Source organism: Sus scrofa, chromosome 3 (assembly GCF_054392235.1).
Source record: "Sus scrofa isolate SSC_HxYL_T2T_F1_AM1 chromosome 3, Sscrofa_HxYL_maternal_Yorkshire_Landrace_v2.0, whole genome shotgun sequence".
NCBI lineage: Eukaryota > Metazoa > Chordata > Mammalia > Artiodactyla > Suidae > Sus > Sus scrofa.
The window spans coordinates 56,126,186-56,248,081 of NC_139385.1; the positions used below are offsets into that span (position 1 = coordinate 56,126,186).

The 121,896-nt window shown below is 44.9% G+C and overlaps 2 protein-coding genes, 1 long non-coding RNA gene and 1 pseudogene across 10 annotated transcripts; 1 reads left to right on the top strand and 3 right to left on the bottom strand.

Moving 5' to 3' along the window:
* Positions 1-4,159: 4,159 nt before the first annotated feature.
* Positions 4,160-56,101, bottom strand: FBLN7 (fibulin 7). Its single transcript, XM_005662277.4, has 8 exons — positions 55,749-56,101; positions 33,823-33,982; positions 26,604-26,774; positions 11,797-11,922; positions 9,274-9,411; positions 8,136-8,273; positions 7,360-7,498; positions 4,160-5,185 (listed from the first exon to the last, which is right to left on the bottom strand). The coding sequence occupies exons 1-8, from the start codon at positions 55,821-55,823 to the stop codon at positions 4,813-4,815; spliced, it is 1,320 nt and encodes a 439-aa protein (XP_005662334.1). The 5' UTR covers positions 55,824-56,101; the 3' UTR covers positions 4,160-4,812.
* Positions 56,102-64,392: 8,291 nt separating this feature from the next.
* On the bottom strand, positions 64,393-69,903 carry LOC110260115 (glyoxalase domain-containing protein 4-like; annotated as a pseudogene).
* On the bottom strand, positions 68,549-116,827 carry TMEM87B (transmembrane protein 87B). Of its 8 annotated transcripts, none has more exons than XR_014841191.1 (20): positions 116,608-116,827; positions 112,174-112,234; positions 106,440-106,531; positions 103,775-103,909; positions 102,779-102,832; positions 101,645-101,735; positions 99,744-99,805; positions 99,321-99,504; positions 96,505-96,604; positions 94,737-94,830; positions 89,322-89,393; positions 87,521-87,629; positions 87,107-87,165; positions 85,843-85,946; positions 84,589-84,662; positions 77,265-77,335; positions 74,892-74,944; positions 73,153-73,183; positions 72,888-72,976; positions 68,549-72,005 (listed from the first exon to the last, which is right to left on the bottom strand). XR_014841191.1 is itself a non-coding variant. In XM_021087027.2 (19 exons), the coding sequence occupies exons 1-19, from the start codon at positions 116,749-116,751 to the stop codon at positions 71,946-71,948; spliced, it is 1,650 nt and encodes a 549-aa protein (XP_020942686.1). In that variant the 5' UTR covers positions 116,752-116,827; the 3' UTR covers positions 68,549-71,945. The 8 variants fall into 8 exon arrangements, 4 of the variants coding, with proteins under 4 accessions (XP_020942686.1, XP_020942685.1, XP_084874561.1 ...); XR_014841190.1 differs by lacking the exon at positions 89,322-89,393 and adding an exon at positions 92,611-92,684 and having other exon boundaries at positions 87,521-87,627; XR_014841193.1 differs by lacking the exons at positions 89,322-89,393; positions 101,645-101,735 and adding an exon at positions 92,613-92,684.
* Positions 116,828-117,143: 316 nt separating this feature from the next.
* Positions 117,144-120,330, top strand: LOC146404641 (uncharacterized). Its single transcript, XR_014841194.1, has 2 exons — positions 117,144-117,302; positions 117,582-120,330. It is a non-coding gene; the product is annotated as an uncharacterized LOC146404641 (long non-coding RNA).
* The last annotated feature ends 1,566 nt before the right edge of the window (positions 120,331-121,896 follow it).

Consider the following 121,896-nt stretch of genomic DNA (forward strand, 5'->3'; position numbering starts at 1 on the left):
CATCCCTGGCCTTGCTCAGTGGGTTAAGGATCTGGTGTTGCCATGAGCTGTGGTGTTGCCATGAGTTGTGGTATAGGTTGCAGGTGTGGCTCAAATTGTGTGTTGCTGTGGCTGTGGTGTAGGCTGGCAGCTGCAGCTCCGATTCAACCCCTACCCTGGGAACCTCCACATGCCGTGGGTGTAGTCCTAAAAAGACAAAAAAAAAAAAACAAAAAAAAAACAAAAAAAAAAGAAAAAGGAAGAAGAAGGTGGTCAGTGGTTAGATTCAGAAATTTCTCTCAGCCCAAACCCAACTTTCTCCAAGTCACACTCGCTTGTTTGCATGTCAGCTGACTGTTCTGTGACTTTGCAAATGCTGGATTTTGCTTTCCATCATCCCATGGGAGCAAGTGTGCCAGAAGATGGCCTGCACCTCCCACTAGAGTTCCTCTAGGAAAAACCATCTCAGTGCCAGCTTCTCCCTGCACTGGTCCCAGTCCTTCCCCCACCCTCTGACCTTGGTGAGCTTGCAGCCATGGGGACTTGAACTCTTTTTCTCCCATTGTCCAGGAAGCCCCTTGTGATATTTGTGGAGATCTTATCTTCCAAAATGAATATAAGCCCCATCTTCGGCAGGGATCATCTGTTTGAAGAGAATGGACCAAAGAGCTTGAAGGCCCAGGGCTACCTGATGAAACCCCTTCAGCTCAGAAGCCAGTTTTCAGCAGGCACTGGAGCCCTGATACCAGGAATGGCAAGTTTGGAACACAGTCCTAAAATCCTTTGAAACTTCTCAATTCAACTCAGCTCAGTGAGGTCACGGGTCTGTGTCCACACCCCTTGATTCAGTGGCTGCTTATGGTGACGTCAACCAACAGAATATGGCAGAGGTGACCCTACGTGACATCTGAGGCAGGGTCCTAAAGACCATGTAGCTTCTCCCTTGTTTTCTGGAAGATTCACACTAGGAACCCTGAGTCACCATGCTGGAAGTGAGATGACTCTGAGGCTACCATGCTGAGAAGGCTAAGCCACAAAGGAGAGCCCAAGAATAGGGCTGTCATTGTCAGTTCTGACTCCGAGTCATCCCAGCCCAGGCCAGTCATGCCAGTGAGTGAATGACCCTTCAGGTAACCGCAGTCCCCCAACCAAGGAGTCCTTCTGACTGAGGGAGGTGCAGATGTTGTGGAGTCAAAATAAACCATTGCCCTGTGCTCTACCTGAATTCCTGACCCACAGAATTTATGAGCATAAAAAATTAATTGGTTTTTTGTTTTGTTTTGTTTCATTTGGTTTGCTTTTTAGGACCACAACTGCAGCATATGGAAGTTCCTAGGCTTGGGGTCAGATCAGAGCTACAGCTGCCAGCCTACACCACAGCCACAGCAATGCGGGATCTGAGCCATGTGTGCTACTTACTCCACAGCTTGTGGCAACACTGAATCCTTAACCCACTAAGCAAGGCCAGGGATGGAACACACATCCTCAAGGAAACAACGCTGGGTCCTTAATCCACTGAGCCACGTCTATCCCAATATATTCTAAAATGTGAGATCCACTGCTACAGATTAGAGATTTAAGAAGTGTATTAACAAATTAGAGGAGTTGCTGTCGTGGCACAGTGGTTAACAAATCCGACTAGGAACCATGAGGTTTCAGGTTTGATCCCTGGCCTCGCTCAGTGGGTTAAGAGTTAAGGATCCGGCGTTGCCGTGAGCTGTGGTGTAGGGTCGAAGATGCGGCTCGGATCCCATGTTGCTGTGGCTGTGGTGTAGGCTGGTGGCTACAGCTCCGATTCGACCCCTAGCCTGGGAACTCCATATGCCACGGGAGCAGCCCTAGAAAAGGCAAAAAGACAAAAACAAAACAAAACAAAACAACAAACAAAAACCCCAAATACCAACAAGAAGTGTATTAACAAATTAGAGCATGGATCCAATTCCAACAAACAAAAAATCATGAGCCACTCAGAAGTGAATAATGACTAAATACTTAAAGGTATCAAGGAATTATTGCTGGTTTTTAGGTGTGATTGATATTGAGGCTATGCTTTTTTTAAAGTTCTTATGGTTTAGAGGTACATGGCGGAAATATTTATAGATGAAATGACATAAGGTCCAGGATCTGCTTCGAAATCATCAGGGGGTGGGGGAAGTTCCCGTCGTGCCACAGCAGAAACAAATCTGACTAGCATCCATGGGGACGCAGGTTGGATCCCTGGCCTCGCTCAGTGGGTTATGGATCCAGTGTTGCTGTGAGCTGTGGTGTAGGTCGCAAAAGTGGCTCGGATCTGGAGTTGCTGTGGGTGTGGTATAGGCCGGTGGCTACAGCTCCACCTTGACCCCCTAGCCTGGGAACTTCCATATGCTGTGGGTGTGGCCCTAAAAAGAAAAAAAAACAAGACAAAATCATCAGGGGGTGGGGGTGAGAGCAGAGATAAACAAGATCGCCTGTGAGTTGACTGTAGAAGCTGGTGATTTAGACTTGGGGTTCATTCTCTTTTACTTTTGTAGATGTTTGAATGGTGCCTAATAAAGTCTTAGACGCCCCCTGCCCAACAATATGACACTGAATTACTTAGAAAGGGGTGCAAGTTAATACCTAGCTATTCTGACCGAGCACAGATTGGAGCTATGAAAGGGCAAAGGAGAAGATGATTTCCTTAAGGGAAAGTTGAGAGAGGCGAGCTGAGGAGGGGCCAGGCATGATTCACCAGAGGGTAGATGTAGGCAGGCGTTTGTAGCCTGGTACTCTGGGGGCTGGGGCTAAGTGTGGCATTTCATCAATGGGAAGCCTGTTTGATGATGGCAGATCTTGGTGATGCAAGTCACTGGTTCAGACTGGGCCTGTGTGGCATCCAGGGCATAATCCTAGACAGGTTTAGGGAGACACCTGTTCTGTAGGCCCTCAATTCTCACCTGCTAGGAGGTAAGAGGCTTGTCCCTCAGCACCACCCTGCCCTCCCCTCAGCACGAAGGAAGGTCACATGCCCATAACATTGTACTTACTGGAGCAGGGCCACGCCTGGGGCCCTCCCACTTGGTGCTCTGTAGGCTTCAGACCCATCACAGCACCATTTAGAAACACAAGGCTGTGGATGATAAGGTTTTTTGGGTTTTTTTTTTTTTTTTTTTTTTGGCCATACCTGCAGCATGCAGTTCCCCAGGCAAGGGACTGAACCTGACCCCAGCAGTGACCATGCTGGATTCTCAACCTCTGGGTCACCAGGGAACTCCTATGGGTGAGAGTTTTAATAATGTCCTGTAACACCCCAGAGAAACAGATTTGCAGGCCTTTGTTGTGTTGTTGGAGAGATCAGAGCTGAGCCCAGAGGAGAAAAAAAATATCAAAAGCAACTCTTGCCTGTGCCACACCCTTCGTCTGAGAAAATAAGACAAGGAGTGGTGTCCTCAGACACCTTGATGTCTGGCAACGCGTGTCCTCTGGCTCCACCTCAGACCAAGGCCAGTCCAAAGAATTCTTCAACAAAATGTCTGTGATGCCGTCTCACCTAGATGAACACATTTCTTCCTAGCTGAGCCAGCCTCTAAACTGCCAATGAACTGTCTCCCGCCATACACCCCCACCCCCATGTTTTCTTTACTCTGTCACCGGAGGGTGACACCCTGTGGCTCCTGCCTCAGAAGTAAAAGGTCTGGTAATCAATGGCAATCCAAGCATTTTCTTTTTTCTTTCTTTCTTTCCTGATTTTTTTTTTTTTTTTTTTTTTTGCTTTTAGAGCTGAACCTGCAGCATATGGAGGTTCCCAGCTAGGGGTCGAATTGGAGCTACAGCTGCCCGCCTACACCACAGCCACAGCAATGCACAATCTGAGTCACGTTTACAACCTACATCACAGTTCACAGCAATGCCTGATCCTTAACCCACTGAGCGAGGCCAGGGATCGAACCCACATCCTCGTGAATACTGGTTGGGTTTATTACCGCTGAGCCACAGAGGGAACTCCCAAGCATTTTCTTAAATTCTCCATGGCCAGATGTCGCCTTACCGATCTCCCATTTGGCCAGGCCCAATTTCTATTGGTGGAGCAGTCCCAGCGCCACCTCTGTGTTTTCTTTCCCATTCATTCATCCCAGTGGGCCCAGACTAACCAGGAAGAACACGAGGTGCCCTTCTCTGGAGGAACTAGGCTAGGGCATGGTTGAGGGACAGCCAGGTGGGCAGGGACAATCAACAGACTTTATTTCTTCAGTTATAATACCGGGTTACGTTTCGAGATATGATTTCTCCCAAGGGCATTCATTCAGGCAGAATCTACACTTGAACACTGGTTCCTTGTTCTGGAAGAATCTGTGTGGGGGTCCAGGCCCCGCCGTGGCTCTCCAACAAGAAGGCTGGCAGGCGTGTCACAGAGGGGAATACAGACGAGAACGTGCTGGGTGATGGCAGGACCCCCTTCCGCCCCCCTGTCCCTGCCACAGGCAAAGGAGTATGATTTGACCCTCAGCAGGACCCAAACTACTTCATATCAAGGCCTGAATATAACAATATAGGAGGCCGAACACAATCACTTCAGACACATTCCATGGCACTTCTTCCCCAGCTAGCTCAGACTCACAACGCCATGCACACGGCATTTTGAAAAGCTGCCCATTCCCCTGCAAAAAAAAAGATTTGAGAAAGTGCATAATCCCAGGGAAGGGCCCCAAAGCAGACAAAATGTGATGGCCACAGTTTGGGTTTGGGGGCTGCGCTTCTGTGCCACTCCACGGGGACCTGGAGGGACGGGCAGGCAGGCAGGGGGCAAGGGGGGTTGGGGAGAGATGTCTGTCGCTGAGACTTTGAGGAAGAGAGATGACCCCCACGGCACCCTTAGAAGTCATAAGGGGACACAAAGATGGTGACCTTGGACACGTGGTTGGCCTGGAAGGAGCGATCCAGGTATTCCGACATGTCCACGTCCACCTCCAGCGTCTGAGGCCCCTCCAGGGTCTGGACGAGGATCAGCTCTCCGGTCTGGCGGTCTGAGCGCTGCATCACAAAGTGGCCCCGGCTGTTCCCACCCACGATCCCAAACCGCAGGCTGTTGGGTCCCGGCCGGCCAGGGGCCGAGGCCGTGGCCATGCGGAAGAGCGTGATGGGCGTCTTCAGGTTGGAGGGCAGGGAGAGATAATGGAAGGAGATGGTCTTGGGCAGGTGGCGGCAGGGTCTGCTGTCCATGGGGCAGGGGTTCCGTTCACACTGGCTGGAGCAGCAAGGCGAAATGGAGGGAGTGGTCAGCCTCAGGCGGAGTCACAAGGGGCTGTTCTGACCCCTGATACCGCCTGTCTACCCCATCTTCCCTCCCACAGAGGCCACTGGAGTGACCCTTCCAGCCGCCAGTCCTTCGTCACAGGTGCTCCAAAGCTACAGCCCAGTGAGGGTCAGGCCTGGCCCAGGAAGAGGCATCACCCCCCGACCCACCTGTACCCGGATACATGTGTGTTTGTGTGTGCGTGTGTGTCCATATATGCTGTTACTGCCATTGTGGCAGAAACATAAAGCTGGGAAAGATTAAAGAGTGATGGTGCCCCTTCTCCAAGTGCTGAGGCCCCAGCATTTAGCTGGTGACATCCTGGAATGTGGCTCTCCACAGGGGTGGGCTTTCTAAATGCCCAGTGTTTATTCATTTTTGTTGTTGTTGTTAATTAAAGTATGGTTCTTTTTTTTTTTTTTTTTTTTTTTTTTTAGGGCCTCACCTGTGATATATGGAGGTTCCCAGGCTAGGGGTCTAATCAGAGCCACAGTTGCCAGCCTACACTACAGCCACAGCAACGCAAGATCAAAGCTGCATCTGTGACCTACGCCACAGCTCAAGGCAACATCAGATCCTTAATCCACTGAGAGAGGCCAGGGATCAAACCCGTAACCTCATGGTTACTAGCCAGCGTTGCTTCCGCTGTGCCGCAATGGGAACTCCTAAAGTATAGTTGATTTAAATGTTGTGCCAATTTCTGCTGTATAGCAAAGGGATTCAGTCATATATATATTTTTTACTCTTTTTTCCTTTTTAAGGCCAGACCCACAGCATATGGAAGTTCCCAGACTAGGGGTCAAATTGGAGCTGCAGCTGCCGGCCTACGCCACAGCCACAGCAATCCCAGATCGGGGCCCCACCTGTGGCCTAGGCCGCAGCTCATGGCAATGCCAGATCCTTAACCCACTGATCGAGGCCAGGGATCCAACCTGCATGCTCACAGATACTAGTCTGATACTTAACCCCCTGAGCCACAAGGGGAACTCCTCAGTGTTTACTCTTAAAGCAGGACACCCTGTCTTCCTCAGCATGGAAGTGCTTTGATAGTTTTCTACTTGGCCCAACATAACAGACAGATACAATTTAGCAATTGTGGTGACTCGGATCATCCCTGTTATACAGGTCAAATAGCACTTCCGGCTATTAATCCAGGATGTCTCCAAGGCTCTGACATACAGGTCCCTCTGTCCCTTCACTAAGTGACATCAGAGGGAGACCCTGGCATCCTTCACTCTCAATGAATAACTGCTTCTAACCTGCAATAGCCCCCAAAAGCAGTTCACATGTCTAAACACTTGAGGTCAGTGCAACCTAAAGGCAACACTAAGGCTCTTGTGATCTCTTTTTCAGAAAAAAATATGTATACTTTGTGATAGTTGCAGTTCTCCTTAAAAGCCTGTCTCGGAGTTCCCTTCATGGCTCAATGGTTAATGAGTCTGACTAGCATCCATGAAGACGCAGGTTCGATCCCCAACCTTGCTCAGTGGGTTAAGGATCTGGTGTTGCCATGAATTGTGGTGTAGGTCACAGAGGCTGCTCGGATCCTACATTGCTGTGGCTGTGGTATAAGCTGTGAGCTCCGATTCGACCCCTAGCCTGGGAACCTCCATATGCCGCAGGTGCGGCCCTAAAGAGCAAAAAAAAAGCCTGTATCCTCCCTTTTGAAAAAAAGTCTGTTAGGTGCTGAGGCTACTAGAAGTCCTAGTACCAGTGGAAAAGCAGAGTGATGCGATGCAGAGCGTGCAGTTCCATTTGAGCACAGGAAGTGATCCTCTCTCTGTGTAACCTATACCTGCCTCCCGGTAGCCTCACCATGGTCCTCTTCCATCCAGTGGCCTCCCCGTCGGAAAGGGGGGCTCTAGGAACATCATTCCTAATTCCCAGGGCAGACCCTGACCTTATGGCTCTTACGGCCCCAGAACAGTGCATTCAATGCAACCACTACAGAGAGACGGAAACTCAGAGAAGCCAGACTCCCTGCCTCCTGGCTTTTATCAGACATCACTGTATCTTCTCCCAAGAACATCCAGGAGGAATCTGGCCCAGCCCCCAGCTCCCTGCCTGCGGGGAGGCCTGGGTGAGGGTGTACGTGCTCAGCTGTGGGTGGCCCTGGCTCTACTCACAAAGGAGACGTCTTCACGTAGCTCACGTTGCCGCTGCCCTCAGGGCACTCCGGGCTGACGCACTGGAAGCCTCCACCCGTGTTGATGCACACAGTCCCCCGGGGGCACACGGGCTGCGGGCTCACACACTCATCGATGTCTGAAATACGGGACACCCAGTGAGGGTGAAGGACCCCTGACTTGCCCCCTCCCCTCCCCCGCCAGTGATGGGACCACAGGTAGTGAGCTTAAAACGGGAAGCCCTATCTTCATGAACTATTCGAAGGTCTGGTGCAAGTGTTGGGAAGCTCCCCTCCCCGGGATCCTGGCCGCCTCAGGCATGACAGGCTCCAGAGGTGCTGAGGGCACGGATGAGTGTTACAGGTCACATGCTTCTCTCAGACCTGCCTTCTCTTCAGCCGGCATGCCCTGGAGTCTGCCCTCAATGGCTGTTATTGTGCCCTTTATATTCTCTGCTCCCTTCATAGGTGAGATCCCAGGCTGGAGGCTGGGTTACTTCCCGCCCCCCTACAATCCTACGTGAGTCTTCATGAATACTTGTGGATGGATGGATGGGAGATGACTGTCTAGATGCCTGCTAACCAGTCCTGGGTTACCCACTCCCCTGTGCCCTGCAGTGGATCCCCTACTAGGACATCACTGGGAAGCTCCTTTTTTTTTTTTTTTTCTCACATCCCACATCAGCCCCTAGAGGAGCCCTCTGTCCTCTCTCCTCCTCCCCCAGTAGTTCAGAGCTATCACGTGGGACCAGATGCCTCTGCCACAGCCTCGCTCACCCTCGCAGCTCTTCCCATCGGCCAGAGTCCTGTATCCACTGGGGCAGGCACAGCGGTATGAGCCAGGGGTGTTCACGCAGGCATGCATGCAGAGCCGGGGTCGCCCCTCCTGCCCGTAGAGCTCGCATTCGTTCACATCTGGGGATAGAAGTGCCCAGCATGACACCAGGAGCCACAGAGCAAGTGTCCACCAACCGTGACCCAAACTGTGCCTCCATTCCTGGAGGGGATGGCAGCTGTGTCACCATCTCTGGCAGCTGTGGCTAAGTGGCCGGGTCTGGTGCAGCCACCAAGCCTTATCTCGGCAGGTGTTTTCCTATTTCTGCCAAGGATCCCCAGGGCTGAAGGGAGGAGTGAGGGAGCTGATGTGCTTGACCCCAGACGGGCTCTTTTGACTAAGGCAGATGAGGAATTGGGGAGAGCCTGCAGCAGATGGCAAGGCAGGCCTGGCAGCCCGGGGAGCAGGCATAGGGGCTGCAGACCCAGACTCCCCTCCCAGTTCCCAGCCCCACCTTACCCCTCCTCATCTTTGGGACAGACTGGTGTAGGAAGACTTCTGCTGCTGTCAGATGAGGCTGTGAGTACCAACTGGCCAACTCTTAAGTTTGAACTGCTGGTATATGAGTTGTTTTCAGAAGGAACTTTGGTAACCCGAGAGGTTAGCAAAAGAGGCCCAGTCAGTGAAGCTAAGTAAGCAGAGAGGAGACCAGAGAACAGCCCAGGCCCCTGCACAGCTCTAGGGGGTTGCAAGAAGCCTGGCACTGGGACTCTAGCTCCTCCCGGCCACCTGCCCTGCGATCCCAGCCAGGAGGGAGGGGATAAGGGGCCTCAAAGTCTTCTAGAGGAGTGTGCATGGCTAGTGGGAGGTCCGGGGCGGGGCTGCTATCTCTACAGTCTTGCTTTCCTAGGACCGCCCCTGAAGTCTACGCACTCTCTAGTCCTTAGCACCCTTCTAACCTAAACCGCGGGGTGGGCGAGGCTTTTGGAGACAACGCTCAAGGAGACCCCGGCCCGCTCCCTGCACCTGGATCAGGTGCACCCCTGGCGGGAGCCCCACCCCCACCCCTCCCCCTCCTCCGCCCTCACCACTCCCCCTCCTCCGCCCTCACCCCTCCCCCTCCTCCGCCCCCACCCCTACCCTGGCAGACGCTGTCCCCGGCGGCGCCGCTCAAGTGGAATCCGGCCTCGCAGCTGCAGTGCTGCGCTCGCTCTACCTGCGCGCATCGCGGTGCGCGGCTGAAAGCGTGGTCCCCGTTCTCGCTGCCATCCGGGGCGGCTGCGGGGAGAAGACACCCTCAGAATGGAGCCCGGAGCACGTGGGCCTGACCCTAGAGGCGTGCCGAGATCGGGGCGCGACCCCATCTCAGAGCTTACTCTGGAGTAAGGAAAGGAAAGACACGGATTTAACCGAAACCCAGTCGATGGTCCAAGGCCCACCCGAAGGGGCGGAGGACCCGGGACGCGCCCTAATAGAACGACGTACGAAAGCAGGCCACACAACGGCACCCAGAGGGCCGCAGTGACATTAACGGCGCGTCTCACTTACAAAGACTTAAACACCAAATGCCTAGTAGTGATCATTGAAGTTTAAAACTACGGAGCTTAAAACACGACCTCTTAATGGAGGTTCTTTTTTGTATTTTTTTACTTCCCTAAAGTGTGGAAGCTTTTTGTTTCAACCAAGAACATAAATCGGTTTTCTAATCAGAAAAAAAAGTTTAGTTTTTGAAAGTTTTCAAAGGATTGAGAGCTCTCACATGTTTAGAGGAGACTGCAGAGGAATCTGCGATAAAAGTAATGGATGCACAAAAAGATGCTTACCTTACACTTATCTGAGACTCATGTGGAGATTCCCAAGCTAGGGATCTAATTGGAGCTACAGCCGCCAGCCTATGCCACAGCCACAGACTCTGAGCCGCGTTTGGGACTTAAACCACAGCTCATGGCAACTCAGGATCCTTAATCCACTGAGCAAGGCCAGGGATCGAACCCTCAACCTGGTTCCTAGTCAGATTTGTTAACCACTGAGCCACAACTGGAACTCCTTATCTGAGATTCTTAGAGAAGTCAAATTTATGAGACAAAACAGAACGGTCGTTGGGGGAGGAGGGAGGGGAGGGGGAGGGGAGAATTATTGTTTCTTTGGCACAGAGTTTCAGTTTTGCAAGATGAAAATTTTCTGGAGGTAGGCGGTGGTGATGGGTGCACTGCAGTGTGAATGTATTTAGTGCCATGGAACTGTACACAAAATGGTGAATTTTAGGAGTTTCTGCTGTGGCCCAAAGGCAGGGGTCTTTGCAGCAACAGGACGCAGTTTCAATCCCTGGCCCAGCATGGTAGGTTAAAGGATCCAGCCTTGCCACAGCTGCCTCCTAGGTCACAACTGCAGCTAGGGTATGATCCCTGACCAGGAAATTCTATATGCCACTGGGGTGGGGGGTGGGGGGCGGCCAAAAAAGATGAAAAAAAAAAAAGTAAATTTTATGCTACATGTATCTTACAACAGAAAAAATAGTAAATGTATTTTTTTTTTTTTAAGTAATTGGAGATGATGGAAAGACAGGAGAGGATGTGAGAATGTGAACTGGCTTCAGATGCACCTGCTCACACCCTGCTTCCACTTCTTCTGGGAGATTCATGGAGTAGGGATAATTTATATATAAAGTGTCTCCTCACCTGAGGATCAATTGCCTGAAGGTCCCAACAGGAGAAGCCCTAGAACACTCAGAGTCCAGGACCAAGCATTTGGGTTGAGATGGAGCCCTGTCTTTTTCCTTCCTCGTTCTAAGTAGGAGGAGTAGCGGTGGGGCTGCCAAGAAGGCTGTTTCCCCATAGGGCAGCCCCAGGGATGGTGCTGTCAGGGACCCTCTGGGCTCTTTCTGAGAAAGCACCCAACCGGGTGACTCATCTGAATGGAATCAAGACATATTAACAAATCTCTTGGGATGATACTTAAACCTGACCACCAGTTCTGCGATGAGATTCCACACAGAAATCAAGGCAAGCAGACAGGTCACTCCAGGCTTTTCTGGCCAAGGAATAGGATATCTTTAGTTTTTGACTTTCTTATATAAGAAATTCTGGCAGCAACATAGCGTGGAACCCAAACCATTCTATGGAATGAACCCATTCCCCATAGATTCCTTATCATTGGGCTTTCTTGGCACCAGTGGAAACAGACATTGTGTGACTTCTAGACCTTCTGGCCGGAGGTATGTTGGGACTCAAGGGTGGATTGTAACCCCATCACCAGTTGAATGTCTGATTTTCCAGCTCTGAAAATACTTTGGCCTGAATCAGTAACTACGAATTTTGCAGGATGGGATGGGAGGGTTTGTAGGAGACGCTGTTCTGCTGAAGTGCAGAGGAAATGTCAACCAAGTGAAGGTGGCAGCAAGGAAGCATCTCAGGTCAAGTCCCAAAATGGAAAGTTTTCAGGGTGGGAGTCAGTCCTTCCACTTGCATTTTTTGTATAAGAAGGATCAAAATGCTGGTCGCACAAAAGAACTAAACTCCATCCCAAATAACCAACTCAGGGAACCAGAGGGATCAATGAATGTAGAGCAGGCAATCCCACCCTGCCTGCCTTTGATGACCCATGACCAGGGTCCTCCTCTCTCTGCAGCAGACTGCCCTCCCCTTGACCCCTGTGACTACGTACCAGTCTGGGCCTGATGCTGACAGCGGCTCCCAGTCCTTCCCAGAGGACAAATGCATTTGTATTGGTTGACACCTTCCACACAGGTCCCACCATTCTGACAAGGCTGGCTGGAGCATTCGCTGATATCTAGGAAAAGAAAGAATTTTCAAATCCAGGTATATGAGTTCTAATTCTAAAACTTACAGACAAAAACAATGGGGAGTTCCTGTTGTGGTTCAGTGGGTTAAAAACTCAACTAGTATCCTTGAGGATGTAGGTTCGATCCCTGGCCTTGATCAGTAGATTAAGGATAGGGCGTTGCCATGAGCTGTGGTGTAGGCCGCTGATGTGGCTCCGATGTGATCCCTAGCCTGGGAACTTCCATATGCCACAGGTGAGGCCCTAAAAAAATAAAAACAAAAGCAAAAAAGATGGATTCACTTTCTTTACATGGAGGAATAATTCCATCTTCTATATCCTTTCCATGCGCTCCCCCAGCTAGAGCTGGGAGGGGACCAGGGTAGCTGAGATGCAGCCCACCCTCCATTCAGCAAGCCACATGTGCCCACCTGGAGCTCTACCAGAGGGAGCAGGTCCATCGCCCATACGTGTTTCACCCAGAGGCACCATTTTCTAATTTGCAGGGTCAACCGTGAGGCAGCCACCTGTTCGCATGTGCCCACACTGCCTTTGATAGCGCCTTCCTGCCCCCCAACTCTGCCCCTACCAGCCAGCACCCAGGGAGAACACCGTTGTTTTTTTTTGTTTTTGATTTTTGTTTTTTTTGTCTCTTTAGGGCTGCACTGGAGGCATATGGAAGTTCCCAGGCTAGGGGTCCAATCAGAGATATGGCTGCTGGCCTATATCACAGCCACAGCAACACAAGATCCGAGCCATGTCTGCGATCTACACCACGGCTCATGGTAATGCCGGATCCTTAACCCACTGAGTGAAGCCAGGGATCAAATCCCCAACCTCTTGGTTCCTAGCCGAAGTCGCCTCTGCTGCGCCACAATGGGAACTTCTAGAACACCTTTTGAACAAGAACTCAATTCAGGGGGGCTAGAAGAAAGAGGAATGGCCCATCAGAATATCCAGAGATGGGAAAAATGAACTCTTTCCAAATTTCCACCCAGACACCTTCTTGTGCTCATTATTTCCTGTGCAACCAGGGAGGAGATAATCCTGACCCCTGACATTTCTTTAATGCTGGAAAAAGGAAATATTCTTTGCTTATATACACAGCAGTCCCATGGAAAAGCTATATATATATGAGAGAGATTAAATATATTTAAAAATGTAATAGATTTTTCTCTGTGTGGTAGATTATAGGAAATGTTTGTTTATTGACACTTTTTTGTACTCTTCTATTTTTCCCACAATGAATGCTTATAAACATTCTATTAGAAAAAAATGATCTTTTAAAACCCTCATGGAGTTCCCAGGTGGCTCAGTGGGTTAAGGATCCACCATTGTCACTGCTGTGGCTTGAGTCGCTGCTGAGGTGTGGGTTCAGTCCTGGTCCAGGAACTTCTGTATGCTGTGGGGAGCAGCCCCCCCCCCCAAAAAAAAAAACAAGACAAAACAAAAGCAAAAAAACTTCAGGCCAAATCCACTTGTTATGAACTCCTTAAGCCCAGTTTTTTGGGTTTTGTTTTTCTTTTTTTCCTTTTTTACAGCCACACCTGCAGCATATGGAAGTTCCCAGGCTATGGGTCCAATCTAGCTGCAGCTGCCAGCCTATGCCACAGCCACAGCAACACTGGATCCAAGCCCCTCTTGTGACCTACGCTGCAGCTTGTGGCAACGCTTGATCCTTACCTCACTGAGCGAGGCCAGGGCACAAACCCACATCCTCACAGACTAGTTGGGTTCTTAACCCATTGAACCACTACAGGAACTCCCTTAAGCCCAGTTTTAATGCACAGAGCACAGGCCATTCCCACCAGAGAGGAAAGGTTTGTCAGTTCACTGACTTGACCACAGCATCTTAGGAAAGAAAATTGGAAGCACCTCCTTATTGGCATAAGAGCATCCTTTCCTGCTGTGTCTATCAAGAGGAAGAAAAAGGTGCTTTGCTCCTGATGAGAACAACAGCCTTCCTGTGGGTGGGTTGGCAGGCACTTTAGCTTCCCTTTGGCCTCCTTGTAATTGGGATGTTATGTAGACTATGACATGGGTTCTATTAATCATGAAAGAACTCAGACCATCCAAATGCTGCTCATCCCTGGGGAAGGAGGCTTTTCAATTTCTTGGTAACTTCAGCCTGGTGACGTCTCCCCCCCCCCATATGTTCTGTTTTCAGATGACCGGTTTCCAGGAATGTGTCTGGAACAACACTACACAAAGTCCCCAAAGCATGGAATTCCTGTTTCTACATTGTCTAGCACCATCCCTGCTCACCAGCATCATCTGAAAGTGGGCCAACCACTAGGCTGTTGTGAAGTTATGGGAAGACAGCCAAAGAGCATGAACTCCAGAATCTTTGATTTGGGCCACCCTGGGACCAGTGCCATTATCTCTCCATTGCTGGGACTTTAGTGGAAGGCACTGAGCCTGGCCACACCTGGTCGCACTTGGCTGGTGTGGGTGTGGGTGTGGATGGGGGAACAGTTGGCTTGAAAGGGAAACGCACAGGTGCTTCACAACCCTGAGCACTAACTCCCCATCTGGATCTCGTGTGGCCCAGGATTTTCATTTCTTAGATGGGCTCCATTCAGACTCCCTTTATTTCTTATCTAGATATGTTGACAGAGCCATTCCATGGCCTGACGCTCAGTCCTGTGTCCTGGCTGAAGTACAGCTGTCATCACATTCACATCTGTCCATACTGTGGCACTGAGCTAAGAGCACAGTGACTTCAGAGCTATCAAGAGGGCATGGACAGACCTTAATTAGACATTCCTCCAAAGAAGACATCCAGATGGCCAACAGGCACATGAAAAGATGCTCAACATAGCTAATTATGAGAGAAAGGCAAATCAAAACTACAATGAGGTATCACCTTACATTGGTCAGAATGGCCATCATCCAAAAATCTACAAACAATAAATGCTGGAGAGGGTGTGGAGAAAAGGGAACCCTCCCACACTGTTGCTGGGAATGTAAACTGGTGCAGCCACTATGGAAAATAGTATGGAGGTTTCTTAAAAACAAACATTAGAACTGCTATATGACTCAACAATCCCACTCTTGGGCATATATCTGGAAAAGACAAAGACTCTAATTTGAAAAAATACATACACCCCAATGTTCATAGTGACACAATTTACAACAGCCAAGACATGGAAGCAACCTAAATGTCCATCAGCGAATGGATAAAGGTGTGGTATATAAATATATATATACATATATACATACATACATATATATACACATATATACATACACACACATATATATATATACATGTATACATACATATATATATACATACATATATATATATATATAACGGAATACTACTCAGCCATAAAAAAGAATGAAATAATGTTATTTGCAGCAACATGGATGGACTTAGAGATTATGACAATAAGTGAAGTAAGCTGGAGAAAGACAAATATCACATGATATCACTTGTATATGGAACCTAAAAAAATAATACAAATGAACTTATTTATAAAGCAGAAACAGACTCATGGACATAGAAAACAAAATTATGGTTACCAAAGGTGAAATGGGAGTGGGACGGATAAATTAAGAGTATGGGATAAACAGATAAATACTACTATATATAAAATAGCAAAACAAGGATTTACTGTATAGCACAGGGAACTAACTATATTCAATAACTTGTAATAACTTATAATGGAAAATATTCTGAAGAGTATGAATACGTGTGTGTGTGTGTGTGTGTGTGTGTGTGTATGTGTGTGTATAAATCACCTTGCCATATACCTGAAACTAACACAATTTAAAAAAAAAGAGGGCACTGGGAGTTCTATTGCAGCTCAGCAGAAATGAATCCGACTAGTATCCATGAGGATGTGGGTTCTATCCCTGCCCTCGCTCAGTGGGTCAGGGCTCCAGCATTGCCATGAGCTGTGGTGTAGGTCACAGATGTGGTTTGGATCCTGTGTTGCTGTGGCTGTGGCATAGGCCGGCAGCTGCAGCTCTGATTGGATCCCTAGCCTGGGAACCTCAATACGCTGCGGGTGCAGCCCTAAAAAATAAAAAATACAAATACAAAATTAAAAAAAAGAGGGCTCTGGCAGAGGCTGTGGAGAGGCTGGCAGGCCAAAAGCATGGCTGATGATTCTCTTTCAGTCGGCCTGCTGAGCACTTAGCATTTCCCTGGAACTGAGTTAGGTGTTTTACATGTATGCTCTGATTTTTTTCTCTTTTGTCATTGTATTTCAAAGTTTCCATTTCTCCAATCACTTCATCTCTAAGGTTTTCTAATTTTTATTTATGCTGTCCTTTCATAGTTTTTGTCTTTTTCACCTTTCTTTCTGCTTGTTTGGAAATACTAGGTTACAGTTTTCATCTTTTTTATGGGAATGTCTTTCTAAGATTTCTTCATTGACTGTAGAAAAATTATTCTCTATTTTCTTATAACAGCTTGTATGGGATTTGGCAAGAGTCTTATTCTGTTACTCACATTTAGGGAAAATATGGTTTCCCAGATAGCTTTTCTTTCTTTCTTTTTCCCTTCCTTCCTTTCCTTCTTTCTTGTCTTTTTAGGGCCACACCTTTGGCATATGGACATTCCCAGGCTAGGGGTCGAATCACAGCTGTAGCCACTGGCCTATACCACAGCCACAGCAACGCAGGATCCGAGCCGCGTCTGCGACCTACACCACAGCTCACGGCAACTCCGGATCCTTAACCCACTGAGCAAGGGCAGGGATCCAACCTGCGTCCTCATGGATACTGGTCAGTTCGTTACCGCTGAGCCACGACGGGAACGCAAGTCTTTCTAACCTCTTGACTCCTGGTCCCCGCTTTGGTTGTTTCTCAAGGCAGCTCAGGCCTCTCAGTTCTACCCCCACTTTGCCTCTCTCATTTTTATCTGGACCATCTCTTTCATTTGCACCAGTTTTCTTTGCTGGGCTCAGTGTGGGTTCTCCTCCATTAGCATCGCCTCTGTGTTGCAGCTTTGTCCTGGAATGTTTTGAGAGCTCCTTGGGGACCGGCTGCTCCAGCCACTGAAACTTCCGTTTGCAAAGATAAACCCCACACCTGAGAAGACCAACCCAGAAAGGCCAGTACTGAGCCGGATCCCAAAACAATGGTTGGGTTTTCAAGACAAAGAAAAAAAAAATCCTTTGGGCATCCAGGAAAAAGACCAAGGTAATTATGATAACATCAACAGTATCAGTTAAAACAGGAGTTGTGGGGAGTTCCCGTGGCTCAATGGTAATGAACCTGACTAGTATCCATGAGGATTCGGGTTCGATTCCTGGCCTCACTCAGTGGGTTAGGGATCTGATGTTGCCATGAGCTATGGTGTAGGTTGCAGATGCGACTGGGATCTGGCATTGCTGTGGCTGTGGTGTAGGCCAGTGGGTACAGCTTCGATTCAACCCCTAGCCTGGGAACTTCTGTATGCTGCAGATGCAGCCCTAAAAAAGACAAAATACAAACAAACAAAAAAACAAAGCAGATGTGGAAGAACATGTTTAAGATACTCAAGAAAAGACAGAACATTGTAAATCAACTATAATGGAAAAAAATTAAAATCTTGAAAAAAAAAGATACTCAAGAAAAGAAAATGTGAGACAGGTATTTCCTGTCCAATCAATCACCACCGGGTGGTGGTAAACCTGCACATATTTTGAAAATGGAAGAACTCGGGAAATTGCCCTGAGTCCTTCTTGAGCCATCTACTGGAGAGAGGTCCCATGAGAATGGCAGTAATGCTTGTCTCAGCTCAGCATCACAAGAGAGATGACAGCAGGGACTTCCTAGCAGAAATATGTCCGGCCATCTTGCCCAAACAATACAAAATAATCTTTGGTTTTGGAATCTGACCAAACGTCAGAGTTAGCTACCAGTCTATAAGAAATGCAGAGACCAGGGAGTACCCTGGTGGACGAGTGGGTTAAGAATCTGGCATTGTCACTGCTTTGGCACAGGTTAGATCCCTGGCCGGGGAACTTCCACATGCCATGGGCGTGGCCAAAAAAAGAAAAAAATACAGAGACAAAAACCTTACAAACTTCCAGTCCTAAATACATACAGGCCTGTAGTATGCAACATGATAACTATGGTTAACACTACTGTGCAGTGAATTTGAAAGCTGTGAAGGGATCTCATCACAAGGAAAAAAAAATTTTTTATCTCTATGAGATGACAGGTGTTACCTAAACTTACTGCGGTCATCATTCCAGAATATGTGAAAGTCAAGTCATTATGCTATACACCTCAGACTTAACACAGGCTCTATGTCATTATATCACAGTAAAACTGGACAAAGTAAAGAAAAGAAATGGAGATCATGTTAAATGACCCCCAGGGATGCAGTTAGCAAAACCAAGACTGTGGGAATCAACCAATTTTCTTCAGCAAATAAACTACAAAGGAATAGGAGGGGTGGAAAGTTGGCTTCTTCAGATGGCTGTGTATTAAGAAGGGGTAGGAGACACATCAATCAGCTGTAATATGTGGGACTTCTTTGGACTCTGGTTCAAACAAAGTGTTAAAAATATGACAGGAGTTCCCTTCATGGCTCAGCGGTTAACAAACCCCACTAGGATCCATGGGGACATGGATTCCATCCCTGGCCTGGCTCAGTGGGTTAAGGATCCAGCGTTGCCATGAGCTGTGGTGCTGTAGCAGACAGAGCTCAGATCTGGCATTGCTGTGGCTGTGGTGTAGGCCGGCAGCTACAGCTCCCATGCAACCCCTAGCCTGGAAACTTCCATATGCCATGGGTGTGGCCCTAAAAAGCAACAACAACAAAAAGGCAAAAATATGAGAGATGACTGGAGAAACATGTACTTTGACTAGATATTAAGGGATTTGCTGTGCTGATAATTATTGGGCTCTGAGCGTCTGAATTTTTGCATAGTGAGAAATGCCTTAAGAATGCTTGTCTTGGGATTATTCATGATGATGAAAACAAGAGAAGAAAAGTTAAGTATAGAATAGCCCTTATGAGGAAGTATTTCACAATCATTAAAAGTTGTGTTTAGGGAGTTCCCGTCGTGGCGCAGTGGTTAACGAATCCGACTAGGAACCATGAGGTTGCGGGTTCGGTCCCTGCCCTTGCTCAGTGGGTTAACGATCCAGCGTTGCCGTGAGCTGTGGTGTAGGTTGCAGACGCGGCTCGGATCCTGCGTTGCTGTGGTTCTGGCGTAGGCTGGTGGCTACAGCTCCAATTAGACTTCTAGCCTGGGAACCTCCATATGCCGCGGGAGCGGCCCAAGAAATAGCAACAACAACAACAACAACAACAAAAGACAAAAAGACAAAAGACAAAAAAGACAAAAAAAAAAAAAAAAAAAGTTGTGTTTAGGAGTTTCCGTCGTGCTCATTGGTTAAGGAATCCAACCAGAAACTATGAGGTTGTGGGTTTGATCCCTGGCCTTGTTCAGTGGATGAGAATCCAGCGTTGCCGTGAGCTGTGATGTAGGTTGCAGACCCAGCTTGGACCTGGCATTGCTGTGGCTCTGGTCTAGGCCAGTGGCTACAGCTCTGATTAGACCCCTAGCCTGGGAACCTCCATATGCCATGGGAGCGGCCCTAGAAAAAGGCAAAAAGACCAAAAAAAAAAAAAAAGAAAAAAGAGAAAAAAAGTTGTGTTTAGAAAGAAGAGTTAATAGAGATTAACTTGTGCTAATGTCTACACACAGATGATGTTGAATATATAAAGCTTGCATAAATCTGCTTAGATAAAAGTCTAGAAGGAGGAGTTCCAGTCGTGGGAGTTCCAGTCATGGAGTCATGGGTTAAGAATCCAACTGTGGGAGTTCCCGTCGTGGCACAGTGGTTAACGAATCCGACTAGGAACCATGAGGTTGCGGGTACAGTCCCTGCCCTTGCTCAGTGGGTTGACGATCTGGTGTTGCCGTGAGCTGTGGTGCAGGTTGCAGACGCGGCTCGGATCCTGCGTTGCTGTGGCTCTGGTGTAGGGTGGTGGCTACGGCTCCGATTAGACCCCTAGCCTGGGAATCTCCATATGCCGCTGGAGCAACCCAAGAAATAGCAAAAAGACCAAAAAAAAAAAAAAAAAAAAAAAGAATCCAACTGTGGTAGCTTAGGGAGCTGCAGAGGTGAGGGTTTGATCCCTGGCCTGGCCCAGTGGGTTGAGGATCTGGCGTTGCCAGAGCCACAGTGTAGGTTGCAGCTTCAGCTTGGTTTCAACCCCTATCCCAGGAACTTCCATGTGCAGTTGCTGTGGCCATTAAAAAAAAAAGTCGGGAAGGGTATTCATAACTTTTAAATATAATCTCTCATTCATTCATTCAATCAATCATTCCAAAGCAAATCAGCCAGCCAGTCAGTTTTCAGTAACTATGTATCAAGTATCAAATGTTCAGTAACTATTTATCAAGTGGCTACTATATCAGGTGGCAGCTCTTTCAAATGTTGTTTAAAGGTCTCTGAGGAAAGGCCTCACAATACAGAAAGCCAGGGAACTAAAGCTGTGCTCTGTTTCGACTACAAGATAACCTTCATACACTACATCCTGTGCACAAGCAGGCTCTGCCACCATCTCTATGGTTTGCCTCTGCAGGCCTTCCCTGTCTCCTTTGCCCTCCTTTGTCTGGGTCCTGAGCCACTTTTTTTCTGTCTCTATCCTCTCCTCTGGGTCCTCTTATCCCTGTCCATGGACTTAATTGTGCTTTTGTTTTTATTTTTATGGCCACATCTGTTGCATATGGAAGTTCCCAGGCTAGGGGTCAAATTGGAACTGTAGATGCTGGCCTATACCACAGCCACAGCCACACCAGATCTGTGGCTTACACCACAGCTTGAGGCAACAATGTATCCTTAATCCACTGAGTGAGGCCAGGGATCAAACTCGCATCCTCGTGGACACTATGTCAGGTTCTTAACCTGCTGAGCCACCACAGGAACTCCCTTGTCCATGGATTTAAGCACCATCAACGCTAACTCCCAACTGAGTCTCTCTGACTCTCCTTTGCCCTTGACTCCAGCCTTTACATCCAACTGTCCACCCGATTCTCTGTTGGGAAAGGAAGTCTTTTGTCCCCCACTGGGCCTGGATCAGTCTCTCAGGGTGAGGGAGAGCAGCCCCAGGGCCTGTGCTGGGTTTACACCTCATGTGGCCCCCTCTTTCCCCAGTTCATACTCCACAGCTCTTTCATTCTGCTGAAGTTGTGTGTCCAAAACACTCAGGCACATTCTCAGCTTCAGACTCCTTGGAGGAGTGGGGGGCCCTTCCACTGCACACGGGCCAGCTGCCCTGGGCAAAGGCTGCTGAGAGACCTGCTGGCCCTGGGGGACAGACACCCACAGCTGGAGTTGATCTTGCTCTATTTCTTCTGGGTGAGGATGGCATTGCTCCATCCACAGAGTTTAAATACATGAAAAAGGGAATTCCTGTTGTGGTTCATTGGGTTAAGAACTCAACATAGGGTCCATGAGGATGTGGGTTTGATCCCTGGCCTTGATCAGTGGGTTAAGGATCCAGTGTTGCCTTGTGTTTTCCTTGGTGACTCCAAGATGCGGTGGGCAGAAGTGCTTGGAGCCTGGCCGGGACTGGTAACCAGTACACAGTACACGCCCGATGGTCTCCATGGGCTGAATGAATCGCTCTTTACTGGGATGTTGCAGAGACATGTTATCTTAACATGACCCAAAGGGAATTCTGGTCAACGACACATACACAGGTTGTTTAAAAATAAACCTACCAATTTACATTCCCACCAACAGAAAAAAAGAATAAAATCATGCCATTTGCAGCAACATGGATAGACCTGCAATTATCATAGTAAGTCAAGTAGGTCATAAAGAGAAAGACAAATATTACATGACTACTTTTATGCGGAATCTAAAAATAATAATACAAATCAACTCATTCACAAAACAGAAACAGACTTACAGACATAGATAACAAAATTATGGTTACCAAAGGGGAAAGGAGAGGGGAGGGATAAATTAGGGGTATGGGACTAATAGTACACACTGCTATATATAAAATAGACAAAACAACAAGAATTTACTGTACAGCACTGGGAACTATATTCAATATCTTATAATAACCTATAATAGAAAAGAATCTGAAGCTGTGCACCTGAAACTAACCCCATATTATAAATCAATTACAATGAAATAAAAACAACAGCAACCAAAAACAAACCTACAAGGGTTGCTGGATATGTAAAGCTTGCACCATCTCTGTACATGATGCCTCGCACCTGTCACCCACACCGGAGTCTGGGAGCCTCACCTTCTCTTCCTGTTCATGTCCCGCATGGGAAAGTTCCATCAGTTCTGTCTCCAAGTTGACATTCCATCTCCCCTGCCCTAAATCTCCCCTGGACCTGCCAATAGCCACCTAAGCGGTCCCCTAGCATCCACTCTAGTCCCCTCCAATGCATCTCTGCACAGCAGCAAGATGCCCATCCAATTAGCACTCCCCTCTTCTTAAACCTGCTTACAGGGCTCAAACTAAAACCTCACCGCCCACACAGCCTCTGCGGCTACAAGAGCTAGCTCAGGAGTCTCTCCACCAAGACTTGCTCATTCTCAGCTTGCACACTGCTCCAGCCACAAGGTTCTAAATTTTATGTTTCGTTTCCTCAATGGTACCAAATTCTTCCCTACCTCAGGGCCTTTGCACACACTACTCCCTCTTCCTGGAATAGCAGCCTCCCCAAGCTGCCCCCTAGTCGGCATGGTCACGTGGCTGGATCCTGCTCATCTTTCAGTTCTAGCATCATTTTCTCTGCCTCAGAGGGGCCCTCAACTGTCCCTCACTTTGCAGGATTTATTCTCAGTGCCTTGTTGGATCCCTTCAAAACACCGACCACATATGTTGATTTGTTTACCTTTGTATGTGGTGACCTATCTTGCCTTCACCTCAGAGTATGAGCCCCATGAGGTGGGGCGGTGTCTGTTACATTCAGTGTTGAATCCCTAACATGATGCTTTGTGCATAACTAGTGCCCAATGCAAACTGACTGAATGAATGAATGAAAGTTTAAAAAGGGGGAGGGTGAGGAGACTGACCAGAATAGCTCTTTTTTCTCAGCACGGTGGTAAGGGACAAGGGTATTTATTTCTCTCGCACTGTCTTTTGGTGACCTAAAGTGTCAAAGGGACAAGGTCTCTGGCTATGGTTTCCCCAATTCAGAAAACTTCAAGTCTTAGAGCTCCCACTGTGTCTCAGTGGGTTAAGAACCTGGCACAGTGCCTGTGAGGATGAGGGTTCGATCCCTGGCCTCGCCCAGTGGGTTAAGGATCAGGTGTTGCCACACGAGCTGCGGTGTATGTTGCAGGAGTGGCTCAGATCCTGTGTTGCCGTGGCTGTGGTGCAGGCCTGCAGGTGCAGCTCTGATTCAACCCCTGGCCCAGGAACTTCCATACGTCCATATTCTGCAGGGGTGGGCATTAAAAAAAAAAAAAAAAAAAGCTTCAAATCTTAAAAACATGCCTTTCTGAGTAAGAAGGGAAAAGGGAACTAAACTAATGCAGGAAGGCAAATGGCTGCTTTCCATTTTGAAGTTCCAGAACCTACCTCTGCCCACTGTGCTTTTTCATGGTAAAATTATGCATTGTTTCCTTTCATGCCAAGATGGTTCATCACCTTCTTTCCAAGCAGTTGGCTTGGATATGGGGAGAGAGGCAACTATTTTCAGTGACACGGACATTGTGGGTCTTGAAATAAATTCCATGTAAGAAGATGTCTTCCCCACTGCAGTCACACGCCCAGGAACTACAAGACTCCTGATGAGGAAAATCAAGCAGACGAGAAGTGGCTGCTGACAGGATTCTGGGGTGGCTTTGAGCGGGGCAGGGGAGCACTGGATTGTCGACATCCAGCCCATGTCCTGCCTGTGTACTACTTCTCCCTCTTGACAGACTCGGACGACCTCCGCTTTGAGGCTGTTGCTGAAAACAGCATCCATTAATCAAAGTGATTCCTGCTGAGATCGGAAGGATCAGCACAGGCACACAGGCATCGCCTGCCCACTTGAGGAAGTCACATCCAGCAGGGGGTTGGGCAGCTGGGTCATGACACAAGAGTGTTTTTGTTCTTTCCCCACCAGCGGGTGAAGCCAATGCCCAGTTTCCCCTGAAACTGTACGATGAAAAATAACCATCTAAGATCTTGGTGTGGACTGGCTGTCACCTCGTTCCCTGAGTCAGTTCTTCTCAGGTTTTGAAGTAAATGTGGCTCTGGCAGAAGTCCAGGGTGAGCTGCGCCACATAGTCCTCTGGCACAAGGTCAGGGAAGAAGGACCCGTCGACAGGAAGGAGGCCGGGGGGGTGGGGGGGAGGTGGGGCTGGAGGGCAGAGAAAGAACCCATGGAGGCGAACCTGGAATGAGCTGCAAAGTTCGAGGTGGAGGATGAGGAGGAATGCCATGTAGGACAATGACAAAGGCCAGCAGACTTGCTGGCCACACTTGACAGTGGTCTTCCAGGGAAAGTGACCTCCATGTCTCTGGAAAGGGGTCTGCTCCATGAGACAGGGTGCCCTGAACTTTGTCAGGGCTGGCTCAGCCTTCCCAAAACGTTGGCGCAGGTGAAGGTGAGCGTGCCCAGGTATGTCTTACCTGGCCAGGGTGACACAGGTCTGGTCAGGACATGCCCCATGTCAGGTCATGCCCTGGTCAGGACAGCTTACAGCTGGCAGTGCTTCTGATTGGTTAGGGCCCGAATGCATCAGCACTTCAAAATGGTCAGTATCTTCTCTGCTTCGGGCAATGGTGAGAATCAGTAAAGTCATGTTTCTCAGAATTCAGTTAATGTCAGAATCACGTGACAAATGCAGATTTCCCATGTCTCATCCGCAAAGATCTCACCTGTCTCAGTAGGCCTGTTGAGGTCTCAGAGCCTGTGTTTTACAGGCTTTCTGGGTGACTCTGGAGCCCCTGAAATTTTGGGAACCACAGCACACAGGCCACCATCCAGCAGGACTCTGTTTTCCATTAAGGGAGTCCTTTGAGGCGCTAATTCGTAACTAATGTACGCAAGTTCAAGGGGGCAGCTGGCAGACACGACCGGGGTCCTCTGGGAAGGTGTCCTGGTCAGCTGCTAAGATAGAGTGGGGGCTGCTTTAGGTCCAACTTTGTCAAGCAATGACACATTCCTTTGCTCAAGCCACTTCTGATGACCATATTCCTGGGCATCCGGTACTTCTTACCAACCTGCCTAAATATGCATTCTTTCAGCTCTCTCCTCCTACAAACCCATCTTTTCATTGAAACCACATAATGCTCACTGTGAATGCATATCACCACCAAGGGCCAAATATTTGGAGAAGACCTGAGCAAGAAGGGAAAGCTGGCACATAGGTAAAATGTGCTTCTGCCCATGGCGCTGCCAGGGAGAGCTGGGCTGGTGTCGCCCTTGTGAAGAGCAGCTGGCAACACCTGGTCCAAAGGAAGTGAATATGCCATCAACTGGCCCCCAACTCCAGCCCCAGATCCACGGCCCTGAGACAAAGAAGGGGGATCAGCTCTGTTTGTGGTGATGGGGAGTAGACTGCCCTCTGGGGGTCCATAACATATGCATGGACAGGTGAGATGCAGGTACATCTCTTGGAAGAGGATGCGGTCACCAGAGGCACCTGAGCACTCAGAGAAAGAAATCAACTAGGGTCTGTAACTCAATCTGTGAGTCAAAAATACAGACACCCAAAGCAATGACAAGGAAATGTTGTGGTCCTGTCTCTGCTGCCATCGCTTAAGATGCTCAGCCTGATGGAGATCTTTCAGGGTCAAGGGTAAATCCGGATACTGGCATTGCCCCCAGAGTATTTGCAGGGCACATGGCTTGAGGTCCTGGCTGGTACTGACATCAGCCTTCTAACCACGGTTCTTCTCAGGAGATGGGACCCCAAAGTCCAGGTCCACAAGTGCGGTTTCAGTTGCCTCTCATGTTGAGCCACGCTCGTCTTAGGGATGGCATATTTTCTGACATTCCTCTATGTTTTTTTAAGCTATTTATGCATCCCAAGTCCTCTCCACGTTGCTCTTCACAACTTACTAATTTCTGTAATATTTGCATTTTCCCTTCAACACTTGGGCTAAAATCATGGACATTCTGCCCCAGCAGACATCTCATGAATCCTGTTCTGAAAATGACTGGTATTTTGACCACAGACTTTTGAAATGCCAACAAACATGTGTGCCATGTCTGATATTCCGCTACACCAAGAAAGAAGTATTTGCAAGCTTAGCACAGAGAGAGGCTTTTTCAAGCCTCCTTCTCATCCCAGTGGTCTCTCTGTGAAGCCTGTCTGCATCAAGTCCCAAAGGAGTCGCAAAGGACACCTGAGAAATTCCCTCCACCCTGCAGATCACCAAGACCCTAGCAAACAAACTGCAGCCCCAGAACAAAGCAACCCAAAGAAGGAACAGTCCCCCTACAGTACCTCCTCTTTGCCCCTCCCCCAACCCAGAAGCCTTTTTGCCCCAACTCTGGGGTCGTAGGGTATGGTATGAATCCCCTCAGCATGTCCCCCAGCTGTGTGGCTTTGGACAAGTTCCTTCACCTCTCCGTGCCTCAATTTCCTCAGATGCAAAACAAGACTAAATCATTGGGAGGGTCTGGCGAGGGTTTACATAGATGGAGTCCAGCCCAGGCCAGGTGTGGAGGTTGAGGAAGGAACGGTGGGAAATCCAGCAGAAAGTATCCCACAGAACGACCCTTCCCATCTGGCAGGCCCCAGGGAAGGCGGGACCCTACCTCTGCAGCGGGGCTGCTCCCCCGTCCAGGTACCATTGGGAAGACACGCCAGACTGCTGGGCCCGATGAGCCGGAAGCCGGGGTTGCAGGTAAAATGGACTTCGTGATCCACGAAGTACTTGCTCCCAAACTTTCTGCCATCCGGAGGGGCGCTCAGAGCAGGGCAGGAAACTGTAAGGAGAAAAGGAAGATCCATAGCCATTTAAACATCACTCCTGATTACCAGGCTTCTCATCTTCACTGCTCTGGGCTGTGCACTGGGCTGGACATTTCAAAGGCTTATTAATTTTTTTCAAAAAGTCATTGACTTGTACACTTTTTTTTTTTTTTTGTCTTTTGTCTTTTTGTTGTTGTTGTTGTTATTGTTGCTATTTCTTGGGCCGCTCCCGCAGCATATGGAGGTTCCCAGGCTAGGGATTGAATCGGAGCTGTAGCCACCGGCCTACGCCAGAGCCACAGCAACGCGGGATCCGAGCCGCGTCTGCAACCTACATCACAGCTCTCGGCAACGCCGGATCCTTAACCCACTGAGCAAGGGCAGGGACCGAACCCGCAACCTCATGGTTCCTAGTCGGATTCGTTAACCACTGCACCACGACGGGAACTCCTACACTTTTAATTATTTATTATTACTATTATTATTTTGTCTTTTTAGGACCTTACCCGTAGCATATGGAGGTTCCCAGGCTAGGGGTCTAATCAGAGCCTACACCACAGCCACAGCAACACCAGATCCAAGCCATGTCTGCGACACCACAGCTCACAGCAACAAGATTCTTGACCCACTGAGGGAGGCCAGGGATCGAACCCGTAACCTCATAGTTCCTAGTCGAATTCGTTTCCACTGCACGGTGATGGAAACTCTTATTTATTTGTTTTTAATAGTGCTTTTTGGGTGTGCATTTTGTTTGTTTTGGCTGCAGCATGCAGTGGCTTGATGTGGGAATCTCAGTTCCCAGATCAGGGATTGAACCCAGGCTGCAGCAGTAAAAGTACCAAGTCCTAGCCACTAGACCACCAGGGAACTCCATGGATATTTTTTTAGTTTAGTTTGGTTTAGTTTAGTTTAGTTTAGTTTTAAACCCCTCCTCTCTCCCTCAACCCCCACCAGAATGGAACATACCTCCTGGGGGGTGGGGGCAGTAGAAGCATGCCTCACCAGGGCTGGACATTCTGTTTTATTTTATTATTATTATTTTTTAACTTGCTTTTTAGGGCCACACTATCGGCATATGGAGGTTTCCAGGCTAGGGGTCGAATCAGAGCTGCAGCTGCCAGCCTACAGCACAGCCACAGCAACGCCAGATCCAAGCCGCGTCTGCAACCTACACCACAGCTCATGGCAATGCCAGATCCTTAACCCACTGAGCAAGGCCAGGGATCAAACCTGCGTCCTCATGGATCCTAGCCGGGTTCCTTTCCATTGAGCCACAGTGGGAACTCCCAGAACTGGACATTTTAAATGCCGCATGTCATCAGATATTTCCGGGCATGTGTAAAATGAGGAGACTGCAGCTCAGAGACACTGAGCATCATCTGCAGGGCCTGGGGAGGGTGGGAGCTGGAATACCCACTCTGGGTGCATTCTCTCTCTCTCTGAACCCCAGCCATTTCTTGGGTTCTCCTGAACAGGCCGAGATCGATCCCACCTCCAAGCCTTGCCTTTTGCCCTTCTCTCTGCCTAGAATGTTCTTTCCCCAGAACGGCTCATCCCTGGCTGCTTCTCACTTGTCAGGTCTTGGCTCAAATGCCCACCACCTCCCAGAGTGTCCTTTGACCACCATGCTCAGCTAAAAGCTCCCTCATGAGCTCAGTTTGCTTCCCTCCAGCATTTGTAACTGTTGGTGTTATCTTATTGTTTGCACATTTGCTGTCAGTCTTCTTCCTCAGACTTCAGCTCCAGAGGTCAGGGACCTCAGCCAGCCGCCTGTCCCCGCTGTTTCCCAGGCACCAGCTCAGGGTCTGGCACATAGCGAGTGCCCAGTAAATAATCCTTTTTTAAAATTTCTTTTAATTTTGTTTGGTCTCGCCCATGGCATGTAGAAGTTCCTGGGCCAGGGATTGAACCCATGCCACAGCAGTGACCCAAGCCACAGAAGTGACAATTCCAGATCCTTAACCACTAGGCCATCAGGGAACTCCCAATAATTCTTGACCCAGTGAATGAATAAAAAATTCTTTACTGCATTCTTACTACCTGCCAGGAACCATATTAGGAGTTTGAGATGATTGGGGAATAAAACACAAAATCCAGCTCCCAGGAAGCCCACTGCTAGCAGGGGAGACACTTGATAAGCAAGGTCCACAGGGCAGATGGCAGAGTGTGATAAGAGGTGACAAGTGTTATGTAGGAGAGAGAGTAGGGAATAATGCTGGGGATGCAGAGGAGGGGCACAATCTGGGTATGGCAGTTGGGGGAGGCCTCCCTGGGGCAGAGGGGTGAAGACGATAAGGCATCACCATGCAGATATCTGGGGAAGGCAAAGGGAACAAGTCCGTGCAAAGGCCCCGAGGTGGGTGTGTTCTTGGCAGGTCTGGGGGATGTTCAGACCACTGAGGCTGCAGTGGGGCAGACGAGGGGGACAGTAGTTGGGGATGAAGCCATAGAGGTGACAGGGAGTGAGAGACAGCAGTATCACACAGGGCATCCCAAAGGAAAGAAAAAGCCTCGTGAGAGGGGGCTCTTGGAGGGTCTGAGGAGAGGCAGGAAGTGTCTGACCTGCAGGTGAACAGTGTCACTCAGGCTGCAGCCTGAATGTGCTTTGTCCAGTGCGAGAGAGGACAGCGAGGGAGGCCTAGGCCAGAGTGGGAGGAGGGAGCCAGCAGACAGGGCTTGAATCCTGGCTGTGCTGTGAAGGCAGAACCACCTGGAGTTTCTGAAGGACTGGTGTAGGCTGGAGACAGGTGGGAGATGCTCTCTATTCCTCCTTCACCTGCAGCCTCCACACGATGCCTACCGCCACCCCTGCCCCACTCCACATGGTCCATGCTTGTCTAAAGGGAGAGTGCCCCCAGTTGAGACGGGCTGGATTTGGATTTAACTGAGTCAGAAACTCACTTTTAAAGTAAGGTCCAATGGAGTTCCCATCGTGGCGCAGTGGTTAACAAATCCGACTAGGAACCATGAGGTTGCGGGTTCAATCCCTGGCCTTGCTCAGTGGGTTAAGGATCCAGCATTGCCATGAGCTATGGTGTAGGTTGCAGACGCGGCTCAGATCCTGCGTTGCTGTGGCTGTGGTATAGGCCAGTGGCTACAGCTCCGATTCGACCCCTAGCCTGGGAACCTCCATATGCCACAGGAGCAGCCCTAGAAAAGGCAAAAATACAAAAAAAGAAAAAAAAAAAAAAGTAAGTTCCAAGTATTGTTTGTAAAAATACTTTTGGGGTTTTAGGCCAATGAAGAGGAAGCTGTTGCTCCAGCTGTGTAGGTTGTGGTGTGTGATGGAGAATTGCCCAGCATCCACCTCGAGGGGAGCATCTGCCCACACACTGCTCTGGAAGTTTCTGCCACATATGGAAGTTCCCAGCCACAACAATGCAGGATCCCAGCCATGTCTGCAACCTACACCACAGCTCATGGCAACGAGGGATCTTTAATCCACTGAGTGAAGCCAGGGATCGAACCCACATCCTCATGTGGTTACCAGTTGGGTTCTTAACCCTCTAAGCCACAATGAATTCCTGAGGAAGAGAAATCTTTAAAACCCTCAAAACAGAAAATCTACCAGCTGGAGCATTTCCACCCAGCTTGATAAAAATCATTGGGCTTAATGAATTGATGCAGATTAATTAAAAATCAACTTGGGGAGTTCCCACTGTGGCTCAGCAGTAACAAACCCTACTAGTATCCATGAGGACGCGGGTTTGATCCCTGGCCTCGCTCAGTGGGTTAAGAATCCCATGTTGCTCTGAGCTGTGGTGTAAGTCTCAGACACAGCTCAGAACCTGAGTTACTGTAGCTGTGGTATAGACGGGCAGCTACAGCTCTGATTCCACTCCTAGCCTGGGAACTTCATAGGCTTCGGGTGCGGCCCTAAAAACAAACAAACAAACCCAATTTGCAAGTCCTTCCCAAATGGGAGCCCAAGGTTTCTGTTGGGTGAAAAGATGTGCCCCTTGGCTGGTTTATTTCATCCTGATCCCATCTTGGTGCGTATACAGGACCCCAGGGAAGCTGCCGGTACCTTGCCAAAGGATGATAATACATAAGAGTAAGCTCAGCAGTGAAGCAGTCCTGGCAGTCTGGGAACGTGATTGGAATGAGGCTGCTGAGATAGGCTGTAAAGCTGATGGGTTGATGCACCCAGGAAATAAAGGCAGGGAAAGTAGGAGGGAGATACTTAAAACCCAAGCCAGAAAGAAGGCGGCCAAGGAGTCTCCAGGACTAGAAATTATTCTCCCAGCAGATGCCCTTTAAAAAAAAGGAGCTCAACAACAACAACAACAAAAAAAGACAAAAGACAAAAAAAAAAAAAAAAAAAAAAAAAAAAAAAAAGGAGCTGAGGGTTGGGGGGGGATGATTTTCTGACAACCTGCAGTACCATCTGCGGCAAGCTTCTGGCTTTCCCCAGCCGCAGGTGTGGCACTGCCCTCCCCTGGAATGCGGACCTGACACGAACCTCCTGCACCATATCTAATACACACAGAAAGAGAAGGCATGGTGGCAATTCTTTCTTTCTTTTCTTTTCCAGCCATGCCTGCAGTGCATGGAAGTTCCCAGACCAGGGATCAAACCTGGAGCCATAGCAATGACAATACTGAATCCTTGGTCGTTAGGCCACCAGGGAACTCAGGTGGCAATTCTTTAAAAAGAGAATTGGAGCGTTCCCACTGCAGCTCAGTGGGTTGAGAACCCGGTGTAGTGTCCGTGAGGATGCAGGTTGGCTCCCTGGCCTTGCTCAGTGGGTTAAGGATTCCATGTGGCTATGGTGTAGGCTGGCAGCTGCAGCTGCGATTCAATTCAACCCCTAGCCTGGGAACTTCCATATGCTACAGGTGTGACTGTAAAAAGAAAACTTAAAAAAAAAAAAAAAAAAAGAAGAAGAGGTAAAAAGAGTATTGGTTATTCTAAAAAATCTTGCATGGTTCAGGGTAGAGAGACCTTGGATCTGGTGACAAGAAGATTAGTAATTTAACAACAGCTGCCCTCCTGTCTGTACAGGGCCCTCTAACATGGGCAGGGCAATGGTGGAAATAATTGCCTGTAGGTTCTTCTTGGAAGCTCCCAGCAACCACAGGCGCTCCCATCCCATGAAACTCCCAACAACTGCAGGAGCTCCCATCCCATGAAACTCCCAACAACTGCAGGAGCTCCCATCCCATGAAACTCCCAGTGACCGCAGGAGCTCTGATCCCATGAAAACAGAAAGGATCTGTGCTGTTGAGCCTCTAGCAGAAAACAAAATCATCAGAGCTAGGACCCGCTACTGCTACTGCTCACTCACTTCCCTGGGCCTCGGTTTCCTGATATACAGCAGAAAGGCAGGAGCTCTGCTTGCATCTCTGAGTGGAGCTCTGATGAGGCCCAGGGTAGGCCGGGGCCTCTTGGCACCTTGGAAAGTGTGAGGAGTTTGGCGGCAGGTCTAATTCTGCACCAGTGGAGCCAAGGAAAACAGGCGTCGACTCAGGCCTGTGGAGACTCTGGATTTGCTACCATGGATTTGTTCTGAGAAGGTAGGAAACCCAACCCAGGAAACTTCATCTCACACCACAAAGAAGGCCCTTGATAAATGAGTCTTTTTTTTTTTTTTTTTTTTTTTAAGGGCTGCACCTGCAGTACATGAAGGCCTTCCCCCCAGGGCTAGGGGTCGAATCGGAGCTATAGCTGCTGCCCTACACCACAGCCACAGCAACACCAGATCTGAGTCTCATCTATGACCTGTGCCACAGCTCATGGCAATGCTGGACTGTCAACCCACCAAGCGAGCCAGGGATCCAACCTGCATCCTCATGAATACTAGTCAGTACCATTTCCGCTGAGCCACAAGGGGAACTCCCAAATGCATCTTAAGTGAGTAAATGACATCAGATATTCCATAGGCTCCCGACTTAGAACAAACATACAACTGTCTCCTCGACCTCCATCACCCTGAGGAGAGGCCGGAGGAAATCCAGCCACCTATCCCTGGGCATTGACTGCATGGAAGCTGTTACTGGGACAACCAGGAAACACCCAGTGTCTGTTAGAGTCCTACTCCTGGGGGAAAGGGTCTGGGGAGCCCGCTGTAACCTCACCAGACAGATGGGACTTGCCCTCAGCAGCCCCTCCACCTTACCCACTGGCACTAACAGGAGACTCGTGGAGAACTAATTTTCATGTCTGAAAAAGGGAAGCCAATGTTGGTTCATGGGTTGTACCAGGTGGGCCATGCGGGTGCAGCATGTTGATGATGGTGAGGCCATGAGTGTCTGGGGAGGGTGTACGTGGGACATCTCTGTGCTTTCCATTCAGTTTTGCTATGAACTTAAAACTGCTTTGGGAGTTCCCTTCGTGGCTCAGCGGTTAATGAGCCCAAGTAGGATCCACAAGGATGTAGGTTTGATCCCTGGCCTTGCTCAGTGGGTTAAGGATCTGGCATTGCTGTGGCTGTGGTGTAGGCCAGTGGCTACAGCTCCAATTGGAGCCCTAGCCTGGGAACTTCCATATGCCATAGGCACAGCCCTAAAATGACAAAAGACAAACAAAAACAAAAACCTGCTCTGAAAAATAGTCTATTAAGTTTTTTTAAAAAGTGGAACCAAATAGGGTCTATCTGAGTGGGGACGGGGATGGGAGAAGCAGCTCAGGCTCTGAAAGTGCTGCCTTTTGACAATTCTCTGGGGATGCTATGTGAGAACTGCTGAGCCTGGAATGAAAAGGTCCAAGAGGAAATGGAGGAAGAGAGTCTTTTTTTTGGCCACCCGGAGGAATATGGAGTTTCCCCAGCCAGGGATCAGAACCGAGCAGTTTGCAGCTGCGGCAACACCAGATCCTTTAACCACTGTGCCGGGCTAGGGCTCGAACCTGCGTCCTGGCACTGTAGACACTGCCAATCCTGTTGCACCACAGTGGGAACTCCAACAAGAGCCTTCTTAACACACTCACCTCGAACCCTGGACCATCCAGCCATAGACAGTGGCAGGGAAAAGCCTGGGAGTCAACCCACTGTGAGCCTCCGCCACAGGGCAGATGAGGAAGGGTGGGGACCCTGGAGCCCCGGGTGGTGACTTGGGGACCCACCTGGGGGCGTGTCCGGATTCGCTCTGTTCACGGAGGTCTGCAGCGCCGCCAGCCGGCTCTTCATGTGGCGGACGCCCTCAGCGAAGCGCGTCTCCTGGCCCTTCAGCAGCTGCTGCAGCTGGCGGATGGCACTGAGGAGCTGCTGTTTGTTGAGACAGTTCTGGGGAGAGAAGAAAAGCACCATCACTGCCACCAGCATGGGGGATAGTTCAGTCCCACCCTCGCTGTGGGCTTCAAGGGGTCACCCGGCCCCAGGCCCCAAATGTCCTAGAGATTCACTGAGCACAGTGCAGATGGCCAGGCGTTCCAACACCTGTGGGGTTAGGTCAAGACAGGGCGGCCCCGAATGTGCATAGCAGAGCCCTGGTTCACCCTGAAATGAAAACAAAATCCCCATTTTCAGACTGAAGGGCAGAAGTGATGACTCTAAATGACTGAGTGGCATAACAGTTATCTGAACGAAACAGTTCTACACCAAAGACACCCCCTAATCCTCCACCCTAAGTTAATTCTCCCTTGGACATTTTCTTTCTTTTTTCTTTTTTTCTTTTTTGGCCACTGTGTGCAGCAGCTTGATCTGGGATCTCAGTATCCAGACAGGGGATTGAACCCGGGCCGCAGAGTGAAAGTGCCAAATCCTAACCACTAGATCACCAAGGAACTCCCCTCTCTTGGACATTTTTAACAGCAGGTGGAGGATAAAACATAAAACGGCAAAACAGGAATGCCATTGCTTCCTATACTTTCAAAAAGGTAACAGGGCAAATGAGTAAAAGTCAATGCCTTTTCTAAGTCAATGCCTTTTTTTTTGGAAAATCTTAAAAAAGAGAGAAAGGAGACTTGTGCTTATGATAAAAACTAACTTAGAGCAACACCCAGAACCATGCTCCGTGGTAACAATCTCAGGTGCATGATTTCAACTGCCTTTGAGAGCTGGGTCATGAACAGGAGGAAGGGAGGGGTGAAGACAGTGGGCGGTGATGGGACCTTGGCCTTGGCTCACGTGCGCATTGTGTGTGACCTCAGCACAGCCCCATCCAACCTGACTCATGTTACCTGCACGGAACAAAGGAGCCCATAGCGATGCTTATCTCTAGGGATAGGTTCAGGGATCATTTTTATTTTATGTCACACACTTTGTCTTTGTCTCCAATCAGTATTAGTGTGATAATTTAAAAAAATTCTAAAAGGCAGTGGGCGGCTGGGAGGCATGTGGCCTCTGCAGCCTGGGTGGCTTCCAGCCTCGCCAGTGGAGCGCCGCCACCGCGGTGGAAACAGAGCCTCGGCCACTCTCCCGGGAGGCTGCCAGGCCGCTGCACCTTGGAGATTTCACCAAACAGATGACTCACTGGCCTGGCTCAATGGATGCTTTTGACAAAGCTGAATCCCCAGTTGCCCTTGGGGCCTGACTGGGTCTGGCCCCAAAGGCCACTGGGAAGGGAAGCTTTGTTTGTTTTCCTCCTTCTTCTCCCTTTGTGGTCCTTCCCATCTGGGTTCTGGGCACCGGGCAGTGACCTCCTGCAGTCCCCTACCTGCCTGGCAAGGCACAGCCATCCACCCAGATTTCCCACACCCACATCGACCTCCCTTTAAAAAAAAAAAGAGTTGAGGGAGTCCCTGTCGTGGCTCAGTGGTTAACTGAGGATGAACCATGAGGCTGGGGATTTGATCCCTGGCCTTGCTCAGTGGGTTAAGGATCTGGCGTTGCCATGAGCTGTGGTGTAGGTCGCAGACAAAGCTCGGATCTGGCGTTGCTGTGGCTGTGGCTGGCAGCTGTAGCTCTGATTCGACCCCTGGCCTAGGAACTTCCATATGCCGCAGTTGCAGCCCTAAAAAAAAGACAAAAGACAAAAGACAAAAAAAAAAAGTTGCTTTCTGAGAAGTCTTCATGATTCAGACATGTCAAGTTCCACGTAGTTTACAAAGTCATTGGCTACTTTGAGGGGGACTGCCGGCTGGCAGCAGCCCTGTGAAGAAGGCCTGGGACTGTCTCTGTTTCAGAGACAAGATATACAGGCTGAAAGTCAAGGAATGGTCCCAATCCATGTGGCTCAGGGGCAGCAGAGCCAGGCTGGGAACCTGCTGACTCCACTCATAGTGTCCCTGCCAAGCCATGCGTGCCCTAGTGGCTGCCTCATGCTGTCTCCTTTCTTCTTCGCAAGGGTTCTGGTGTGATGAATGGTTCTTTATTATTTCTTTTTTTTTTTCTTTCTTTATTTTTTGACACATCTTTGGTATGTGGAAGTTCCCGGGCCAGGGATTGAGCCCATGTCCCAGTGGTGACCCAAGTCACAGCAGTGGCAATGTCAGATCCTTAACTGCTAGGCTGCCAGGGAACTCCACAGTGAATGGTCTTTTTGATTCATCTGCACTAGATTTGGTAAGTCTGCAACCCAAGGCAAATACCCCATAGGCTTGGATTCTTAATTCCCATTCAGAATTCTGTTTGGGGGGCCCTGGCAAAGGGGGCAGGAAGTGAGGTGGAGGAGGCATCCTCCCCAAACTGAGCCAGGCCAGCAGCTGCCTCCCTTATCTACAAGCCAGCCGGGCATGACAGCTGGGAGAGGGCTGTCCCAAGGAACCAGAAGGGCTGGAAGGTTTTTTTTTTCCCCTTCTTTGACCTCCCCACCGCATATGGATTTCCCAGGCCAGGGATCAGATCTGAGCCGTAGTTATGACCTAACTGGCAACGCCAGATCCTTAACCCACTGTGCCGGGCTGGGATAGAACCTGTGTCCCAGCTCCCAAGATACCACCCATACTGGTATGCCACAGCAGAAACTCCAGAAGGGCTGAGTTTTGAAGTGGGAGATCAGAGAGCAGTACCAAGGCCTCTGTTGGGAACCTGGGCGGGTGGGTACATGGGACTCCAGAAAGCACAGACAGAAGGGCAGGGGGAGTGGAGGGAGAGGGGCCTCTGGGCACCCAAGTGAGTAGAACTCCAGCGCTCCTGGGTCCAGGCACCCTGTACCCCTGAGCACTCCCTACCACCTCCCCCAGCCCCCTCCCCCCGCATCATGGACAACAGGCACCAGGGCTTTTCCTCCAAGCGCTCATCACAGGTGAGATGTGCTATCTCTCCAGTCACAATGGAAAACCTTCCAAACCAGCACACTAAGGCCACATCCGGGGGGAAGGGGAGAAAAAGAGTAGTGGGCGGACTTGCTGAGGGACAGTCAGGACACTCACCATCTCTGCTTCCAACCTCGCTGCATTGATGCTAACAGAACAAAGCGTTAGAAGATCCTTGTGAGCCCGGAAATAAAGCCACACATATATGGTCAATTCATTTACGACAAAGGAGCCAAAAATATACAATGACAAAAGGACAATCTCTTCCATAAGTGGTGCTGGGAAAAACTGAATGGGAACATGCAGAAGAGTGAAACCGGACCCCTCTCTGACACCATCCACAAAATCCACTCAAATTAGGTTAAAGACTTGAACATGAGACCTGAAACCATAAAACTCCTCAAAGAAAAAACATAAGCAGTAAGCTCATTTAGTCTTGGCAATGATTTTTTGGACTTGACACCAAAAGCAAAAATAAACAAGTGAAACTAAATCAAACTGAAAATCTTTTATACAGTGAAGGAAACCATGAGCAAAATGAAAAGGCAGGGGGAGAATGGGAGAAAATATTTGCAAGTCATCTACAAAATATCTGATAAGGGGTTAATATCCAAAATATGTAAAGAACTCATATAACTCTACAGGAAAAAAAAAAAAGCAAAAAACAGACAAAAAAATCCAATTTTAAAGTGGGCAGAGGATCTGAATAGACATTTTTCCAAAGACAACAGTCCAAAGATGGCCAATTGGTACATGAAAAGATGCTCAGCATCACTAATCATCAGGGAAATGCAAATCAAAACCAAAATAGGTATCACCTTACACCTGTTAGAATGGTTATTATGGAAAAGACAGAAATAATAAGTGTTGGTGAAGGTGTGGAGAAAAGGGAACCCTTGTGCACTGTTGGTGGAAATGTAAATTGGTGCAGCCACCATGGAGAACAGTATGGAGTTTACACAAAAACTTAAAAAAAATAAAATAGAACTACCATTTGATCCAGCAGTTCTCCTCAGAGTACCTAACCAAAGGAAACAAAATTATATCTCGAAAAGATATATGCACCCCATGCTCATTGCAGCATTATGTTCTATAGCCAAGACATAGAAACCACCTCATATCCACCGATGAATGTCCACTAATGGATGAATGGAAAAAGAAAATGTGGGAAAAGCCATAAAACGAATGAAATCCTGCCATTTGTGACAACGTGGATGGACCCTGAGGACATCATGCTGAGTGGAATCAATCAAACAGAGAAAGACAGGTACAGTATGTTCTCACTTATGTGTGGAATCTGAAAAAAAAAAAAAAACAGACTCATAGATTCAGAGATTAGTGGATGGGGAGGTGGGGATGGGTGAAGGGGGTCAAAAGGTCAAAACTTCCAGCTATAAGATAAATAAGTTCTGGGCAGGTAATGTACACCATGGTGACTACCGTTCACGACACTGTACTGCATATGAGAAAGTTGCTAAGAGAGTAGAACAAATGTTTTCATCACAAGAAAAAAATTGCAACTATGTGAGGGGATGGATGTTAAGTAGACTCTTTGCGATGATCGTTTCACAAAATACACATAAACGGAATCATTAAGCTTTTTTTTTTTTCCTTTTTGTCTTTTTAGGGCCGCACCTGTGGCATATGGAAGTTCCCAGGCTAGGGGTCAAATTGGAGCTGTAGCTGCCAGCCTACACCACAGCCACAGCAACGCCAGATCCGAGCCACGTCTGTGACCTAGACCACAGCTCACGGGCAACGCTGGATCCTCAACCCACTGAGTGAGGCCAGGGATTGAACCCGCAAACTCATGGTTCTTAGTCGGATTCGTTAACCACTAAGCCCCTATGGGAACTCCGGAATCATTAAGTTTTATACCTTTTCGGCTAATACAATGCTATTACACATTCATACTATACAGTTATATCTCTGTAAAACTAGGTGGAGGGAATAAAGTTCCCAAGGGGGAAAAAAAAAGGAAGATCCTTGTCTTGTTGGAAAGCCAGCTTGGCAGGGTCAGGGTCAGGGTGCCAGAGCAGTGGAGAGGATGACTGCCTTTGAACATGAAGTTTGATGGGTCTGTGCATCAGGTGCTACTGACAGGGCAGTTCCCTCATCCCAAAGTTCTAGAAATGGAGTCCACCGGAGCCGTGTTCAGAATCTGCTGCCTGCAGTGGCCTCAGGCACCACTGAGGTCATCTGTAGAGCAGGGTGACAAGCTAGAGCTTTCAGACCAAGTTGAGTATTCAAGAGGACATTAGGGGAAAATGAGGTCATGGGAGGGGGACTGAGAACTAAGTATTTCCTCTTTTCAAATTGAGAAGCTTTATCATTTTGCTTGACCATACAAAGAAAGCATACAAAGAAAGATCCCACAAGACAATCAAAATGCAGAAACACACATCAAAATAAAGACCAAGTCCCATGACCAAAGACAACCATTGTGAACTTTTTGCGAGGTTCAGATGCACAGGTAGACACACACAAGCATCACCTTGCATGTGCTGGACCACACGATGCAGGTGCTGCAGCATCTCTTTAAGCTCGACACTGAGCCGTGGAGTCATTTCCACATCAAGGAGCAAAGTTGTTAACTGTAGTCAGAGTCGGACCCTGAGCCTCAGTTTTCCTTCTGTTCCTCTGTGTTCTTTTCAGTCTGGGTGGGGGGTCTCCTTGCCCCTCTCCACTGCCCTGCCCACTTCCCCTCCCGCACCCATCACCATCTGCTCTAGGCCAAGAGAAGCCACACCAGGAATGGTTCATTTCCTTTGCAAACGTAGCTCATCAACAAGGTCAGCCCGAGGGGCTGTGAGGGTCTCCGAGGATCGGGGACAGGAAGCAGGCTAGACCCTCAGGTGTCGGCCACCTGCATTTCAGCCTAGCCCTTGCCACATTGAAAGCTGGCTTCCCATCTCAGGGTCCCCAACCCCAACTATAAAAAGCAACCTCCCATGTGGGTGGGAAGGCTCAACAGGGTCCTGGACCCCAAATGTGACTCCATGAAGGTCAAATCTGGATGGGGTTGGCAAAGGGGGGGCTCCACACACCAGGAAAGGAAGGTGTACCCCAAGCTGACATGTCAGGGCCCCCAGTTTCCGAGGTCTCTCCCAGGACCCTCATTTTTAATATTTTTCTCAAAGAGAGCCCCTCAAAGAGTCCAAGTTTGCATCCTTTCAATACCTGGCCCCACGCCTGGCTCATGGCATTGACAATAAATAATGAAAATTAGTTTCCATTTCTTTGAGGTAATAACATATTTGTAACAGAACCAAGAAAAGATATTCTGTGAAACTCTTCCATCCTTGGGGAGAAAAAGATCAAAATTTATTATGTATGACTGAGTCACTTTGGTGTACAACAGAAATTGAAGAAACATTGAATACTTTTTTTTTTTTTTTTATGGCTACACCTTTGGCATATGGAAGTTCCCAGGCTAGGGCTGGAATCTGAGCTGCACCTGCTGGCCTATGCCGGAGCCACAGCAATGCTGGATCCTTAACCTGATGAGGGAGGCCAGGGATCAAACCTGCGTCCACATGGATACTAGTCAGGTTCATTACCACAGAGCGTCCACATGGATACTAGTCAGGTTCATTACCACAGAGCCACAATGGGAACTCCAGACACAGTCACTATTTCTGAGAGCCACCTTTGTGACAGTAGAGCCCAGACGCCTCCATGCGGTCACAGATGACCCCTCAGACCTCAGAGGGGCCGTCTCCTGCTGGTTTCCTCTAAGCCACAGCTATGTGTCATGTCAGCATTTTGTTAATGGGAACACAGATGTTTTGATGCCTTTAGGTCTATGAAAGGACCAGTACACTTGCCAAGCGTGTGCCTGCTGGCCAAGGCTGAGGCCCTCTTCATCTGAGTCATGTAGAATTCGCACATGGTTTTTTCTCCCAGAGCCTTTTTTTTTTTTTTTTTTTTTTTTTTAAATTTTAGACCAAATCCAGAGTCCACAGGCTATCTGGAGGCAGAACACCCTCCTCCTCTGGGAACCTCAGTCTTTTGGCCAAAACCCACCCACATCAGGGAAGGCAACCAGCTTTACTCAAAGTCTACTCTATAATGCTAACCATGTCAAAAAAAATACCTTCCCAGCCACATCCAGACTAGTGTTTCACCAAATATGTGGGCATCAGTATCTACCCAAATGGACCCATAAAATCAGCCATCTCAGCCCTCCAGCCAAAGCCTCCCTTTGGGTGCTCAGGGTGTCTTAGGTTCTTACGATGCTGGCTGTCCATATTTCTGTATATTCACCCCATCCTAATTCTTGTCTATTTTTTTTATAACACCCATGGGGGCGATGACAGCAGTGGGAGCTGAGAGCCGGTGCTGCCACCAGGCTCCACACAAGCTAACTCATTAGATGCTCATGACAGCCCCCAGATGTGTGCACTGTTATTAATTATACCACTATTACACCTGGGTTTCAGGTGAGGAAGCCATGTGTCTCATCCAAGATTGAACCACCAGCAGACCTCCTTCAGACCTTGATGTGACAGGGTTGCTGGGCCCACCTTAGAGAGGGGTCCACAGAGAACCCTCTGCCCTTCTCCTGACTCCTCCTCTTTTCTAACACCCCCTTAACCGCCACCCCCGGTCGCCTCTCCCTCTGCCCCTTGGCACACCTGGGCACAGAGAACAAATTATCAACAACTTGGAATGGTCCTTCCTGAGGACGGGACCTGAGCGCGCATGAGATGCTCATTTAAATGAACCAACAAGCAGATGAATGAGGAGCAAAGGAAGAGCAGGCAGGAGCCTGGGACACTCTCCCCGACCCCGGTTCCCAAGCCCAGCTGCCCAGCCCACCTGTCCTGCAGACTCAAGCTGTGCCTTCACTGCATCCCTGTCCCTCCAGCAAATATGTTCCCTAAAGCCCAACCCGGTGGGAAGCTCCACACACACACATACACACATTCACATATATTCACACACATACACATATACACACTTACATATTCATACACACACACATATACACACATACACATATACACATACGCATGTACACACATTCACACACAAAACTTACATATAACACACATGCATGCATGTACAAACTTAATACACACATTTATACATGTACACGATGTTTACACATGTATACACACAAAATTCACATGCTTACACATGTATATATACACACACTTATACATGTATACACACACGCTTACATGTACACACATATACAGACACACATACATATGCACACACATTCACAGACACTTACACACACACACACAAAACCAGCCACAGTCCTGGGCCTTTGCCTCACCTCTCTCCACAACTTGAAGACCTCCTAGCTGCAGAAATGGGGTGTGTTTTGCCTACTTCCTTTTGGGGTTTAACCCAATATGAGCATAGAGGGAGAGAAGAAGTTGAGTGAATACTGAACAAAAAATGAGGAACGAGTTCCCATCGTGGCTCAGTGGTTAACGAACCCGACTAGCATCCACAAGGACGCAGGTTCGATCCCAGGCCTCACTCAGTGGGTTAAGGATCTGGTGCTGCCATGAGCTGTGGTGTAGGTTGCAGATTTGGCTTGGATCCTGTGTTGCTGGGCCTGTTGTGTAGGCCGGCACCTACAGCTCCAATTAGACTCTTAGCCTGGGAACCTCCATATGCCAAGGGTGTGGCCCTAAAAGACAAAAAAAAAAAAAAAAGAGAAGAAAAGAAATTCAATACACTGCATCTTCTCCTCACTCATTCATTTTTTGATTGATTTTTCTTCTTTTTCATATTACATTTTTATGGTGGTATAATTGACATACGCATTCTGTTAGTTTCAGGTGTACAGTGGAATGATTCTGTACTCCATTCATTTGTTCATTGTACCACACTTATTTAGCAAGCACCCTGCTTCGTGCCAGGCACAGACACAGGAACTGGAACCATCTTTAGCTCATTGAGTTCTCCCTGCAGCCCTACTAGGCACACTCACTTATATCCATTACGCAGCTAGAGAAACGGAGCCTCAGGGCATCCAGGTGGTAGACTGTGGGGCTACCTGGCCCGCCACCCTTCATCCAGTCCACCCACTGGAAAAGCCAGTCCCCCTTTTTGTCAGCCTGAGGGGACCAGGATGAGAGGCTCAGAGGAGGTCTCAGTTTGCCAGGGATCCCTCTCAGTCCCCTAGCTGTCCACTCAACATACACCCACAGACCCTTCCCAGGAACACTGGCCCAGAGTTGTCTGTTGCTGTGGTGTGTGGCCACGTGTGTGCACATTCATATATGACCCAAGATTTCTGCGATGTGTGAAAGTGGACATCTGGATTTGACTGCGTCTCCTGGGGCTGAAGCTTCGGAGGTGGAAGGGGCTGGAGGTCTGGTCCTGGTGGGGAGCATTGGCAGAACAAAAGGAACAATGAGATGATGGCTGTGGGTGTGGCCATGTGGGGCCCTGGAGACCTTACTCTTAGAGTAACTCACTTGGATTGTTGTGAAGACCAAATAACGTATGTGCTCTGCTTTCAGATCTTCCTGCCCCCATTCGCGAAAAATCGCAAGTGTTTCTGGGTGAGCAAGAAATGGTCCTGGACCTGCATTCCACCTGCTCTCCCTTTGTCCTTACATGCCCTCCTAAAATCTAAGCTCCCAAAGACAGAGGTCAGAGGCCACACTGCATCACTTACACACTGCCTGGCTTACACCTGCCAATGGCTCCCCACCCATGATAATAAAGACAGACTTCTCCCCTCATTACCAACAGAGTGGATTCTTTTCCTGTTGCTGCTGTGACAAATCAACATAAACTTGGCAGCTTGAAACAATTCACATTTATTATGCACACAGTCCGGTAGGTCAGAAGCCCTATGTGGGTCTTCCTGGGCTAAAACCAGGGTAAGATTCTTGGGTTTGGGTGATAAGAACATTGGCGGGGGTGGGAGCCATTACTCTGCCTACAGATCTGTCTATGAATAAGCCCTGCCCAGATCAGGCACCTTCTGTGCTCCAATATTTAGACCTCCTCTGTTCCCACACCCATTAGCAAGCTTACTTTCACCTTGGGGCCTTTGCACTGGCTGTTTCCTCTGCCCAGATTCTGCCCCTGGTCCTCGAAAGTCAGGTTCCTGTCTTTGCACTGTCACTTAGAAGCCCCTTCTCCAAGAGTCCTTATGTGCTTCCCCAGTGTAGCGTGGACTCCAGGCCACCCTCCAACAAAGCACCATTTCTGCTGTCTGCCTCCGAATACTTTCAGGTTTGTTTTCCTCTTCCTGCTTGGTGAGCCACGTGACATCAGGGTCTGTGTCTGCTTCATCATCCTCTCCCCTCACATGTACTGAGCCCTTACTATGGACCTGTTCTTTGAGTGTCATTCATTTTCTCCTTTCTACAACCCCATGCAATGGGCATGTCTATTACCCCACTGTCCAGAGGAAAAGACAGACTCAAAAGAGGCAGGCATTTGATTCTGGTCACTCACCCAGGAAGAGTGGGAGGCAGAACACAGACCAGGAGCTGGGGGCGGTGGTCTTCTCCACTTGCTACGCTGCCTCAGGCCCTCCTGTCCCCGAAAAACCCAGAATAATACCCAGCAGGTCAGGCTCTCAGGACATAGTTTTTTTTTTTTTTTCTTTTTAGGGCCTCACCTGAAGCATATGGAAGTTCCCAGGCTAGGAGTCCAATCAGAGCTATAGCTGCTGGCCTACACCACAGCCACAGCAACGCCAGATCCTTTACACACAGAGTGAGGACAGGGATCGAACCTGCGTCCTCATGGATACTAATTAGGTTTGTTACTGCTGAACCATGATGGGAACTCCAGGACATAGTTGTTGAATAAGCACAGTACTTTACTATCTAGATTCCTTCTGAGAAGATAACTTCTTTAATTACTCAATCAGAGAAGGTGCTCCAAGGTGATACTGACAAGCGTGTCTGTTTTCACACTGTAGTGTAAATGACTGATGGTGTTTGATACTTCTCTGGAAACAGCTTTTCCTTTTTATCTTTTTTTGCCTATAGACATCTTTGCCTTAGAGCTCTGTGGAGCTTTCCCTTTCTTTAAACCAGCCAAGAATCATGATCACACTCTGCCCCCCACTCCTCCTGTAGAGATGGAAAACCCAGCCCCAGTGAGCAGAGAGGGAAGGGTTCCTTCTGGGCTGGCGGTGCCCCCTCCCCTCCTGTCGAGGGTCTAGAGGTAACTGTATCCTCAGCATAAAGAAAAATGACTGAGTCAGGGGTCAACCAGATAGCAACAGTGAGGTCAAGGGGCAGCTTGGGGACTTCTGAGTTCCTGAAGTTGCCGCTCCCTGCCACCCATCATCTTTGATGTGAACGACTGCTACGTCTCAGTCTTACTTGGGAACCAGCCCCAGGAGGAGCTCCTTGAGCCTGGCTTCCCATCTGGGCTGCTTCCCCCTGGAGAGTCTGGTACCCAGACTGCCAGAGCCACACACATTCTCCCACATTCAGGGAATATAAATAATTACTTCCTTGAGGTAGAGATTTACTTACCGACATGGGTAGGTTTGAGTCCTGTCAAATAATAGGTGCTTATTTTTTTTTTCTTAAATGAAAATGTCTGGATGTCCTTATTTTGGGTCTCAGGCAGTTCCAGAGAAGCATGGAAGGCACTGGTGGAGGGTTTGAAAGGACATAGAAAGTTCCACCTACCAGGGAAGTCTGCCCTGTTGTCCCCAGGGCTCCAGGCTGCACAAGCCTTGGGGATGTGGGGAGAAGCCAGGCAGCTCCACCATTATCACCATGGAACGGGAGTACCATCGGGGCTCTGTCAACAGTCAGGAGTGGACACTGGCTGGGAGGCAGGTCCACGTGGGCGGGGGGGGGTGTGTGCGGCTGGGACCCAAGCAGCAAGGGAGCAGCTCCATAAGGAGTCTGGCTTGGTCCGCCCCAGAATCAAATCTGGCATCAATCAGGATGCTCCAGGGGGAGACGGCCTGGGAAGGCGTCAGTTCCTGCCTGAAAGACTCCACGCCAACCCGAGACACCACAGCGCTGCCTCCTTCCCCAGCTGGCCATAGCCCGTCCACACCCTTGGTGGCCACAGCCCAGTGCCCCGGGGCCAGAAATTGCCCCAATGGGGCAAAGGGGTCTCCCTTTGTCTCTGCGATGGAGACTGTCCTTGACAGGACATGGAAAGAGTCCCACTCCTGAAGGAGCCTGGGCAAGGTGAAGGCTGCTGGACAAAGCAAAGACACGAGGACAGTCTCCAGGCCACCCATCCTCACCCTGACCCCAGGCATTCGTCTGAACACAGCGCCGGCCGGTGTAAATCCTTGGATCACCACCGCTGAAGGTCTGGCAGGAATGGCACTCTCTCCCTCCCCGCCCCCACACCATCTGCAAGGAGGCTCTGCCGGCCTTCGCATCCAGAGGGAGGTCTGGTTTCCCATCTCCGGATATGCGCTGGTCTTGTGACTTGCTTTGGCCAACAGAATGCACTGGAAGCGATATACCAGTTCCAGGGCTGGCTCTGGATTAACCACATGGTCTAGCTTCTGTATCTGATGTTTTGACATCTGGGGCCTTGCTGACTTGGCATGGGCTGCCCCTTTGTGGGGAGGGTAGCAAAGTCCCAGAGGCAGCAAACAACACAACACCCTCCCTGCCAGGCACACCTTCCATAGCAAGACAACCCATTCACAGCCCATCCCCCTGCTTCTCTGGCTCTGACACTCGTGAGTCACTAACACCCCACTTCTACCCTAACACCCCAATCGCTCTCCAAAAGCCCCAGGGTCCTTCATCAGACCACTAGGGGCAACCCTATACTGCCATGGCATTAAAATTATTCTAACTAGCCAACCCTAACCTGGTTAGTCCCCCCACCCTGTCTCACCCATTCCTTCCCCCTGGAGATTATCCTACTACGTGAGATTAGTCAGACAGTGGAAGACAAACATCATATGACATCACTTATAGGTGGAATCTAAAAAAGGATACAAATGAACTTATTTGCAGAACAGAGACAGACTCACAGACTTTGAAAACAATCTTAAGGTTTCCAAAGGGGACAGGTCCGGGGGAGAAGTGGACTGGAGGCTTGGGATTGGCCTATACACACTGAGGCCTATGGAATGACTGGCCCATTATGGGGACCTGCTGAATAGCACAGGGAACTCTATCCAACATTCTGTGATAATCTCTATGGGAAAAGAATCTGAAAAAGAATGAGGTACATGTTTATGTATAATTGAATCACTATGTTGTACAGCAGAAATTATTACAACACTGTAAATCAACAATACTTCAATAAAATTTTAAAAATTGGAAAAAAAAAAAAGAAAGCCCCAATAAAGGCTTTCCCAAAGTTTCCCCGCCCCCTCTCTCTGTCTGCTGTTCTCTCTGTGGCCCAGCTTGGCATGACTCGCCCGCTCCTCATGGGAAGTGTCATAATACACTATCTTTTCCAAGGCAGTGTCTCCTGATCTGTTGGTCTCTCCCTACCTGGATGAAACCCAAATCCCAGCTTCGTTTTATTTAATTAAATTAATTTATTTATTTTTGTCTTTTGGGGGGCTGTACCTGCAGCGTACGGTCCAGGCTAGGGGTTGAATCCGAGCTGCAGCTGCCAGCCTACGCCCACAGCCATAGCAACGCCAGATCCGAGCTCATCTGAGACCTACACCACAGCTCATGGCATCCTTAACCCACTGAGTGAGGCCAGGGATTGAACCCACATCCTCACGGATACTAGTTGGGCTTATTCCCTCTGAGCTATGATGGGAACTCGCCCAGCTTCATTTTAGAATGGCGCAAGAAGTCTTGTGCATTCTGCTAGTCTTGCTCTTGACCACTCCATACCATGTGAAAAGCCCAGGCCAGCCTGCTGGAGGATGAGAGCCCGTGTGGAGCAGAGCCACGCTAGACCAATCAGCCCCAGGGAACCTGGCGGCCATCCACAGACAAGAGGATACCGGTCCGGAAGAGCCTGGAACAGATGAACGGGATGGCCCAGTCCAGTCCAGCTCAAACTGCCACCATGATCGGCCACCTTCAGATCCGAAGCAGCTCTTTCCAAACCATATGCAGAGTCTTTGTCTATTTTGTTCCCAGTGCCTGGGCCATTGCAAGCCCCAGATATTTGTTTTATGAAATACCCCATTTTTGATCTGGATAATTCACACATCCCTGTAGCTTGTGCTCATCCCCAGGTATTTGTCAATACAGGGGCTGGTGTATAAAAATTCCTGCTGCAGGGCTGGCCCATACTCCTGGTGCTGCGACCACGGCAGACACCTCTCATCAGGCACGGCATCCTTTCATTGAAAGCTCTAAAATGAACAACAATCCAGCTCAACCTAGACTCCAGGCAGTCCCAGGCCATCCATCAGAATCAGCAGCAGAACTGACATAGATAAGCTGACCACTAAACTGGGAAGGAACATACTTGGGTTTTCCTGTTTCCACCCTTTCCCTTTTTCTTTCTTTCTTTCTTTCTTTCTTTCTTTCTTTTTTTTCCGTCTTTTTGCCTTTTCTATGGCCGATCCTGCGGCGTATGGAGGCTTCCAGGCTAGGGGTCTAATCGGAGCTGTAGCCACCTGCCTATGCCAGAGCCACAGCAACGCTGGATCCGAGCTGTGTCTGCAGCCTACACCACATCTCACGGCCACGCCAGATCCTCAACCCACTGAGCAAGACCAGGGATCGAACCCGCAACCTCATGGTTCCTAGTCGGATTCGTTAACCACTGCGCCACGACAAGAACTCCTCCCTTTTTCTTTTCTTTCTTTTTTTTTGGGGGGGGGCATACCTGCATCATGCAGAAGTTCCCAGGCCATCAATCCAACCTGCTCCACAGCAGTGACAATGCCAGATCCTTAACCCATTCAGCCACCAGGGAACGTCTTTCCACCCTTTTTCATCTCATTTGTTCTCAGGCCAAGGAAGAGGTCCCCAACCCTCCCCACTCCCTCCCTACACTCAGTGGATGGGGGCATCTTCCCCCCTCTCACTCCTTCCTCTGGCTTTGCTCCCGATATGAGGATTCAGCTGCCACTTTCTCAGGCACATCAGGCTCCCCATCCACAGTGTGGGGATAAGGGTGCTACTGTTGACAGCTTTAAAGTTGTAGTATTGAAGAAGGGTAAGAGCTACAGGAGGAAAGTGATTTGGGAAGGCCGAAGAATAGCGGATTAAAACATCATTTTCCTGAGAATGTGTTCAAAAAAACAAGGGAGGAAGCCAAGAAAGGGGAAGACATATGATCTAGAAAACGTAAACTCCAGCTCAGGCCAGAGTCCCTGGGTAGCCGCAGGGCCATGAGCCCAGAGAAGGTCAGCAGAACCAGAATCCAGGGGAAAGCAGCCCGACAGAATATGGAAGAGGAAAGAGCTTTTGGAAGCAATTGTGCCTCTGTAGAGGACAGCCGGGGCAAAAGAGAATCTTGAGGAAAACCAAAAAGTTACACAAGAAAGGAAATTAATCATAGTAGACTATTTGGCTCTCCAGCGAACAATGGAACAAAGTATTCATGTCATTACAGGAGATCAATTGTTTAGAAATGTGGAGTGATTTCCAGGGCATTTAAAAGCAGTTGCCTCAAAAGAGAGAAGACTGAAAGCCACAAACTACCGAAAATCACCCAAAGAAAAAAGGCTACCCTCAACAGTTCCGTATCTGTCAAAGAGATTGAATCATAGTTTAAAACCTTCCATTAAAGAAATCTCCAAACCCACACGATTTCACTGGTCAACTCTACCAAACATGGCAAGAGGAACTGACACAACCTCTACAGTCTCTTCCAGAAAACAGAAGAGGGCAGCTCACGACTCATTTGGGGAATCTGGGAACAAAATCTGGCAACGACAGTAGAAGAAATTCATAGACCAGAGGTCAGCAAACCGTGAATGTAGAAAGCGGGCCAGAGAGTCACACATTTCATCTTTGCAGCCCATAGGGTCTCTGCTGCAACTAAACTCTGCAAAAGCAGCTAGGGATGCAATTGCAGTGCAAAAGCCACTCTGCAACTGTAGTGCAAAAGCAGCTAAGTAAATCCATGTGGCCAGATTTGACCAGCAGTGGGCTGGATGTGGCTCATGGCCCATAGTTTTCTGACCTTTGCTACACACCAATATCCCTCACCAGCAAGATACACGAATCCTCACAAGATGTTAGCAAGTGGAATCCAGAAATACAGATGATGTATAAGACACCGTAATCAGTTAGGGTTTATCTAGGAATGCAAGGCTGGCATCAAAACTGGAAAGGCAAAGTCATCCATTTTAATAACAGACTGAGGAATAACCATGAGATCCTATTAATTGAGTCAGGAAAAGCATGTGATAACATTCAACATCCATTCACAATGAATATTCTATCAAACTATGACTAGAAGAAAATCTTACCCTGATAAATGGCATCTACAAACGCCTCTAGGCTAGCATCCCACTTAATGTCAAAAAACTGAATGTGTTCTTCCTAAGTTCATGAACAAGGCAAGGATGTCCACTCTCTCATTCAACTCAGTACTGGAAGTTTTAATAAGTGTAATAAAGCTAAATAAATGGCACAAGATTAGAAAGGAAGAAATGATATATTAAAAAAACCTGAGGGAATTTACAGAAAGAAATCCCTTATAACTAATAAGTGAGTTCTACAATGTCACTGCAGACCATGTCAATATAGAAAAGTTCACTGAGGAGTTCCCTTCGTGGCTCAGTGGTTAACGAATCCAACTAGGAACCATGAGGTTGCGGGTTCGATCCCTGGCCTCACTCAGTGGGTTAAGGATCCGGCGTGGCCGTGAGATGTGGTGTAGGTCGCAGACGTGATTCGGATCCCATGTTGCTGTGGCTCTGGTGTAGGGTGGCAGCTACAGCTCCGATTAGACCCCTAGCCTGGGAACCTCCATATGCCACGGGATCGGCCCTAGAAAAGGCAAAAAGACAAAAAAAAAAAAAAAAAAAAAAAAAAAAGAAAAGTTCACTGAATGTCTATACTCTAGAAACAGCATTGGAAATGAAACTTTTAAAAATACCACTTAAAACAGCTCCAAAAATGAAATACCTAGATACAAATCTCACGAAGCATGTTTATGCTGAAAACTTTAAAGTGCTGATGACAGAAATCAAGGGAGATCTAAATAAGTGGAGAGACATATTATTTTCACTGATTGGAAGACAATACTGTTAAGATGCCAATTTACCCCTAGTTGATCAACAAGTTTAATACAATTCCAAGAAAAATTCCATCACATTTTTCATGGATATAGATAAGTTGATTCTAAAATTTTATTTATTTATTTATTTATTTTTATGGCTGCACCTATAGCATAATGGAAGTTCCCAGGCTAGGGGTCGAATCAGAGCTGCAGCTGCTGGCCTACACCACAGCTGCTGCAACACCAGATCCGAGTTTTATCTGTGACATACACCACAGCTTGGGGCAACACCAGATTCTTAATCCACTAAGCAAAACCAGGGATCAAACCCACATCCTGACAGACACTATGTCGGGTTCTTAACCTGCTGAGCCACAATGGGAACTCCTCTTGATTCTAAAATTTTAATGAAAAGATAAGCTATAATAACCAAAACAAGTTTGAAAAAGAGTAAAATCTTAAACTCTACCCAATTTTAAGCCTTACTGTAAAATTCCAGTAATCAAGATAGTGTGTTACTGGCAGAAATAAACCCATATGATGCACTGATTTTTTTTTTTTTTTTTTTTGTCTTTTTGCTATTTCTTGGGCCGCTCTCAAGGCATGTGGAGATTCCCAGGCTAGGGGTCCAATCGGAGCTATAGCCACCGGCCTACACCAGAGCCACAGCAACGCAGGATCCGAGCCGCATCTGCAACCTACACCACAGCTCATGGCAATGCTGGATCGTCAACCCACTGAGCAAAGGCAGGGACCGAACCCGCAACCTCACGGTTCCTAGTCGGATTCATTAACCACTGCGCCACGACAGGAACTCCTGATGCACTGATTTTTGACAAAGTTGCTAAGACAATTCAATGGCAATTCAACAGTCTTTTTAACAAGTGATGCTGGAACAACTGGATATCCACTTGCAAAAAGAGATCCGCAACATAAACCTCACACTTTACACAAAAATTAGCTTAAAATAGATTATAGATCAAATTGTACAACTGCAAAACTACAAAAATTTTAGAAGAAAACATACAAGAAAATTGTCATGACCTAGGTGCAAAGAGTTAGTTCCTAGACTTGACCCCAAAAGCACCATCCAAAAAAATAAAAATTTGATCAACTGGACTTCATCAAAATTTAAAATCTTTGCTCTGGGAAAGACATTGTTAAGACAAGCTGCAGACAGGCAGAAAATATTTGCAACTCACACATCCAAAAAAAGGATTTGCATTTAGAATATATAAAGGATATTCAGAACTTAATAATAAGAAAGCAAACCACCCATTTTGAAAATGGGCAGAGGGCCTGAACAGACACTTCACCCAATAGACTATTTGTATGGCAAATGAGCTCATGAAAAGATGTCAATATTATCCATCATTGGAGAAATGGAAAATAAAACCACAATGTGATACCATTCCAGACCTGTTGGAGTGACTCAGAAAAAAACAAACACAGTTGATAGTATCAAGTGCTAGTAAGAGTGCAGAGTAACTGGGTCTTTTATACACTGCTTGCGGGAATATAAAATGATGCATCTGATATGGAATACAGTTTGGCTTCTTCTTACAAAGTTAAAGATACGTTTACCCTAGAACCCAGCAATCCCACTCCTAGATATTTACCTAAGAGAAATAAGTATTTCCATTCACACAAAAAAAGTGTATGGGAATGTTTATAACAGCTCTAGTAATAATTGCCAAAAACTGGGACACCATGGGTGTCATTCAATTCCATGGCTGAATTGATAAACAAACTGTGATACATCTACAAAACAGGACTCGGACCCAGCAATAAGAAGCATTTACAGGCTTTATGCTAAGTTAATGAAGCCAGAGTAAAAAGTCTAGGTACTTTTTGCTTCTGTTTATATGACACCGTGAAGAAGAAAAAATATATAATGATAAACAATGATCTGTGTTGCCAGGGGCCAGGGTGGGCAGAGGGTATGACTATATAAGGCATCATGATGTCATTCTGGGGTGATGAAATTATTCTGTCTCCTGTCTTTGGTGGTGAGTACCACATATAGAACATATTTCTATGATTAAAATCATGGGAATGTACACCAAAAACAGTTTTTCCATCAAACTACAAAAAGTAATGTATCCAATGTGAGAGATAAACAAAAGAATGAATCTCTAATGGTAGAATTTGGAACCCTGTGACATCTGATCACAGGAGAAGTTTTGGAGAGGGGGAAACCTTCTGAAATACCACGGTGCCCCTACTCTGCAGGTAAGGAGCTCCATCATGACAGAAGAGTGGGAGACCAGAGGTTTTGTTAAGTATCTTCCCTCTGTTTCTCTTCCTGGGGAGGGCCACAGCGCAGACAGTCATGCGGGGAAAGGGCCCCCACTTGTGGGATCCCCACACTACTCAACCTCCTCTCCTTCCCCGGGACACTTGTTCTCCAACAGCAGGTCACCAAAAAAAAAAAATGCAAAATAACTCAGGACAGATGTGCTGACAAAGAGGGACACACGTGAAAAGCCAGACACGGACAGGGGGGTTAGATCACCCAACTCCTTAGGACTTTGGGTGAAGAACAGTTTCCCTAGAATTTTTAAACCAACCTCAATGGAGGATCCCTTCTGCTCTCTTTCCCCCTCACGAAGCCCAGTGATGCAGGTGTTCTTGCAGGTAAAGAAACTTGCAGGATTAGGAATTTGAGAATGCCTGGACTGAGCTGGGCAGTGGTGTGACCCAGATCACATCCAGGAACAGAGCCTGGGAGAGGTCACGCCCCTGTCTCCGCAGCAGCCACACACATCTGAGAACTGCACGGTCTTGCCAGTTTTCCAGGTAACCTTGAGAGATCCAATAACCCCCAGCATCCTCTCAGACTTCCTGTACACTCCCCGCCCCTCTGCTGGCTGGAGTGTGGAAACTGCTTAGGCATGCACCTTCCTGTGCTTCAGGATTTGGGCTCCAGGCCTGAGGTACTGTTTTGTCATCTGCAAAGTGGGTGGGAGAACCCATTGCTCTGTGGGATGGGTTCACTGTGGCCCCAAACTCCAAATGCCTCAGAAACTACCCTAGAATAGGTTTACGCTGCCCAGTGGCTGAGTGACTCCCTGTGTGGCAGCTCCCATATTTTTTTAAGGGCCACACCTGTGGCATATGGTGGTTTCCAGGCTAGGAGTTGAATTGGAGCTACAGCTGCTGGCCTACGCCACAGCCATAGCAACACTGGATCTGAGCCACGCCTGCAACCTACACCATAGCTCAGGGCAATGCTAGATCCTTAACCCACTGAGCAAGGCCAAGGATCCAGGACCTGTGTTCTCATGGATGCTAGTCAGATTCGTTTTCGCTAAGCCACGGTGGGAAGTCCCCATCTTTTTTCTTCTTCTTCTTTCTAGGGTGCACCTGTGGCATATGGAGGTTCCCAGACTAAGGGTCTAATCATAATCGGAGCTGCAGCTGCCGGCCTTCGCCACAGCCACAGCAATGCCAGATCCAAGCTGCATCTGTGACCTATGCCACAGCTTGTAGCAACTCTGGATCCTTAACCCACTGAGCGAGGCCAGGGACCAAATTCGAATCCTCACAGATGCTAATCGGGTTCTTAACCACAGTGGGAACTCCAGCCCCCATCTTCTGTCCGAACCTGGCCCATGTCTGGTCTGAAATGAGTTCTCCCTGCCTGGAATCCCTTCCTGTATTCCAAAGGCTTCAAGGTGGCCACGGTTCAGCTATCTAGTCCATGGGTGAGAATCTGCAGGGAAGGGAGAAAGCCTGCAGCCCAAGGAGAGAGACTAAACTTATTTCCCTCCTTCCTGGCTATGTGATCTTGCTAAGACACAATCTCGCTGGGCCTCATCTTTCTCATCTGCAAAATGGGGATGATAATAGTTCACAACCCACCGGGCTGCTCTGAGAATGAAAAGCCTGGAAGATGATGAGCAAAGAATCCAGCCCTCATCAGTCACTTAGTGAGCTTTCCTACTGCCTGCCATTACTGTTATTGCCGTGGAGGCTATTGTTGAAGTAGCTGTCAGTCACAGAGGGAGGGGTCTCTGGTCTCTAGAGCCAGTCTGGTGATAGCTGGCTCTGAATTCGGCAATTCCAGTTTCAACTTCGGAAGATGCATTTCCATGTGCATTCTTATCATAATTTTAACCATCAGTTCTTACTGCATAATGTAAGAGGGAATCTGGTCAAGTACATAAAGCGGGGGGCGGGGTGGCTCCAACAAACAAACGTCAGGGAGAGAAAAACTAAACAGCAAGCTGTGGGTAAGTGTGGGAAGGAAACACAGTCCCAAATCTAAGGCCCCCTAGGCTCAGAGTGAGGCCGCCTCAGAATCCTCCCGGCCACCTCTGCCTGGGAAACGCTGCATACTGCTCAGAAAGTTCTGCGCGTTTAAAAGTTGGTGATGGTGAGAACGATAATTTGGTTAGAAATTTCAATGTTGGAAGTTGGAGGGAGGAGGCATACTCCACCCCAACTGGGTGAGCCGGATCTCTTCGGGAGACCAACGCCTTGTAAATCCCAGGGCGATCTTTCTGCAACCCAGGGTTCTCACGCGGGCCCTCTCCCCCAGCGGACCGAGGCTTTCGCACAAACTGCTCGGCTAGTCCGGCCCGGGTCCTCCAGACGCCCGGCCCGTGATGCATTGGATGACAGATGGGGGACCTCACGCCTCTCTCTGAAGACCGACCCCCAGCCCCAGCATCGCTCCAAGTCCCCAGGCAGAGCAGCACTCCAGTAGAGGTCCTCCGGCCTCGGCGTGGCCTCCCCTGCAAGCGGGACAAGGTGGGAAGGACACTGACCTGGGAAGCCCGCGATTCGGGGCAGGCGAGGAAAAGCAGCAGCAGAAAGAGCGCGCGGGGACAGTTGGGCACCATCTTGCCAATCGGAACCTTTCTGCTTGGGAAGGGAAATAATTTTGCCTTCCCAGCCGATGCCTCAGCCGCGCCTGCGGTGAGCAGGGGTCCGCGCGGCCCGGAGCGGCTCGGGCGGGGAAGGAGGCGGGAGCCCGGGAGCGCAGCCCGGCCGCGGCGCTCGGGAGGCGCAGTCTCCGGTCCAGGTGCGCCGCGCGCCGACCTGGAGCCCCAGTGGCCACGAGCGTCCGCAGCCGCCCGCACGAGACAGTCCCGGCGAGGCGGGGAGGCGCCAGCCCCTTGGCCGAGGCCGAGGAGGAGGGGCTGCCCGGCCAGGAATGCGCCTGGGAGCGCGCCCAACCCGCGCGGCTCCCCGAGGAGGCCGGGCGCGACGCCGAGGACGAGCGCGGGCATCCTCCGCGCTCTCGGGGGGGGCGGGGAGGCGGACAAGGCGGCGCACACGTGCGGGAGCCCGGCAGCCCACCCCGCGCCGGACCGCTCCAGCCCCGCCCCTTTCCCCGGGGGGACACTGAGGCTGACATCACCCCTCCCCTAGTGGCAGAGCGGCCGTTCAAATCCAGGTCTGTCCGACTTCAGCGCTCACGCGCGGACATCTTCCTCCGCCGCGCTCAAAACACGGGACCACCAGTCTGACCCAGAGACTGGCTTCATAAACTTAGATGCAGTTCTCCACCCGAGTAGACTCGTGCCCTTTTAAATAATGCCATCGGGGTACAAGACCACCCAGGCACGGTGACTAAGAAACTACAGCCTTCCTCACTTGCAGTCCTCCGCTCCCCAAACGGACGAGAAATTCAGTTTGAAACGGAGGCCGGGTTATGGGAACACTGGATGCTTTGCTGAGGTCGGGTGGGAAGTGCCCCCGGGGAAGGGCAGATCGAAGCAGGGTGAAGTCCCTGCATCCAGGGGCTGTGGGAGGAACCAGATGGCCTCCGCCCCAAGCTCCTGGAAAACATTATTTAAGTTCTTACTGGAAGAATGTTTTCAGAAGGCAACACTTGCAGATGTCATGGTGCACACCAAGTCTGGCCAAGCCTCAAATCTATTTTTCCTTTTCCGAATTTCCTTTAGCAGAGCCCACTCCGAGCTCAAGGCGCGGAGCTCAGAAGGCTGCAGCCTCAGACCCAGAACTGTTTTCCCTTGGAAGGCAGAAAGGAAAGTTGGAGTCCCCTGGAAAGCGCGGGGCCTGGTGCAGGCGGGCCACCTGGGCAGGCATTACCCAGGAAATTCTGCTGGCCTGGCCCCTCCACCTTCCTGCCGGAGGAAGTGGCATGAGACTGTGCGCTCTTATTCCGCATTCCTGCTTAGACGGCTTGAAGAGAGACCCGGACAGAAATTGCTGCTCCCTGTACAGGAGGCGGGAGCCAGGCAACAGTCGCTCAACCCCCACCCCCACCTCGGGGCAGCCTGTGGCAGTGGTGGTTTTCTGCCTCCATCTCTCATGTTTGCCAGTCTCTGCCAAAGCCAGTGTCCTCCTCACTCTCTCAACCCGTACCCCAAGGAAGGGTTCCTTCTGGTCAGTGTGGCCCTGCTCATTTTGTGTTTTATCCCACCTTGTGTTAACAAGGTGATCCCTCCCCGCACAGCCAAGCCTTCCCAGCCCTGTTCCGGCCCTGCGCGGGGAGGCAAACGTGGGTAGATGTGAGCAAGACCGCTTCTCCTCTTGTGTCCTCTGAATGGATTCTGAAAGCTGGAAGAGACTTCTCATTTCAAGAAGCAGGGAATGGCTGAGTGACTTGCCCATGGTTTGCAACTCAAAGGTCTCAGGGCCCCGCCGAAGCAGGGCTGTTTCCAGCACACAGGCTGCATTCAACCTTATCTTGCGGTTCACATAAATATGCGATCATAGCATTTCATTTATTTACAGGGATAGTTTTTTTCTGTTTTTGTTTGTTTTCCCCTCTTCCTCCTCCTCCTTCTTCTTCCTTACTTTTCAAGCATTTCTAAATTTTAACATGGATTTTTTTTCCCCCCTATTTACCAATTTCCATTTGTTTCCCTTGTTGCATGGCTGACTTTGGTTTAGTGCTCTGACGTCTGGTCTGAATTAACCTTCTAAGGTCCCACTGCCCCAGCAGTACTGCCCCTTCTCTCTCTGTCCTTAACTGCCCTTAACCTCTGGTCATAGAGGCAGCCCCTCCAAGCCCAGATCTGTCAGGGCTGAGAAAATGAACTGAGATGAGAATCAGTTCTCATCTCTTAGGGGTCAGTACTGTCTCTCTGGTACACTCACGTTCCCTGTGTAATGTGGGACTACAGAATGGGGCAGGAAGATTTGCTGTGGAATCTGTATAAGACCCTACCAGAAGCAGCACCCAGTCTAAATCAACCATTCCAGGAGTTCCCGTCGTGGCGCAGTGGTTAACGAATCCGACTAAGAACCATGAGGTTGAGGGTTCGGTCCCTGCCCTTGCTCAGTGGGTTAACGATCCGGCGTTGCCGTGAGCTGTGGTGTAGGTTGCAGACGCGGCTCGGATCCCGCGTTGCTGTGGCTCTGGCGTAGGCTGGTGGCTACAGCTCCGATTGGACCCCTAGCCTGGGAACCTCTACATGCCGCGGGAGCGGCCCAAGAAATAGCAACAATAACAACAACAACAACAAAAATAAATAAATAAATAAATAAATAAATCAGCCATTTCAGAGCTGTCCTCTAAGGTCCTCTGAGCCTTTCACACTGCCCCAGGCTATGTCCATTTCCTATTCGGGTTTCCCAGTCTTCTCTGCGGCTGAATCTTGCCTAGAGGGGTGGGGAAGAAATGCATTGGGAGTTTGGGACTAGCAGATACAAACCATTATATATAGAATGGATAATCAACAAGGTCCTACTGTACAGCACAGGGAATTATATTCAACATCCTGTAATAAACCATAATGGGAAAGAAACTATATACAACTGAATATATAAAAGAATAGACAGGGCGCAGCCGGAAAGCGTGGCCGCCCCCTCACCTGTCACGCACCTAATGTTCTTTGGGGACCTGGTACTAAACCATTCGTAGACCTGCTTCTGGGTCGGGGTTTTGTATGTAGCAGAGCAGCTCCCTCGCTGCGGTCTATTGAAAGTCAGCCCTCGACACAAGGGTTTGTTTTTTTTTCTTATTAAAAATTTAAAAAATGAAATAAAATATAAGAATATATAACTTTTGCTGTACAGAAGAAATTAACAGCATTGTAAATCAACTCTATTTCAATAAACCAAATTTTAAAAGAGGAAAAGAGAGAAGGCAGAGGAAGCTTGCTTCCCTAATGATTTCTTTGAGACATGCCAGTTCTGGGACACTTACTTCCAGATGTCTTGTTTGCTAAGAAACATAAACCCCTATTTGGTGAAGCTGTTGGTAGTTGGATTTCTGTTTCAGGCAATGGAACCCAAATCTATGAGTACAGTTGAATAACTAAATAAAAGGGGGAAACAACTCCTCTTTACAGAAAAATTACAATCAATGAATGTAGAAAAATATTTAAAAAATCACCATTAGAACACTACAGTAATCATTGATGCAGGCATGATCCACCACTGAATGGTAAAATTAGTGGATAAAGTTTAAGCAGAAAAAGGATTTTCGCATAGTTTCAAAGTATCTTCCCCCCAACTATTTACAAATGTTAGAAAATGAAAATCTTAAATTTACAGCTTATCGATGAGACATAACAACATGAGGCCCAGAGAAATGTGCATCAGTTCTGTGAGGCTTTTGTCAAAAATGCATAATCCAATCCAATCACGAGAAAAAAATGAGATAAACCCAAATTGAGAGACATTCTATGAAATACCTGATTGGTATTATTAAGCAATGAAAGATTAGGAAAATGAAGGAATTGCCATAAATTAGAGGTAACTAAGAAGACAAAATAACTAAGCACAATGTGGAATCCTGGAGTGAATCCTGGAAGAGAATATGGACTTTTGTGGAAAAACTGGTGAAATCTGAATAAAGTGTGCTTCAGTTAATGGTATTGTATCAAGTTTGGATTCACAATTTTCACAGAGGTTCTATGGTTATATAAAATATTAAAAAGGGGAAGTCTGGATGACAGGTGTAAGGAAACTGAACTAATTTTGTAACTTTTCTGTAAATCTAAAATTACATCAAAAAGATAAATAAGCATGGGTCTGTATTATACAACTTGATTTTTAAATTTCATCTTATGTCAATTATGGTCAATTATAGTTTTCAAGGAATTTTTCCATGGTATCAAAATTTTAAATTTATTGGTATAAAATAGTATTATTCTCTTTTTATCTTTCAAAAATCATTGGATAGGGAGTTCCTGTTGTGGCTCAGTGGAGTAAGGACCTGACTAGTAGCCTTGAGGACACAGGTCCAATACCTAGCCTTGCTCAGTGGGTAAAGGATCCAGCAGTGCAGCAAGCTTTGGCAAAGGTCACAGAGGTGGCTTGAATCTGGCTTTGCTATGGCTGTGGCATAGGCCTGCAGCTGTACCTCCAATCTGATCCTTAGCCTGGGAACTTCCATATGCTGCAGGTGTGGGCCTAAAAAGAAAAAAAAAAAATTGTTAGATATGTAGTGACAGCCTCTCTTTCATTCTCGACATTGGTAATTTGTGCTCTCTTTTTTTTCTTCAGTAGTGAAGGTAGATTGACTCATTGGTTGTTTAGTCGCATATTGTTTAGCTTTCACCTGTTTGCATATTTTTTTTACAGTTTTTTTTTTTTCCTCATAGTTGATTTCTAGTCTCATAGTATTGTGGATGGGAAAGATGCTTGATATAATTTCAATTTTCTTAAATTTTCTAAGACTTATTTTGTGGCCTACCATGTGATCTATCCTGGAGAATGTTCCATGAGCACTTGAAAAGAATGTGCATTCTACCGCTTTTGGATGGAATGTTCTCTCTATATATACATGTATGTATACACACACACACACACACACACACACTAAGTCCATTTTATTTAATGTATTGTTTAAGGCCATTGTTTCTGTATTGATATTCTGTCTGGATGCTTTGTCCATTGATGTGAGTGGGGTGCTAAAGTCCCCTGCTATTATTGTTTCACTGTCAATTTCTCCCTTTATGTCTGCTAATACTTGCTTTCTACATTTAGCTACTCCTATATTGTATGCATATATATTTAGACTGGTATATCTTCTTGGATTGATCCCTTGATTGTTATGTAATGTCCTTCTTTCCCTCTTGCCACAGTCTTTGTTTTAAAGTCTATTTTGTCTGATGTAAGTATTGCTACTTTGGTTTTCTTTTCATTTCCATTTGCTCTACCCAGAAAGGCTTTCATTCAGAATTGATGGAGAGGTCAAAAATTTTACAGACAAGCAAAAACTAATAAGAGTTCATCATCACCAAACATAAATGTTAAAGGGATCTTGAAGTGAAAAAGACAAGTCCACAACTAGAAATATAAAAATTACAAAAGGAAAACTTTCAGTGGTAAAAGTAAAAATATGGTAAAGGTAGTAAGTCAATCATATATAAAGTTAGTAGGAAGGTTGAAAAACAAGTAGTAAAATAACCTACAACCACAATAATTAATTAAGGGATACACAAAGTATGTAAAACATGATATCAAAAAGAGTAAGTGTTGCGGGGGAGAATGTAAAATTGGGGGTTGTTAATATGCACTGAATGTAAGAGATCAGCAGTTTAAAATAATCAGATGCTTAGATAGATAGATAAATACATAGAATATGTCATGGTAACCACAAACCAAAAATCTATAATAGATACACATGTGTCTTTTTTAGGAGATATATATATATATCAAGGAGTTCCCGTTGTGGCACAGTGGTTAACGAATCCGACTAGGAACCATGAGGTTGCAGGTTCGGTCCCTGCCCTTGCTCAGTGGGTTAACGATCCGGCGTTGCCGTGAGCTGTGGTGGAGGTTGCAGACGCGGCTCGGATCCCGCGTTGCTGTGGCTCTGGCATAGGCTGGTGGCTACAGCTCCAATTGGACCCCTAGCCTGGGAACCTCCACATGCCGCGGGAGCGGCCTAAGAAATATCAAAAAAGACAAAAATAAATAAATAAATAAATAAAAAGTGTGCGTGTCCATCCCAATGAAGAACAAATGGTAGATGTGACATGTAAGGAAATCAGTCTAAAACTGAAAGTAATCATTTATATATATCAAAATTTTTTGGTGAAAACCTTACATTGTTTCTTTGTATTATTTGGCTATTCAAGTCTCTACTTAGTTACCTAATCATCAGCTAATTATTAGATAGAGAGTTTCTTAAACTCTCAGAAACCAATAAATCTCTTGGTCGTTGTCAAGGTGCCTCTGTGTGTGCCATGAGGCACACCTTCAACATTCATCCAGCCAGTTTGGAACTCTGTCTTGGCATTCACTTCCTGCTTTCTGAAGTCTTTCCTGAACATATATAGAGCCCTATGCACACATGTGGCTTTTTAGGTTCTCAGAAATATGCTGGAAATTTCAAATGTCCCTAGGTCATACCTTTCTTGTTTTCCACTTAAGGTATTTGGTTAGTCTATTTTCTGCCTCCATTATTGTTTATTACCTCAGGGAGCCTCAATATTGAAACACTTGACTACAAATGTTTTTAACAAACATCCCCAAGGGGAGGTTCTTAGCACTGGGCAAGTTCTGACCCTGGTCAAATAAAGATAAGCCTTCAAGAGGAAACTTACAGGGAACCACTAGAAAGTCAAATAATGACAATTTTGGGGGAATGAGTTTTTGTTTTGTGTTTACTTGATTATTCAAAATTCATATAATAATTTCCCCGTACATAGGGGAAAAAAATGAACCACATGTCTAGAGGAGGAACATGTATAGCTTGGTTGGCTTTTAAACTCACAATTGCTTCCCTAGGATAGAGAATTTAAGTTGAATGAAAAGTGATATGGAGCTGGGAAAGGTGGGTTTTTTTTTTCCCTCAGTGAAGATAAGATTGCTCTATCACTGGAGTTCCTGTTGTGGCACAGCAGAAATGAATCCAACCAGTATCTAGGAGGATGTGGGTTTGATCCCTGGATTTGCTCAGTGGGTTAAGGATCCGGTGTTGCCATGAGCTGTGGTGTAGGTCGAAGACACAGCTCAGATCTGGCATTGCTGTGGCTGTGGTGTAGACCAGCAGCTACACCTCGGATTGGACCCCTAGCCTGGGAACTTCCATATGCCATGGGTGCAGCCCTTAAAAAAAAAAAAAAAAAAAGAAAAAAGATTGCTCTATCAGAAGGTGAGCTGAAACCCACTCTGAAATTTCATATGCTCACCCTGCCAGCAAGGTAGAACTATGGGGCTATGAACTAAGGTAGGGGCTATGATTTACAAGTAATTTCAGGTATATCATCCAGGAACTGGTATCTTCTGAAACAATCCTTTCTGTTTTCCTTAGTTTCTTCCCTTAAGTTTGAACCTGGCCCACCACTTTCTTTTCTTTTCTTTTTCTTTCTTTCTTTTTTTGGTCTTTTATCCTTTTTTAGGGCCGCACCCATGGCATATGGAGGTTCCCAGGCTAGGGGTCTAATCGGAACTGTAGCCGATGGACTACGCCAGAGCCACAGCAACGCCAAATCCGAGCCACGTCTGCGACCTACATCACAGCTCACAGCAATGCCGGATCCTTAACCCACTGAGCGAGACCAGGGATCGAACCCATGACCTCATGGTTCCTAGTCGGATTCGTTTCTGCTGCGCCACGACAGGAGCTCCCTGGCCACCACTTTCAATAATGAGTCTTATAGATTGGTTGTAACTGCTTGATTTTAGAAACATAATTTCAAAAAACATTTCATGATAAATATGTCCAACTTAATTCTGTTTTCAGTGATTAAAATTGATTGGTTTTGCAGAAAACAAAAAAGAAAAAAACCAGAAAATATTTTTAAAAACATTCTTAGGCTGAAGAAACCACCTAATCCATTTTTAAGAAAGCTAACATGTTCTCTCCTTTTGAGGGTTTATATACATATTATATATTTCTTTATAGTACATAGTATATAAAATATAAAGAGACTAGCACAGAGCCAGGCATAACAACACAACTCATTTTATCCTTTTGTTTTCTCTGGCTACTCAAAATTTTAAAGCAAGGAATGTGGGAGTGTTAACCAAATCTTTCGGTTCAAGGCAGGATATTTCTTTAAAAATTTTTATATGTCAAGGCCGCCAGAGTAAGACATTAGAACAGCTAACTATCATCAGGTGCTGAAAATAATCCTGCTCTAAGTAATTGACTTGGAGTTATTTGGATTTAGTTGTTCTCATGGAACTTATACTTATCAGAATTCCCTCTATCCCCAACCAAAGGTAATATTCCACAGAGCTGTCCCAGGCTGGAGGAGAAATTTTTACTAGTCAAATACAATTACACACAAAATGTGCCCTTCCAATGACAGGGCAGGCTACAGAGTTCTCCTCTAAATGGATGGATAATGATAGGATTTTCTCTCTAAAATATATTAGAGCTTTCAAAGGTTAAAATACACAAATCTTCACCACCCCAACTTCCTTGCTTGTACAGGAAACAACCAAACCGCAAGGGCATTTATCGCATAATGCACACATCAGGCCTCACTGTGTTTAACAGGAATCACAGATGTTTGTTCCACGTGGTATCTTCTAACTGGAAGCCTGTGGTTTATTTTGTTCAGCAGTCCATTCATCACTTTTATCTTCTGCCATTGCATCATCCAATAATTTGCTTCCCTCTGGATCCATCTAAAGAGAGTTCTCAAAAGGCATCATCTCTCACAAGGCAAATTTCATGTCTATCAGGGTGGGTCAAAATGAATCACTTGCACTGTTGCTTTCCCTGGAGGGTCCAGACTCCAGGGGAGTCAGAATCTTCTGGTTTGCCCTTTTCATCAAGTCTTCTAATTCTGGGGGCAAGAAAAAGCAATTCATCCAAAAGCTGCTGCATGGTCACCTGCCCCCTTGAGGCCATGTAGCTTCCACTTACACTGGTTGTCAGCAAAGCCCAGCACTCTCTGCAGCTTCACTGAGTGGCCACTCCACCTTCCTGGACTTGCTGACAGCCTGTCTAGAAGCGAGCGTGGTACCTGTGATGTCAGTTTCAAGTTTGCAGACTCAGATGCCATAATTGTAATTCAGTTTGGCAACAAAGTGATCATCCTCAGGCCTAAGTCCCACCATTATTTACACCATTTCCCATCACATTACAGGCAGCTTTGCAGCCCTCGTCAAATTCCTCACTCCAAAGAATCTTCATTCCTAGGACATCACAATAGAGACACACTGTCTGGAAGCAGTTTCCCACTTCGTTTTATTTTATTTTTTTGTCTTTTTGTCTTTGGGGCCGCACCCGCGGCATATGGAGGTTCCCAGGCTAGGGATCTAATTGGATCTACAGCTGCCAGCCTACACTACTGTCACAGCCATGCCAGATCCGAGCCTCATCTGTGACCTACACCACAGCTCGCAGTAACCTGGATCCTTAACTCGCTGAGTGAGGCCAAGGATCGAACCTGCAAACTCATGGTTCCTAACTGGATTCGTTTCCGCTGTGCCATGATGGGAACTCCCCTTTTTGTTGAATTTAAAACTGACAGCATTCCTCTTTAATATGAAGGATTTCTTTTAGCATTTCGAACTTGAGGTGCAAGTTCTGCCAGTCTCGATGACCACTGACTCCTGGAAATGAGGTTTTGCAAGATCCCCAGCTCCATTCTGCTGCCTGCAGGATGTGGGGATGTGGACCTTTAATTTTGAAGGCTACTGCTGGGATGGGGAGCAGCGTAAACACCACTCAGCTTGATGGTCTTACGGAAATTCAAGCATTTTTCTTGAGTAAATGCTCCTATGTTACTGCAAGACTGGTCAACTTCCAGAGTTCTGAAAAGACAAATTCTGAAAGTTTTCATGGGTTTTTTTTCAATGTTTTTTAATTTTTTTTTAATTTATTTTTTGTCTTTTTGCCTTTTCTTGGGCCGCTCCTGTGGCATATGGAGGTTCCCAGGCTAGAAGTCTAATTGGAGCTGTAGCTGCCAGCCTATACCAGAGTCACAGCAACGCGGGATCTGAGCCGAGTCTGCAACCTACACCACAGCTCACTGCAACGCCAGATCGTTGACCCACTAAGCGAGGCCAGGGATTGAATCCGAAACCTCATGGTTCCTAGTTGGATTCGTTAACCACTATGCCACGATGGGAATGCCTTTCACGGTTTTTTTTAAAGGGACAAACTCTCAGAGGTCTTTAGGGATGTCACCTCACTTTTCCCTGATGTCACCTCACTTTATTTTTTTAAGCAGTTTACACAGTTGGACTCAAGCCAAACTTTGTCTCCTATGCTAGTGAAAATCTACTTTTTTTAGCCTTTGATGGGTGCATGGAGTCTGCACCACACATGCACATCCAGGGCGAGCCAGTGATCTGGGAGATTTATACAAGAATGTGGGGCTTGCCTTCTTTGGATCTTTTAGAAATTTGTATTTCCTAGCTGCTGTCGTTCTTCTAAATTCTGTCTTCCAGTTCAACAAATAAAATTCAGGTTTTATATCTGGGTTTAATCTCCACTTGGCACAAACTGTGGTCTGCTCTCAGAGTAAAAGCCATAAAAATGGGAAATGCACCCAATGCAATACCCTGCATCCAAGTGCTAAATACCTTTCAGAGTCTCCCCCCACTCCCCCTTTTTTTTTTTTTTTGGTCTTTTTGTCTTTTTAGGGCAGCACCTGCAACATGGAAGTTCCCAGGCTAGGAGTTGAATCGGAGCTGTAACTGCTGGCCTACACCACAGCCACAGCAACGCCAGATCCTTAACCCACTGAGCAAGGCCAGGGATCAAACCCGAAACCTCATGGTTCCCAGTTAGATTGTCTCCATTGTGCCGCGACAGGAACTCCAGAGTCTCCTTGCTTTTTGTCTCTCTCCAATGTCATCCAGAAGTTGTTCCTCTCATTTATTTATTTTTTGGCCATGTCCATGGCATGTGGAAATTCCTGGGCCAGGGATCGAACTTGAGCCACAGCAGTGACAATGTCAAATCCTTAAGCTCTAGGCCACCAGGGAACTCCCAAGAAATTGTTATTTTATCTGGATATGTTGTTGGCATGGAAGTTTGGTCCTGTAAGAGGTACTTCTCCATTCAAAACTTGAAATCCAGAAACACATTTTATAAAGTCATTGTAAAAAAAGCAATTTCTTAGTGAAAAGGCTAGCTTGTTCATTTGTGCTTAATAAAAATGTGGCTCAGCGGGAACAAATCTGACTAGGATCCATGAACTTGGGTTCAATCCCTGGCCTCACTCAGTGGGTTAAGGATCCGGCATTACTGTGAACTGTGGTGGTCGCAGATACGCCTTGGATCTAGCATTGCTGTGGCTGTGGATTAGGCCAGCGGCTACAGCTCCGATTCAGCCCCTAGCCTGGGAACCTCCATATGCCGAGGGTGTGGCCCTAAAAAGAGAAAAAGACCAAAAAAAAAATGTCTAAAAATTATTTGGAAGTGGATATTTTCATGCCATTTTTTTTTTAAAAAGGATGATAAAATTTAGGACTCCAATGTTTTATTTTCAAGATGCTCAGTAGTGCTAAAAATAAAATGGATCGTCTCTAACTCTTGCACTCCACTATGCCCCAAGGAAATAAATGTCCTTTTATCAGATTAAGCAAAGAATCAGAATTATGACTATTTATGTAAAGAAGGAAAGACAACACAGTCGTATAAAATGATGTAGCAAGGGATAACCCAAGCATAAGGAGTGTATAGTCCAAGTTTTGAGGTGCAGTTGGACCATGTTGTGGCTCCTCTCCCTTGGACAGCAGGATTCAGGGTTGGCAAAAGCAAATTGGAGACAGGCTTCAACTCTGGCCGAGGGACCTGGGGCCAAGGAAGCTCTCCTGGTTCCCCCTTCTCTCACCTGTACAATGAGCTCAGAGGCCCCTTCCAGCTTTCAAGTTCCCATTCTGAGAGAGACTGGGAATATACCACATGAAGAGTTTTGCCTTTTTTTTTTTTTTGCCAGGATGGTGGCACTCTTTGGGTGCATCTTTTTAAATTTTAAAATTTCATCCCGAAATTAGCATTTGTTAAGTAAAAGTAAATAAAAAAATTTAAGGACAAGAGTTAGTGGCCAAAAATGTTGTGATTAGACCTCTTCAGAGACATTACTTTGGCACCATCTACTGGATAGCTTTTAAAAGTATTCCTGTGTATAAACTCACTGCAGTTTCTTCTTACTTTCCCAAAACGACTGAAAGGAAATACTGCCAAAATTTTTTACATCCGAATTCAGTACTATCCCAACTTATGCTAGTAGGAATTTAGCATAAATCCACTCTCCGAAGGGGTACAGGACATGCCCTGGGTAACTTCATTTTAACACATGTAAATAAATCTTAGGAGTTACCGTCCTGGCTCAGCCGAAATGCACCTGACTAGTATCCATGCAGGTTCAATCCCTGGCCTCGCTCAGTGGGTTAAGGATCTGGCGTTGCCGTGAGCTGTCGTGTAGCTCGCAGACACAGCTGGGATATGGGGTTGCTGTGGCTGTGGTGTAGGCCGGCAGCTGCAACTCCAATTCAACCCTTAGCCTGTGAACTTTCAAATGTGGCACGTGCGGCTCTAAAAACACAATAAAATAAAATACAATAAATCTTAAGACTGTGTTTGGATTTCACAGAGGAGTTTGTTTCAGGTGAGCCTCTTTTGAGAATTTTGCTAATGTCCTGCCATTTACTGGAGTCTCCATTTCCTACTAAGTTTACATAATTTTAGCACTAATAGATATTATCAAGAAGCAGTCACCCAAAATTTCGGAAAGCATTTTATTAAGACAGAACAAATATTAAGGCACAAAAATACATTAGTTTTTGTCAAACAAAAATCTTTGAAATAATTTTGTCCTACATTCAAAGCAACTTCTTCCAAATTACACAATAATTTAATTTTTAAATAAAAAATATATAACTTCTTAAGCCCCTAAACTCTCTCCCCAAATACATGTTTTCCTAGATCTAAAGTTTCTTATTGAGCTCCTGTATTATAATGCACATTTCCTTAAATCTAGTTTTGTCACATATATATTTGCTCTGTTTAGTACTTTAATCGATTTGTTAAAATTTTTCTTATAAGGCTTAGTGTTTTGTATTGCTTATCACATGCTGTTGATCCCATAAAGACAGAAGTACCCAAACTAGGGACTTATAAATGTAGCATAACAGGTCTCATAAACAGTCATGCAGAGCCTAGTGCAACAGACTCAACCCCCTTTTTAAAAAAGGATATAAAAATCAACCTTACATGTACTTTTTTTTATACTTTCAGTCTTCACATTATAGTAGTGCAAATATAATATGTGGTATTGGGGGCGGAAATCAGTACTTTCTACAGGATGTATGAAAGATTTTGAATATGATTTTCTTTACAGGAAAAGTGTGGGACTATCTTGTCTCTTGGGCTTAAAAAATTCACATATTCATCCATTTTTCCTTCTTTTCAAAATAAACTTAAATATCCTTTAAAACAGACACCAACTCAAATCATGAAGATTCCCTTTTAAGCAAATTTCATACACCACATAAACTGAACATCAATTGCATAACAAGAACACTTAAGTGTTTTGCTTGGAAATACATACAACTGGACTCTTACCCTCAGACCCATTCATTGGTAGGAAGACCCATCTTGATGGCATCTTAAGAATAAATTGATGGATGGCATAGCCTCAAAGACCTCGATTACCCATTTCTGGAAACCTCGTGCAGAAGCCGGGGGTTGAGCTGTACAGCGGCCCTGAGTGCTGCTTCTCCCATCAGAACTACAGCTCTGGCCGAGGGTGCCCCTCCTGCATATATGAGGGGCCAGGCAGGCCCTCGGTAGGAACACTCAGTCAGGTCCTGAGTCACCAACAGACACCACTGTCGTCACTGAATGTGACAGGCACGGCATATGCCCTTTGAAAAGCACTTCTGACAAGGCTATCAGGAGAGAATACTGCTTTCTGTGATGATGAGAAAAGCCTGCATTTCAGTGTGTACCTGAGTGTATAGGGAGCAGCATTTATCTTGCCAGCTGCACAAAGAAGTGTCTTCGTAAACACAGTCCAGGTTACGCTGGAGGCATTCTCCCTTATTATTACACGTACCGTCTCCTCTCTGCTCGCACATCATTACCACCTGCATCTGGAAGCCCAGGATTCAACATTTCAAAATTCAACTACAGCCTTGTGAGTTAGGAGTCAGTCTGCTTCAAAACACTTGGGGCGTGGTATTTGATACAAACGTTAGGGACAGGGAGGCAGGGGTCACCTCCAGCTCTGAAACTGGGCTGAGGATAAAATACATCAAAACCAGAATGAACATAAATGCTGGGAAATGTAGTAGGTGGGAGCCCATTATTGTGGCATAAGCAGAAATAAGGAAGGGCACCCACACTGAATTAGACACTCTTTGCTTGGGAAGGGTGTCCTACAGCAACGGCACCATGAAAGCCGCGCCTTTCTTACTACAATTCGATATCCCCTACTGAAAATAAACTTCAAAGTATCTTTTAAGAGATGTTACTACTAAAATCTTTTTTACTAACCTCCATGAAATGAGTAAATGAGAAACCAATTCAAAAGGTGGGCTTCTGAAAGAAATAATTTTGTGTTGTGGCTTCACATTGGAAAAAAAAAAAGGTTATAATTTAAATGTTTGTACTGGTTAAGACTTTAATGCCTTTTTTTTTTTTTTTGGTCTTTTTGCTATTTCTTGGGCTGCTCCTGCAGCATATGGAGGTTCCCAAGCTAGGGGTCAAATCGGAGCTGTAGCCGCCGGCCTACGCCAGAGCCACAGCAACGCGGGATCCGAGCTGCGTCTGCGACCTCCACCACAGCTCACGGCAACGCCGGATCCTTAACCCACTGAGCAAGGGCAGGGACCGAACCCGCAACCTATGGTTCCTAGTCGGATTCGTTAACCACTGCGCCACGAGGGGAACTCCAAGACTTTAATGCTTCTTAATCACAACCTCTGAAGTCATCCTCAACTCAGGCTGTTAGAACTCCTTCAAAGAAAGATACAGAAGATTCTGACTTTAATTCCTATTCTAAATATCCACTAGCCCTGTATCTTTGGTCAGAAAGCAGCAAAACAGTCACCATTTTCATCATACTATATTCAGTTACTTTTCAAGTTTAGAATATTCTGCATTAAAAAAAATTTTATATTTTCAATCACACATTACATACATTACACAGACTGATGTAGCAAAATAATGTATAAAACAGGGTTTAAGGTTTAAAAATTAATTACAAGATTAACAGTAAGGTACTATGCAGTTAAATATAACACGAAGGTACTATGCAGTTATATATGTTTTGTAATGAAACCAAACATGCTACGATTATATAGAAGGTTCTAGTTTCCTCGAGGTTCACTGGTGATGGGCCCCCCAGCTTGGCAGGGAGGAAGTGCTGTGACAGAGCCATGTGGCCAGGGGACCCTCCTGCCCCAGGGGGGTTCATGTGTGCATCTGGCCTGAGTGAGGGGACGCTGGGAGGCCAGGCCATGGGGAGTGACCTCTCCCTCTGGGTACTGTGCTCCCGGAGTTCAGACAGAGAAGGCCAATGCGTGATTTGACGTGCGTGGCGTTAATTACACACAAGGGCTTTGTGTGTGCACACGCTGAGCAAAACCAACCATAGAAACATCCGCATGTTCCAACGTCAATGGAGTTGTACTTGTTATCAAATCACTTCAGCATAAAACTCAAAATAACTATAAACCTAAGAGACGGAGGCATTGCTTTACCACACTTCACAAGACTCACGTCATCCGTTTCAAAGGTCAGTGGAAGAACAGTAGGAGTGTTGATGTACAAAGATTATTTTACTCTGGAATGGTCATATTTTCCAGGAAAAAAACAAAGAGAACCCAAATCCACATGCCTGCCACCCTTCAGCTCAGGGCATCTGGGCACCTATCTCTATTGTGATACTTCTCTCTCAGATGACTGCCAATCTGGGCAACTTCATGGACATTAAACTCACATTCAAGGTTCAGCTTTAAAAGGGTTGTGAACCCTCCCACCATCTGAACTCTTAATTTCAATCCACAGATTTCCAAGAAAATACAATAAAAACTTGTACTATCGCAAAACCAAGTTCTCTTTTAGTCTTGAGGAAGTTCCTTCACTGTCATGTAGGTTTCATTGATATGGATCCCAATCACATTATCTTTTCTGAAGAGAACATTTTTTCTGCCATTTCAGATCTGGTCATAATTTCCTTTAAAAAAAAAAAAAAGAAGATATTCATCAAAATGTTGCTGCTCCTCCCAGACCTACCACTATTCTCTGCAGAGCAGTCACAATTTTATGGGGTACCATACACTCCACGACATACGCAAAAGTATTAGATACAGAAAATAAAAACCATACAATCCAGACTTCCTAATAATGGAGAAGAGTCAATTATCTCTTGAGAAGTTCAGAAAACTTTTGAACTTCCTGCCAGCTAGAAAACATTTCTAGCTCAGAATCACCAGTGAGAGGCAGGGACAGACTAACAAGGATTTCTTAGGCATAGCTCGTCTAGGGATGTGCCTGACTTTACCAGTTATGGCGTTTTTTAAATTACAAATCAACTATTCAACAATTGAATACCGTAAATGCCCTTTTAAAACTCCCTGTCTTTCTACAGGGTTATAAAGCCTACAGTTCAACAGTTTTGGAGCAAGGGGCGTGTTTACAGCAGCCTTTTCAAAACTTCCCATCCCGCTACGGTCAAATCACCACGCTGATGCCACTGTCTCTTCCCTGACCTTGCAGTGAGTAGATGCAGCTTCTCTCATATTGTGTAGGCACCACGTGAATTTCTCCTTAGCCACCACTGATTTCCCAACCCCATCTTCCTCTGAATAAGCTGGTGGGCCCCGCATCCATCCTTTAATCCTTACACTTCAGATTTCTTCCTGTCTTGGGCCACCCCCTGCAGTGTCCCCATGATCTGTAACCTTCAAACCTTCCTCATCTACATCTTCTATTCACAGTTCCTACTTAGTAAACATAAATCAGTTAGAAACTCTATGTAATACACCTAGGAAAATATCTACAAGTGTGAGAGGTTAAATTAGACAAACTACCCCTTTAAAGTCTTCTAAGCTCTTACCTACATACAGGATGTGAGAAAATCATAGGCTCAAAATCTCATGAAATAATTCTTCCCTCCTTTTACTCCAATAAGCATTTTTCTTGCTCCTGTTTTAAATGAGGATCGAGTTCCTTTAAACTTTACCCACAAATCAATGCATAGTCTTTCAATCTGCTCAATTTGTAATCATTTAAAAAAGTAACATTCAGACTTCCTTTCTGAAATTACATTTCTATTTTGTGAAAATAACTAGCTCCAAGAAATAAGCAAAAATATATTTTACCTCATCTGAATCCACTAACACTGGAAGAGCTCTGAAATAAAAGGGAAAAAAAAGTTGACAATGTTATTAAGAGGCCAGCGTATCTACAGAAGCTGAACACAGCATATCCTACGATCCACTAATCTCCACTCCTGGAGGACACGGGTGACAGAAACGAATACGTAGTGTCACCAACAGACACGGAGAAGAATATCCTTAGCAGTGTTGTTCTTAACAGATAAACTGGGATGCTACATGGCCAAAAGAGAGGTATGGATTACTGAGGGTTCAAATTTTAAAAACTGACACAAATAATCTACAGTTACAGGAGCTTTGGGAGAATGGGTCCTGATACAAGAGGAAAACAAGATGGTTTTACAGGGTGGTAGTGATGTCTCAGTTTTTCATCTGGATATCTGGGTACTGGCTACTGGGTATGTTTATACGAAGAATTTATTGAGCTATATATACCTGAAATTTGTGCACTTAGAATTTCCAGAATGGGTGTTATACTTCAAAAATTTCAGTTAAAAATGAACTGAAATATGAAAATAACTACAACTTCAAAAACTTGTTGGAAACAATGACAACAAAAACAAATCAAGACCAGTAATACTAGTGGCTAAGGTGTTGGAAGATCAAGGACTAAACCTTTACTAATGAATAATTCCAAACACAATGAGCACCCAATTCCGTCTTTATTTTTTAAGCCTCTGCTTTTTTTTTTTTTTTTTTTTTTTTTTCCTTTTTGGCTGTGTTCATGGCATGTGGATATTCCCAGACCAGAGATCGAACCTGTGCCATAGCAGTGACCCAAGCTGCCACAGCTGACAACACCAGATCCTTAACCTGCTGAGCCACCAGGAAACTCCAAGCCCCTGCCATTTTTCTCTTTGAAAAATGTCTTTTTTTTCACTTTTTAGGGCTGCACCTGCAGCATATGGAAGTTCCAAGGCTAGGGGTTGAATCAGAGCTACAGCTGCTGGCATATGCCACAGCCACTGCAACTCTGGATCTGAGCCGCATCTGTGACCTACACTACAGCTCACGACAATGCTGGATCCTTAACCCACTAGCGAGGCCAGGGATTGAACCTACGTCCTCATGGATGCTAGCTGGGTTTGCTAACTGCTGAGTCATGACGGGAACTCCTGTACATTAATTTTATGTTAAAGTTTTCTGAGTGAACACAAAGAGGTTCCCAAGAAACTAAAATTCTGGAAACTATCTTGGGTTATATTATTCTACTCATTTTATATAATTGGTTCATGGCAACACAAAATAAGATATTTTAGTCTTTTATAGGCCAGAGGAATTTTTGTTATCAGGCAGACCTTCTATTTACAGAAACAAATTGTAGAGAGTGATGACTCTCTAAGATGTAAAGAGAACTTCATGGGAGCCTTATTATTCTCTCCTTCAAGAAGTGTTGGCACAAATAAGTTTGGTCTACTTTGGTGGTTACCTTCTAAAGTACTTAATAATTATTTTCCAGATCTGGAAGATAACCGTTGCCAACTAACCTGAATCTCTCCACACATACATTTGCTCAAAAAACTATGAAATCTCTAAAGATTACAAACAAAACCACACACAACTCATGGTCTTCAGCAAAACCAGAAGAACACGGCAAATCTGAAGTTACGTATATGCAGAGAAATAAGTGCCACTTCCAACAAATCCCCTGCTGTCACTTCAAGCTTGTGAATGGGGAAAGAGAGACTAAATTTTAGATTCAAACTGTAACAGAAGATATTTACACATCCGTGAATGAAGAGGGAATATTTTCCTCCACCCACTTCAAATCTTCATCCTGTAGAAACAAATATTTACATATTAGCATTTGCTTAATATCACCTGAAAGCAGAATTTTTAAATAGAAGGTTTATAAAATTTAAGCATTTAAATTCAAATGCTTCATTTTAATTTCTAAATATCATAAGAAGTTGGCACTTATGCCACACAGATTTTTCTTCTTTCTTTATTTTTGCTTTTTAGGGCTGCACCCGCAGCATAAGGAAGTTCCCAAGCTAGGGATCAATTCGGAGCTGCAGCTGCCAGCTTACACCACAGCCACAGCAACACCAGATCCTTTACCCAATGATCGAGGCCAGGGATCAAACCTGCATCATTATGGATCTTAGTCAGGTTTGTTACCACTGAGCCATGACGGGAACTCCGTCACATAGATTTTATGCCAGTGTTTTCTTTAACAGTCAAACAAACATTTGGATTTCAGGTTTTTATACTTCTTGGTTTTAGATGCAGTGGTGTTATTTTTTTGGCTTAAAAACAACAGTAAAAATACAAAGAGCTGATTTATGAGATAGGAAACAGCATGAATAGATTTGTATTGATTTTTTGTTTCCATCATTTCCTATGCCTCCTAGTTTGTTCATTTCAGATTGTGAATTTATAATTTTTCAACAGAGAAAGATGATGGTACAGATTTTCTAACTTTATAAAGGCTTATTTATTTCTATCACTTGTGTCTATGCTCATCTCTCTGGAGGAGAAAAGAAAAGCAGATCAGTTGTGGTATCTAAACCCCTTTTTTTTTTTTTTTCTTCTTTTTTTTAAAGAAACTTGATTATAGTTATCTCCTGGGAGTAAGAAAAATAAAAGGAATACTGAATATTTTGGTTTATAACATAAAATAAATCAATATGGCTATATATGGCTATAATATGGAATGTTCTGATTCTAGCATTAATTACATCTTGCTTACCTGGAGAGAGAGAGCGAGCAACTGAGCCAGTACTAAGAGGCACCCCAATCCTCTGAGTGAATCTCAGGGAGAAATGAGTTAAGGAGAGACAAAGCCCCCAACTTCTGATCAAGAGCTGACTACACGACTTAGAGAAATGAAAACGTTTTCCCTTGATATATGTGCACATATTGAGCTTTAAAATAAACTGAGATATATCCCTAAAATAAGAGGAAAATCTACAAGTTGAATAGTTCTAACACTAGAGAATTAAAACTGTTGTACTTTTTAAGGTTTAAATTACCATAAAACTACTTCAAAGAACACATTTTAAAGAATTATTAATTACCAAAAATAAAAATGAGAGAATTTATCAAAACCAACAAACGAAACTGTTTCATATGCCATCTGTCCTGTTAGAACTTAGATGTGTACATAAACTTGTACACATTATTAATCAAAACGTGTAATTGTAAGAAAGCCAAATATAAAACTGTGTAAAAAATAAAACTGTATGATAGGCATTTCTATTTTGTCTAATTATGTTTATAATTATCACTTTTAATATGCATAAAATACTTTAAAAAATCAAATCTACCCTATACTATTTTTCTTAAGCTTATGTGGTTTAAAGTCCTTTTCCAATAGATAACAAATGTTATCTGAAATGGTTTAAAAAACCACTTTTAACACAATACTGTAAATCAACTATACTTCAATTTTAAAAAAATCACTTTAAAATGGTGACAAATTAACACAGACTTTTACTATAACAAAGCTTCTCAATCTTGTGCATGTGAATTGTCTATGGAATCCTGTTAAAAAGCAGATTCGGATTCTGTAGGTCTGGGGTAGGCCTGAAATACTGAGTTTCTAACAAGTTCTCAGGTGACACTGCTGGTCCAAGGACAGAATTTGAAAAGTAAGGACTTACAACAGTTACAGTTGTCAGCATTGCTACTTGGTAACATATATTTTTATATAAAAAAAAAAAACTAGTGAAAAAATGTTCTCCTACAGACTTGTGGTTGCCAAGGGGGAGAGGGAGGGAGTGGGATGGACTGGGAGCCTGGGGTTAATAGATGCAAACTATTGTATTTGGGGTGGATAAGCAATGAGATCATGCTGTAAAGCACAAAGAACTATATCTAGTCACTTGTGATGAAACATGATGGAGGATAATGTGAGAAAAAGAATGTATATATGTAAGTGTGACTGGGTCACTTTTTTGTACAGTAGAAATTGACAGAACACTGTAAACCAACTATAATGGAAAAAATAAAAATCATTAAATAAAAAAGTGATAATAAAATGACAAAGGACCACCTGAAAAAAAAAATGTTCTCCTCAGTCAATGAATGTGACACTCATATAGATTTCTAAAGTATTAAAGACTGAGACTCTATTAAATATATACTATACTCACAAAATTATCAGAAGTAAGTTTAGCTGTTCCATTGGAAACCGTTTTCGAGACTCTTAATTTTATTCCTTCAGCTATAATGAGAAAAAGTATAGAAATACATAAAATTATAAAATAATATTTTCCTTTATAGCCTCACATTTAATAACCGTATAAAGAGGGTTAACAGTGGAAGCTTTGGGCTGGGTGCTGGTTTCAATATACCGTTTGGAAGTACAGGGGGGACGGCAAAAGTCAAAAATGTCAAACTGCAATAACGACCAGGTCCTCAAGTTGCTAGTGTGAATTCTGGTTTTGGAGGGGTTTAAACAAACAGGCAAACAGATAAATGTACACATTTCCTTAGACAGTTTCAATACATTCTAAAGTTTATGGATTTAAAAATCATCTTTGGCCATACTTCTCTGATGTATAAACTGTTAGAATGTGCTTATGGTATAAATAAAATAGGGAAGAAAATTTGTATTTCTTTATGTTTGAACAAGGCTCTTCTTTATGCCAGCAGTGTTAGCAGAGGCGAGGTTAAGAGCTCTTGGAATTCTGGCTCTATCTATGTAATCTTGGGCAAAGCAATCAACTTTCTGTGACTCAATGTCCCCACTTATAAAATGCAATGAGGTCTACCTTGGCTGATGAGCATTAAACAAATTAGCATATATAAGGTACCTGATAGATTTTAATATCACCTTTGTTACTACGATAATTTGCCAAATGTGCTTCTCCATAAACTAGGACAAGTGATACGATATGATGCTGTCAAGAGCATAAGTTAGTGCCTCAGTCAAAAATCAACTGACAAATGAAGCATCCAATTTAAAAATAATTTAAATATTACACTTATTTTGGAAATAAAGACTTTAGATATCTCCTATTATACTGGAATCGATCTGGTGCTGGTAAAAGTACATTCTTCAAAGTGTTATTGCATTAATAAAATAATCCGAAGCAACAACAATAACAAAATCCATTGAACGATATGTGTGGATTTATTTCTAGACTTTATTTTGCTACACTGATGTATCCCTAGCCTTATGCCAATATCGGACTCTCCTTATGAGTACAATCTGAAACTTTTTTTTCTTCTTATGGCCATGCCTGCAGCATATGGAGGTTCTTGGGCCAGGGATCAAATTGGAGCTACAGCTGCAGCCTACACCAACAGCCACAGCAATGCCAGATCCGTGCTGCATCTGTGACCTATGCTGCAGCCTGTGGCAACACAGGATCCTTAACCCACGAGCAAGGCCAGGGATCAAATCTGCATCTTCATGGATACTAGTTGGGTTCTTAACCCTCTGAGTCACAACGGGAACTCTGGTTTTGCACATTTTTTTCATTAAATTTATTAAAAAATATTTTATTTTTGAAGGTATTATAAATATTTAAAATTTCATTTTTCAATTATTTACAGCTAGTATATAAAACAACTAGTTTCTATATATTTGACATATATCCTATGACTGTTATATTCACTGATTAGTTCTACTGGTTTTTTTGGGGGGGGGTTTTGTAGACTTAGGATTTTCTACATACTTAACCTTGGTATCCACAAATAAAAACAGGTTTATTTTTTCCTTTTCACACTTTTTTATGCTTTTTGTATTTTTTGGGTTGGTTTGTGTGCTTTGCCGTTCTGCACCGGTCAGGACCTCCTGTCTGATGTTGAGTCAAAGTGGTGAGCAAATATCTTTGTACTTCGTTCCCAACCTTGGGAGGAAAACACTAATTATTTCACCACTAAGTATGCTTTGAGTTGTAGAGTTTTTTCTTAGCATTCTGTACTTTGTTTGCTAAGTGTTGTTGTTGTTTTTTTTTTTTTCCAATCCACAAACAGGTATTGAATTCTGTGACGTTTTTCTGTGCCTGAGATAATTATGTCATTTTTCTTTTTTTAATGTGATGAGTTACATTATATTACATTTTCAAATGTCAAAACAGCCTCGCAATCCTGGAATAAAGTTCACTTCACAATGATAGTCTTTCTGTATTCTGCTAGATTTTATTTACTAATATCTTTAAAGGGATTTTATGTTTCTACTCACTAGTGATACTGGTCTGTAAGTTTTTCTTCCTTCCTTCCTTCCTTCTTTCTGTCTTTGTTAAATTTTGGCACCTGAGTTGTGCTGGCCTTTTAAAATAAATTAAGAAGGGAGTTCCCATTGTGGCGTAACAGAAACAAATCCAACTAGTATCCATGAAGATGTAGGTTCAATCCCTGGCTTTGCTCAGTGGGTTAAGGATCCAGCATTGCTGTGGCTGTGTTGTAGGCCTGAAGCTGTAGCTCTGACTTGATCCCTAGCCTGGGAACTTCCTTATGTCATGGGTGTGGCCCTAGAAAGCAAAAAAAAAAAAAAAAAAAAAGGCTGGGAAGTAGTCCCACCTCCTCTAAGAGTTTGTGTAAGATTAGAATATTAGAATATTTCCTCTTTAAGTATCTGAAAGCATTTACTAGTGAGGCCATTTGGGCCTGGTACTTTATGGGAAGATTTTAAATTTCAAATCCAATTTATTTCATAGATATAGAACTATTCATATTTAGTGGCAGAGGTTACAATTAAGGTTAGTTTAACAACTTTTTTTAAGGAATTTGTTCATTTTATCCGAACACTCAAATCTGTTCGTAGTATTTCTTTACTTACTTTTCTTACTGTAGTAATGTGCTATCTTTTCAACACTGGAAGTTTGCCTTGCTACATTGTTTTGTCTTTATTTCTGGTTTAGACTAGCTAGAGGTAAACCTATTTTTATTAATCTCTTCAAAGAAACCACTTTTGGCTTTGTTGATTCTATTTCCCCATTTTCTATTTCACCGATATGACATTTAACTTTATTGCTTCTTTCTAATTACTCCAGGTTTAATTTGCCCCCCCCCCCCCCGTTTTTTAGGGCCGCACCTAAAAGGGCAGCATATGGAAGTTCCCAGGGGTCGAATTGGAGCTGTAGCCGCTGGTCTACACCACAGCTCACAGCAACGCTGGATCCTTAACCCACTGAGCGAGGCTAGGGATCAAACCCGCAACCTCATGGTTCCTAGTCAGATTTGTATCCGCTGTGCCACAACGGGAACTCCTAATTTGCCATTCTTTTTCTAGCTTCTCAAGGAAACATATTACCACTGATTTTATTTGTTTTTACGTTTTCCCTTTTTTCTTGCTAATATAGGCATTAAAGCTATTTAATTTTCCTCTAGAATTGGTTTAGCTACATTCTATAAAATGTGACATGTTCTGCTTTTATTATCATTTAGAATGAAACATTTTCCCTCAATCCCTGAGCTACGTAGAAATGTACTGCTTAATTTCTAAATATTTGATTATTTTGTAGATACCTTATTGTTATGTCTACACAGCCACAACAGGAACTCCCAGTCTATCTTATTCAATGTAGACTTGAACATTTAATCTTCAGGTGCTAGGTGAAATGTTCTATAAATATAAATCAGGTTAATTAGGTTGATGATTTTATTCAACTCTCATATATTTTACTGATATGTCGACTTGTTTTATTAATCATTGAAGAAGTGTTAAAATATCAAATTATGGGAGTTCCCGTTGTGGAGCAGTGGTTAACGAATCTGACTAGGAACCATGAGGTTGCAAGTTTGATCCCTGGCCTTGTTCAGTGGGTTAAGGATCTGGCGTTGCCATGAGCTGTGGTGTAGGTTGCAGACATGGCTTGGATCCCGCATTGCTGTGGCTGTGGTGTAGGCTGGTGGCTACAGCTCCGTTTAGACCCCTAGCCTGGGAACCTCCATATGCCGCGGGAGCGGCCCAAGAAATGGCAAAGAGACACACACACACACACAAATCAAATTATGACTGTATTTGTTTATACCTCTCTTTAGAGCTTCAGAATTCATGAATCAGAATTTGATAAAACTGTCATTAAATGTATACACATTTAGGATTATTATGTCTTCTTGATAAATTCATCCTTTTGTCATTAAGAAATGACACTTTAAACAATTACTGGCAATACTCAGCTTTGAAGTTTACTTTGTCAAATACTAACACAGCCACACTAGCTTTCTTTTGTGTTGAGTTTCACTGTTTTTTTTTTAACTATCAGACAATCTCTTCCTATTGAGTATGTAGTCCACTTGCATTTATTTTAATTATCAATATAGTTAGGTTATTTAAGTCTGTCTGCTTACTATTCAAACTGCAATTTGTTTTACATTTGCCTCCTCTGGCATTCCTTTTCTGTGTCCTTTTGGATACATTCCTTCCTTCCTTTCTAATGTTTCTTGGCTTATCATAATCTTCTCTGAATATATGTAAGAACTATATTATAATACTAAATTCATTTACATCTTTTTCTTTTGTGCTACAATCATACATTACACTTCTAAATACGTCATAAATCTCATGCTACTATTTTTGCTAAAAAGTTGATTGACTTTTAAAAGATTTATTTAAAACTAGTTTTTGCATTTGCCCAAGTATGTACTATTTTCAGTGCTCTTCCTTCATTCAGTTTCCTTTTTGTTGAATTTACTTATTTTTTATTTTTTTAATTTTTTGTCTTTTGTCTTTTTAGGGCCACACCCGTGGCACATGGGGGTTCCCAGGATAGGGGTCAAATGGAGCTGTTGCTGCCAGCTTATGCCACAGCCACAGCAACACCAGATCCAAACTGTCTGCAACTCATGGCACCACTGGATCCCCAACCCACTGAGTGAGGTCAGGGATTGAACCCGCAACCTCACGGTTCTTAGTCGGATTGGCCTCCGCTGCGCTAGGATAGGAACTCCCCTTTTTGTTGAATTTAAAACTGACGGCATTTCTTTTCAAAGTGAAGGATTTCTGTTAGCATATCTTCCAGTGCAGGTCTGCTAATGACCAATTCTTGTAGGTTTCATTTCTCTGAAACTATCTTCATTTCACCTTCATTTTTGAAATATATTTTTACTGGGTTTAAAATTCCAGGTTGATATATGCTTTTTTTTTTTTTTCCCAATACTTTAAGAATGTGATTCTGTTGTTGCTAGAACTCCACTGCTTTGGAAAAGTCTGCTGCTAGTCTCATGAATCTTTTTTTCTGGCTTCTTTTTAAGGTGTTTTTTTTTTTTTTTTTTTTTTTTAACCTTTGGTTCTCAGCAGTTTTTGACTATGATATCTAACAATGATTTTCTTTGTATTTATCTTGCTTGGGCCTCACTGAACTTCCTTGATCTATGTTGCTTCTCTTGATCAATTTTGGAAATTTTCCGGCCAATATTTTTTCAAATATTATTTATGCCTCATTCTCTCTTCTTCTGGAGCTCAACTATGTATACATTATACTGTTTAATACCATCTCACAGGCCACAGAAGTTATGTTCACTTTGTTTCCACTCTTTGTCTCTCTTTCCAGTTTGTAAAATTTACTTTGATTTGTCTCCAAATGCTCACTGACGATTACTTGGTTATATGCAGTTTTCTCATCTATGGTTAATCTCATCCAGTGGACTTATTTCAGATAATCTATATTTCAGTTTTAGTATTTTTATTTGGTTTTTCTTTTTAGTTTCCTTGTCTCTCCTGAAATTTCCCTTGTCTTCACCAATTTATTTCTAGAGATTCTTTAACATATTGATAATAATTATTTTTAAAGTTTTGTTAATTGTAATATCTGCACCACCCTAGATTTCTATTGACTGATTTTTCTCTTAACTATGGGTCACAATTTCCAGTTTTATCCCATGCCTAGTAATTTATCACTGTACACTGGACCTTGAGAATGAATGGTATGTTATAGACTCTGGATTCTCTTCTCTACCTCTGGGAAGTATGTTTTGTTCTAGCAGGCATTCAAAGTATTGCTGATTTTTTTGGGGGGCATGTGCTTTTAGATTTTATTAGGGTGTATTTCAGCTTAGCTTTAGTGCTAGGGTACATTTCAGTGGTCCTAGACGGTGGTCTTTACTTCTACGGTGTGACCTTCCTGGGGTTTTAATGTAAAGTCCAAGGGGTTTACCCAAGTACTTTTAAATTGTTGAGACATGTATTTCAAACTCTGCAGTGGTCAGCTACAGAAATTTCTGTTCTGCTTCTTAGCCTAAGAGCTATTGTTCTCCCTACCCATCCCCAAGCCCAGTCTCTTGTAGCCTCACTTTGCACATGACCAGTTCAGGCATAAACTTTATACACTTTGGAATTTCCCCCTTTGTGGCTCTCTCTCTTCTGGATTTCTTCCTTCAACTTCCAGGCATTCTTATAGCCCCAAGGTTCACTCTCCAATTCCTTGTACAGTAAGATTATGCCTGTCTAACTGAGCTCTAGCCACTCTGCTATCTCGTTGACTGGGCAGGCATTCTGGACAAAAGCTCTATAAATGTGGAACGTATTAAATGTGGTTCTCTTCTTTCAACAGTAAAATCTCCTCCAGTTTCTGCCTGCTTTTTGTTGCTCTCTAGTGCCTTCAAACAGTCAATTTTAAAAAATATTCTGTTCAGAGTTTATTCTAGTTATCAGGAAAATTAGCCCAATACAATTAATTCCATCATTACTGGAGCCATTACTTCAATACACTGAATTGTAATATCTTTGCTGTGAATAAGTTTCTCCGGTTTCCTTTCTTAATAAGACAGAAAAACATGAAAGAATTAGTCGTAGGTGAAAATCTTAAGAAGAGGTAACAGGAAGTGCAGACAGCGAAGACATACTGATTTTGTTGCAATTTTTGCTAACTGGAAAATTATAAAATTTTCACAGTAGAGAAACCAAAAAATTGTGGGAAAAAAATGTTACTAATAAGAGAAACCACAGTAAGAAGAAGAAAAAACAGAATAAAGATAAAATTACTCTTAACATCTGAGTTACATACTTATGTTGCCTTAACAAATGCTTTAATTACGTTATGGTAAAATGCATAAAATGATAATGCTATGCATAAATTAGTATAAAGATGAATATAGCACTAAAACCATAATTAGAAATGCTTTGGGGATGACCAGGAAATTTCAGATGTGCACAGTTTTAAAAAACAATAAGAGGTGATACGAAGAAATTTAGTAATCATTGTTAAGAAGATGAATATTATTTATAAGCTAAGCACAATACATGCCAAATCATTCTTGTGGGGAAAATAGTGTACCTGCTTTAACGCATGGACATTAAGAGCAAACGAGTAACAAAAGCTTAAACTATATTAATAATCTTGAGAATTTCATTACTGACTTTTCTTCCTGTGACCATCTACCATAATAGAGGTTTTAGCAGATAAAGTTTTAAAAATATTTTATAGGAAAAACAATGTATATTTCACCTTGCATCACAGGTAAAGGTACAATATTTCTTTGTTACAGTATATACAATGGCCACTTAATAATAAGAGAATAACTCACTTAAATTTTCTGATGTTACCATGAATTCTTCAATTTCATCATCGGAATCATCTATTAAGGGCATGAAGGCATATCTATATCAAAAACAAGGAGGAGTTTCACTAGTGTGTTTAAACTTGTTCAATTTTCAGTTTATATCTAAAACAGTCATCTCATACTTTAAGAAATATCTGCACTTTAAAAGTTTCTCATAAATTGAAATGATAAAAATTTAATTATTTTACTTTCAAATTGGCAAAGGTTATTGTGAAGAAACTGTGAAACTGGAGTTCCGAACCCATTTTTAAAAGCATAAGTGGATCAAATTCTTTGCAATATATAATATTCAGGGAAGGGAATTCTCTGCTGTATTTTTTCCTCCGCGTCAAGTTTACCTCCCTACCCACTATTTTTATCCCCTAACTAAAAAGAAATTGCTAATCTGATTAGTGAAAATAGAGTACACTGATTGAGCCACACTAAGTCCAACAGCATTCAAAAAGCATTTCTGATAAGAGCAAAAAACCTAGAAACCAAGTGTCTAACAATTAGAAACTGCTTATATAAATTACACCACAATCATATTATGGCATGCCATATATCCACTAAAAGTGATAAATTTATACAAGATAAGGAAAGACACAGTTTAAACAAGAAAGTGCAGGACAGTGTATATATGTATGTGTGTATTATCATTGCTGTTGTATAATTTTAAAGACAGAAACACACGTGCTAGTATATACTTATTCATTTTTTCCAAGAAGGAAGAACCTTAACAGCGTTTTCCGTGGGGAAGAGGAACGAGGCAAAGGAAGCAGTGGGGCCTCCTGCCGCAGGTGGTCTAAAGTACAACTTTCTGAACTTTGCAGTCAAGCTCTTTATGACTTTGGTCTCACCTTTACTTTCTAGCTTTATATGCCTCCAACATCAGGAGTACTAACTGCAGGGGATGCCTCAATGGCTTCCACAGTATGCCATGTCTGTTTCTGCTATCCCAGAACACCTGCACTCTTTCCTAGGTCAGCCATCCACTGTCCTACCCGCTTCCTGAAGGCGTGACATAAACGCTGCCTTTTCAGGGAGTCTTTCTGCTGGGCTTAGTTTATATATCTCTTATTTCACCGTCTTGCTTCTGTTGTTTGTCTCCCCACTTGACTGTTCACTCCTTATCAGCAGGGACTACCTCTCCAGCTTCTATAAATGCTTTTTGAACTGACCACTGTAACAGGTGATGAACAAATCCTTGCCCAACCTGAACTCTCCTACGTTAGGTACCTCTGATTATTTGCCGATGGTCTCCACAGAAACATTATCACAATAAGGATAAGTGAAAAAAGGAAGCTCCAAAACGCATCATCGACCCAGCGTTCCATCCAATCCTATAATAAGGATGATTCAAACAGGACAAGTTAATTTTCTAATAAACATAGAGATTTCCTATTCAAATAGTATATAATGGCAAATACTATTGAAAACTTTCCAACCAGTAACTCTACCAAATAAATAAGTACATGCTTTTTTAAGAAACATTAAGACTAAGAAATGCTATCTTTATAAAATCAAAATGAATGTTTACTTTCCCCTTATAACCAATCAGATCGATACAATCCTAACAAATTATACAATATCATAAAAAAATTAGGTTTACAAGGGCTTCAGAGATCAATTAATTTTTTTTTTTTTGGACAAGAACAGTTTCTTCTCTCAATAAATTATCCCTAAGGCAGCAGAAACCCAGGGTTTTCAGAGGGCTCTTTAAAATGGTTTAGGTAGAAATAGAAACTATTTCCAAATCAAGAACCCCCCCAAAAGGTCCTTTTGTACTTTAAGTCTAAGAAATATATCTTCTTCTAACTAGAGAAGCCCTGGAGAGTATCTCTTGAGTGTTCATAATGAGTATACCAGCCTAAAGATATGTCTGGCTTAAGGTTTACAGTCTCAATTACATACAAAACAACACAATTACATTGTGTACTGGAAGAGAAAGATTTTCTGGTACCTTAAATTATACAGGGAAAGTATTCTTTCTCAAAATATATAAAAAGAAGGTGAGAAAGGGCATAATTGCAAAAGGAGATTTTTTAGACTCATTTAAAGGAGGCAAATGTTTTTATCATTCTATATAAAATAATTCAAAGTAAAGAGAAAATCTCCATGAAAATTATCTCTCTCTACAAACACAACTAAAGTCTTCAACCTTACACAAGATAAAATAGTATAATTTAAAATGAAGGAGTTCCTGTCGTGGCGCAGTGGTTAACGAATCCGACTAAGAACCATGAGGTTGCGGGTTCGATCCCTGCCCTTGCTCAGTGGGTTAACGATCTGGCATTGCCGGGAACTGTGGTGTAGGTTGCAGACGCGGCTTGGATCCTGTGTTGCTGTGGCTCTGGTGTAGGCCGGCAGCTACAGCTCCAAGTACACCCCTAGTGTGGGAACCTCCATATGCCGCGGGAGTGGCCCAAGAAATGGCAAAAAGACAAAAAAATAAATAAATAAAATAAAATGAAAACTGTTCAAATAGCAAGATTATACTTACTGATTGACATTTTGCAATTCTAAATGTCTTTGTTGTCCACACCATAAACACTACAGATGCTGAAACACACCAAAAAAAAGTCAACCTTTAAAGGAACACGCAAGACTAAAATAATGTATTATTATTATTATTTTTTGTCTTTTCTAGGGCCGCACCCTCGGCATATGGAGGTTCCCACGCTAGGGGTGTACTTGGAGCTGTAGCTGCCGGCCTACACCAGAGCCACAGCAACACAGGATCCGAGCCGCGTCTGCAACCTACACCACAGTTCCCGGCAATGCCAGATCCTTAACCCACTGAGCGAGGCCAGGGATCGACCTTGCAACCTCATCGTTCCTAGCTGGACTCGTTAACCACTGAGCTAGGATGGGAACTCCAAATAATGTATTATAAAAGAAAAATTAAATAGCTTACCCAGTATGGCAAAGATGAGGGTATTTGTAAAGTGCCTGTACAAAGAAAATTTCACTGTGTTCTTTCTTAGCCTTAGAGTCTTCATAGTTTGTGCCAAACTTATAAAAATGTGGAAAAAAAGTTAAGGAAAAACATTTTAAATAGTAATACACATTTAAGATTAAAAAAAACCAACAAAATAAGAATCTTGTACTACATGTCCAAAATTAGCACTGATAAATATAGTTTCTATAATTTAAAACTGATTAAAAACGTGGAATATGTTCTTTTGTCCAATTCTGTATAATCATGAAACAAACTTGCTTTACAATTTACCACTGTCTGAACTAAATGAACAAACTTCAAGAAGATAATGTAAGCAAGAAGACCTGGGATGTGCTCCTTCAATGCCAAGTTCCGGCAACACAGGAGAGAGTAGGACACACACTAAATGCCAAGTCCCCCTTGGGCCAGATCCTCTTTACAGATCCCATCAGGACATGCCATTGGGCTTGTGCTTTTCTGTCTCTCTTTCTTTCTTATGTTGTTGTGTCTAGTCTGTTCGCATTTTATCCTTTGAATGGCCATAATTTGGAAGATAAGTCATCTATCAATTCCATTTTATAAATTAAAAAAAACTGAAATATGTCAAGTAAAATAAATCTGGAGGTAGGGAAGGAGCGACTTCGTTCAGGAGGTTATTGCCATAGGGAGAATGTTCTGACTCTAAGACCTGTGACAGTCCCAAAGGTTGGGCAGGAGGGGGCTTGGCTTTTAGAAAGCAGGAAACTAGACTCAAAAACAGCAGGTATGGGGAGCCGGTGGCCTGATGGGCCAGCTGCTCAGGGAATGACTTCCCTCGAGGTCTGCAGAGTCTCAGGAGGGGCCATAGATGAGGGCTGTGGGTGGAGGAAGGCTCAGGGACCTGGGGACAGGAGAAGGCTTAGCTTGGTCCAATCTGGGATTTTGTTCAGATTGGTCAGTGGTACATGGGTCTGGGTTTGGCCTGGTCCTAAGTAAACAAGGGAGTTTCCAGGAGTTGTTTATAGTAAGCCTTTTCCTGGAACACAAAAGGGTGGAGGCATCTGAACCATGGCTGTTTTCCGGAAGCACAGGGCTCAGGCAAAGGGCAACACTGCCAGGTATGAAGAAGCAAAAAGAGGTTTGTCCACTGGCCCCTCAGCAGTGAAGCTGCACTCAAGCCAAGTTTCCATAAACGGAGCTGCTCCCCCTGTACGCTCACCACCCTCTGCTCAGGAGCCACACACTGAATGTAGGTAACAGAGCTGAGCAAAGGAATGGAAGTACTACGATTTAGACTTATGCCTCTTACTTTAAATCCCAAATACTTCTTTAATCAAAAACTTCCTTTTAGTACTACCAACAGATGCTTTTCAATCTTCCTAAATGATCAATAAGCTGTAAAAGAAGGTCAATTTCTAAAATAACACAATTCAACCAATTAAGGCTACTGTCAGAATTTTACAGAAATGGGAGTTCCTATTAAGGCACAGTGGGTTAAGAATCTGACTGTAGTAGCTTGGGTTGCTGCAGGAGGTGTGGGTTTGATCCCCAGCCCGTGGCAGTGAGTTAAAGGATCCACTGTGGCTGTAGCTTCGGCTTGGATCCAATCCCTGGCCGAGGACTCTGGCAGGTGCAGCCATAAAATTAAAAAAAATTTTTTTACAGGAATGCAAACATGCTTTATTCAGTAAACATTATCAAGACCAAATACTCATAAAGCAGTAACGAAAGCACACAGGCCCCAACATCCTGACTCAAGAATCACCTTGAACGTGCTGCTGCGGTAGGAAAAGGATATCCACCAGCACAAGCCAGAATCAAGAAGAGACAGAGGGAGGCTGGCCAGAAGCACAAGATCAGAATCATTTGCCTGCAGCAAAACAGCAAAAAAAATAAAACAAACAAGCAGAAAAAAGGAGGCAGGAGGGCTATAGCTTTTGGTGTTTTTAGGCTATTTTTTTTTTCTGTAGAATTAGATTCTTACAGGAGGAGCTAGATTAGGTTCATCAAAAGCAAAGGAAGCAGGGTCATGATCCCAACACTCAGTTCTATATGTACGTAGCCCTGCTTCTGTGGCTTGTCATTTGTAATCATTTAGGAAACCCGCTACATTTTGTACAGAGAAAGCAGACTTTTCACCACCATAAGGAAAACTGCCAAACAGCAATCTAAAAGCGAATGTCAGAAATTCAGGTTGGAGCAGAAATGGATACTGAATTTCTTTTCTCTTACCACGAAATACTAACCAAGAGAATTTTAATTTCTGGATTTCTTTATGACTTCAACCTCAAATGTCTTTATTTTAAAAATCAATAATTAAGCAAGCCAAACCTTTCCCATTATTCTCCTTATCTCCCCATCCCGACCTGGCTCATCGTATTGGACCAAAGCCGATGCTGCCCATAAAGGTGGTAAGTTACCCTCATTTAAATCCACATGGAATTAGAGCCTTCGCAGCCACGTTTCTCTGTTATTTTCTGCATTATGGTGTATTTTTCCCAATGAACCACCTTGTGGATGGTTAAGAACAAGAAGTCTTTGAAACACTTATCTTTACATTACCAGGAGGAAAGATAATATACATTTTTAAAATGCAAAGTCCACAGCTCAATTAGTTGATTGAAGAACATGTATTCCTAACTTGTTAAAGGCTCTAAGCATATACAAGTTTAGAAATAAGACAACTCCAAACCGAATAAATACCTTAAGCACATTGTCTAACCCACAATGACAGAGGGTAAGGCGCTAAGATTAGAGATGGTAGTGCTGAGCCAGTGGCGAGTTCACCTCCCCTGTGGTTCCGCCCGGCCAGGTCCCAGGTGTGTTTGCACTGCCTTCCGCCTCAAGTCGGATGAAAATCCCTAACACAGGAGGAGGCTGCAGCAGAGCCGGCTCCACAGTGGCTGAGTACTCAGAGCCGGGAGTGGGGGTGGGGGTGGGGGTGGGGGGGTGGGGGGGGTAGTAGTGGGCAGCCCTGCTCACCTGCAAAACTGAGGAATGGGCTTCACCTTTTTAACAACCGAATGATTCTATGTATTTTTTAGTGTAGAAAATATGAAAAATTACACTAGAGGAAGATATATAAATGACTCAGAAAAGATCAGATTTATTTAACTATAATGTTATTCAATAAACTTGGATTCTTAAGTGGTAGCTCTCAACAGAAGGCAAATCCAATTTTTAAGCAAGTTTGGTCAGAAACGAGTCTTTAAATCAGGCATTATCCCTCACTAGACACCCCTCAGACACTAGGGGATACAAGGACATAATTTAGGAGGTTTGTAGATGCCTCAATGTACAACACAGTCTTCTTGTGAGGTGTGTGTTTACACATCATCTGTGAAGAGAGGCTTCACAGCTTTCCTTAGGTTTGCAAAGGCATTGCTGCTGCCAGAACCCAAAGATGAGAAATGGAAACACAAGCAAAACAAAAGAACATTTAATGTTAAAAGCTAAAAGACAAGTATCAAAGAAAGAGGAAACAAAAGGAACTTTGTAAATATAATAGCTTATAAGAGAGAGGTTTTAAAGAGGACATAAATGTTGAAGAAATGGATTAAAAAAATATTTTCTGGATCTGCAGAACCCTGCATTCTGCTCTGATGACCACAGATTTTCTAGAATCTCTCCTATTTCCACAAATGCATTTTAGAGGGCCCTGCCTTGGAGAAAAAAATGGTGGAATTCCCCAGACTCAACTTGAGTTGCTGCCTCAATGTGGAGGAGCCTCAGGGATCAGTTAAGTCTCTGAAACGTCTGCTGTGCTACGGCCTCTGGCCCGCCCCTGCCCCTCACCGAGCCTGCTCTCCTGTAGTCCCGCTGTGATTGCTGCAATGACCCAAGGAAGGCAGGTGCGCCCTGGGGATTCATCCTGGCAGTGCTGGCCACTGCTCAGCACCCCTCCAGATAAAGCTCTCCTGGCCTCCACTGCAGGCCACTTTCCTGGATTTCCCATCTCCCTTCACTCAGGGCAATCCTTCCAGGCATGTTTCCACCCTTCCAGACCCTATCCTGCCTCCTCCCCACTTGCTGCTCCACCTGCTCTCTCAGGTGACTTCCATGGCTGTAAGCTTCTCCCACACAAAGATGACTCCCTCCTTCATCACCAGTTCTGATTCCTCCTGCAGACCCAGGCTGGGATTTCCAACTCTCTTCTGCACACTAATGCCCCGGGCAGCTCAAAGCTCGTCCACCATAGTCCCTTCTCCAAGTTTACTGCTCTGAGATGGCAACACGGCCCCAACCACGCAAATGGGATTACACAACACCCCAGAAGCCCTCACTCCCTTTCCCTGCCTGTTTCTGGCCAGTCTATAGTGAGAGTCTTTCTTCCACTTCCTCTGTCCTATTTCCAACCCTCACCATCAGTTCTTTGGACCACTCCTCACTAAACTGCTCATCTCTAGACTTTCCTTTCCAAAGCATCTTTTATGCCATCCTTGAGTTGTTTCTAACACAGACTTCATCATGTCATTCACCTGTACAGCTTCAACTGCTCACTAGTTTCCACCTTCAGAAGGAACTCTAGACTTTTGAGCATGTCATTTTATCTTTCCCTTGCACGATTCTTCCACTCACATCACCTACCGGCAAACTACTCTGAGGCATTCTTCCATTGCCCCTATGGTTTCATGCTCCTGACTGTTTGGTCCCAATTCTTCCCAGAATGATCCCCCCCCACACACACCCCGCAATTGTTTTCCTAGTAAAACCCCACCAGTCCGGTCCATCAGTCTCGATTTAAATGTAACCACCTCCCTAAAGTCTTTCCTGATTTTCACCCTGGAATTAATTTCTCTCTGTCCTCTGTTTGCATAGCACCTCTCTAAAGTAGCAATTACTACTGCTATGTTGCTGTTAGTTATGTTTTTCTCTCCTCGACCAGACCGCTCAACACGGGCATTTAAGTTTGCTAAACTAATGGGAAAAATAAGGATATTCTTTGAGGAATTGTTACTTTTCCACCTTCAATTAAATTCCTACACTGAGGTAACGATAATGCATAATTATACCTCTATTATTATTACAAATTTAAAACAATCTGATTTTAATGATATAAAAAACTATTTTAGGACACAGTAAAGGATATGAACCATACAAAAATGGAGTCAATAACTGCTAAAATAATGTCACCCAAAACAACAGCTAAATGGTTAGAACCCTGAAAGATAAAAATAGGAGAAAAAAAATCTGAATGTAAAAGTTTCACTGTATTATAATAATTATCATCTGATGAAAAAAAAGAACAATTTATCTCATCGCATCATTTTATAAAAGCCACATAAGGAGTTCCTGTTGTGGCTCAGTGGTAATGAACCCAACTAGTAGCCATGAGGTTGTGGGTTTTGATCCCTGGCCTTGCTCAGTGGGTTAGGGATCTGGTGTTGCCATGGGCTGTGGTGTGGGTCACAGAGGTGGCTTGGATCCTTCATTGCTGTGGCTGTGGTGTAGGCCAACAGCCGCAGCTCTGATTTGACCCCTAGCCTGAGAACTTTCATATGCCAAAGGTGAGGCCCCCCCAAAAAAAGCCACATAAAAGATTTTATTGCCTAACAGAATTGTGTTTAAGCACATGGAAGTTACCTGTTTTGGCAGCAACAAATGTTAGTTTGTCCCAACTTGTCCAACGATAATGTAAAAATACGTCATTAAAGTGGCAAATAAAATACAGCATGTCCCACCCAGTTTAGGTCAACCATTTCAATCTCTGCCCTGTCCACACCAAACCTTCAGCCACGACTCCTACAGAAGTGGACTCCTCATCCTCCCCACGCATGTGAAAGGACATGGAAAAAAAAATAACATAAGGAAAAGGAACTGGATGGAAGGGTATAAACAAACCATGGATTGGAAACATATTCTACTCAAGAGCTGACAGAGAATCATATTTAAAACAGTGACATCTAGGACCATGTAAAATTTTAAAGAAATACAATGTACTTTATATTTGGGATATTTATCCTATTTTCTTTCTAGCAAAGATCAGTTTTCTGTGAATTATGTATGTAAATGCCAAGTTCTTCATGTAAAGGTTAAAACAAGCGTACCTTTCAAGGAGTCAAAGAGGAAAAGGGCAGCTGTGTCTAACACAGAATGCAGCTGTCTCAAGGACACCAGAAGAGGAGTGAGGCTTTTAACATTACTGAACAAATGTCCTGCTCTAAGGGGCAGATGAAAATCTGTAAATTAAATGTCTGTGGCAATATACAGATTCTTCACTCTGTGTTCAATGATCTGATTCAAACACCTAATCCAAAAGATGTTTTGAGTAAAAATGACAAACTTCTCTGAATCACATAAAAAATCTAATTAGCTTCTTAATCACTCAGTCATCAACCATATTATTAAGGAAAACAGAGCCAGAAGTCTAGGGGTCTTCACAGATACAAGTATTAGGACTCTGTGAAGCACTGCTGCCCATATCACGAGAGCCGTTTTCCCTAGAACACTACCTCCTTCCGGTTCCTCCAAGAGTGGAGGCTGTTGAATCCGTCAACTACTGAGTCCACACAGTCAGGGAAAATTTATAACCAGCTGAGATTTGAGAGTGATGACATGTGACGTCTGCATGCATGAAAAGTATAATTAACTTTCTGTTCACTTATACATGTTTAAACCAAGGATTAAGCGAGAAATGAATTGTTTAGACTGCATGATGATAAAGGCAAACGTTCTTTATAAAGAACAATCATAAACATTTTTGAGATGGAGCTAATTCCTGGGATGACATCAGGTGCTGCCTTCATAACCGTATTGTTTTTTAAAAGTGCTTTGTTTAGTCTTTTACTTTCAAGATGTATTTTAAAATGGGGCATAGTCTACAGGAGAAAAAAACGTCAAATTGGACCTTTTTTTCAAATTTCCTACCCTTAAAAATTCATCTCAAGGAGTTCCCAGTGTGGCTCAGTGGAAACAAAGCTGACTAGTATCCATGAGGATGCAGGTTCAATCCCTGGCCTCGCTCAGAGGGTTAAGGATCTGGCGTTGCCATGAGCTGTGGTGTAGGTCGTAGACACAGCTCAGAATCCGAGCTGCTGTGGCTGTGATGAAGGGGCAGGCGGCTATAGCTCCAATTAGACCCCTAGCCTGGGAACCTCCATTTGTCTTGGGTGCAGTCATAAAGAGAAAAAAAAATTTATTCAAGAGATATAAAGTAAAATCATATTTCACAGCAACAACAAAAAAGGTGAGAGTGGAATGATGTAGTTTTTACCCCAATGACTCTCATCACGCCTTCAATAGCTGCAAAGATGAAGTAAAGAAGCCCCAGTCCGACGACCCGATGCATGACGGTTCCTAAACGAGGCCTGGAACAAGGAGGAAATAGAAAAAAGAAAAAGAAAGGTAAGTAAAATGCATCTGACTAGAATAAGTGGCCCCACTTCCAACGCCAGAGAGGCCACTGCCTAATCAGGCCTGTCTGCACCTGCTCTGAGGTATCTATTTTAGGAAACAGTGTTATATCCTGTTGACTCAGGAAAAACAGGCCTTCTTCTCTGGGATTCAAAGCTGCACTGATGCCTATGAAGCAACATATTTGGGGCCAGAGAGGCAAAGTGTTGCTACAGGAGAAAACGAGATGGCCTTCAGGAACAGAGGAGGTAACAGGATCCAGAGCACAAGGCGGGGTGGAGGTGGGGGCAGGACTGAGCACATGCAGGGACGGTCGATGCCTTACAGGAGGAACACACGATATGTGGTCCAGAGCTGGGGAGGATGACACAGCTTCAACAGCAGGAGTACATCAGAATTCCCTTCTGACGGCTTCTATCTCCTCAGTGAGAAAAGAACCCAGATCAGCTACGATGAATGAGGGTAGGGGAGGTGTGAGGAGAGGGAAGGAGCAAATGGTTTTCTGAAGAGTGGGGAGTAAAAACACAAACTGGCAGGGGGCTGAGACCTGCCAGCAGCGCTAAAGGGAAACTGGGCAGGGTTGGGCTTTCCCGAAGGCTGACTCTGCTGCCCCGGTGAGCCTGCGCAGAGAGAGAGCTGGGCTTTCCCAGAGAGGCAGAGGGCCTTGGGTGTGGCAGGATTGTTCAGGGCCCTGCTGGACCTGCCCTGCTGGACCTGCCCTGCTGGACTGCGGAAGGTGTCAGGATCAATAGGCCAGAGGCCACCCCAGGGACCGAGAGTAACTGCAGCTGACACGTTAGAGAAGATAAATGGGAGGTGGCGGTTGAAAAGTGGATGGCTTAAATCTGTCACTAGGAAGAGGGTGCAGTTACACATAAAGATAAATAAGTAACAATCAAGTCTAGAAAATGGCTGTGGGACTCAGTAGTTGAGGGGAGGTGACAGGTAAGAGAAGCAGAGGTGAGGAGGTGAGATCAGGGACCCTCATATGGATTACTGAAATCACAGGGAACCCTGATGATGGAGTGAGGTCAGTGCTTGGATTGCTGAGGGACCAGGGGGACCTGACAGCTGACAGGGCCCTGCACTCAGACGTAGCTGGTGGGCCAGTCAGGAGGCTTGAGCCTCTGGGAATCAGAGGTCTTAGCGAACCCTGTTCATGCCCAGTAACTCACAGGTAAGAAGCAGAAAAGATCTGCCTGAGCAGGTCCTGAGGAACTGGGTCCTCCGGGGGACAGTCAGGTTTCAGACAGAAATTCTGCTGACTTGGTGTTTAATCAGAGCTCCCTCTCTTGCAAAATCTCAAACACAATCAAAACATGCAACTCTGATATCTAGGAAACAGAAAATGGTCTGACCTTTAAGAGTCATTAAAAATTTTCCATTATCCTAAAAGTTGATTATTCATCTAACTATAAAACGTTACTGGAATTCAAATTCAGAATCTTTGAGGAAAGTCGAAAATTGCCAGCGCATGGGAGCCCTCTAAACACACATTCTTGCAGCTATTTCCCTATGGGATTTGCGTTACGCGATTGACAGGTGTCCAGTCTCCCAGAGGTCATAACCTAGACAGGTGGGATCATAGGACTGGAAATATGGTGTCTTTTCCACACCCCGGTACTTACTTCACGATGCCGTAACCCAAGCTCACGATGATGACGAGGAGGCGAGCCAGTGTCCTCTTAACCGAAGATATCAGCTCCGCAAATATCAGTAAGCCCTGGGCTGAGGGGGAAGGAGGAAAATCATTCACGCTGGGTACCTCTGCAGGCCTGCTGTCAAGGCTCCAAGTGAATACTGTGTCCAGCTACATTCTGGCCGTAGATGAATTATCATGTTCAATGTAAAGGCTGTCCCATCCAAGGGGTGTCTGAGACCTCAGGTGAGGGACTCGCTACTGCTGAAGCATTTGCTCGATGTCTGATTGGCTCTATGGGCACAGCTTTCTCACATCCACCAGAAATCTGTCCCCCCGAGCTCCCCTCTGCTCTTAATCTTCCCCCTGAGTCTACAAAGAACGAGAGCCCTTTCCTATCCTCTGAGTACGTGAAAATCCTAACACCCTCAAGAGTTCTATCTTCTCCAGGCTGCCCTCATCATTTACTTGTCTACACTCCTACCGCGTGACTATTGCGGCATGAGGCCCTCCTCTGGGCAGGACGAGTTAAGGGACAGAACTCAGCAAGTGCTGGACGTAACACAGCACCTCCCAGGACCGTGGGGAAAGCACCCTAAACTACACAGAATGAGAAAAGCTTCTCAGAGGAGGTGACGTCTCCACCAGGGTTTGAAGTCTGAGAACAAACCAGCTATCTGCGGGAGGGAAAGGGGAAAATAAAGGAAATGGCAAGTGCAAAGGTATGGAGGAGAAGAGGGGAAAGCAAAATATGCTGTGAGAAGCCAAAGTGTGGCATGTCTGCAGCAGAGCATACAAGGAAGGATGTCAGGGAAAGAGGGTGGGACAGAGGCAGGACCCGATCACCTGGAGGTCAAGGCCAGGCCATGAGTCGGGGCTTGATGCTTATGGCACTGGGATGTCAGTAACAGTAAACAAGGGAGTGAAAATGTGAAAAAAGGAAGTGAAAAATTGGTAACCTACAGCCCACAAGCCAAGTCTGGCCCTACATCTGTTTTGTAAATAAATAAAGTTTTATTAGAACCTAGTCACGCCCACTCGTGGCAGTCTCACGTTACCAAGGCAGAGTTGAGCAGTTGCAACAGAGACCATGTGGCAGCAAAGCCAAAAATATTTACTGTGTGGACTTTTCAGAAAAACCTGGCTGACCCTTGGAATAAAATAGACGTCTTTATTTTATTAAGACTGTTCTGCTTAATGGTTTGAAGAGGAATAGACTGCAGGCTAGGAAAATGCTCAGGAGACTATTCCAGAAATCCAGGCAAAAGATGCTGAGAGTCCTGGCAGTAAAGATGGAGAGAAGAAGAAAGATAGCCCAGGAGTTCCAGTTGTGGTGCAGCAAAAACGAATCCGACTAGGAATCCATTGCCGTGAACTGTGGTGTAGGTTGCAGACTCAGCTCAGATCCTCCATTGCTGTGGCTTTGGCTAAGGCCGGCAGCTGCAGCTCTGACTGGACTCCAAGCCTGGGACCCTCCATATGCTGTGGGTGTGGCCCTAAAAAAGAAAAAAAAAAAAAAAAAAAGCCCAGAAACCAGCTGTGAATCCACCTAATTACTCTTTTCAGCTCACATTTCTCCATCTTCTCCACAAGAAACCACAGAGACCTTGAAGAAGTCCAGATATACTAAATTTGCTACATATTCCAAATTGCCAATCTAGAAGCACCAAAGAAAGTCAGCTGCCCCACCTATTCTTAATGTACCCTTGTTGGGTCCTAACAATCACTGCTTCCTATCACTGCAGTGATTTTTCTCAAGTCTCTCCTTCTAGGACCAATGTTAAGCAAGATATCCTGAGTTACAGAATTCTCCCTTGGGAAAATCAGAAACATCAGTCCAGGCCCAGCCTAACACCTCCCTTTCCGCAGAGTCCTCACAGACAAGGACAGCCATCTGGGGGTTCTCTTCCAAGCCCTTCTGGTGTCGTCTCAGAGTCTGAAGGCCCAAGGATGGCAGGTGCCATGTTCCCTTTTGTTTCTTGTTCTTTTTTCAGTGGACGTTTTCTTTTAATTAAAGACCCAAGGGACAAGAAGCTCCTTTTTGTTACAGTACACAACATATGGCTCTTCTACAGAGTAAACAGACACCAGGGAGTCAGGTGTTTATTCCAGCCCTGGCCATGCAGAAGCACACTCCTGGGTGCTTTCTGCCCTTTTGAGCTGGCTTCCTTTGCAAAGGTTCACAGAGGGAATTAAGGGTATCTGTGTCTCCGGCTCTTTTGAACACTATCTTCCAGAAGTCTGGGGCCCATATCAGAGGATGCCCCTCCATACACCACACCCGCTTTCCACATTCCAATGTGTAAGTCCTGGGGATGGTGTCTGCCATGGTCACGTGAAGTTCTCTGTGGGAAGGCAGCAGGCTTCATTCATCCCTGCACTACTGATTTTACTCCCCATGGCCAAATTTTCTTTTTCTTTTTAGAGGGGAAAGGATAAGAAAGAGGATGTGTGGAAAAACAGAGAAATATGTCAAAAAAAGGATTGGCAGCACCTAATGTCCCTGGTCCAGAACTTTGTGCTGCTTTAAGCCAATCACTGGTAGCTAAATGGGAATGGGACTTTTCCCCAGGAGGAAAATAAGGGAAAGTCAGCAAGAAGAAAACAGAAAATGAAGACAACAGACATGCTAGCCTAGATCAGAGTCCTGCTCTGCCATTCTCCTCTTGGCTTCCCTCCTCTTCATCTATAATAGAGTTTTTCCGAAACCACGGTACCAAGGGGGGCGGGGTCCCCATAGCTCTGCTCTCAGATGCTAGGACCCTCCTGGGTAACACTGTATTTACAGACACGGTCACTACTTACTTGATAGCCCCGTGCTGTTGATGTTTTGGTACTCAGCATAAAAAACTGCTTTTTCAAGCATTCCCAGGAAAATAACAGCTGCAATCCAAAACTGGATCCTTAATATATCTTTCCAATAACAGGCAGACCACATCAGCCAGAGTACACCGTACAAAATATAAACAATACACATCACCATGTAGAACTGTGGGAAGATAAACAATTTTAGTCAGTTAAGCCTTTTGACCATTAGAAGATTGACATTTCTGCATTCAAGTTTGCCATCCTTTATTTTGGAGTCACTGCGGAACCAGAAAGAGAGGGTATGTCAAAGCATTATCTATTAAGGAATTACCACCACTGACTTCTTAAAAATTTTACATGTTCTAATTAGGATACAAAATTCATTTTTAAAAAAAGGAAAAAATGATGACAGATACTCACAATCATTAGAGGCCAATCTGATGCAGAGATATATCCATGAGGCCCCATCATAGAAAGAGAAACTGGTGCAGAGAGGTTGGGGATACAGAAATGAAGACATTAAATTCACAATCAGCTTTTCTTAAGTTTCTAAATGTCAACTCATTTTAAGACTCCAAGAATACAAACCAAGCTAACAAGAGCTAAATTTTTACCTCGCACGCACAAAGTACTGGGTAATTGCTAGTTATCTGATTATGTAATCTTATCAACACATCTTTGCTTGTATTCGTACTGCTGTAAAATGTGGGCCACATTGGATCTTAGTAGATAGCAAAGCAGTCCTGGCCTGAGACTGACCCTTGCTGAGTCACTAAGCTCCCTGAGGACTTCTTCTTCCTTAATGTAACCTGGGTAAATGACTGAACCCCAGAGTGCAGTTTGCATTGCTGTCTGAGAGAGCAATAGTAAACAGAGTGATGAATACTGTACTGCCTTGCAGGGCTCAGCACCTGCGCCAGTTGCTAACCAGCCTAACATGGCCTGCGGGTGTCAGAGGAAAAGATGTGACACCTGGGAAAGAAGGGGGAACCAGGATGACCTCTGCTCCCTGTCTGGTATGGTCTCTGGGAGGACGCCCTACCTCATTCTCCAGAGCAGCCACCTCCACCGGCTTCCCCTGGGGGAGGCCGGCTCTGTGTCCTCTCTGCGCCCAGGCCTCTCTCACTTTCTTCCTCTGCTCTGGACTGGGCACCCCTCTGAGACAAACCGGTTTCGCTGCTGTGTCCCCAGTGCATGGATCAGAGATGTTTGAAAATCCCCAGGATCCTCACATGCTATGTGGCTACTGTCAGCCCAGCAAGTGCCCACTGTGGACAATGACAGCCAATGCAATTCTAGGACATGAGAAAGCACTGGTTCCCTTCAAACAGCTCAGCGTGAGCCCCTCTCACACTGGACACTAGGAACCACAGCTTCATGAGGCAAAGAGAATCTATCTGCTGGGCAGGCAGGGGAGCCCACAGACCACTGAAGCCAAAGCTGCCAGACATGCTGCTTCAACTCCCAGGCTACACACAGATGTTTAAAAAAATTTTCTTAAAGAACAAAAATTTTAAACTCCTGATGATGGCCATTCTCAAGAAACAGAATATAATCTACTTCAAATACAACTAAGATGTGGCCTATCCATTTCGATGTGTTGAAAGAATTTTTTTTTTTTAATTTGGAAGGATGGAGAATTTTTTTATCCCTCTATGAAGTTTAAGATTTTTAAAATTTATCTTATCAAGTTTCTATTCTGTTAAAAAAATAAATAAATACCTGAGTTAAGCATAAAATTTTAAGTCTCCCAAATAAATAGAAATTTTTTTTTAGGGCTGCACCCACAGCATATGGAAGTTCCCAGACTAGGGGTCAACACAAATGCAGGAGTTCTGGGGCCAGGGATCGAACCCACACCACAGTTGTGACCTGTACCACAGCTGTGGCAATGCTGTATCCTTAACCTGCTACACCACAAGAAAACTTCCTAGAAATTCAATTCTTTTTTTTTTTTTTTTTGGTCCTTTTGCCATTTCTTAGGCCGCTCCCTCGGCATATGGAGGTTCCCAGGCTAGGGGTCGAATCGGAGCTGTAGCCGCCGGCCTACACCACAGCCACAGCAACGCCAGATCTGAACCACGTCTGCGACCTACACCACAGCTCACGGCAACGCCGGATCCTTAATCCACTGAGCAAGGCCAGGGATTGAACCCGCAAGCTCATGGTTCCTAGTCAGATTCATTAACCACTGAGCCATGACGGGAACTCCTAGAAATTAATTTTTGAATGATGTGTTTTAGCAGAGAATGTAGATTTGGGTCAATGACAACAGAATATAGTAAAAGCAGACAATAAACACGCATTTGGTTTAACTATACCATTCAAATTCCAGTCTGCATCTGTTTTTTCTGTTTTAATAGAAACAATAAAGATATGAAACCCATCTCTCTGTGTTCTGGCTACAACATCCTGAAACAGAAAAAAAAAAAATTCTTTATGTTATTTTTAAAAAATGCTATATAAAATACAGCTAAGCAACTATTCACCACGTTTTATTTTATTTTTACTTTTTTTTTAGGGCCACACCTACGGTTCCCAGGCTAGGAGTCAAATCCAAGCTATAGCTGTGGGCCTACAGAACAATGCAATGCCAGATCCTTAACCCACTGAGCGAGGCAAGGGATAGAACCCGCATCCTCATGGATACTAGTCAGATTCGTGTCTGCTGCAACACAACAGGAACTCCATGTTCACCTCGTTTTAAAACAACTTTTAAAAATTGAATTGGGTTATGGGAGTTCCTTTTGTGGCTCAGCGATTAACAAACCGGTCTAGGATAAATGAGGCTACAGGTTCGATCCCTGGCCTGGCTCAGTGGGTTAAGGATCCCATGTTGCCATGAGCTGTGGTATAGGTTGCAGACGCAGCTCAGATCTTGTGTTGCTGTGGCTGTGGTGTGGGCTGGTAGCTCCAGCTCCAATTCAACCCCTAGCCTGGGAACTTCCATGTGCCATAGGTGTGGCCCTAAAAAAAAAGAAAAGCAAACATCCAGCTCTCCGAAATCTGCTTTCAATTCCTATATACAACTCCTTGCAACCCTCTCAACCCCTTAGTCTTCTGACTTTTAGTAATTCCCAAAAATACCAAATCTTCCTCTCTTTGTGGTACCTCATGGTTTCTATTTCTTTACTTCCTTAATGACAGTACAGACCAACCCATTGCTATGCTGTCTCAGGCATTTGACAGCAGAATTTTATTTTTTGAAGTAAAGAAAGACTACATAGAAGTGAACTTTACAACTTTGAGGAAATTTTTAAACAAAGAAACAAATATGTACAAAATTCCCATAGATATAAGTAAGAAAATATACTGTTTTAAGTGACAGTTTTCTCTTTCCTAATTCTACTAGCCCTACTTTACATTACTCTCCAAGCATCCACCCATTAGCAGACTCTGCTCAGTCTTAATCTAACTTGTCTATATTTGATTTAAGGACAAATAAAATAACTTACCATTGACCCTTCCTGGTTTGAAACATTTCTGGTATTTGTTATTTGTTCTTTATTCTGGAAAAAAGAATAAAATAATTACATTTTATATTGCTGAATTTCCATCAGGAAAAATAGTTTTAACAATTAAGAAAAAAATGTGTTATGAAAAAAGTAAAGATTTGAAGGCTGAACACTAGAGGGCAAATCTCATTGTACCCCAAATATGAGTAAGAAAATCCTACTTTAGAAAAATTACTTCCTTGATCAGGGGAGTGGTTATCGCTGGTGTTGGGGTGGGGGCGGAATCAGGAACTCAAAGGGGGTTCTAGCTGCTCAAATGCCCTGTACCTGATCTAAGTTTATAAGAGCGGGTTCGGGCTGTGAAAATGCAACAAGTCCTACACTTCTGACATACATGATTTCTGGTATGTTCATTATACCTCAACACAATTTTTTAAAAACAGCCATTTAAAAATTTTTATTAAAGACATTTTCATTACAGAATTTACAGAAGAAAAAAAAATGATCCACAGCCTCACCACCCAGGGATAATTGCTATTAGCATTTTAGAATATGGTTTCCAGGCTAGGAGGAGAAAGTGCCCAGAGGGGAGTGTCAAGTGTGTTAAAAAGCAGTAAGTCAACTACACTGACAGCTCTGCAGTAAGAGTAACATGACCCTGGGCATGAAGGTCACAGGTGACCTTGACTAGAGCTCTTCTGATGGGATCATGGGGGCAAAGGTTGGACTGGAGTGGGCAGAAGAGAGAGAGAATAATAGCAGATCATGAAAGGATGATAAAAGGATCCTCTTTCAAGGATGCTTCGGCAAAGAATACAAAGAAGTGGAACGACAGTGCCCATATCTTACTTACTATGTACTGCCATACACGAAGAAGAACCAAACCAAAAAATTAACCACCTTTCTTTATCAAAATACTGATAAAACAGAAATAGATACTTACACTCACTGAGAGAAAAATAAGTTCTATTTCAACAGGGCAAGACAGATACTCACATGCAATGAAGGGAACAGCTGTAAATCACTGTTGCAATCTAACTTTTCGGTTTTTGTTGTCCAACATTCTCTGTTCTTGAAATAATGACCACAAAAGTCTTCATCAACACTAAGTTTATGTTTTCGTGACAGTTCCTAGCAAAGACAAAATTCTATGTTATGATTTATATCCACTTAATATCTAAGTAATACCAAAAATTTATTCACTTTGGAAACTTGAAAACACACAGTAGAACAAAACACTGAAAAGGAAAAAGGTTTGAATCTAATTTTTAGTACAATTGAGGTAATCATACTATTGTAGCCATTTCAATGTGTCCAGATATAGTATTATACAATATAAGCATTCTCTTACAGTAAGAAATGTGAGTAGGATATTACTATGAGGAAATGGTTCACTGAGAAATAAAAAATACTTTGTCCTGGGGCTACTTCCATTTCATCCTGTATATAAAAGATTTTACAGAGAAAAAAAGCAGCACTTAACTATAAGGAAAGATACACCAAACACTCAGTAACATAAAGCACAGATGGCAAACCCAATTGAGTGCAGGGGGAACACTCATTTACCCATCAACTCAGGAAGTTCCAGACCCTTAGATGGAGGAATAAAATCAAGCTCCTAATGGCAGCTCCCAGTTGTCAAGGAAAGGTTAAGAGGCTTCCGCCAACCAAATATGGGACAATTTGAGCAAAATACATAAAAATGGTAATAAATTATAATCCACACAACAAAGTAAAAAGCAATGAATCTATGTTAATAACTGATTAACTGATTGCCAGAGAGATAAAACAAAGGAAAAGAGAGAGTTCGTCCTTATAGTAAGCTGCTAATAAATGCAGAGGAAAACACGGAATTAAAAAAATCATCTTTTAGGGGAGTTCTTGTTGTGGCTCAGCAGTAATGAACCTGACTGGTATCTATGAGGATGCAGGTTCAGCCCCTGGCCTTGCTCACTGGGTTAAGGATCTGGTGTTGCTGTGAGCTGTAGTGTAGGTCACAGATGTGGCTCAGATCCCACCTTACTGTGGCTGTGCAGTAGGCTGGCAGCTGCAGCTCTGATTCAACCCCTAGCCTGGGAACTTCCATATTCGATTAGTGTGGCCATAAAATGAAAAAAAAAAAATCATCATTTAGCAATCATCATAGTAATAACTAATTCATCAGGAAAAAATCAAAGAATGGGAGTTCCCGTTGTGGCTCAGTGGTTAATGAATCCGACTGGGAACAATGAGGTTTCAGGTTCGATCCCTGGCCTTGCTCAATGGATTAAGGATCTGGCGTTGCTGTGAGCTGTGGTGTAGGTCGCAGACGCGTCTCGCGTCTCGGATCCCGTGTTGCTGTGGCTGTGGTGTAGGCCGGCGGCTATAGCTCCGATTGGACCCCTAGCCTGGGAACTTCCATATGCTGAGGGAACAGCCCAAGAAATAGCAAAAAGACCAAAAAAAAAAAAAAAAAAAAAAAAAAAGAATCAAAGAATGTTAAATCAAAGCCTGATGAAAAACATGATATTTATTTATAAAAGTATTTTTTCACAGATTATTATTGATAACAAAGAGAAAAGTAGTAGCTTTATAGTGGAGAAAGCTGGCAGAAACTTCCTTTACCAACTGATCAAAGTTAACATCACCAAAAATGGGACGAAACAGTATTTCTGGTATGTCTGCCAAAAATATAACCTGAAAGTAATCATGTGGAAATGTGAGAAATACTCCAACTGGGGGATATTTTGTAAAAATAAATGGTTTATACACCTCAAATATACCAATGTCATGTCATGAACTACCCCTCTCCCCTCCCTCCCCCCAAAAAAACTGTGGAAATGCAGTGTGATTCTGGTTTGGATCCTGTACCAGAAAAAGAATGGGAAGAAAAAAAAAAGCTGCTAAAAAGGATGTTGTTGGGATCTTAGCAAAATTTTGATATGATTTGTTTATTAGGTAACAGTATTGCATCAATGCTAAATTTCCTAAATCTGATAACTGTGCTATGTAATCTAAGCAAAGATCTTTGCTCTTAGGAAATAGACACCGACCATAGCCCAGCTTCCTCTTCCTCCCTCACACTCCCCTCTCCACTTCCTTTCCCCTCCTCACCTCCTTCTCAGATCCTCTTACATTCATTAAATCTACTTGTACTCACTAAACTTCTAGGATCCCTAACACTAAGTTTTTGAATGAAGGGAAACTTCTCTTTCTTAAATTAGGTTGGTTTTTATTTGGGTGTGACCCATCATCCTTTATCAATGGTTCCTACAAGTCTGATTTAAATATTTACTCATTTTTCATAAGATGCAAGGACATGAAAAGATTTGTATTCTCAGAAAGCATATACTTTGTGGAGTTCTTCTGTGGTGCACTGGTTTAAGGATTTGTCATTGTCATTGCAGCAGCTCAGGTTGCTGCCGTGGCTCAGGCTCGAACCCTGACCCTAGAACTTCCACATGCCTCAGTCTCAGCCAAAAAAAAAAAAAAAAAAGAGAGAGAGAGAGAGAGAGAGAAAGCATATATTTTGATATAATTAAAGTATTTATTGGCTGAGTCCCCAAATAAATCGGTGGCACTTCTAAAACTATAGTCATCCTCACTTGATGAGCTAATAAATCTCTATACTCATAATTTTTCCTTCACAGCTTTACACATTTAAAATTGGTGTTTTACTTACTTCCAGCTCAGAATATTGATTGTGACAGGTATGATACTCCAAATGCCACTCTATGGTAAACTTCACAGGCCCGGAACAACTGAATGACTTAACTGTTTAGAAAAAGAAAGTCTCTTTTACAATAATAACATATATATATTCCAATATAAACTTAAGGTTTCAAGAATGCAATTTAAAATAGGCTACTTTAAGGAAACAATGAGTAAAATATTACCTAATTTCTCCAAAAAGTCACTGCAAAATGAGACAGATAAATTTATTAAATTAAATTATAATGGTTAACCAAAAGTTGCTGTAATACCGTTTGTTGCATCTACATGTTAAGTCCAGCATTAAAGTCAACCGAGTAGCCGGATGTGCTATGTCACTGCTTACTTCATTCTAAAATGTTCTCTCCATTGACTTATTCATTCAAAGAGTAATGAGTAAACACCTCTTTCTGTATGTCAGGGAGGGACAGAAAGGTAAACCACAACAATCCCTGTCCTTGATGTAAGAAGCACTGGGGGAGGGGAGGGTTAGCAATTAAACAGGCACCTTTGGTAGAACAAGGGGCTGAGAAATGGGGGTCAAGGAAGCCCTGGGCAGGGCCCCTAACAAAGTCCAGGCAAGCATGAAGAATGGGGTGCTGGCAGGAAGAGCAGGAGTCAGCCAGGAGAAGAGGAGGGTGGAACAGCACATGCGTAGCAGAGTCGGCAACAGCATGGCACGAGTGTGACTGCCTGCAGTTTGCTGTGCTCAGAACCCACAGGGGACAGGGGATAGCTGAAGCTGGAGAAGACTGCTAGATGAGATTCACAAGGCGCAGTGCACTCTGCTAAGGAGATTTCCTTTATTCTGAATGTCACAGAGCACCACCAAAGGTTTTAGGTAGGAAAGGAACGTGGTTTCAACAGAACCAGTCCTGAAAAGGACTACATCTAGAGTCAAAGAAAGGTCTCTTGGGAGTGTTCTCACAACAGGCAGCTGGCTTCCCCCAAAGCAAATCATCAGAGACAGTGAATGATAAAGCAGCACAGTTCTTTTGTGACCTGGCACCAGAAGTGATATGCCATTACTTCTGCCACATTTCTATTGGTCAGACCAACCTTGATATCGTGTGGTAGAGGACTATGCAAGGTCGTGAACACCAGGAGGCTGGCATCACTTTGTACCATCCTGAAGGCTGGTAACCAGAGGGAACCCAAACTGGGCCCAGAGACTGAAGCTGAATAGGCTAAGGCTGGGGTAGAGTACCCAGGTTGAGGAAGCTGCACAGAGAAGGAGTAAAGGAAGTCTGTACAGAGGTCCCTTTGACCTCTGGCTGCAGAGCAGCCAGCCTGTGCACAGGGAGAAGCCGCACAGTTCCCAGGCTCACACAGGGCTAGGAACTGCTTGAGTTTGCACTAGCCAGAGCAGAGGGCCTCACGAAACAAAGCAGGCATTTGGGGGAGGTGCAGAAGAGCCACACCTTAGAAGTGGTGCTAAGTCAACCCTAGAGTAAAGGCTACTCCAGATCCATCCTAAAAGAAATTTATAACAAAATTGGTGAAGTTCCCCACTGGCTCAGCAGGCATTGTCACTGCTGTGGCTCAGGTCACTGCTATGGCACAGGTTTGATCCCTGGCCCTAGAACTTCTGCATTCCGAGGGTATAGCCAAAAAACAAAACAAAAAAAGTTGGAAAAGATCAAACTGAGTCAAAAAAAACTTAATTGTCTGCCAGAACAAAGCTATTAAAAGACAACAACATGCGTGTACTCAAGAATGTAAAATTCGTGGGAGTTCCCGTTGTGGCGCAGTGGTTAACGAATCCGACTAGGAACCATGAGGTTGAGGGTTCGGTCCCTGCCCTTGCTCAGTGGGTTAACGATCTGGTGTTGCCGTGAGCTGTGGTGTAGGTTGCAGACGCGGCTCGGATCCCGCATTGCTGTGGCTCTGGCGTAGGCCGGTGGCTACAGCTCCGATTCGCCCCCTAGCCTGGGAACCTCCATATGCCGAGAGAGTGGCCCAAGAAATAGCAAAAAGACAAAAAAAAAAAAAAGAATGTAAAATTCGTGACATCCACCAACCAAACAAAAACGCTAGATATATAATGGGGGAAAATGTGACGCATAACCATGATATGAATCAGTTGACTTGACAAAGAGGATGGAAATGTGAAAGACAATAGAATTAGATGATGATTAGGAAGTGGGAAAAAAAACTATTAAATATCTACAGTGAAGCACAGAGAGAAAAAGAGACTGAAAAAAATCACCAGGGCCTCAGTGGCCTGTGAGACAGTTATCAAGCAGTCTAACAGGTGTAAACAGAGCCTCAGGAGGGGAGGAGAGAGGTGAGGGGAGAGCGTCTAAGGCCAGGACTCAAGGTAGGAGCTGAGATGCTTTTTCAGTGTGGACATCCAGTTGTTCCAACATCACTTGCTGAAGACTATCCTTTCTCTAATGAATAACCTTGGCACCCTGTTGAAAATCAACTGACCTATTTACATGGGTTTATTTCTGGGCCCTAGGGTCTGTTTCATTGTCCTGTGTGTCTATCCTTATGACAGCATACACTATGAGGATCACTGCAGGTTCATGTTCTTTTTAAAAATTATTTTCCCTATCCTAGGTCATCTGTACTTGCACATGTTTTAGAAACCGCTCATCAATTTCTATATAAGTCCGCTTGGATTTTGATTGGAATTAATCAAATTCATAGACCAATATGGGGAGAACTGACTGTATAATGTTAAACTACAGATTATTCATAGATGCCTTTTATCAGGTTGAGGAAGTTTCCTGTTTTCTTTTCTTGTCTTTTTAGGGCCACACCTATAGGGGTCCAATCAGAGCTGCAGCAGCCAGCTTACGGAGGTAAGCTGGATCTGAGCTGCATCTGTGACCTACACCACAGCTCACAGCAATGCCAGATCCTTAACCCACTGAGCAAGGTGAGGGGATGGAACACTAGCTGGGTTCTCAACCAGCTTAGCCACAACAGGAACTTCTCTGAGAGTTTTCATCATGAATGGGTACTGAGTTTTTTCAAATGCTATTTGTTTATATTGAGATGATTACGTGGTGTATTTCTTTTATTCTGTTAATATGATGAATTACACTGAGAGATTTTCAACAGTGGCTCCACACATGGCATCTTGAATGGGGCAATTAAGAGGGCTCATCTTAACGGAAAGCCAGACATCTCTCCCCTCAACACCATGGACACATATCCATGGGACCAATGCTTAACTTTGTAGACACTAAAATTAGGCTCTGTGAGAACTCAGTCTCACTCTTCCACACACCACGGATGTCGATGTATAAACTAGAATGTCCAATTACTCATTTAAACAATAACTGTTCACAGCTAAAAAATTATACATGTGTAATGTTTAACTCTCTTTAGCACACCTTCCTGGACGGCCAGTGTGATGAGAAGGCTGCTTGGTGAGGGTGGTGGCAGAACAAGGAGGCTCAGGTGGACACTGCATCTATCCTAGCTGGCCCCATGTCAGGGCAACCGTCACAGTTCAAGCTCTCAGGAGCTTCCAACGTGGCTCACTGGTAACAAACCCGACTAATATCCATGAGGATTTGGGTTCGATCTCCTGCCTCACTCAGTGGGTCAAGGATCTGGCGTTGCTGTGGCTGTGGTGTAGGCTGGCAGCTTGTAGCTCTGATTTGACCCCTCAATTGGGAACTTCCATATGGGTGTGACTCTAAAGATTAAAAAAAAAAAAAAAAGACCTCTCTCCCATCAATGCCGGGAGACTGCTAGCTTTTATCTGACTAAACACTCATTTTTTTCCCAACTCCTAACTCCCTTCTGCTGCCTCATTTTTCTTTCTTCAGATATGTTAATACTAAATTGTAGTCTACTTTTAGGCTGAGCTCAGATGGTACATATTGATTTTTTAAAAATCAAATTCTATGTTTTACTGGTCCATATAACTTTTTACTCCATGTGATTTTTTTTTTTTTTTGTCTGCACCAGTGTTTTAAATCTTGTCTAGACTTTGAGACATGAATTTATTAAAGCACTGAGAGGCCAAAATTTTTTCCTCACCCACCTTGGGCTTCAATTTCCTCTTACCACGCTCTTATCACCACAGATGATCTGTGCTCTCACAGAGCTGCTGTGAATTGCCTCTGCTTTCTGGCTGATGGCTGGCCTACTTCCCTTAGCAAAGACTGCATGTGGCAGAATTGCCCAACAAAGGCCCAGAGGATGGTGTGAGAGAGAAGAAGGCCACGGCTGTGGATCCCAGGAAGCCAATTTGCTCTACCCAACAAAAAAACAACTCCTTACCCCCAACCTTAACCCTTGCAACCACGTGACCTCATCAAGTTACTGGGAATGCTCAGAGTTAGAGCACTGTAAAGATGATCCAGGCTAAACCCATTAAAAATACTGAAAACCTCCAGTGCTATGGCATGGTAGTCATGACACACTGTTAAAACAGACAGCACATTCCCTCGCAAATATTTTCACTGTCATGAGCCCTAAAATCCTAATTACAATGTTAGTGTCTAGTAATTTTTATTTCACACTATGATGATGGGTGTATTCCGAAAAATTTCAGAGGCACAAAGGTTCCATCACAATCGTGGCATTTCACAGATCCATAGAGGAATTTATTGAGTATTAAAAGGGATTCAGGAGTTCCCTTCGTGATGCAGCGGAAACGAATCCGACTAGGAACCATGAGGTTGCGGGTTCGATCCCTGGCCTTGCTCAGTGGGTTAAGGATCTGGCGTTGCCATGAGCTGTGGTGTAGGTCTCAGACACGGCTCATATCTGGTGTTGCTGTGGCCCTGGTGTAGGCCGGTGGCTACAGCTCTGATTAGACCCCCAGACTGGGAACCTCCATATGCCACGAGTGCGGCCCTGGAAAAGACAAAAATAAAATAAACACATTTTAAAAAATAAATAAATAAATAAATAAAAGGGATTCAAATTTCACAGAAGTCAAATTTTTTTTTGCTAAAAATCACTTTACTAGACTATAATTTTTTTTTTTTCCTTTTTAGGGCTGCACTCGTGGCATATGGTGGTTTCTGGACTAGGAGTTGTATTGGAGCTGTAGCTGCAGGCCTATGCCATAGCAATGCCAGATGTGAGCCATGTCTGCAACCTATACCACAGCTCTCGGTAATGCCAGATCCTTTAACCCACTGAGCAAGGCCAGAGATTGAACCCACATCCTCATGTAAACTAGTTGGATTCTTAACCCACAACAGGAACTCCGACTTTATAATTTTTAAAGAAAAATTTATGGAGTTCCCTTTGTGGCTCAGTAGTTAACGAACCCGACTGGTATCCATGAAGTTGTGGGTTCAATCCCTGGCCTCGCTCAGTGGGTTAAGGATCTAGCGTTGTCGTGAGCTGTGGTGTAGGTTGCAAATGTGGCTCAGATCTGGCATTGCTGTGGCTGCGGCATAGGCTGGCACCTACAGCTCTGAATAGACCCCTAGCCTGGGAACCTCCTCATGCCGCAAGTATGGCTCTAAAAAGACAAAAAAAAAAAAAAAAAGAACAATTTTTTTACATTTTCTGAGACAGGATCAGAAGAATCTATTCATGAAAATAACTAAGGCCTGCCTGGAATAAAAGAAACCTTAAAATGTTAAAATCACTTAAAAACATTTGCCTTGTTCAAAATATATATCATAATGTGTTATGTCAGTTATATTAATATATTAGTTGATAACATGATAGTACATGCTACTTGCTCATAATTTATTTTAGTATTATATTATTATACTTACCAGAAAACTTGATCTCAGTAGAGTTAAACATAGTTTTCCTGAATATCAAAGGTCCTGATTTCTAAAATGAAAAACAAAGAAATATAGAAAGAGCTTGTTAAAAATTTTCCCTCTACTGTTTAAGAGCATGGTGCTTTTTTTTGGGGGGGTTTTTTTTTGGTCTTTTCTAGGGCTGCACCTGTGGCATCTGGAGGTTTCCAGGCTAGGGGTCTAATCGGAGCTGTAGCCACCAGCCTATACCACAGCCACAGCAACGCCAGATCTGAGCCAAGTCTGCAACCTACACCACAGCTCATGGCAACACCAGATCCTTAACCCACTGAGCGAGGCCAGGGATTGAACCCGCAACCTCATGGTTCCTAGTCAGATTTGTTAACCACTGAGCCATGACGGGAACTCCAAGAGCATGGTTTTATGCTGGAAAAATATACAGTTCTAATCCTTTCACTTCTCCCTATGACCAGAGTGATTATTTTTCAAAAACATAAACCTGATCACTTCATTCTCTGGCTTAGAACCCTGTCCCATGGAACCCACTCCCTGCAGTGGATGTCAGGCTCCAGAAGGCTCCTGGGTCTAGCATCACAGCCTGGGGCCAGCAACACACAGGAGGTAAGGGCTGCTGCTACTGCACCATTACTGCTGCTCAGACAGAGAGTCTGTACATCTGCAGCTGTTCTCGGTATCAACATAAATGCTCTTCGAATAAAACCACCAGTCCCCTCGGTGTCCTCACAATAGACTAGTTCTCACCGTGGCCCCCAAAGCCCTGGATGGCCAAGGTCTGCCCACCTCTCTAGAACCTTTCCACCAGTTCCTCAAAAACACAATACTCCTTCCTGTACTCAAGACCTTGGTGGTCAACTTGAAAACTTAAAAACCCGTCCCCGTCACTCTTTCTTCATCTAGTTAATTCCCCCTTACCTTGAAAGCCCAGTTCAAAAGCCCCTTCCTTAGGGCGTCTTCCACAGGGCCTACACCAGGCCAGGCCCTCTCTTACATGGTCTGTAGGACCCATTCTTCACAATCTTTACCCCAAGCAAAACGACATCATGTACTAGTTAGTTATCTAATGTCTGCCCTCACCAAGAATAAAAATCCTGTGAGAAGATATTATGTTAAATGAACAGGTGGTTCAGGATTAAAGAAAAACACTGACAGGACAAGCAGCTCTTTCTTGACATTTTATCAGCTCCTCAACAGTTTCAACAATAAAATCCCCAGCCCAGATCCCTCCTCTGAGCTGCTTATGTGCACATACTCAACTACCAAGGTCAGGTCCACCAGGATGTTCAACACACTGGGATGACATTCCACGCCCACCTGCCCTAAACCAGACCCCCCTCTGCTCTTCACCAGCTCATCCTGCGCTGTCCACCTTGGCTGTAGATGATCCATCCTCAGTCACCCAAGCCAGGCTCCTACTGGTGCCTCACCTCCATCACCCAATCTCCACAGCATTCCCACTTTATATCACAGACACTTCCCAGATTTAGCTCTTTCTCTCCATTCCTGCCACCACTGCCCTAAGTGAGTCCCTCAACATTTCCTGCCTATGCTTCTGCAGTAACTGGTATCTCAACCCCCAGAGGTCCTTAAGTTTGAGACTCTCAGCCTCAGGCTCAAGGTCAAGATCAGACGTGGAAGGCTTATGGTGGCCCAAGTCTGTGCTAACACTCACTCCATCAGCAGAAACCCAGAAGTTGTTCTACCTTCTCCTTCTTCACCAAGGTAACGTCTACTCATCTTTACAGAACCAGCCAGACACCAACTCCAGAAAGTGGGGTTAGATGATGCCCTCAGTGCTCTAGTAATAACCAAAGAATGCCACCATGCATGTCATTACTACTTATGAAATTGCTGTCTCTACTACTATGTGAGCTTCTTGAAAGAGAAGACTGTGTCTAATATTCATCCTTGCAACAGCAATGGCCAGTGCAGTGCCTGGCACAGAGTAGGCGCTATTGACCTTTACAACCAAAGGAACCATTTCTCAATGTCATTTGCAGCAACATAGATGCAACTAGAGATTATCATAACAAGTGAAGACAGAAAGGGAAAGACATACCATATGACATCACTTATTTATTTATTTATTTATTGCTTTTTAGGGCCATATCTGCAGCATATGGCGGTTCCCAGGCTAGGGGTCTAATTGGAGCTGCAGCTGCCAGCCTACACCACAGCCACAGCAACGCAGGATCCGGGCCACTTCTGTGACCTACACCACAGCTCACGGCAACACTGGATCCTTAACCCACTGAGCGAGGCCAGGGATCAAACCTGCATCCTCATGGTTCCTAGTCAGATTGTTTCCACTGCACCGCAGTGGGAACTCCCCCATATGACATCGCTTATATGTGAAATCTAAAATATGGCACAAAGGAACCTAACTACTAAACAGAAACTAACACGCAGACATAAGAGTACAGACTTGTGGTTGCCAAGGAGGATGCACTGGGAGTTTGGGGTTAGTAGATGCAAACTATTTATTACATTTGCAATGGATAAGCAATGAGGTCCTGATGCACAGAGAACTATATGCAATCTCCTGGGATAGACCATGATGAAAAAGAATATTATAAAAGAATGTGTATATATATACATATAACTGAGTCACTTTGCTGTACAGTAGAAAGTGGCACAACACTATAAACCAACTATACTTTAATTTTTAAAAAATTTTAAAAAGGAACCATTTCTTGATAGATTTGTAGTACAAATAAAACTCTACTTTCCTGTTCTGAAGAACAAGTATTGATAACTTGAAATAGGAAAAAAAAATCCATCTACTCTTGGCAAAAAAGAGCTTTATGGGCTGCTACTGGCACATAGGACTAAAGATTATGTGGGACCCAAAGAAAAATTTATCTTCCTTATAGAGGAAGCAATGGCATTCTCTCCTCATGGCCTCTGGAATCTCACCATCCAAGTATACTGGGTAAAGACTTTTATAGATACGGTCAAGCAGTCTGTTCACAGCTGATTCACTTCCAATATATTCAGACTTAGTTTATGCTACTGACCATACACTACAGAAGCGGCATGAAATTCAAAGAAACTGCATGAAATTACTGTTCAGAGAAATTCAATAATGTAGATATGCAGGTTCTATCACCAGCACACAAAATAGGGCAGCAACCCAGAAGAATCCTAGAAGAAATGGTAGCACTGGGTCTTAAAAATTCAGTTTCCGTCCTGACGCAGTGGATGACGAATCCGACTAGGAACCATGAGGTTGTGGGTTCGATCCCTGGCCTTGCTCAGTGGGTTAAGGATCCGGCGTTGCAGTGAGCTGTGGTGTGGGTCACAGATGCGGCTCGGATCCCACGTTGCTGTGGCTCTGGTGTAGGCCAGAGGCTACAGCTCGAATTCGACCCCTACCCTGGGAAACTCCGCATGCCGCGGGAGCGGCCCAAGAAATGGCAAAAAGACAAAAAAAACAAAAACAAAAACAGAAGGACATCTACTCTCCCAGGTAGGTTTGTGTTGTAGGAAGAATTTGTAGCCTCTCGTGCTACTTTCTTTTTCTGGCTGAGGAAATCGAAATATAAGTTTTGCCTTTAGAATTCGGACGTTTCTATACATGGGAAAAATACTCATCTCAAACAACTGGACGAATCATCTTACTCTAAAAGAGCAGGACATAAAGCCTCTTCAACTTCCTGTCTCTTCTTTAGCAAATCTTTCCAAAATTCTACCCCTGCATTCTTCCCACATCACCTCATGTAACTACTTGATGCCAAGTTCTCAAATGGCCTGCCCTGGAAAGGAAGAGTTTCCACGCATTCATGCCTCCAGACTAGCTCGCAAATATCCTTTAATTACACATTCCGCCCCAACTCCCCACACACATATACTCTCGGAGCTGTGATAGGAGGCCGAGAGAAATCCAGGAGCCCCAAAATAGGGAAAGAGGGGTGGGGTGACTACTGCATGTTCCACTGTCATTTAAGGGGGGAAAAAAAAGAGTAAGAAAGAAAGCGGCACATGCTCTTTCTAAATGTACGCGGAAACTGAAGCCGGGCAAGTCCTCCCTGAGGCCTCACGGGTGTGGCCCTGTGGCTGCACCCGGGCACGAAGAAGGGTCAAATCCAAAGATGCCCCTGGGAGTGCCGAGGGGTTCTGGGCTCAGGTCTGAATAAACGAGGACCCGATCTAGCCAGGGCGTGTCCGGGCGGAGCGAGGGACCAGGCCGTCGAGAAAGGTGATCCTCAGGAACAGGAACAGGGCTCCGAAGGGAGAGCCGTTCCCTGCACACAAGCTTGACTGGTTTTCTCCCTAGGTCGGGCCAGGGGAGACAAAAGGCCCAGAGAGCGTATTAGGGCACCCGGAGCAGGCCCGGTCAGAGGAATAAGCTGGGTCCCCGGCGAGCCCCGGGAACACCCTGAGGACCGGAGAGGTGCGTCTCCTTGGTGCCGACGCTCCACTTACGTCATTGACCGTCGCTGCCCAGAGTCCAAGCTCGGGCACAGCGCCCACAGCCGCCGGACCCCAGCACAGAAGGCAGAGGGCGACGCGCAGCACCGGACCCCCGGTGGGAAGGAACCAGAACCCAGCTCGTGCGGCAGAAGCCATCTTGACGCGGAATCCGCACCTGGCGCTCCGTGACGCCCGCCAAGCCCGGGGCCCGCACCAGGTGCAGCTCCGCCCCTGGGAGGCGGGCTCGGGTCCGGGAAGTGTGGCTGGGACATGGAGGCGGGGCTCGAGGCCGGCCACTGCGTGGAGCTGGAGGCGGGGCCAGAGCGTGGAAAGAACGGGTGCGGGCGGGGGAGGAGGGTCGGAGCGTGAGGGCGGGGCCAATATGGGGGGCGGGGCCGGGGAGGAGGCGGGGCTCTGAATCTGGCGGCTACGGAGGAGGGGGTGGGTATGGGGGCAAGGGGTGGGTCTCAGGGCCGGGTCGGGGGGCGGGGCTTGGGGAGGCGGGGCTCAGAATCCTGCCCTAGCTGGTTTCTGCTTCCGCCCCAGGCGGGAGGCTCAGATCTCAGGCTCCGTGGGGTTGTGGACGGATGCGTAGGGAGGAGTTGCTAGCTAAGGTTTTGCTTTATTTCATTTTCTTGAATTCTCTCCGTTTGCCAGTACTACAGTCACCTCAGCACGAGGGAAACAAACTGTCCTCTAAATTCACCGTAAGTGCCGGGAAAGTGCTTTGAGGTAGGGTCAGTTGAACCCAAGGCATTGTATTGTGTGTGTAATGCCATGTCTGTAGGACAGTTAATAATTTTCAGAACAAATAAAGTTCCCCGATTGCTTAAATCTCTGAGGGGCAGAGCTTGGGTCTAATTGTGTACTTCAGGCATTTTTGACTGTGAAAGCTAAATAAATCTCTTGCCAAAGAGAACTATGGTAGTTTATTTTTAAATGTAAATAATGTCCAGAGGGAGAATAAAATCCTGATTTTGTTGCAGGAAGCTGGATACCTTCCAAGAGCCTGAGTATTGCCTCTTGTCCGACACTGGGAAATAAATTGTCCGAGGAGACGCATAAGCTGACAAAGCAAAAGACTTTATTGGGGAGTTCCCTTTGTGGCTCAGTGAAAACGTATCCGACTAGAATCCATGCGCATGTGAGTTGGATCCCTGGCCACGATCACTGGGTTAAGAATCCGTTGCGGTGAGCTGTGGTGTAGGTCGCAGATGCAATTCGGATCCTGAGTTGCTGTGGCTGTGGCATAGCCTGGCAGCTACAGCTCCATTTCAATCCCTCACCTGAGAACCTCCAAATGCTGCAGGTGCGGTTCTAAAAAGAAAAAAAAAAAAAAAAAAGACTTTATAAGACTTTATTGGGAAGGGATACTGGGTTGTCTCTGGCCAATCATCTTGCTTGTCCCATATTTGGTCACCAAGCTCAGGGTCCTTGGTGACTGGCACCTCTCAGCCAAGATGGATTCCAGCGCCAAGGATCCTGGGAGGCTGGTTGTCTCCTCCCTCCCAAATTCTGCCCTGTTAGACTTCAGGGCAGAACCACATTCCTTATCAAACCCTCCTATTGTGAAACAACTCCTGCAAGAGTCTATTACCGTGTCTGGCCATAGTGGGTTGTTCCAGTCAGTGGTTCCCTAACAATTTAACCGTGTCATTAATGTAAGATAGGATCTATTTATAGTTAAGAGGACCTGGCCAGTTTTTCAGCCAGTAATTATTGAGAACCTAATAGGTACAAAGACTGCAGGTGCATTCCATCCATGCCTTTCCCAGGAGACAGACAGTGTGCTCAGTCTATATGGGTACGAATAACAAGTGTGGAGAGATCACACAAGAGCATCCACCAGAGATTTAGAAGGTAAGGCTGGTGGAAGGAGAGGACATGAGATCATTTAAGTCCTAGGAAGAGTTAACGGTGAGTTAGTTGTGGGAGCCAGGGGTAGATTTGAAGGTGTTTTAGGAAAGAGAGGAAAGCCTGTGTTAAGGCTTGGAGGAACAAAAAGACCTACCAAATGACTAGGTATTGGTATCAGATGGACCTTGGCAAGAGTGAGAAATTTAAACAGTGCAGAAATATCCAGCTCCTCCTAAGCCTGGATAGGAAGATAGCGCTTTAGTCTAAGAACATCAGAGGGGCAACAGTGTTTTTTGTTTTTGTTTTTTTTTTTTTTTTTGCTTTTTAGGGTTGAGCCGGATGCATATGGAGGTTCCCAGGCTAAGGGTACAGTTGGAGCTACAGCTATCACAGCCATAGCAACATCAGATCCAAGCAATGTCTGCAACCTACACCACAGCTCATGGCAACACCAGATCCTTGACCCACTTTTCGAGGCCAGGGATGGAACCTGCAACCTCATGGTTCCTAGTCTGATTCATTTCATTCATTTCTGCTGCACCATGATGGAATCTCCTTTCTTTCTTTTCTTTTTTTTGAACAGTGGTTTTTAAGCAAGGAGAATGAGGTGATCAAAAAGATAATTTTTGTTGTTCTATGAAAACTGTGAAAGAGGGCAATAAGATAACCAGTTAAGAATATTTCAATAATTTGTATGACCAGTTGAGAATAAATTACAGTAATTAAGAGATGGTGGCCTCAGCTATAGAAGCAGTTATGAGGATGGAGATTTGGATGGATGCCAGGGATATGGGAAATGAAGATTTTAAATTAAGAAAGCCTTGGTAATTGATTAGATATTGGAGCTTAGGAAGGAGTGGGGTTAAGGCTGGAATAAATGAAATGTGGAACATCTGGAGGAAGAGGAGAAAAATTGGGAGATCCAGGACCAGTCGTCTTCACAAAGGGTCAGTTTACTCAGGTAGCTGTACCCTGGGGACAGGAAATACCCAAACAATTCAAGGAATTTGCAGACAGAATCATAGTTGGTATTGGCTACCTATTAGAAAAGGAGGCATAAGGGCCCAGGTAATAAACAGAGTCACCTGGGTACACAGAACACATCGCGGTAATTTTCCTGGCTCCAGAGTGTATACACATAATTGATAGCTGGCACAACCTCACCCTGGTCCTTGGTGTCTAGGATGAGAGCTGTGATAGTGGGGAAGGCCAAGTAGAAACTTCTGAATCTGGCCTGCTAACCAAACCATTTTGTCTCCTGGGGGGAATGGCAGAAATTAGTGCTACTTTTTTTCCTCCACACCCATGGCATGCAGAAGTTCCCAGGCCAGGGATTGAACCCTCACCACAGCAGCGACCCAAGCCACATCAGTGACAATACCAGATCCTTAATGCACTGAGCCATCAGGGAACTCCAGTGTTGCTTTTAAAAGATGCAGTGGTACTACGAAGCAACTGAGGTCTGGTGAAATTCAGTGGTAGTAGTTATGTCTTTAGGGCATAGAAATTGATTTTTCTCATCTTTCTTCATCTTGTCGTATAAAGATCATTCGAATGCCGTTTAGACCACAACCTAAGGCCATGCTAAATTATTGGCAGAAACAGAATAAAAATGTAGGTTCGTTGCTGAGAATCACATGAAAAAAAGAGCCACTGCTCTTTGGGATTTTATAAATGGCGGGTTTGAATGCCCTGCATGCTATATATTCATGCTACCGTGTTGCATTTGTTTTGCAAATCAAATTATCCCCTCTAACCTGTTTAAGCAGTGTGTCAGCCTGCCTAACACTCTATTGTAATGTGTTTATTATTCTTCTAAAAATTGCAGTAAATATATTAAGGAATTTAAATAAATAAAAGATGTAATGGTAGTGGTTACCTTCACATCTCCATTTAGTGCCTCCTCCATCATAGGTGCTCCTGTTAGAATTATTAACAAAGGACACTTTGTGTCCTTTTCCGTTGATCCACTCACATGCCTCTATCCCAGACCTCCTTGTCCCAAATCTTCTGATTTTTTCCTCCCAGATTCCTGACTAGCTGGCTAAGCCATTAACCACTGCACATACATCCATATATGTTTCAACTTTGGACAACTTTTCTTTCCATAAGAGATGAATAACCAGATGCATTGCCTAAAGCTCGGTCCCATGCCCCAACCTGGGAACACTGGAAGGATATCTTCCTCACTCTTATCTTTCAAGGCCACCCCTAAGTAAGACTAGAGTGCAGCTGCTATCCGTTTTGAACTTGCCCCTGTGGAGCTGATCCATCCGTGCACTGAGCTTAGACTTTTAACCTCTCCAACAGCTGATCATAAATATGATCTTCCATGAAGCCGCAGGTGTCAACTGAGAGAGAAGCACTTTTGCAACTGTGGTTGATATCAGTGGGAGTAAATAAACAATATCTATTAACTACAAAGCCCTTGACAACAGAGAAATGATTGAAAGATTCCTGGATTGAAAGTATTATTATTGTTAAAATGTCCATCCCCCCAAAAGTGATCTACAGATTCAGTGCAATCCCTATCACAATTCCAATTTTTCTTCACAAAAATAGAAAAATCCTAAAATTTGTATGGAAACACAAAAGACTCCAGATAGCCAATGCAATCTTGAGAAAGAAGAACAAAACTGGAGGCATCACACTTCCTAATTTTAAACTATATTACAAAGCTGTAGTAAACAGAACAGTATGTTATTGGCATAAAACAGACACATAGGTCAATGGAACAGAATAGAGACCCTGGAAATAAACCCATGCATTTATGATCAGTGGGGAAAGGATATCTTTTCAATAAGTGGGAAAACTGGATATCTATATGCAAAAGAATGAAACTGGACCTTATCTTATACCATATACAAAAATCAACACAGAATGGATTAAAGACTTGGTCATAAGAACTGAAACTATAAAACTCCTTGAAGAAAATGAAGTAAGCCCTTTTACATTGGTCTCAGCAACAATTTTTTGGATTTGAGACCAAAAGCAAAAATAGTAGGACGAGGAATTCACGCTGTGGCACAGTGGGTTAAGAATCCGACTATAGCAGCTCAGGTCACTGCAAAGGTACAAGTTTGATCCCCAGTCTGGCACAGTAGATTCAAGGATCTGGCATTCCCACAATTGCTGTATAGGTTGCAGCTGTGGCTCAGATTCAGTTCCTGGCTTGGGAACTACATATGCCACAGGTGCAGCCATAAGAAGAAGAAGAAAAAAAAAAAAATAGTGGGACTACGTCACACAAAAAAGCTTTTGCCTGGCAAAGAAAGTCATCAACAAAATGAAAAGCAACCTATAGAATGAAAGACACTATTTGCAAACCGCACATCCAGTAATGAGTTAATATCCAAAATATACACAAACCCATACAACTCAACAGCAAAAAAACAACAAATAACCCAATTAAAAAATGGACCAAAGACCCAAATAGACATTTTT

Excerpts from the sequence above, each read along its gene's own strand:
- FBLN7 (XM_005662277.4), bottom strand. The coding sequence starts at position 55,823 with ATGGTGCCCAACTGTCCCCGCGCGCTCTTTCTGCTGCTGCTTTTCCTC. Across the intron at positions 33,983-55,748 it reads CCGAATCGCGGGCTTCCCAG|AACTGTCTCAACAAACAGCA; the intron begins GTCAGTGTCCTT and ends TTCTCTCCCCAG. Across the intron at positions 5,186-7,359 it reads TACGTGAAGACGTCTCCTTT|CCAGTGTGAACGGAACCCCT; the intron begins GTGAGTAGAGCC and ends TTGCTGCTCCAG.
- TMEM87B (XM_021087027.2), bottom strand. The coding sequence starts at position 116,751 with ATGGCTTCTGCCGCACGAGCTGGGTTCTGGTTCCTTCCCACCGGGGGT. Across the intron at positions 112,235-116,607 it reads GGGCAGCGACGGTCAATGAC|AAATCAGGACCTTTGATATT; the intron begins GTAAGTGGAGCG and ends TTTTCATTTTAG. Across the intron at positions 103,910-106,439 it reads ATCAATATTCTGAGCTGGAA|GAACTGTCACGAAAACATAA; the intron begins GTAAGTAAAACA and ends TGTCTTTGCTAG.